Source organism: Pinus tabuliformis, chromosome 9 (genome assembly GCF_031772625.1).
Source record: "Pinus tabuliformis cultivar Carrire ecotype Pingquan chromosome 9, CPIR1, whole genome shotgun sequence".
In the NCBI taxonomy this organism is placed as follows: domain Eukaryota; kingdom Viridiplantae; phylum Streptophyta; class Pinopsida; order Pinales; family Pinaceae; genus Pinus; species Pinus tabuliformis.
The window spans coordinates 1,125,661,243-1,125,805,421 of record NC_142307.1 but is presented as its reverse complement, the minus strand read 5'-3'; the positions used below and the strand labels follow the sequence as shown (position 1 = coordinate 1,125,805,421).

At 37.7% G+C, this 144,179-nt stretch overlaps 1 protein-coding gene, 1 long non-coding RNA gene and 1 pseudogene across 2 annotated transcripts; 2 read left to right on the top strand and 1 right to left on the bottom strand.

Annotated features, from left to right (window-relative positions):
* Nucleotides 1-49,389: 49,389 nt before the first annotated feature.
* LOC149152606 (uncharacterized) lies at nt 49,390-53,330 on the bottom strand. Its single transcript, XM_089443538.1, has 3 exons — nt 53,050-53,330; nt 49,818-50,087; nt 49,390-49,723 (listed from the first exon to the last, which is right to left on the bottom strand). Exons 1-3 carry the CDS (start codon nt 53,328-53,330, stop codon nt 49,390-49,392), a joined length of 885 nt encoding a protein of 294 aa, XP_089299664.1.
* A 9,845-nt stretch (nt 53,331-63,175) lies between these two features.
* LOC149152605 (uncharacterized) lies at nt 63,176-102,767 on the top strand (annotated as a pseudogene).
* A 10,839-nt stretch (nt 102,768-113,606) lies between these two features.
* On the top strand, nt 113,607-115,840 carry LOC149152604 (uncharacterized). Its single transcript, XR_016262610.1, has 2 exons — nt 113,607-114,169; nt 114,258-115,840. It is a non-coding gene; the product is annotated as an uncharacterized LOC149152604 (long non-coding RNA).
* The last annotated feature ends 28,339 nt before the right edge of the window (nt 115,841-144,179 follow it).

Below are 144,179 nucleotides of genomic sequence, written 5' to 3'. Positions count from 1 at the left end.
ATGAAGTTTGTCCCATATATCCTTTGCTGATGAATATTTTCCTATATTTTTCTTTAAAGAATCAGGCAGCCCATCCAAAATTGTCTTTGCTGCTTTTGCATTGCACTCCTTGGATTCTCTATCCATCTTGCTATCATCAATCACTGATTCCCAAATTTCAATCCCTTGAGACTGTAAGACAGTCCTCATTTTTATTTCCCACATATCAAAATTTCCATTAAATCTTGAAGCCTCAAATAGAATGCTTTCAAGTTGATTGTCTTCTATTTTGGGAGTAGAGGGAGACACATTCTTAGCAGGATTGGTGACTTTCTTCTTTGACCTTGCCATTTGACTGAGTATTTTAAAATAACTGATTGTTTCTTCAACAGCAACACAAAAGAAATTCTTGAGAAATACCTTATATTTTTCTTGGCTGAGTCTTCACGCTGCTGGAGAAGTTGCTGCTGTAAGAAATCTTCCTTCAGCTTCTTTGACGCCTTCAAAGAGCCTGGTCAAGCTCTGATACCATGTCGGGAATTTCTGGTTATTCCAAACAGAATACAGTGGAAAAATCCTCCGTTTCCACTGTTCAGAATTTTCTGATAAATTCCGAAACAACAGAAATATGAACAGAGAGCAATACTCTGTTTTCTGATAATTCAAAAACTCAAAACCGAGCATAAAATAACGCTCTACTTTGCCTCAGGATCACAAACTGATCAAAATAACATTCTGGTTTTGACGCAGGAAAATACTCTGTTTTTAACTCAGAAAAACAGAAAAATTCGTTTGCTGGAAACGGTGTTTCAGCAACACAGTTTTTTTTCAGTTGCTGAAACAGGTGTTTCAGCAACGGTGTTTCAGCAACGTAAAAATTTTGGCGTCAAGTATTTTTGAGTTACGAGCTGTTTCAGCAACTAAAAAAAATTTTGACGAAATAACTTTTGGTAAAACAGAAACGCACAGAAAGGAATTTCTATTTATGAAAGTAAACTAACTGATAAAACTAAGTCTTCCTCACATAGAGGGATTTCCACAACTGCTGTTATAAAACATCTTCCTCTTAACAGAGGGATTTACAATCTATGCTAAAGAGCATCTTCCTCTCAACAGAGGGATTCACCAAACTATGCTGAAAAGCATCTTCCTCTTGACAGAGGGATTACATCAGGAACGCTTCAGTTCCACACAACAACTATCTCATAAAATTTCAGCACTGCTGTGCAAAATGGCTTCATTCATGTGAGCTCATGCTGCTGCACATTCTTTCTTAAAAACACAGAAATTACATTCCAGCGCTGCTGCGCTATATTGCTAAACTCTTAACACTGTTGTGTGCTGCGTTTCCATATTCACTAACAGAAAACTATACTCACGCTGCTGCGTGCTCTCCTCTGCTCTCTATCTTTCTCTTTCACACATATATTTTACTTCTGTTTCTGTTTCTATTTATAGTGCAGGAAAGGTTCTTCACCGCCTTAACTTGCTGATGAAATATCTGCTGCTCATAATTAACAGATTTGATTTCTTGCTGTATTTCTTGAGTCGGTTGTGCTGAAACCCAAGACTGATAAGTGTTGCGGCTGGTACTTTCCTTCTCGGCCATGCTTCTTCTTTAATGCTGTTTGGTGAGCTGTTATGGCGCAGAGCCCAGATCTGATCTTCCTCCTCCTTTGGGAACACAAACAAGCAAACGGTGAAAAGATGGTAATAGCGGTGATTTAACAGATCGGGGGAAAAATGTGGGGCGCCGGATAAAGACAAATGAATAAAGTAAAACAGCTGTTGCTGCTGCACAGCAGTTGGAATTAATATTCCAACACTCCCCTTTTAATTTCAACTGCTGGGCGTTCAATCATACCCAGACATTTCATAAAAAAAACTCAAAACTTTTCTGATCCAATGGTTTGGTCAGAATATCAGCAACCTGCTCCTTCTCTGTTGTCATGGGAGATTTAATTCCATATCTCTTCCTTATAAGAAGATCTTCATCAAAGAATGACTGTCAATATAGTTCAGCAATAATGATAAAAAAAAATTACAGGCTCCCCTTTAATGTATGCATTATCTTCTTTCGGCAGAATCTTCTCAAAAGAAACTTAGATCGGCTAGAGAGCTCAAGGGACTTTCGGACTGTGTTTTCTTCCTCCTCCATACTTGTGTAACTTTCTTCTTTTGCATGGGTTTAGCTTGTGTAAAGGCCCATGTCAAGTTACAGTCATGTGCCATATGCCCAATGTTATGACACTTGAAACATTCAACATTGTTCATGAATAAAAATTCATGATTTCTTTTTGCAAAATTGTTTCTTGGAGATTGTCGGAGACTGCAACATCTATCTCTATGAGCTGCTCTGCAGTCTTTTGCCATATGACCAAAGTTTGAACAACAATAACAATAACCAAAAAATGAACTTTGATACCTGGTATATGGAGGTTTCCTTGATGTACTTCCGAAGCCTTTCTGCCTTGAAATTCTTTGCTGATAACCATTGCCTCTCGCATCTTTGTCGTCATCAACATTTCTTCTTGGAGCTAGTTTTCTACTTGGAGTAGAATTTCTTCTATTGCAGCCTTGATTTTGCTCCTTGCCTTTGCTGGAACTAGGGGCATCACAATTTCTTTCTACTTTCTTCACATCTCCTTTGCTTAAAGCATTTTCATACTTGTTTGTGGGTTCACGTACATACCCCAGTCCTGACTTATCATATGGGGATCTGTGATAGCTGAGCATATCATCCAAGGCTTGAGAGCTCTTCATGATTTTGTTCATCCCTTCAACCTTTTTTCTAAGGAGGACAATCTCTTCTTCTAACTTTTCACATTCATCATTCTTCTTTGTAAGTTGTTTCTCAGTTTCTTCCTTGCTACAAGTAGCTTCAGCTGATACTATTTTAAGAGAGATAATATCTGTCTTCATTTTGGAGATTTCTTCATCTTTTGCTTGACTGCTCTCCATTCTCTTCTCAGCTTCTTGTGCCTGCTTCCTGGCTTCTTGTAATTCAGACTTAAGGGAGGAGACCTCTACCTTGTACTGTCCAATCTCTTCTACAAGTTTGTTCACTCTCTTGTGCCTTTGTTCAAGTTGATTTGACAAGATATCTTCCTACTTCCTTGCTTTATTCAACTGATTTGTCATGGATATGACTTCTTCATGATGCTTCCTTTTGCTTTGATCAAGTTCCTTCTTAAGCTTGGCGAGCTCTTCATCTCTTTCTTGTACTTGAAGTTTGATGAGGTCAACCTTCTCATTTTCAGCTTCTATGATGGGTTCAGAATTTCCTTCTTGACTGATTGTCGTGGTCAGTGCTCCCTTTGCATGAAGGTCATGAAGTTTGTCCCATATATCCTTTGCTGATGAATATTTTCCTATATTTTTCTTTAAAGAATCAGGCAGCCCATCCAAAATTGTCTTTGCTGCTTTTGCATTGCACTCCTTGGATTCTCTATCCATCTTGCTATCATCAATCACTGATTCCCAAATTTCAATCCCTTGAGACTGTAAGACAGTCCTCATTTTTATTTCCCACATATCAAAATTTCCATTAAGTCTTGAAGCCTCAAATAGAATGCTTTCAAGTTGATTGTCTTCTATTTTGGGAGTAGAGGGAGACACATTCTTAGCAGGATTGGTGACTTTCTTCTTTGACCTTGCCATTTGACTGAGTATTTTAAAATAACTGATTGTTTCTTCAACAGCAACACAAAAGAAATTCTTGAGAAATACCTTATATTTTTCTTGGCTGAGTCTTCACGCTGTTGGAGAAGTTGCTGCTGCAAGAAATCTTCCTTCAGCTTCTTTGACGCCTTCAAAGAGCCTGGTCAAGCTCTGATACCATGTCGGGAATTTCTGGTTATTCCAAACAGAATACAGTGGAAAAATCCTCTGTTTCCACTGTTCAGAATTTTCTGATAAATTCCGAAACAACAGAAATATGAACAGAGAGCAATACTCTGTTTTCTGATAATTCAAAAACTCAAAACCGAGCATAAAATAATGCTCTACTTTGCCTCAGGATCACAAACTGATCAAAATAACATTCTGGTTTTGACGCAGGAAAATACTCTGTTTTTAACTTAGAAAAACAGAAAAATTCGTTTGCTGGAAACGGTGTTTCAGCAACACAGTTTTTTTTTAGTTGCTGAAACAGGTGTTTCAGCAACGTAAAAATTTTGACGTCAAGTATTTTTGAGTTACGAGCTGTTTCAGCAACTAAAAAAAATTTTGACGAAATAACTTTTGGTAAAACAGAAACGCACAGAAAGGAATTTCTATTTATGAAAGTAAACTAACTGATAAAACTAAGTCTTCCTCACATAGAGGGATTTCCACAACTGCTGTTATAAAACATCTTCCTCTTAACAGAGGGATTTACAATCTATGCTAAAGAGCATCTTCCTCTCAACAGAGGGATTCACCAAACTATGCTGAAAAGCATCTTCCTCTTGACAGAGGGATTACATCAGGAACGCTTCAGTTCCACACAACAACTATCTCATAAAATTTCAGCACTGTTGTGCAAAATGGCTTCATTCATGTGAGCTCATGCTGCTGCACATTCTTTCTTAAAAACACAGAAATTACATTCCAGCGCTGCTGCGCTATATTGCTAAACTCTTAACACTGCTGTGTGCTGCGTTTCCATATTCACTAACAGAAAACTATACTCACGCTGCTGCGTGCTCTCCTCTGCTCTCTATCTTTCTCTTTCACACATATATTTTACTTCTGTTTCTGTTTCTATTTATAGTGCAGGAAAGGTTCTTCACCGCCTTAACTTGCTGATGAAATATCTGCTGCTCATAATTAACAGATTTGATTTCTTGCTGTATTTCTTGAGTCGGTTGTGCTGAAACCCAAGACTGATAAGTGTTGCGGCTGGTACTTTCCTTCTCGGCCATGCTTCTTCTTTAATGCTGTTTGGTGAGCTGTTATGGCGCAGAGCCCAGATCTGATCTTCCTCCTCCTTTGGGAACACAAACAAGCAAACGGTGAAAAGATGGTAATAGCGGTGATTTAACAGATCGGGGGAAAAATGTGGGGCGCCGGATAAAGACAAATGAATAAAGTAAAACAGCTGTTGCTGCTGCACAGCAGTTGGAATTAATATTCCAATACGCCACTCAGCTGGCGGTGCTCGCTCGAGACCGGGGAAGCAACGCGACATCTCGTGCCTCGTCATTGCATTTCGCGAGCTTTGATTCAACACATCCGAATAATATTGTGGATTTGATGTTCAACTGTTATAATGTTTGTTTGATTATTCTGTGTGCTCCTTCGTATTATTAATGTAACTTCTTGTAAACGATTGGCAAATTTTGTGAACATTGTAAATGAAATCTCCCTAGACCATATGTTGCTAGGGAATTTTCAGACTTTATGGGAAAAGGCAGTTAATATACGACCCGGGTAGAGTGTAAAATTTTAAATTTGTGGCAGGCATTAAATTTAGATTTAAGAATATTTAGAAGAAACCATTTTTTAAAATACAACTATGTATGATTTAATATGGAGGAATTAATAGTAATATAGAATTAAGTATTCATTTAAAAGTGAATTAAGTATATTAAGAGAGGATTAATAGTGATAGGGAATTAGGTATTTATTTAAAAGTGAACATCAAAATTCTTAACCTTATAATTACTTAGAAAAAGATTAACGCATATATTAGATAATTAATAAAAAATGTTAAAACATATGTATTGCGTAATTAATAGTTTGTTTAGCAAACTCAAAGTCAAATAATTAATAAAAAAGCCATGGCAGATAATTAAGGTTTTGTTTAACGAAATCAAAAGCCATTTGGAGGATAGATATGTTGGCATTATGGTTCAAGTGTTGTCCTTGATGGCAACTCACTCAGTGGATGGTACAGGTGCTCAAAGGTTAGTACAGGTGATGGCAACTCAATCAGAAGACAGATCTCAGTACAGCATGGCAAGAAAGCTCATACACGCTCTTTCGTTAAGACCAAGTCGCGTGTACACGCAAGTTAGATTCAGAAAAAGCGCGTGTATGTGGAAAGGTTCCTTTGGTTCATGGTGGTTAGACCTTGGAAGTTGTGCCTATGATTTCGGACCATTATGTCTCGACGGGCGTGTCGATCCCTAGTTTTAAAGTTGATGGTATTGTGTTACTATGGTTTTGGCTCTTGGTATTGAGAAAGGCCTAAGGCTATATAAGGAGAAGAAGATCATTAGGCAAAGATCATCTTTCGACAAGGCATGAATATCTAAGAGAGAAAGAGATCTGATATGCAGGTTCTGAGTTGGTTGATCTGAGCTAAGGAGAGATCTCATCGGTTGATGGAGAACTAGATCTAAGGAGAGATCGGGATCAAATGGTTTGAAATGCACTATCATGATATGGTTGATTATGCGTATTTCTAGATCTGCATATTGTCGCAATGTTACGTTCTGAGTCTAACTAATATCTGGTACAGCTGCAAATTGAGAAAGTTTATTTTTAGATCTGTACGCAGGTTGGATTCGGTAAAAGCGCGTGTATACGCGGTTTCTGCTCATTAAAGTAGCGTATATCTTTTGAAGCTTGATTTGAGTTTACAGTGGGGTCTGACTGTTATTACAGAGTTCTGTAGTCTGCTCTGTGTTCTGGTAACTGGTGATTGACAGGGTTCAGTGGTTCAGTGATTCAAAGTTGGGTTGTTTTATGCTTCAATGATCTGTTGTGAAAATTGAATGAATTGTGGTCCTCAGATTGTAATGTTGTGCTTCAGGAATATCCAAGTCTGAAAATGTATGAAAAGTGATACCTGGAAGAAGGAAGATTGTAGGTCAGCACCTACGTACTAGTATCTTGGCTAGTACAAAAGAAAAGGGGGTTGGAGCTCCCTTCCAAGGAAGTTTGGAGAACGAGAGAAGGTTGAAGCCTTCTGCAGGTTGTAGCCTGCGTACTGGTATAAGGCTGCACCAGTACAAAAGATTGTAAACTGAAGTTTCATATTAAGAAAGATAGAGACAACTTGCAGCAGGTGGTTTTCACCCACATTGGGTTTCCACCTTATATCTTGGTGTTCATGTGTGTGGCTTTTTATCTGTTCTGTTATACTGCACATGTTTACTGTTAATATGATGAATAATGTCCTGATGCACTTAATTGAAGAATAAGCCAACTAAATTGTGAGTTTTCTGCTTATACGCTGTTTTACTTCGTCACAGTAGCGTGTACACGCTGGTTCACTTAACTGAAGTAGCGTATATGTTTTTGGGCATTTGAAAAGTTTGATTAATCTGATAATACTGATTCACCCCCCCTCTCAGTATTATTTCCAACAATTGGTATCAGAGCAGGTCCTTCAGAGAAGCTTGATCGCTTGAAGGAAGATCATTCATCATGAGCAACTACGAGAAAGAAGCATCAATCAGGCCACCGGTTTTTGATGGAACAAATTTCAATTATTGGAGGGTAAGAGTTACTGCATATCTTCAATCTCTTGGTACAGAAGTTTGGGACATTGTAGAAACAGGCTATGCTTTTCCTTCAGCTACTCCTACAGATCCAGCTGAGAAAAAGGCATATGAAACAAATGCAAAAGCAGTCAATACTCTATTAGGAAGTATATCTCAAACAGAATTCATGAAGGTCATGCACTTCAAATCAGCAAAAGAAATATGGGACAAAATGATCACTAGCTATGAAGGAGATGAACAGGTAAAGCAAGCTAAACTTCAAACACTCAGGATTCAATATGAGACTCTCAAGATGTATAATGATGAAAGTGTGGCTAATTATTTTCTTCGGGTAGATGAGATTGTTAATTGTATGAAAAATTTGGGTGAAGAAATAAGAGAAACTATAGTAGTTCAAAAGATTCTAAGATCTTTATCTCCCAAGTTTGAATCCAAAGTATCTGCAATAGAAGAAAAAGAAAATCTCCGTGTTCTCACTATGTCTCAGCTACATGGAATTCTAACCGCTTATGAAATGAGAAAGGGAGGTCCATCTGACAGAAGGGAAGCTGCTTTTAAGGCATCAGGAAAAGAAGATTACTATGAAGCAAGCCATGTTCCAGAAGAAGAGGAAGAGGAATCAAATTTTGTCAGAAATCTTCAAAGGGGTTCTGGAAGGTTCAGAGGTAAGCTACCTTTCAAATGCTTTGCTTGTGGGAAAGTAGGTCATTATGCTGCAAAATGTCCTTATAAGGATAAAGGAAAAGAACCTGCTAGATGGAACAAGAAACAAAGTGCAAATAGGAAAAGCTACTACACCCATGAAGATAGTGATGGCTTATCAAACAGTGATGAAGATGAACAAGGTAATAAATATAAGCTGTTAATGGCATTTGAAGATGATGATTATGAGGATGCTATAGATGTGGATAATCTCTATAATGAAATCACTAGACTCAAGAGAGGCATAGAAGAAAAGAATGTGATCATTGATACTTTGCAATTTCAAATTGATGAAAAGGAAAAACATCTTGAAAAACTAGAAGGTGAAATTGTTGGTCTCAGAAAAGAAATTGAGAAAACAAAAGCTATTAATCTTAAATTTGTCAAAGGATCTGAAACTTTGGATGAGATTATCAGTGTGCAGTGGTCTCCTCTAAACAAGACAGGTTTGGGCTATAATGGAGAAACCTCTCAAGCATCCACCTCAAAAAGTTATCTTGATGCAGCAAGAGGAAATGAGCGGAAGAACAATGAAGATAATCAGGTAAAGCAGGGACGAGTTACAAACAGAAACTATCAGGGACAATCCTCCTTAAGGATGAACAAAAGCTACAACCAACCACAGGTAAAATCTTCTCAGTTTGGCTCAAGAATAGATGAAAATAGAAATTACAATCAGTTGGCTGGTAGATTCAATAACCGCAGAAGCTTCTTCAATGGACAATGCTTTTCTTGCCACAACTTTGGTCACAGAGCAGCTCAATGTGTTGCATATAAAACAATCATGACTAGGGAAGCTCAAAAACAAAGAAGTATGACAGGGATTACAAAAAGGACCTATAACATCTTTTCGGTGCTTGAAAATGAAGTTGAATGTTCTATTTGCAATAATTTTGGTCATAAAGACTCTGAATGCAGGAGCAGGTTTCAGGAGAAAAAGGAACAAGCCACAAGCACCAAAACATGGAGAATAAAGGAACCTCAAACAGAAAGATGTGGGATAGCATTTTATGCAGAAGGACAGGAAAATCTATGGTACATTGACAGTGGATGTTCGAAACATATGACAGGTGATAAAGAAAAACTTGAATCTTATTCTACTTTAGAAAAGGGAAAGAAAGTTTCTTTTGGAAATGATACTCCTGCAACTATAAAAGGAAAAGGTATTGCTCCTTTGAAAGAAAAGGTCAAGGCTGGAAATGTTTTGTATGTTGATGGATTGAAGCATAATCTTCTAAGTGTCAGCCAGATGTGTGATCAAAAAACAGAGGTTATTTTCAGATCGAATGGATGTCTTGTTCGTGATCTTGATACAGGTAAAACAGTTCTCAAAGGCAAAAGAACTCCAAATAATCTGTACATATTTGAAGAAGGACAACAACAATGCTATCTTAGCAAGGATGAAGAGCACTGGTTATGGCATCGAAGGTTGGGACATCTAAGCTTCTCACAAATAAGGAAAGCATGCAAATATCAGGCAGTTCGCGATCTTCCAGATATCAAAATTCCAGACAACACCATATGCAAATCTTGTCAGTTTGGAAAGCAGACCAGAACTAACTTTCCAGAGAAGGAAGGATCAGCTAGCTTGCCTCTTGAGCTAGTCCATACAGATGTATGTGGTCCATTTAGGAAAAGGACACCTCGAGGGGAAGAATATCTGATATTATTCATTGATGATTTCTCAAGGTTTGTTTGGTTAGGGCTTATGAAGCACAAAGATGAAGCATTCGAAAAATTCAAATCCTTCAAAGCATTGGCTGAAAATGAATCAGGACACAAAATCAAGTGCCTCAGATCTGACAGAGGTGGGGAGTTCACATCAAATGAATTTTTTGATTTCTGCGATGAACATGGGATAAGAAGAGAATTCTCTACAGCTAGAACTCCTCAGCAAAATGGGGTTGTGGAAAGAATGAACAGAACTATCCAACAAATGGCTCGTGCTATGCTCGATGAATCAGGTACTCCTGCAACCTTCTGGGGAGAAGCCGCACATGCTGCTGTTATCATTCTTAACAAAACAAATGTTCGAGTAAACAGCACTCAAACACCTCATGAGCTTTGGAGTGGTAAAACTCCTTCCGTGAAGCATTTCAAAATCTTTGGGAGCAAATGTTATATTAAGAATACTGATGAGCAACTTGGCAAACTTGAACCTAGAGCAGATGAGGGCATTCTTCTTGGTTATTCTCCACATAGCAAAGCATACAAGTGCTACAATAAAAGACTTGGCAGAATTGTTGACAGTATTGATATAGTGGTTGATGAGAAGGGATATATTCCTAGGCAAGTTCATCATGAAGAAGATGAAGGTTACTCTCAAAGGCGAAATGATGAAGAAGAAGAACCTCAAGAAGAAGAAGAATCTCAAGAAGAACCAGAGGAGCAGACAAGAATAGAAGAGAAGACTCCATCCAGATATGTCCAAAAGAATCATCCAGAAACTCAGATTGTGGGGCAGAAAGAAGCAGGAGTACAAACAAGAAGGACACTTGCAGAAGCTTCAAGCTACTTGGCTCTACTCTCCTCCATTGAACCACAAAATGTGAAAGAAGCATGCAAAGATGAATGTTGGGTCAAAGCAATGGATGAAGAACTTGAGCAAATCGAAAGGAACAACACTTGGGAATTAGTTCCTAGACCAAAAGATAAGAATGTAATAGGAACAAAATGGGTCTTCAAGAATAAGTTAAATGAAAATGGAGAAGTAATTAGAAACAAGGCCAGACTTGTTTGTAAAGGGTATGCACAGCAAGAAGGAATAGACTTTGAAGAGACCTTTGCTCCTGTGGCAAGACTAGAGGCCATCCGAATGTTCCTTGCTCTCTCAAGCTTTCAAAACTTCAAGGTATTTCAAATGGACGTGAAATCAGCCTTCCTGAATGGAGACTTAGAAGAAGAAGTATATATTGAGCAGCCAGATGGGTTCATTCTTGGGAATGATCCAAACCTTGTATGCAGATTGAAAAAGGCTCTCTATGGGCTCAAACAAGCTCCAAGGGCTTGGTACTATCGGTTGGACAAATATCTTCACCAACAAGGCTTTTCAAAAGGATCAGCAGATAGCAATCTCTATATAAAAGTTGAAAATAACAAATTGCTAATTCTTGTTGTTTATGTAGATGATATTATTTTTGGCAGCAATGAAGAAACTATGAGTCAAAACTTTGCCTTGGTTATGCAGAAAGAATTCGAAATGTCACTTCTTGGAGAATTGACATATTTTCTTGGATTGCAAATCCAACAAAATGAAGGAGGTATCTTCTTGTCTCAAACCAAATACCTCAAGCAGATCTTGAAGAAGTATGGCATGGAAGAGTCAAAACCAGTATGTACACCCATGGTTACAGGATGCAGCCTCAGTGCAAATGATGAATCAGCAGCAGTCCACCAACCCACTTATAGATCCATGATTGGGAGTTTGCTTTATTTGACAGGTACTCGACCAGATATTACACATGCAGTAGGAATGGTTGGAAGATTTCAAGCCAACCCAAAGGAAACTCATCTTCAGGCAGTCAAAAGAATCTTCAAATATCTTCAAGGGACCCAAAACTATGGCTTATGGTATCCTAGAAATACTGATCTCACTCTTCATGCTTACACAGATGCAGATTGGGCTGGAAGTGTGGATGATAGGAAAAGCACAAGTGGAGGTGCTTTCTTCATGGGTTCCAGATTAGTATCTTGGTTCAGCAAGAAACAAAGTTCGATTGCCTTATCTACAGCTGAAGCAGAATATGTAGCTGCAGCATCTTGTTGTACACAACTTCTTTGGATGATGCAGACCTTGCAGGACTTTCAAATCACTTGCACTCCACCTGTCTCTATCTTATGTGATAATACAAGTGCAATCAGCATTTCAAAGAATCCAGTCATGCACTCAAAGACCAAGCACATACCAATCAAGTACCATTTTCTTCGGGAACAAGTGCTTGAACAGAAGGTCAAGTTGGAGTATGTTCCTTCTAAGGAGCAAGTTGCTGATATTCTCACAAAACCACTGCCCAGGGAAACTTTTGAATATCTCAGACAAAAGCTGGGAGTAGTTAATGCTTCATCCTGTTGTTGAAATTTGTTTGTTCTACAGAAAAGTTGGTATACGCAGGTTACGGAAGTAATATGAGCGTATACACGCGGATTCATGGTGGGAAAGTCGCGTGTATGATGGACGCTTGTTGCAGAAAGAATATCCGCGTACATACGCTGTTTTATACAGGAGAAAACGCGTATATGAAGTTCTGAACAGCAAGGGAAAACTCTGAAGTTCTGAACAGCAATAGGAATGTCAGAATTATTCAGGCACAGTTTCAGGGAGTGCAACAGGCACAGGTTCAGGGGGAGCAGCTCAAAAGTCTCATAAAGCATTGTTGGCATTCAGATGTTTTTGGTTGTTGGTTTCAGGAGAAGGAGCTCAGAAAGAAATTCTAGTTGCTGATCTAACAAGATGTTTATCAGATGCTGCTGATGTCTTTCCTAAGTCTTGGTCTAGATCTGTTGTCTCTATGTCATGTATCTCTCTTGTCTCTTTTATGGTGTCAAGGTCATGTAACGGCCTTTGTTGGTTTCCCCACTATGCCTGGGATGAATGATGAAATGTTCATGTATTATCATGGTTAGGTGGATGAGTCAATATTGATGTATCCCCACTTGGTTGGGTGGATGAGTCATTTTTTTGTATATCCTCACTTAGTTGAGAAATGGATGTATGTATGAGTCTTTGGTGATAGGAAGGTCTTTTATGATGTATAGAGTCATGTTCTTCTTGAAGAACATCTTTTGCAGATCTTGCCTACAGTCAAGGGGGAGCACACTTGGAGATTTCAGCATGTACTCAGGGGGAGTATGGACAACAGTATGGACAGCAGAAGGATTACCAAGGAAGAGAATATCTTGGTCCTCCCTTTGCCCTTGATGTCAAAGGGGGAGAGTGACTTGGTGTGGTGGTTGCCATCAAGTCCAAAGGGGGAGATTGTTGGCATTATGGTTCAAGTGTTGTCCTTGATGGCAACTCACTCAGTGGATGGTACAGGTGCTCAAAGGTTAGTACAGGTGATGGCAACTCAATCAGAAGACAGATCTCAGTACAGCATGGCAAGAAAGCTCATACACGCTCTTTCGTTAAGACCAAGTCGCGTGTACACGCAAGTTAGATTCAGAAAAAGCGCGTGTATGTGGAAAGGTTCCTTTGGTTCATGGTGGTTAGACCTTGGAAGTTGTGCCTATGATTTCGGACCATTATGTCTCGACGGGCGTGTCGATCCCTAGTTTTAAAGTTGATGGTATTGTGTTACTATGGTTTTGGCTCTTGGTATTGAGAAAGGCCTAAGGCTATATAAGGAGAAGAAGATCATTGGGCAAAGATCATCTTTCGACAAGGCATGAATATCTAAGAGAGAAAGAGATCTGATATGCAGGTTCTGAGTTGGTTGATCTGAGCTAAGGAGAGATCTCATCGGTTGATGGAGAACTAGATCTAAGGAGAGATCGGGATCAAATGGTTTGAAATGCACTATCATGATATGGTTGATTATGCGTATTTCTAGATCTGCATATTGTCGCAATGTTACGTTCTGAGTCTAACTAATATCTGGTACAGCTGCAAATTGAGAAAGTTTATTTTTAGATCTGTACGCAGGTTGGATTCGGTAAAAGCGCGTGTATACGCGGTTTCTGCTCATTAAAGTAGCGTATATCTTTTGAAGCTTGATTTGAGTTTACAGTGGGGTCTGACTGTTATTACAGAGTTCTGTAGTCTGCTCTGTGTTCTGGTAACTGGTGATTGACAGGGTTCAGTGGTTCAGTGATTCAAAGTTGGGTTGTTTTATGCTTCAATGATCTGTTGTGAAAATTGAATGAATTGTGGTCCTCAGATTGTAATGTTGTGCTTCAGGAATATCCAAGTCTGAAAATGTATGAAAAGTGATACCTGGAAGAAGGAAGATTGTAGGTCAGCACCTACGTACTAGTATCTTGGCTAGTACAAAAGAAAAGGGGGTTGGAGCTCCCTTCCAAGGAAGTTTGGAGAACGAGAGAAGGTTGAAGCCTTCTGCAGGTTGTAGCCTGCGTACTGGTATAAGGCTGCACCAGTACAAAAGATTGTAAACTGAAGTTTCATATTAAGAAAGATAGAGACAACTTGCAGCAGGTGGTTTTCACCCACATTGGGTTTCCACCTTATATCTTGGTGTTCATGTGTGTGGCTTTTTATCTGTTCTGTTATACTGCACATGTTTACTGTTAATATGATGAATAATGTCCTGATGCACTTAATTGAAGAATAAGCCAACTAAATTGTGAGTTTTCTGCTTATACGCTGTTTTACTTCGTCACAGTAGCGTGTACACGCTGGTTCACTTAACTGAAGTAGCGTATATGTTTTTGGGCATTTGAAAAGTTTGATTAATCTGATAATACTGATTCACCCCCCCTCTCAGTATTATTTCCAACAAGATAAATTGCGTATAACTTTGAATTTATTATTATTGTTATTATTATTTTTTCATGGTGGGAAAACTTAACAATTTTTATTATCTTTTATTCACAAATGCACATGACCTCATTACTATTATTCAAGGAACTACCCGCTGGTGGTTGAAAAGGGGCAGGCTTGCTTTCACTCCTATCAGATGCCTCGGGGTCTTGCGCTATTAACATGTTTCCTTACATCTAAGCAAAATGACTTATTGTTATTTTAACTAACTTGTGTTTATGTATTTATATATAACTTTTAGTTAAAAAGGAAATTTTCACCCATTCATGATATAGATAAAAGATGGAGAGGTTGGAAGGGAGCTAGGGTTCTGCCGTATGGTAGAGTTGTGAATCACACATTGCAATCTAGCATGCTACTAGGCTGCCATGAGGAGCATCGTGTGAGGGATGCAAACCCCTCCTATAAAAATATTACCTCTAGAGATCATAGTTCAATGATGAAAGTGATTTAGAATGCATGTCATTGATCGACAATGAAAGCAATTTAGAATGTGTTTCATTAATCGACACTAAGGGCTAGCAGATTGTGAGGTAGTGGGGTTGATCAACAAGGTGAAAAGCCCTCTTTGGGAGTGCTTTTGGAAAAACTGCAATGAAGACATAGGTTTATCAAAAGTTTATTTAGGATCCAAAATATGAGTTAAGATACTCTGAGATTGCAAGTTATATATATCATACGACTCGTATCATACTTTGGTTTGCAAGTTTATATATCACATGAAATATCATACCTTGGTCTCCAATTTTATTCGAATTTTGTTGTTAGGAAGGCACTAGCATGTGGATCAAACATAAATGACAATCCAAAAGTCATAAAAATTTGATAGTTGGCACCGAGGGTTTTTTTCATAGTGATATTTGCAAATTTGGAAGACAATTAACAAGTCTTTAAAAATGGCCACAGATTTTCAACAATGCAAGTATGTTTATGAGATTATGGAAGGAGCAATATTGCCTTGAGGAGGAGGAATTCTTAGCAACACCAATTTGGGTACGACTCTTCTCATTACCATAGGAACTTTGGGAAGAAGAGATATTGGAAGACATAGGTAAAGCCATAGGAAGCTTTGTAAAACATCAAAGACCACAAAGTGAGGGAGATACACGTCCTATGCGGTGATCTATGTATATATGAATATATCACAACTATTGTCTACCTCAATAGGAATGTCTTATTAAGATTAGGCCTGGTAACAATTTCTAGACTATGAGCATGTACCTTTTAGATTTCGTCATTATCATGAATACATGCATCTCTTATACGATTTCTCGTGACACAAATGGAGATTTTGAAGGAGCAAGAAACAACAACAGATTTTGAGGGTTTCAGAAAAGTACCCTCAAGAAGAAGGAACAAAAGTGCTCCTTCGGATACACCCTCAGGGGAGCTCCCTCAGTCCAAAAATCAATTTTATGCCTTGGCAAATAACATGGACAGGGAAACCAATTAGAAGAACCCCCATGAAGTAGTGCTAAAAAGTGGGAGGCAAGACACGAAAAGGAAAACCCTTAAAGAAAATCATGAAAAACCTACGTCAAGAGAAGTAGGAATCCTAGATGCAAATGATGTTGTGGAGCAAGGACTAGAAGAAATAGATCTAGAGGAAATAACACTGTCAACTATGATTGAAGATTGGAAAGGAAAAGATCTCTAAACCGCCCCAGCACATCGAGAATCATAAGGGATCAACCTTCATAGTGTCTAGCTCTTCAATTTTGATTTTGGGTGTTTAGACACACACATTTAAGGATCCCCCAAGTAGCAGAAGGAAGGGAAAAAAAGGGCCATAGAAGAAACAAGGATCTAATTCAAGCAACAAGAGAAATGTTAGTCAATTATGGGAAATTGGGACTCTTATTAGAGGAATTTTCCTACAAAATATATCACTCTCAATGAAGATAATCTCATGGAATATTATAGGCCTTAATTTTCAAGGAAAGTACTAGAGGCTTCTAAGAGATCACATACGTGGTAAAATCCCTACAATCATGATGTTGTGGGAGACTAAATGTTCAAGTGAAAGAGTAAGCACCATAGCATCACAATGCTAGAGGGGTTGTGAATCGATTGTGTTAGAAGCCAGCATTCACATAGGAGGGCTAACAATATTGTGGAACCCAAGTGAGATAAACTTTCTGAACTTGATAGTATAATTTCAGGGTGATTCCAATCTGTAAGATCAACAAAAATAGGTTGTATCACGATGGTTTACGACCCTCATATAGCTTTAGAAAAATCCATATTTTTTCAAACTCTAGCCAACGTTAGGGCATTGCATCGAGATGATATATGGATAGTGGGTGGAGTGTAATATATCTCTTGGAGAGATTACCCTTGGGATGCAATTATGGGTTAGGGTTTTCAATAAACACATGAAATAATTGTATTTCATAGCAATGTTGCAGTAATCATCAATCCATAAAATAGTGAAGATATTTGGTGAATACACTAGTATAGTAAGAACCCAAGAAACAATTGATTCCACATGCAATCCACTATAAAGTAGGGTTGATTTAACAACCAAATAACAAACTTACAAAGATAAATAGTATCCCAATAGGGGTATCAACACAAACATAATTTCTAGGCTTACAAATTGTAGTTGTCCTCGTGTTGCCACAAAATCACACCAATAGGCCTCACTGCTACCTTGCACCCTTATTCACCTTTGTTTCCTTAGTCCCTAGTCAACCAACACCCTAAATTTATCCTTAAACCCTCGTTGTCTCCTGATCGTGGCCCTTTAGGCCACTCACTACCTCAGAAGATGACTTCTTGGCATTTTTCTACCCCATAAATTTAGATCTCAACCCTTCGTTTCCTCAGGAAGATATATACCAACCCTTTGTTGCCTCAGAAAGGTAAATTCCAACCCTTCACTACTTCAGGATGAGATACTTCAACCCTTTGCTGCCTCAGAAAGATAGACCCCATACTTTTGTTACCTTAGAAAGGTAGATACCAACTGTTTGTTGCCTCAAAAAGGTAGATTCCAACCTTTCACTATCTCAAAAGGTAGTCACTAACCCTTCGTTGCCTTAGAAGATAAAATCAATCAAAATTCAGTCTTGTAGTAATGAAAAGTGGAGATATTGGCTAGGGTGGAATATTTCACCACCGAAACCAATAAGAGAAAGGGGACTTAAGACCCTCTAAGAGTCTCAACCCAAAATGAAAAAGAATAATAACCCATGATGATCATAATGATTCTCTTCCCTCCTTTACATAGTTTCTCTTTGGGGCTTTTCCATCCTAAATTCAAATTTGAGTGACTTGCAAGTTTCCATCCATTTGATCCAATTTAATTTTTGTTATATAATGTTACCTCAATAAAATTAAATAATAATCCCCATTTTTGACATGACTATAGCCTATAGGGTTAGATAGGCTACTATGCCCTTCCTTGGGCAATTAATTCAAAGAGGACATTATAGTCCCCCCTTCCCGACATTGCTTATAGTCAAGAAACTACAAATTTAAGTGTTAAAACATCTATTCCTCTTCCCACATGGTATCCTCCTTAGGAAAGTGCTTCCACTTCAAAAGTATTCTGAGATCATCTTGCCCTTCAATCTCCTCTCTCGGACAACCATGATAGCTTCCCAAATCAAACTAACTGCCCCTCCTCATCCAAAAGGGGTAGTTCAATTGAACTAATATTTTTTTGACCTACTACCTTCTTGAGGCATGATATATGGAATACATTGTGGATTTTGCTCCCCTCCAGCAACTCCAACTCATAAGCTACTTCACCAATTCATCCAATTATTTTGTAAGGCCCATAAAATCTTGGTTTTGGTTTTTCTCCACCACTTTTCTTGAGTGAAGACTATCTATATGGCTACAATTTTAGGAAAACTAAATCTCCTACATTAAAGTTATGCTATACTCTATTATTGTCTACATACATCTTCTGCTAGTTATAGGTGGCCTGTAGATTCTCCTTAAGGACCTTAAGGAACTCCTATCTTTCTTGTATCCAATCGTTGGATTTTGGAGCCTTGCTATCCCAAAATGCCAAATCGACAAATGAGGAGAATCGTAACCATACAATGCCTTGAATGGGTTCATACCAATGGATATATGGTAACTTAGTGGTGCTGTAGAAATTCTCCTCGAGATGTAGCCATTTCATCCATTCCTTCTACTATCCTAACACATAGTTATGCAAATACTCCTCAATCCATTTATTCACAATCTCTATCTAGCCATTTATTTGAGGATGATAACTAGTACTAGGGGTCAACTTCATGCCCACGAATCTAAACACCTCATGCCAAAATGCACTACTAAACCTACTATCTCGATCACTAACTATATTTTTATGTATCCCAGGGAGTCTAAACACCTTATTGAAGAACAATTCTGCCACTTGTGTTGCCATATAATTTGTTGAGATCACAAGGAAATGTGTGAACTTGCTCAACCTATCAACTATCACGTAGATGAAATCCTTTCCCTCTTTTTGTAGACTTATTATAAAGTCCATTGATATTCTCTCCCACTTCTGCTTTGGAATTGGCAAGGGTTGTAGAAATCCTTAAAGAGTAGTACGCTTAGGTTTGTTCTACTGACAAGTCATGCACTCCTTTACATGCGTTAACACACCATCCTTGAGGCCTTTCCAAGAGAACCTTTCTATGATCTACATGTAAGTTTTGAAGAACCCTTGGTGCCCTGTTAGTGGTGTGTCATGTGTAGTCCTCAATATCTTCTATTTGAGTGTGGATTTAGGGACCAAATATAACATGCCTTTATATAAAATGACCTCATCTGTTACGTTTTACTTGTCATCTTGGATGATACCATCCATTAAATCACAAGAAAGCTTGTTTTTGTAATATTCTACCAAGATGAGGGATTTCCAATCTCTTGTGATCTCCATGAGTGAACACACAATCGGTTTCCTGGATAGTGCATAAACCATTATGTTCTTCTTTCCTTTCATGTACTTAGTATCAAAATCATAGGTCCAAATATTACTTATCCATTTATGTTGTATTTAATTCAAGTCCTTTTGGTCAATGATCCATAAAATGCCTTGGATATTCCATTAGACAGTTCGTCACAATAGATCTGATAATATTATATTCAAAATATGAGATTCTACACTATTACAGTTTTATTTAATTTCTAGATCTGTAGATTTTACTGTAGTTAGTTCATGCATGCAAATGGAAATTATGCAGAAAAGTAGATAATGATAAAATGAGCTCACACACGCATAAGACACAAGATATGCTCTCTGGGAAAACCTTTCAAGAGAAAACCCTATTGGAAGGTGAGGCTGCTTCGCTCTCTTTCTCTATCTAGAAATATCGCTGCAGGTACAAAGAAGTAATGTTTGTGGCCTATGGGCTACTACAATTCAAAAATTATCTCTGTGTGCTCTACCTCCTATCTATCTTGGCTATCTTTTCTCAACTATGGAACAAAATTCTCTCAAAAGAATGGAATGCCTCTTCCTCCTAGTGGTCGTTTATAACACAACCCGATCGCCTACTAGTGGTTAATTTTGACTACATTAACTCTTAACTAGAGTTACAATATAGAATCTTGTAGAGTCTTTTACATCACAAACACGTGGATAACCCCTTTTCCATAAATAATGGGGGCTGACGCGGTATCCTCCCGAACTATAGATGCGAAAATAGGGAGGTCAACTTCTAAGTGACATAACTTTTGCATACAGACTTTGATTGACGCGTTTCTTGCACCGTTGGAAATGTCTCTGTGTGTAGAATAACATGAAAATTTTCTCTTCTATGGAGGCAAATTTTTACCCCCAAAAAACGTCATTTGATGCCTCAAAACTTTCTCGGAAGATTTCAGACCCCATTTCCCAAACTAGATCCCGCTAGTAAAAATGGTCCCGTGAGCTTATTCCTCCACTTTTTCCACTCCAAATGCATCGATATGTATGAAAAACAATAGAATTATCTAATTCAGATCATTCCATGAAGTTTCGTAATTTGTTGTGATCTGCTTTGACCAAAAACTTCCCCCTTACTAACTACTATAGGAACTTCATCAAAGCATGCATGATGGAAATCATCTCTTTTTCATACATGGAATACATATTATTTAGATATCTGAGTTTCTGTCTTTCAAAGGCTATTGGGTGTTTATTCTACATTAGCACAAGTCATATCCTCCTCACCCGAAACATCACATTCCAATACAAAGGCTTGGATGAAGTCAAGAAGTACTAGAATTTGGCATGATCTCAGCACCTCTTTGAGCTTATTAAATTCCTTCTCTGACTCCTCTATCCACTTGAAAGTCCCTTTCTTTTTCAAGTGTATCGATGATGCACCTAACTAAGATAATCCCTTAATAAACCACATGCAATAGTTGCAAATCCCAAAGAATCACTGCAACTCAGTAAGGTTCCTAGGTATAGGTCAATCCATTATGGCTAATATCTTTTCTTGATGTACTTGTACACCCTACGCACTAATCACGTGGACCAAATAAATGATCTTGGTCATCTCAAACTAATACTTTGATTCCTTGGCACAAAGTGGTTGCTCCTTCATAATACCCAAAATCTCATCTAAATGTCCCAAATGCTCCTCCCATGTTTTGTTGTATATGAGGATGTCATCAAAGAATACCAATAAGAACTTCCTCAACTATTTGTTAAAGATGTGATTCATGCATGATTGAAATTTGGCTAATGCATTGGTCAACCCAAATGGCCTGACCAAAATTTCAAAATTCCCATAGTGGCATCTAAGGCTAACATATGAATCTTACTCTCAGACTCATATTTGATGATAACTTGATCAAATATCAATCTTAGAGAAATACATTGCTCCATGCAACTCATCCAGTAGCTCATTAATCCCGGGGATGGGGTACCTATTTTTGATGGTCTTCTTGTTCAAGGCTTGGTAGTGACTGCATATCCTCAATGTACCATCCTTTTTCTTCACCAAAACTATTGATAAGGTAGATGGACTTGAACTAGGTCTGATGAGGCCATGGTTAGCAATTATTTTATGGCCTTTTCTATCTCATCCTTGAATTTTTTTGGATCCCTGTAGGGTGTGGTGATCACTAGTTTGGTCCCCTCCTATAGCTCTATGGGGTGCTCAAAACCCCTATCAAGAAGTCTCCCTGTGGGAATCTCTCCAAAGACCTAGTTATGATGATTTATCAATAACTGAATATCTACATGATATTGTTGGCTACTATTTGATGACTTTTGACTCATAATTAGACATTCTTCTATGCAAGTTATATCCCCATCCACGAATATAGCCTCCATTCTCTTAGTTAATATAGTTCTAAGAGTGCCATTGGACATGCCTCTCAGCACTACCTTATTACCATTTGAGGCTGTTAATCCCAATTCCATTAACTAGTAGTTCATTGAGAACTTCCCCAATGAGTATAACCATTGTATCCCCAATACAACATTAGTATATGGAAGATCCACTACATATAATTAATCAGTAAATGTGTAATTTCCTAGTGTTACATTCAAGTGTGAAATCTTATGTGTGCATGTCATGTTGTATCCATCAACCACGATAACATTAACACCCTCAAAATATTCTATGGAAATAAATCTCTTTTCCACCAAGGTTGCACTAATGAAGTTGTGATTTTCCCTACCATTGACATATTGTCCCTATATGACCCTCCTAATCATGAAGGTGTAGTATCTAGGGACTCCATAAAGAGTGGTGATAGTATCACCATTAATCCCCATACAATGCCTCTCATACCCTTTAGCTTCCTCATGGGACTACTCCCCCTCTAAACAAAATAACTCATTTCTTGGCGCAAGAATTGTATATTCTTCATTATCATTGTCTGAAAACACCTCAATATAGTGGACCTTTCCCTTTCATCCCAAGGTTCCTTGCAACTGAAGCAAAGTTTCTTCCTTCTCAGCTCACTCTAAGTCTCATCATCTAACGTATTTGTCCCAACCCACTCTCCACCCTGAATGAATCTATATAATTGTTGCTATGATTAGTTTTCCTAACTGTAATGTTTACCCTATCCTCTGGGAGCATCCAAAAATCACATACTCACAGGATAACATGATGCACAACTCTAATACCACTGTTATATCCCTCTTGGAGAGATTACCCCTGGGATGCAATTCTGAGTTAGGGTTTTCAATAAACACATGAAAGAATTGTATTTCATAACAATGTTGCAGTACTCATCAATCTATAAAATAATGAGGATCTTTATTGAATACACAAGTAGTATAGTAAGAATCCAAGAAATATTTTATTCCACAAGAAATTCACTATAAATAAGAGCTAGTTCAACAAGTAAATAACTGAATTACAAATATCAACGGTCTCCCAATAAATGTATCAACACAAACATGATTTCTAGGCATACAAATTGTAGTCATCCTCTTGCTACCAAAAAATCACATCAACATGCTTCACTACTATCTTCACCTTTTTTTCTTCAGTCCCTAGTTAGGAAACACGTTGAATTTATCCTTAAACTCTCGTTGTCTCCTGATTGTGGCTCATTAGGCCAATCATTTCCTCAGAAGCTGACTTCTTGGCCTTTCGATGCCCCAAACATTTAGATCTTATCCCTCCACTACTTTATGAAGATATATAACAACCATTTGCTTCCTCTGGAAGGTAAATGCCAACCCTTTGCTTCTTAAGGGAGATAGAATTCAGCCCTTCGTTTCCTTAGAAAGAGAGATCCCAACCTTTGATTGCCTCAAAAAGGTAGATACCAGGCCTTCATTGTCTTAGAAATGTATATTCTAGCCTTTCATTAACTATGAAGGTAGATACTAGCCCTTCACTGCCTTAGAAGATAAATTTGGTCAAAATTCAGTCCTGTAGCAAGTAAAAGTGAATAGATTGTCTAGGGTTGAATCTTTCACCATTGAAACCAATCAAAGAAAGAGGTCTTAAAACCCTCCAAGAGCCTCAACCCAAAATAAAAGATAATAACAAACCATGATGATCATAATGATTCTCCTCCCTTACATAGTTTCTCTTTGGGTAATTTTCCTCATAAATTCAAATTTGAGTAACTTGCAAGTTTCCTTCATTTTTCCCCAATTTATTTTTTATTATCTAATGTTACAAAAGTAACATTAAACAATAATTCCCCATTTTTGAAATGATTATAGGTTATAGGGTTATATAGGCTATTGCGTCCTTCCTTCAGAAATTAATTCAAAGAGGAATACAAAAATGGAGAATCCAAAGGAACAAGCAACACTAATGGATTTTGAGGGTTTTAGAAAGGTACCCTTGAGAAGAAGGAACCAACGTGCTCCTACTTATGCACCTTAAGGGGAACCCCCTCAGTCCAAAAATTGGTTTGATACCTTGGTAAATAAAAAGGGCAAGTAAACCAATTAGAAGAACCCCTTTGAAGAGATGTTAAAAAAGGGGAGGCAATATAAGGAAAGGAAAAACCTATATCAAGAGAAGTATAAATCCTAGACACAAATGAAGATAAGGAGCAAGAAGGACTAGAGGAAATGGATCTAGATGAAATACCACTGTCAACTATGATTAAATATTGGAATGGAAAATATCCCCAAATCATGCCAGAACAATGAATGCAACTCCTTCATTAGATCTATCTGAAAGTGAGGAATCATAAGGGATCAACCATCAGAGGTTCTAGCTCTACAAATTTGATTTTAGGTGTTTAGGCACACAAATTTAAGGATCCTCCCAAGTAGCAAAAGGAAGGGAAAAAGAGGGGCTAGAAAAGAAACAAGGTTCTAATCCAAGAAACATGAGAAATGTTAGTCAACAATGGGAAAGTGGGAATATTATTAGAGGTGTTTGCTTCCATCCAACCTCACTCTTAATGAATATCATCTCATGGAATATTAGAGACCTTAACTGTCGATGAAAGTAGAGGCTTCTACATCTCATACATAGGGAACTCCTTACAATTGTGATGTTGTGGGGGACTAAATGTTCAAGTGAAAGAGTAAGAACCATAGCATCACAATGCTAAAGGGGCTTCGAATTGATTGCGTTAGATGCTACTGATCACAAAGAAGGGCTAACATCTTGTGGAACCCAAATGAGATAAAATTCACAGAATTGATAGTAGATCCATGTATAATTTTAGGGAGATTACAATATGTGGGATCAACAAAAACAAATTCTATCATAATGGTTTATGACACTCATGTAGCTTTAGAAAAATCTACATTTCTTCAAACTCTAGCCAAAGATAGGGCATTGCATTAGGATGATATATGGATAGTGGTTGGAGACTTCAATATCATTATGTTGTTGGATGAGAAAAAAAGTAGGATCTATAGAATGGAAGTATACTCCCACCATCTCAAGGATATAATGTTGTAGCTACAAATTAGAAATGTGGAGATATTAATGGCACCTTCACATGGAACAATAGAAGTGGAGGTAAGCACCAAATTGCTTCATGTTTGGATAGATTTCTTATTTCAAAATCACTTCTAGAAAGGGTTGTCTTTCTAGAAGAATCCATCCTTTTATGTGCAGGCTCACATCACTAGTTGATCTATCATGAAGTTGATATAAAAGTTATCCCTAAGAACACGCACTTTAGATTTGAAAGATTTTGGCTAAGAGACCCATTTTTTTTGGGAAAATACCAATCACGGTGGCAAGAAAAAATGTTCGTAGGAATTTTGCAATGTACAAATTTCAACAAAAAACTAAAATCTTTAAAGCTAATACAAAAAACTAGAACAAAGATGAGTTTGGAAACATTTTTCAAGCTAAGTAGGAGATGGAGGAAAAAACGTAGCAAGTTTACCAATGTATCATTTTAGAGGGGAGAATAGAGGAAATTTCTAAGGAGGAAGGAAAGTTGTTGATGCAACTAGAATATCGAAGAATGCAAGGATAAATTATGTGGAAGAAAAAATTAAGAATTCATTGGTTAAAGGAGGGGGAAAGCCAAATTTATCCACAAATCCTTGATCAAGAACATGCAACACTAGATATTCTCTCTAATTGATCAGGATGGGAGAAAGTTAACATACCCTAAATATATGGAACATGAACTAGTGGGATATTAGAACACTTTATTTGAGGAACCTCAACATAATAGATTGTAGGCCATAAGGAAAATCACAAAAAATATACCCCTAATCAATCAATAAGAACGTAATGAATCATTAATGAGAGAAATATCACTCATGGAAATTGAACAGAAAATCACGCACGTGCCTAAAAATAAATATTTGAGCTCAGAAAATTTTATAAATGATTTCTTTTAATCCCACTATCATTTTTAGGCTGTAAAATTATTGAATTAGTAGAAAAATATAGAGGAACAACCTCAATGCTTCCAACGCTCAATTCAACCTTACTCACTCTTGCACTTGAATTTGAGAGAGCTAATGATCCTAGAAAATTTTGACTGATATCTCTCTACAATGTGGTCTACAAAATCATTACAAAGGTGATAGATAATCGACCAAAACCTCATTATACCTTCTCTTATTTCTAAGGAACAAACCCATTATGTAAAAGGTTTTCATGTTTTAGATGGGATTGTGGTTTCTCATGAAGACATTCACTCTCTCAAGAAATTTAGGAAAGCATGAATGATAATAAAATTGGATATGTCAAAGGTTTTTGACAAGCTAAATTGGTCTTAATTATTCCATGTTCTTAAAGTGTTTGGCTTCTCCAATGCTTGGACAAATCGGGTGGTATCTCTCTCTTCCCCCCCTCCCTCTTCTCAGTTCTCCTTAATGGATCTCCTTCTTTCGCTCTCAAATCCTTTAGGGAATTTGCCAAGGAGACCCCCTCTCACCTTTCATTTTTATTTTAGTTGCAAAGGGCCTGGAACATACCTTGCAGGCTATAACAATTCAAGGTAATATTAAAGGTTTCCTTTTTGGGATGATATACTGGTGGCCCATCAACAATTTATGGATGACACAAAAGTTGATGGGTGTTCCTATGGTCAAGTGAGAAAACATGTTTAAACAAATCCTCAAGGATTTTATGAATGCTTTAGGATGGAAAAAGAAATATAGTCCCAACTCGTCTCTTCAACAACACTTAAGAGAAAACATAATATTCCATGCTCCTAAACTTGGAATATAGCCAACAACAACAAACACATCATTCAACAACATTGTTTATGAGAGATCATGGAAGGAAAATATGCACTCTTCTGGGAGGACTCTTCGTAAAAACACCCCAAACTGAGTGGGAATGTGGATCATATATGAATCGAAAACATCATAAGCTCTTGGGATGCTTCTCAGTAGAAAATGAATGGAAACCTTTGCTGGAGTCTACATGTTAGATAATCTAGAAAAATATTGTGGATTGGCCTCCAATCCTAGTTTGGGAAGGGTGGAAAAGGCTCTAGACAAAATTATAATACAGGAAAATCTTGATCTCAAAAGGATCAAATCAACTCCACTTGGGATATTGACTAAAAGTTTCATTTTCAGTCCAAGAAGCATATGATCTAGTATTAGGGCATGACTAGTTTCCTAAGTAGGCTACTTGGAAGAAAATACGGAGCCAAAAACTCATGCCTAAATTTGCACACTTTTTGTGGATTTTGGTGTGGCGCCAAGCATTAACTTGGGATAAGATGATATGAAAAGGATTTGAAGTTCACTAACTTTATTATCTATGTAGATTGAATCAGGAAAGTGCAGAGCATTTGTTTAACTCTTGCTCCATTTCACAATCCCTATGGACCCAATCCTCATTTATTTTTGGGCCAATCTGATAGAAATTTCTCCAACATCCTGGATACATTGAAAACTAGAGATCCTTAGCCTTTCATAAATTCATAGTTAATCGGCCCTGGGTTCTTCTCCTTGGTTTTTTTGCTATGGTTAACTTTGAAAGAACGTAATAATCATATTGTTATAGACATTTTAGGGCACTGCAACCCCAAGCATAAATGTCCATAAACCAAGGGCTCCTAAGTCCCTAAAGGTGTTGTTCCAACCCCTAGAATAACAAGGTCAACTAATCACAGCATCTACCAGAAGTTCTCCATGAAAAACTACTTAGAACTGGTCAAAACTGGACCATTTCACCTGCTCCATAGGCAAAGTGCATTGCATCCCACCTAAATACACACAATAGGTGTGCTGCATGTCAAAAATCCCTTCTATGGGATGCGATGGGTGAGAAGGGACAAATGGCAGGGTCAATCCGCAAGGTGGAGAAGCATGGAATCTTCCAGAAACTTCTCCTGTGACACTTGCCTCTCTGAATTTGACCAGGGATGAGTAAGAGATCATCAATCTCCAAGTGGAATAAAGAACTATAAGAGGGAAGACACTAATCAAATCTCAAGCTGACTCACCTCCCTTGCAGACATCTGTATATGGATCCCTCATCCTAGAGATCCAGAGGCTGGAATTTTGTATCTTGTAAGGAAGTGCTGTTGGTTTCTTGGTGCAATATCATAGTGTTGGGTGATCTAAGCTTTTCATGAGGTGAAGAAGGGCTTACTTGCTGAGAGGATGATGCTGGGTCAGAACAATTGGTTGTAATTCTCTTTGCTCTTTCTTGATTATCAATAAAGCTATTCAAGTTTTCCTCCATATTCTTGTATGATTGATTATTTATGCATTTGTATGGTCAATGTACATCTGATCCTATATTGTTTATGATAATAGATCTATGTTCTTGGATAGTGTTATGCTACTTTGATTCTACAGGTACTCTGTGAAGCTGGGTACACAAGAAAGCAAGTAGCAAAGGACTATCAGAAGGGAGAGGAATCGAGCAAGGAACCAAGCGCAAGACAGAGGTTGGTCTCCTTTATTCTTCTCTCATCTATCTCTCATAAAGGAAAACGAAAGTAGTTTTAGTTTGTTTGTTTCTAAGGTAGCTACCAGCCTTAGTGGGATTAGCAGCTCTGCATAGACACTATTCCCGGTAACAAAATGGCGACTCCGCTAGGGAGCAAGTAGATTGTTTGTTCATCTACATTTGTTTACTTGATAAACTTACAGACGGAGCCTGAAGTCAAGCCAGCCAGCCTTCGAACTGCATTTGCTATGCAAGTGCAAAGTAGATCAATGATGCTTCAGTCAATCTCGGGTTTTGTTTATGAATTAAACGATTGATTTACAAGCTTTCTAATTACCCTCGTGTTGGCTCTAGTAACCTCCTTAGATCTACCCCTGTGATTGATTTACTGATTACCACTTGCTTGGCCTAAATCCCTGAACTGAATTGCAAACTGTGACCCGGAATCCAATCAAAGTCTCGTCCCTGGTCCAGCGCATTGTCTGTTCTGTGAAATTCAAATGCAGCGCACTTCCCGAGTGTAGCAGGTGCGTTGCATTTCAGTTTCACTGTGTTACAGGTGCGCTGATCAGACAAGGCCTTGTTCCTAAATTTTGGTTTCTGTGTTCACTCTTTTCAGCTCTATTCAGGAGTTTTGCTGCCTGTAGTCAGTACACCTCTATTTGAAACCCCTTTCCTTGCTGTTATTCCGCCTCCATTGTGCAAAGAACTGTAAATGTTTTTATGTATTTTTGAGTCATTTTTAGTTCTCCTTTACAAAGAAGTAGCGTAATTGTACTGTCGTTTCTTGATTTGAAAGTGTCGCAAGTGTCGTTTTCAGTCATAGAAGAGAATCTGATTGTTCTTGATAGTCGATTACACTGTTACTCTTGTATTTGATCTGAATTAGTAGTTTTTCTAGTGTCGAAAGCAAGTTTTCAATTCCAAATCGCAAAGTGTTGTCATTGTCCTCATTTTGTTTTGAAAAGGAACTTGTTAGTAATTGTCGCTTTGGAAAATAATTCAGATTTGCGCTTAGCTTTCTTTTTATCATTCACACATTAAGAAGGCTGAAAACAAATACATGCATGTGCATTTGCATTTAGACTGTTTGTTGGTTTGATTTAGGACAGTGCACATAGTGTGTGCTCTATGCTCTTGTTGAAAGAACGCCATCTCTCTTTCCTTAGTAGCTAGGATTTTCATTGCAGAAAGAAGATTAAACGACTATTTATCATCTTAGATTGAATTTTAGGAATTGTACATCTACATCATGCGGTGAACCTGAAAGGCAAATTTCTTAAGCAAGATCAACTATAAAATAAATTTAATGAATCTAAAAACGCTTTGGAACCTAACGCACAACATCTAGAAGTCTAGACTAGAGACATATTCCGGTGTCGTAAAGCTTGGTAACTGTTGTTTTCACTGTTGGTTGGGTGATTCCTCCACTTTGAGATGATAAGTGCCAGTACGGACTTGTGCTCCCACGTACCGTCGAGCATATTTTGGGAGACCACAATAGGCTTTATCCTTTATCCATAGGAAGCCGTGTCTACCGCCCTATCGATCGCAATGCACTAAACATAGCATTCGGGAAGATTGACTGCCGTACCGTAAAAAGTATTCTACAGTTTTGCGATTGATTTGGTAATCCCTCTATCTAGATTTCCAGATCAGTCCCTTTCGTTCCTTTTCAGAATCCTTAACGGAAAAGGTCCATCTAAGCACTTGTCACTTCAGGCTCATTAAAAATCGAAGGCGACTAGAGTCATCTTTTGTTTTTTCTCGACTCTTAAAAACTGAAAAAACAAGTTGTGTCAAAACGTCTAAAATTTATTTTAAACGGAATAATCATCACCTTTCCTACGTTGATCTTAAGTTGAGAGAAATGGAGTCCACCAACCAAGGAGTTCCCCTTGGAGGAAATCCTAGTCCCTTCTCCTCTTGGGGAGATGTTGGTGCACGCCATATGGTCACATTGTCTCTTCCAGGATTGACGATCAGCTTGCCCATATGGCTCTTCTCAACTTCTGTCGTTCAAAACACCGTAATTCCTGAACAATCAAGTCCGCAACTAAATGATATTAGAGTTACCCCCCAACCCTCTACTTCGTCCAATTCTTCCTCTCCTCCTTCCTCTTCGCTTGATGAAGCTGGTAAAGCCCAAAATCAAGTAACTGAGAAGAAGAAGGAGAAGAGGAAGAAAGAGAAGAAGAAGAAGGAGCCAAAGGCGAAAAGGGGCAACCAAGCATTGTCTAGCGAAAATCCACACACTGCACCAACCAGGCCTAAATCGCCATGTGTCATTTGCAAAGGAGACCACTATCATCGAGATTGTCCTTGCATCCCTCAGATCTTAAGGGACTGGTCTCCTTGTTTGCACAACCCGGTGTTGTCAATCTCTGATGATCATGTTGAAAATACACCGTCAACTAGTGAAAGTGAAGCCCCTGGACAAAAAGGAAAATGTAAATTTCCTTGTAAACTGTGTGAAGGCGATCACGCCGTCCAACAGTGTCCCTTCGTAGACGAAACTAAAAGAGTCTTGGATGATCGTCCGGTTTCACCATTACGCTTCCTCCTGGATACAAGAAACTCTTGCCGAGTCCGTCACTAGTTGAAAATCCAGGTGACATGCCCTTGTGGTTGGCCGAAGCATCTACCATTGAAGATAAACCATCTGAATCCATACCAGATGAAAGTCAAAATGTCGAGGCGGCAATTGACCTGGTTGTGCCTTCAAAGGATCAATCTTCAGATGATACAGTCACCGAAGAGAACAAGAACGACACCGTTCAAATTCTCTTCGTAAACACAGACTCCGATGAACATGGGGGCAGTCTACCCGTTCCTTTACCGCAGGAAGGAAGTTCGTCAAAGTCATATCCGACCGTCTATTCGGTCCCACCTCAAAGCAACCTAGTTGTTTCCTTTGACTGGAATCTACTAGGCAGACCCCGTTTACCGGCTAGTGTACCATTCCGAATCATTGCTCAAGTATATAGAATGGTCATGGCCGGTACCATCATAGATGAAGGGGATTCTGTGAGTATCCTTTCCTCAACTGCTTGGAAAGCGTTTGGTTCGCCATCGCTTTTGCCTGAAATGAGAAATCTAACAGGCTTTGACAAAGGAACCAGTCGACTGTTAGGGATCCTTCCCGATGTGCCCATAACATTGAGAGGGAAAACCGTTCATATGAACGTAATGGTAGTCTAAGGACCCTTGGATTATAATCTACTCCTTGGACGAGACTATATTTATTGCATGGGAGCCATTGTCTCCTCACTCTTTAGAGTAATGTGTTTTCCGCACGAAGGAAGAGTGGTCAAGCTCTTAGACCAACTTTCATTCCCCGGTTCACACATAGCTAATAGTCATATACCAACCCTGAATGGTCTTTTTATGCAAGGAATGTCTCATCAATCCCCAGTCCGTCCACCTGATGAGCGCGAGTGATTCGGGGACATGACTGAAACCCAGGGGGCATGCACCCTGGTCTGCTTCGGCAGGAAAACTTTAGGTATAGGGTAGGTTTCCGCGAGGGATATATGACTAGTTTGACACACCCGTCCGTTTAGGAAAATGGGGATTAGGCTAGAATAAGATTCCCTCGTCAAAGTTATGTGAGTGGAGGCGTCTGTGCCACTCACCTTTGTCTATTTCGGTAGACATCGCTGAAGAAGTGTTTTGTTTGTCGCACAAATAGAACAATCTTTGGTAACCTGAAAAAGGTAAGCCTTTCCCGATAAAACAAATGTTTTGTCTGCAAATTGAGGGGTAACCTGAAAAGGTAGGCCTTTCCCGATAAAACAAATGTTTTGTCTGCAAATTGAGAGGTAACCTTGAAACTCTATTTCACTATACCTGGGGGCATGCAAACCTTTTGGCATGCAAGCGAAGAGAGACCATTTATTTTTTAAATTTGTAGGTCCTCTGACCCTCTAAACTCGTAGGATTGGTCGTTTCCTAACTTTCATAAAGAAAGGATGTGGGGAAAAACTTTGAAATAATGCCGTTTTTATATATGAGACATCCTTATTATGCGATTAGATTAATCGAGCAGTTTTAACGCGGAATTCAAGCTCGTTAAAAAATAAACATAAGCAATGAGCAAGTGTTTCCCCCAACGTTTAAGCTCATTAAAAAATGAACCGATTTCTGGTAAATAACCATCGTGAATGTACTACTTCAGCATTTGAAGCCTTGGTCGTGTTCTCATCATCACCTCCACTTTGTATTGGCCAATCATTCACCTCCACTTGATTGTTCACCCCTTTTGAGGAACAGCTGCAAAGAGTGATCTTGTTAGCCATCCTTGTGACACTTCCGTGATTGGAAAATTCCAAACCTTACCTGGAATCAGCTGCTACCTGAATCTATCACTTGTTCCTCAAAAAACGAGTCTCCTTTAAGCTATTTTCAACTGACTCATAAAAAATGAAAAGATTTTCGAGCCATTGGCCTCTCCAGATTGTTAAAGTGGCCATAAGTGTTATCCCTCCTTTAGATTTTAATCTTTTTGGACCTAAGGGATTATTACACAAAAAGATCGAGTGCTTGTCTTGTTCAGCTCGTTAAAATTACCGAAAATTCATCCCTTTCGTATTATTTTATACTTTTTCGGACTTAAGGGATTAGATGACGAAAAATGATTTTTGGAGTTTCCTTTACGTTCCTTTTCAGACTCTCTAAAATTGAAAAGGACCGAGTTATCTTTGTCGTTAAACTCGTTAAAACCTAATGGCGACAAACTTGTCCATAATAGACAAGAACGAGTTTCACTATCGCTAGGCTCGTTAAAACATAGCGATGGGTTTGCCCGAAGGGAAAATTATAGAACAAGCATATGTTATCCTCCTAAAGCTTGACAAAAATAAAGAGGTACTGGTCAGCAATGACTGGGGAAAAATTGGGAAGAAAACTTGAAGAAACTTTGTTGGTAGCAAGTCGCTCTTGAACATGACACCTTCACTCCACATTCGAGTCGGGTTGGGTTGTTCCATTCACTGGTCACATCACCATGGTTCCATCACACCATCCACATTTGGGGTTAATGCTACCAATCCATCATGTCAGTGTCACCGATATGTTCAAGAGAAGTCGCTCAGAGAATTCACCTGTGTCTCACCCACTATAATACATTTTCGCTCCATTCTTTCATGACCGCCACCCTGAACCGTATATCACCAGATTGTTTTCACCTCCATTAAAATCATTTACTCCGTTCCGTGTCATTGATGTGGGATTCACTAAGGCCCTCCTATGACAGATTGCTTCTTGTCGACATCAGCTCATTATCCAAGAAGTCGATCTAGGAACAACCCTTTCAGTACTTTGAAGCTTGCATGCCTCAATGGCAAGTTTCTCACTTCCGGTGACAGGTTTACATCAATGGCCTTCGACCGAAAGATTTTACGTGGTGTTCGACGCCAAGTCCCTTATTCACACCACGTAAATTGTACTGCAGTACCTTGAGAATCATTATCATTATCGGTGATTCCTCTCGCGCCTGTTAACAACTTACATCATTGGTTGGTAATCAGGCGATGTCTTTCCATGTTCGACTCCAGAACATCTCTCACATGGATCGACTTGTACTTTGAGTGAAGATCGAACGAGATTGAAGACCCCAGATCTAGTTTCATCCATCCGGGATGCGATATATATTCAGGAAAATAAAGACATCAAATGTACGTCATTGCTGCACAGATAATCATCCAATCTAAGGGATGATGGCTCTAACAGAATCATCAGTCTACACTCAGACGATTGTCTGTCCTATGTACATGAAAATGAATTTATAAAGCTGAGCATGGGATTGATCGCCTCAGCTAGATCATGAAAATAAAATGACGATAATGTATTGTATTGTATCTCATTACAGTTCGCCTCCCAGCTTGAAAAAACTTCGGATCCTCATGATAAAGCATTTCACCCGACATCAAAAAGATTAATGACCTCATGCTTTAGGGGGAAATTGTTATAGACATTTTTGGGCACTACAACCCTAAGCATAAATTTCCATAAACTAAGGGCTCCTAAGTCCCTAAAGGTGTTTTTCCAACCCCTAGAAGAACAAGGTCAACTAATCACAGCATCTCCCAGAAGTTCTCCATGAAAAACTACTTAAAACTGGTCAAAACTGGACCATTTCACCTGCTCCATAGGCAAAGTGCGTTGCATCCCACCTAAATACACACAGTAGGTGTGTTGCATGTCAAAAATCCTTCTATGGGGTGCGATGGGCGAGAAGGGACAAATGGCAGGGTCAATCCGCAAGGTGGAGAAGCATGGAATCTTCCAGAAACTTCTCCCGTAACACTTGCCTCTCTGAATTCAACTAGGGATGCGCAAGAGATCATCAATCTCCAAGTGGAATCAAGAACTATCAGAGGGAAGAAACTAATAAAATCTCAAGCTGACTCACCTCCCTTGCAGACATCTATATATGGATCACTCATCCCAGAGATCCAGAGGCTGGAATTTTGTATCTTGTAAGGAAGTGTTGTTGGTTTCTTGGTGCAATATCATAGTGTTGGGTGATCTAAGCTTTTCATGAGGTGAAGAAGGGCTTACTTGCTGAGAGGATGATGCTGGGTCAGAACAATCGGTTGTAATTCTCTTTGCTCTTTCTTGATTATCAATAAAGCTATTCAAGTTTTCCTCCATATTCTTGTATGATTGATTATTTATGCATTTGTATGGTCAATGTACTTCTGATCCTATATTGTTTATGATAATAGATCTATGTTCTTGGATAGTGTTATGCTGCTTTGATTCTATAGGTACTCTGTGAAGCTGGGTACACAAGAAAGCAAGTAGCAATGGAATATCAGAAGGGAGAGGAATCGAGCAAGGAACCAAGCGCAAGACAGAGGTTGGTCTCCTTTATTCTTCTCTCATCTATCTCTCATAAAGGAAAACAAAAGTAGTTTTAGTTTGTTTGTTTCTAAGGTAGCTACCAGCCTTAGTGGGATTAGCAGCTCTGCATAGACACTATTCCTGGTAACACATATATTTCACAACCATGACTCATTTGAGGGGGTTATTTGGTCCAAAATACTTTAGGGCATCGCAAAATAGTTTCGTTGACTCCTTTGTCTTTGTATGACTAGTATTCAACTTCCTTATACTCTCCCATTATTCTTAAACCTAATATTTGACCCCCACCTATTCCATCTCACTTCCCTTATAATCCTTCACTACTTGTCTCCCCTGAATTTTGGACTAGTCCCCATGAAGATTTTATAAGTTAAATTTTGATGGTGCTTCAAAAGGAAATCCTAGTGTACGAGGATATGGTGAATTGTTTCACAACATTTTCGAACAAGCACTCTACCCATTTGAAAGATATATGAGGCACAACAATAACAATGAAATAAATCTATTTTTCTTTATATAAGGCTTTTAAGTAATAAATATCACAAGTATTTTCTAAGTTTATTATAGAAGGAGACCCTAATTGGTCATCTCAATCTTGAAGAAAATAATTAATGGATCAAACTTTGGAAAAGGTCTCTGCCAACTGGATATTAGAGAATTATCTATCTCGCAAAGCCAATCGACTTCCTTAGATCCCAGTATGAGATGTCCCCCTTTTGTGAATTTCAATGGATTTTGGGATATTGTGATGTCCCTTTTAAATTAATTCTTGAATATGCCAATAACACTTAAAAATTTCCTAAGCACATTTCGTCAAACATATTGTGAGCATACATTGTCGCAATCATTTTGTAGTAATGAGAACAAGGGGAGACTTCAAATTTTACACCATAGAACAATTTTGTAAAAAGAGAACACCAATCAAGTATTTATGCAATAGATGGTGGAGTTTATACAATAATGCAATAAATAGAAAACCTGGAAACTTAACATATTTTTGCTGCAAGACAACCTAGTCTCGATCACTATAATGCAGTTTCTACCAAAAACCTAAAATGGATCTTGCACCATCGAAACTACCCTTCAGAATTTGGGTATGCACCAAAACTTCAATCTCCAAGAGCTCTAAGATAAATTATCAAACAATCATCCAATTCAACATATCCAAGAGCGAGCTCTAATCTTCCTTCTAATGTCATGAATAATTAGAATTCCATGGGTAATTACTCAGAGTCATCTAAATACCATGGGTTCCTTTTTCACAATTTTTATTAAATAATTTTTATAAGGTTTTATTCATTAATTAATTAAAGTCACTTTTTAATCTAAACACTTAGTATCACTTTAGAAACGACATCAAATAATTAAATTACTACTCTCTTTTTTTTTTCCCTAAGAAATTTGACACTGTCACCATTCATTGAATTTCCTCCTCAAAAAGGGGCATTACAATACTCAGCTCCTCCTCCTGCATCAATAATATAGATCTTGGTAACTTCTTGATCCGTAAAATTCCATGGATATTCCACTCGATAGTTCATCACAACATATATGATAAAAATATATTTAAAATATGAAATTATACAATATTACAGTTTTATTAGATTTTTGGATTTGTGGATTTACTATTAATAGTGCTTGCATGCAAATTTAAAAATATACAAAAAATAGAGAAAAATGAAATAAAATCTCTCACACATGTTTGACACAAGATATGCTCTAGGAAACCCTTTTAGGAGAAAAACCTAGCTGAATGGTGAGGTCGCTCTTCTCTATTTCTATGAATGGATATATGGCTACGGGTACAAAGAAGTATGGCATGTGGCCTGTGGGCTAATACAATGCACAAATTCTCTCTGTGTGCTCTATATCCTATCCCTTTTTGCTATTTTTTCTCATCTATGGAACAACTATGATCGAAAGAATGGAATCCCTTGTCCTCCTAGTGGCTCGTGTTATAACTCGATAACCTACGAGTTGTTTGGTTTGAATACCTCAAATCTTAACCAAAGCTACAATATAGACTCTTCTAGATTTTTCTACATCATATTCATGTGGCTTTCCCCTTTTTCATTAACAATGGGGGCTGATGTGACATCCTCTTGAATTATGGTGGTGAAAACAGGAAGGTCAACTTTTGAGTGGCATAAATTTCGTATATAGACTCCAATTGATGTGATTCTTGCGTCGTTGGAAAGGTATCTATGGGTAGAATAGGTAAGCAAGGGTGCCACACCAAAAAGGAAAATTTTAACCCCCAAAAAATGTCATTTGATGCCTTAAAACGCTCCCGAAAGTTTTCAGACCCTATTTTGCCAAACTGGGTCCCACTAGTAAAAATGGTCTAGTGGGATGATTCCTCCAATTTTTCCACTCTAAAATAATCGATATGGATGAAAACAAATATAATGATCCAATTTGGATCAGTTCTACCAACTCTAACCCCTGGTGAAGCAATCCATCTAACTTGAAAGTCCGTGGATCCCAAACCCTCCTCATATGTCTTGAAAATGGTAGTAAATTTGAACCAATCAACCAAGGAAGGTATCTTCGGTAGCACATTTTCCAACAATAGATCATCATAATACCATGCCCAAAGTTGTATAATGTCATCTATCCTAAATATATCCTTCCATAGATCACCAAGAGCCTTGTTGTCATGATCCCTGATGATGTACCAAGGAGACTTACGGATTTTGAATTCTTCCCTACCAAACAAGCCTGTCAATCATGCTTCCTTGTATTCTAATGGAACTATAAAGGAATGTGAAAGCTCAAACAACCACTCAAACACTCCATAATTATAGTCACCTCCTTGTATTTTTGGTAGACCTTTCCTTTCGCTACTACATTCGTTAACTACACATAGAAGGTATGACCTTCAATACTCATAAGAAAACCTATTCTTGGAATATTCTACCAATAAGTGAGATAGCCAATCAACAAGAATTACCATAAGAGTGTATGTTGCTAATCCCCCAGAAAGATTCTTGGCTACAATTCCATCTTCTTCCTCCATAAACTCCATGTTGCGCGCGACCACTTTGTCAGGTGCTTCTATATGATGAAATGATTCACTTGGATCCCATTTCCAAATTGGGATCTATCATCCCAACTACCCAAGGTTCCCTACTACACTATACCCCTGGATAGGAGTGTCTTCCTACAAATCACCCACTTAGTAAGATACCAACTCATAATTTCTCTCTAGTCCAACCGAGATGGATTCCTAAAATATGATATGTCAATTGTAACTATAACACCTGTGGAATCCATGACCTCCCTGAGAATTTTTCTCCCATTAATCATCGACATCTCTCCATAATAAATATCTCCACCATGTTGATGTTGTGCTACTCTTATTACAATTAGAATGCTAATGTGCCCAAGATCTATCTCCTGGTCATGTATTCTAATATACTCATCAGCCTGTAGAAGCAACCTACAATATTGGGCTCTTGATTTATCATGCTAGCCATCCATCGTATTCTTATGTGTTATCAAATCATCTATATGTGAGATCAAAAACTACTCATGTGGGATTATTTTGCTACAAGCCTTGTCTTTTTATCTCTGAAGTAGGCTACTTCACAACTTAAGAGTAGGTTCCTATTGCTTCCCCATTAGCAACTCTAATTGTTCTTCAACATTGGAAATAATAGCAGTCATCCTAGCACACCTAACTCCCAAGTATTTAAGCTCATAGTTTTATTGTTATATTTCATCTTTTAGAATCTTGGTTCTCTCCTTCATTTCTAAAGGGCCCTCTATAATATTTTTAATCTTTTTTTCTGAGTACATTCTTGGTGGCTATCATTTGAAAGCCCTATAGCCACAATGGATGTCTACATATATACTTGCACTTCATTTGTGGCTACTCCATAATGTGAATACTCAATCATATCATCTAATATGATTGTTTTAGCCTTTAATGAGTTCTCTAGAAGTGGTGATTCATGATTCTTTTGATGCAGACTATACCTCTGCTCAAGTCCCTAAAAATTCAAAGATTTTCATACATGATAATCATAAGAGAATTACCCATCAAATCTTTAGTATCAATGATATTTTTGTCCTCCTATGTTATGACACCTGTAGATGACAAGGAACATGCTTTACCAACCCTTTATTATTCTACTAGTTCTTCAACATCTATCTTGTTCTCTTCTTGAAGTAAGGCATTGTTTCCCCACTTCAAAGTCACAATTGCTCCTTTTCCCTCAAAACCATTTAGCTAAAATATATCCTTCTTCTCACTAACTCCACCAACTTTCCATGTTTCCTAATAATTTTTCTTCCTTCTTATTTGGTTCTTACCCTTGTTGGAATATCTTGGAACTTGCAACCCCATTGAAATTAGTTCTTTTTCATTTAGTTGCTTTTTGAACCTTGTCATGTTTTTCTCAACCATTCTTTTTGAGAATTCATGAGTAACAAGAGAGACAACCTACTCCTTCCTCCAAATATCCAAAAAATTTGATCACAACCGCTTGCAAATGACATCATCTTCACCTAAAATTAAACACAAAATATTTTTCATGCTAGTTTTAACAATGTTTGAATGGCGCTCTATGATGTTGATGAAGAAGCATTGGAATATTTGAAGAGTTAAGCCATCAAACTCTAGATCAAGTATAATGGAACACAATCTAACACTTGCCATAATTTCTAAGACCTTGAGCCTCTTACCAAAGGTAGGGCCCTCGATATTATGCAATCCATGCAAGCTCTCTACAATAAGCTATAGACCCTTTATTAGAATGTCATCATTGTAGAGGGGTATAGGAGTATTTATCCTTGTGATTTTGCTGAGGCAAGAAGCAATTACAAGTCTTATCTCTTTATAAGGTTATTCCAAAACCTTGAATTGGATCAAGGCAAGCATCGATGGCTTCAAAGGCCAACTCAAAAATTTCCAATCACATTGGTCTACCTTGGACACACATGAGTCAAGCTCCTCCAATTTAGAGAGGATGCAGTAAAAAGAAAAATAATCACAGATAATGCAGACAACTGGTCACCAAAAATTTGGCTAAGGATTCAGTAAAAAGAAATATAATCACAGATAGTAATATGGTGTAATTGGAACCCTCAGATCGATATAAAAATCAATTTAAATGATTCATTGGATTTTATTTTATCAAACGATCCATTTGAAATGTTGTAGCAATATCCTAGCATTCATAGTTGATATAGAGAGATGTAGAAATTCTTGTAACCTTCATGACATTAACAAATGTCTTCCTCACTCAAAATTGTGTAGTCCAACAACTACGGATTATCTTGGTACTCAAAGGAATGAATCAACTTGGGTGAATTTTGCAGTAATGAGAACAAGGGGAGACTTCACACAATACACCATAGAACAATTTTTCAAAAATAGAACACCAACCAAGTATTTATTCAATAGATGGTAGAATTTATACAATAATGCAATAAATAGAAAACCTAGAAACTTAGCATATTTCTAGTGCAAAGGAAATGTAGTCTCAATGACCATAACATAGTTTCTACCAAAACCATAAAATGGATTCAACATCCCACAAATAAATTCAGCCTTCTAAAGCACCAATAAAGTATTTGTATGAGCCCTCGTTCCTCTTTCTCCACCGAAGCACAAATGAGATATCTAATATGATCCCTCTTTATAGGTTAGCTAGGGTGTATAGTTTTAAAACCAAACTACCCTCCTCACTCTCGGTTTTCACCCAACCTTCAAGCTTCGAGATCTATCCGACCAATTATGAAACAATCATCCAATTCAACATATCTAAGAGTGAGCTCCAATTTTCCTTTTAATATCATGAGTAATTGGAATACCATGGGTCGGTCATCTGAATACCATGGGCACCTTTTCCCCCATTTTTTAATAAAGCGAATTTATAAGGTTTTATTCCTTAATTAATTAAATTCACCTTTTAATCTAATTACTTAATATCACTTTAGAAATGACATCAAATAATTAAATTACTAGAGTCTCTTTGCTTGTCCCTAAACAATCCAACCTTGTCACCATTCATTAACTTTCCTCCTCTAAAAGAGACATTACAAAATAATTGTTTCTACCGATGTGTGAAGATATGAGAATAAGGTTGCGAGTTTCTTGGAAATATTCTCAAACACTGGCCAATTCTCTTCTTAATCGGAAGAGATATCTTTGTCTCCCTTGCTTGATAGTTGTAAATACCTACTAGCAAAGAACTTAGAGAGCCTTGGATTGGATGGGTAATTTTGTCAGAGGAGGAGGTGGGAGTGATATCTCTACCATAAACTCATGCAATATAACCTCCCTCAAAATAGTTTACATGGGAATCCCTCATCGTTATTGTACCCTTGATGGCTCAACATGTTGTGGAATTAATGAAGGCAAGATATCCTAGGAGGAAGTTTCTGGTTCCCATTTGTTTATGGCTTATCATGATATCGTATCTTAGCATTGGTATATTTTTTATAATAACTATCATCTTTGGTAGATTTTACTCCTAGCTCTCATGTTATATCAATTCTATTTGGTTCTCCTTACTGATATCTTGGTTTCATCTCGTAGTTGTTTTGAGTCTTCCCCTTTCCTCTTGGGGAAAGGACTAGGTCCTTCTAGGCTGACCTTCCCATTTCTTCCCCCACCCCGATATAAATTCCCCTACATAGTTTTTAACCTTAAATCCTATCAATTTGGGCATACTTCATTTCTCAGAAAGTGGAAAGCTCAGACTCACATGCTTGCAAGCAAAAAAGGAATCAAATCTCTCTACTTCATTTGAGAGGCAAGGTCATGTATTTAAGTGTTTATGTTGGTTGAACATTAAATTTTTTGGTCTTGCATCATATTCTTAATTTTTAATTTCAACTTCAAATTATTATCAATTTCCAAGGTTTCTGAGAGTGTTACTATGAAGAAGGGGGGCTCACATCCATATCCATTAGCCCCAGTCTGGTCTAATTCTCTTCCACATAACCCTCTTTGGGATTGTTGGTGGTTAAATTTTATTTTGGATATAATTAATATAGATCTTAATATCCTCTTTGGTTTTTCTATATTGGTTCCCTCTGACTTCTCTTTCTAATGCAGGAAGCCCCTTAAGAAGTTTTCTTGGCCATGCATTCTTAGACTGCTTTATTATCCCCTCTATTTTTTTCATGCCCCAACTGCTTTTTTTTTAGAGAATGTTCTTCCTTATATTGTCACCCCATATGGTATTAACTTCCTTTCTAATTATCTATAGTATTTCACTTCTCTATTTTGTTACTACTTTTCTTCTTCCCCGATGTCATGAAAAAGAGCTTACTTTAGCTATGGGGAAGGTGTTAAAAGGGATTGTGGGGGATCTAGAGCTTGAGAAAGAGCTCAAAATTTAGCTAGATTGTATTGCATGCAAATTCCTCCATAGGTGTAGGAGGAAATTAGAGTGACATAAGAGGAAATTATAAATGGTAGGGAATTCCACTCTAATTCTGAGATACTTGCTATAGTTTTTGACTAGGTGTCTAATCGTGGGCATACCAGAGGTAATTAAAATCAATATTTTCATTCCATAGACATTTATTATTCGATTAAATTCTTACTGGGAAAATTCCTCCTTGAGAGGAATCAGGCCAAAAACGAAATCCTACTACAACTAGATGAAATTCAAATGGAGCACATGGAGATGGACAACCGTCTCGATTGTATTGAAGCCACTCTCTCATTAGGGAAAGGATGACACCTTCAGACGACGCTACAGATCCTATTCCTATTGAGGTTTCTACCTCATATTGATTATGTACATGATGGTCTCGAATAGTTTTAGGAATCTTAGTAATTTTTAGTTTTTACTACCTTCTATAGATGAAAAGGCTATATCATTTTTATTGGATTTTGAGCAATCTAAGCCACGTCTTAATTATAATTTTTAGACAAGCATGATTAGAACAATTTGTAGCATATTTATTTTATATAAACTTAGTTATTATGGTGTTTTCATTATGCTACCTTAGACAAAAACACTCCTATTCTGACATTGATTTGTTTTCCATTATCATAGACCATGACAATAGGAGGTTAGTCATGATGTAAATATGTTCATAGTTTAATAAAAGAAAATCAACTTTAAAAAAATGATAAAGACATAATGAGAATATTAAATAGGTAATTGAGCTGAGAGGCACTCACCAACCCAGTATGGCAGAGATGTCATATCCTATTAAACATTGTAATTTCTTGTTAAACATTTTGACTCAGTCAAAATAAAACAAAATAAAACTAGCATTTGCAACAAATGTTGCAAAGGAAACACTGTAAGACATAAAGTGTAGAAATCCATTATCCATGTAGTGTGTGCATATTCAAGAAGGTGGATCTCTCTAAATTTTTTGCAAACATTTATGTTGTTGCATTGCTAATTTATTTAGAATCTACTACTACCTCCTCTTCTTGGAATATTAAATTTCTTATCACCCCATGATGACAATCCCTATGATTATTGGCATCACAATTTTTTCCACTTTAGTGTCTTTACCTTCAACCTAAAAAAACATGAATTTGAGTCACTCAATTAAAAAGAAATTTCTAAATTGCTATTTATCAAGTTTTGAGTAAAAACAATTAATAACTCATATTTACAACTTTTTAAGTCTTGTATTTATAACTCTTTAAAATGAAACTAACTATCTATATCTTTATTAATAATAAAAAGAATCTTCTTTATAAAACTGACACTCACATGCTACACTTATATATTTATCTTATATTTAATATTCAGTTTCCATCAATTGAATGACAAGTTGAAAGCTCAACTTAATTGCACCTTTCTGAACTCCTTTGTGGGAATTCATGTCCCATTAATTTAATGGCAAATTGAAATTTCAAATACAGTACACATTTTATACCAGATTCGGAGAGTTCATGAACAAACTTTCAAGGTTTTAATGGATCTGGGTCGTTTGTATTTTCTTTGATGTTGACTATATTACAAAAGCCAAAATCTCTTGGATTGTGGTGAAACCTTGGCTAAACCATAATCCAAGTGGAACCATGAACAATCCAGGATTAGCAAGTATATTACGAAACCCAAAATGGTGTAACCTTGGCTAAACTATAAATCCAATTGGAACCATGAACAGTCGATTATCGTCGCCAAAAACATAAAAAGGTACATTGTTTATATTAGTATATGTCCAATAGAACTTGTTGTACCATATTGTGAATTCTTGTGGCCAACCAATGAGAACCAAATACTATGCTACCTTTGTGGGTGGAATCTAATGCGCTGTATCTAACCCCGACCAACGTGCCGTATACCGCAATGAATATCTAATAAACTATATAATCCAAGAATTCTGTAACACGGAATATACTGATAAGGAGGTCTCCTTCCACAGGCTCTAGCATTTACAACGTGGACTTGCAGCAGTAACTCGCTATTGAAAAATAACTATTTAGCAATGTGTTTATTTTGCAAAGAAACACGCTGGACAGTATTCCATATGGGCACAAACTGGAATTGACTAACAGAGACCAATTAAAATTTCACATTTGTATATTTGCTAACTGTTTATGTTCTATAAATACTGATAAACTGATAACCTTACAGAAAAAGAAGACATCACTTTGTAGGGTGTGTTATTTGTATTTACACAATTGATTTTTTTATTCAATCGGCTATGCTATTCTCTGTGCTTTTGTTGGGTTCCTTCATCACCACCATCATTGGGAAATTCATTTCCCTCTTGAAGTATGAAACGAGTGGCAATTCCCAAATGATCTCACACTACCACCACAAAGAAGCTAGCAATCCTGATATACAAATCGAACCAACCATCCTATCAAGCAATCCATGTAGTTCTCAATCTATAGCTTTGATAACCCAAAACTCAAATCTTTTATATCTAATATGCACAGAAATTTTCACATTAATATGTCGGGATCTCATTCTAAGATCTTTACAGATCTGCTACAGAGGTAAACCAGATTTTTCATACTATGACAAGCAATATTAGCAAGTCTTGGAGTCTTTCTTATGTAATGTCTCCTCCTTATTTGATATTGTTGCTTTAGTATGGTTCGATACAGAAACTTAATTGTAGATATGGGTCTCCTGATCTCTTGCAAACATTCTGATCTGATGATTGTTATAGCTATGCATCCCATGAATACTATGGAGACTTTAACTGCAAACCTTCTGATTGAATATAGGAATATTATCATACAAGCTTCTGCTTTATGCAGAAATTGGAAGTATAAGCCTTCTCATCTTTAGGAAGGCTTTTGTATGAACAACTTGTCTACTCCTCTATAAACAATAATATACCACAGTGAAATGCTACAATGGTCTGATGAATAAAGGCCTGAAGCCATAGATAGTTTCTTTGCACCTGATACACTGATTGTAGATACCTATTGCTATACACAGAATATAGCAAGCTACTACTGTTCGTTCCATGCACAAATTATGACAATTTTCATGTATACCATAGAAACTATTATACAGATCAGTTGTAGAAAGAACAATATATTTTGAGTTAGTATCTAGAAAATTTTGATGTATACCAATCGTAGTCCTGTTGAAAAGAATTCAAAATCTCTGTGATGAGCAGTTGCTTAGGTGGTCCAATGCATGTTCTGAATGTAGGGAAGTCTGAAATTCTGTTGACTGTCATTCAATGCACTTAGGAAGTTTTTCTTTTGGAAAGTTTGACTAGGCTGCATTGAATTAAGCAAGGCTGAAACATTATTGTTGACGTTCTAGCTGTAGTTGTTCTGCATGTTGTTGAATCTCTTTGCAGGGTTGGTTTCATCGTCCCCATATGCTAAGGAGAGGGTCCTCTTGATAGAATTCAATTTGTTGTCATTCTCCACTGCTAATTCTTCTTGTTTTGGGACAACTTCATATCGACAATCGCTATTGTTGTCATTGTTATTTCTGAAATTGTTGTGAGAGAGGTTGGAGGACTAGACTTGAGGTAGCCTGCTGCTGTTTCCATTGCCATCCATGGCTTCATCGTTTAAAAAACCATCTATGAAAGGATCGTCACTCTCCAACAACCCACTGAAAGAGGCAATTTTGGGAAGTTCCAATTTGTTTTGCTGATCAATATCAGGCAAAGAAGCCATCACTTCATTTGCACTTGGTGATTCATCTCGTTCTACCCCTTGTACTCTCTGAGAATGACCATTTCTTTGTAAATTCAACACAGTGCCCAATCATCAAGCTAGAGAACAGAAGTACCATCAAAATCAACAATACCAATTTTAGTTGAATGAATCAATTCCTATTCATAAAGAATCAAAACACAAGAACTGTGAAAGGAAAATCATTCATATTGATCAATATTCAAGAAGACATCACTTTGTAGGGTGTGTTATTTTTATTTACACAATTGATTTTTTTATTCAATCAGCTATGCTATTCTTTGTGCTTTTGTTGGGTTCCTTCATCACCACCATCTTTGGGAAATTCATTTCCCTCTTGAAGTATGAAACGAGTAGCAATTCCCAATTGATCTCACACTACCACCACAAAGAAGCTAGCAATCCTGATATACAAATCGAACCAGCCATCCTATCAAGCAATCCATGTAGTTCATAATATATAGCTTTGATAACCCAAAACTCAAATCTTTTATATCTAATATGCACAGAAATTTTCACAAATATGTCTGGATCTCATTCTAAGATCTTTACAGATCTAATATAGAGGTAAAACAGATATTTCATACTATGACAAGCAATATTAGCAAGTCTTGGAGTCTCTCTTATGTAATGTCTCCTCCTTATTTGATATTTTTGCTTTAGTATGGTTTGATACAGAAACTTAATTGTAGATATGGGTCTCTTGATCTCTTGCAAACATTCTGATCTGGTGATTGTTATAGCTATGCATCCCATGAATACTATGGAGATTTTAACTGCAAACCTTATGATTGAATATAGGAATATTATCATACAATTTTCTGCTCATTCTCTAAGCCACATTTCAAGTTTACCAAAGCAAACCCCAAAGCATAATGAACAAAATTAATGCGGCTATGAATTTTTCCAACCTTGAGTCCTCCTCTGATTGTGAACTCTAAGGCACATTTCAAGTTTACCAAAGCATAATGAACAAAATTGACGCGGCTATGAATTTTTCCAACCTTCAGCCCTCATCTGATTTTGAACTTTGGCAAGAGACCTTTCAATAGTATTCTAAAAGATTATTTTGAATGTCTTACAAGTCACAAGTGGGATAGGGGACTAGTTCATTATGGTATATGGGATCTAGAGAATTATCAAAATGGATTTACAATGCGGAGAAAAGATTTGTAGGAAACTTGAAGATTGAATTCAATGCTGAGGCCACATCATGTAAGAGTACGAAAGATATGTAATTGACAAGGTTAATATAATAGCCGATGAGGGGAGGTTCCCTAGTTAACTTATGACACCAAATCAAGAGGTGAATTTAGACATTGTACTTCTACTTCCTTGAAAAGCTTGTATGGAGATGAGATTGATGCATGATTAGGTTATTTTTCCTTCTCAACTCTGTATGTGGAATTGGGTTTTCTAGCTTTGAATAATGAGGCAAGGGAAGTTTTCATGAATTGTAGATTGTAGGTTATTTTAGGAATAAAGACATTTCTGATTGAGAAATGACTGTGTTATGTTTGATTGAATTACACATCATTGAGACTTTACTAAAACATCCAATAATATTAACATTTATTAGAATTCTGATGATTTGCCTTATTTTGGAGTGACTCCAAAATGCTACACCTGATCATTGTTCACAGTGTATTGGACCATAGTCTTTGATAAAATTGCTTTACAACTCATGCAGCTGCTACTGCCTCTTTAATTCTTTTCATTTGCAAATTGCACCATTTAAGCTCAGCCATATTCTGGTGATGGAACATATAAATTTTACTGTACAATCCTCCCTGCTACCATCTCTGAATCCTACAGGCACTGAGCAAGGCTCCCCACAACCCACCATTTAAGCTCAGCCATATTCTGGTGATGGAACATATAAATTTTCTTGTACAATCCTCCTTGCTACCATCTCTGAATCCTGCAGGCACTGAGCAAGGGTCCCCACACCCCAAAATCAATTTTTAAGGGAATCTTTTTAATAACGGCATGTGCATCATCCAGTTTCCCTACATGGACAAGAAGATCGACCATACAGGCATAATGATATAGCCCAGGTGTGATACAGTAAGAACAAACTGGAAATATCGTTTCAGCTAAATTTGGTGAGCTCAGAGGTGTGTTTGCCTCTCAAGCCCAATTATTCATGCTCTAGAATTTGAATTGGGAAAAATTTATTGATCCGATGTTGTAAAGTTGATGATCGTTGAGAAAAGATCCATGAACATAAGAACAAACTTCATGATTTGATGGGACCAAAATCCACATACTCCAAGTAACCTATCTGTCATTCAAAAAGGATTTTTATTCAGATAACTGAACATTGTCCAAGTAAACGTATCATTATCATTCAACAAGATTTTTTCAGAGAAGGGAAAGCACTGCAAAACAAGTAATTCATTTCCAAGCCATTATAAATATGTCTGTCCAAAACAGTTGGTTAATCATGTTTTTTTTTTTTTTTTTAATTCTGATCACACAAACACAAACAAACCATGTAAGAGCTTCTGTAGTGATATCCAAGATGCAAAAGAAGACTAGACATATTATAAACACTGCACATTTTTTAAATTTTAGCAAACAGGAAGAGTTATGAAGTTTTTCTTCATGACAAGATATATTATTCTATACATAGAAGGTACATCAAAATTTAATTCAGCAGTCAAAGTACAAATTTGACTCTAAGAGTAGTTCTTCAGTCAAGTAGTGGAAATTGGCTAGCTTTGAGGCAAAAACCCTGCAGACAATGTGTGCTAGTCATGCTTTTGAAAGCCAAGTTTTAACACAAAAAGTAGATTTTCTTTCCAATGACAATAATCTGGACCATGCTTCTGCACTACACACCCTTTTTTCCATCAACACCTTCGGCAAGATGAACTACTAAAGCATAGTAATTGCATGCTGCCATGTTTTTAGGTTTGACTCTTTGCATATATGTACAACCAATGCGGAATGGCATAATTTTATAGCACCGGGATTTTTGCTAACTAAACTGCAATAGAAAAACAAGAAAGTGCCTTCTCTCAAGAACACAGTCTCCTATCAAGGGAAGTCACTTGGAAAGGGATCACTCACATTTGCATACATAAGGAAAAGCAATAAAATACAATGTTGTACAACAAATGGCCATAATTGATGGATAAAGTTTGCACAGTGCCTAGGAGGCCATCTCGAGGAGTATCGAGAATCAGATGATCCAATGGCAGGCATGTCATAAACTTGAAAGGGATTTGTTTCAACACCATAGTCCATCAAAGATCTGTCTTCCAGTTGATCATCATGGTCATACACAAAATTAGGAATCTCAATCTGTCCCTTCCTAATGTAATCCCAGATAAATTCTAGACGATTTACATACTTCAGTTTCCAGTATAAACTGGATAACACATCAAAAACTGCATGAGCACATCTGCAACAATTACTTCTAATGAATTATTTGAATCAAAAAGCAAACTCAGCTTAATAATCACCCTGCACTCAAGAAGAAACGGCCAAGGGTTGCAAAAAACAGTCTTGACTGAAGCCCTGGATGTAGGAAATACACCACCTGAAGCCTTTCCTTAAAAGTCGGAGGAAGTTCCTCATAGATCAACCACAAAGTAGACATGCCAGGGCAGTTTTCACTCCTTTGAACAGAGGTATGAATGTAAACAAGACAGTAAGGCCCTTCAGGCATTTCATTTGAGATCTTATCGTAAACATATTTTTGTAGCCTTTGTCCACTGACAAGAGGAGCTGCAGACATAAATATAAACTTCATCTCTTAGTGGAAGGTGTGGATAATCTGAAAAGGGAGATATATGGTAGAGTCCAAATTTTTATTGCTGATTTATTTAACATGCTTCAAAAACAATACATAGTTCATATAAAAGGAAAACATCCCAATCTGAACTGAATTGAAATAGCAAACATGGAATGGCAACAAGTTCAATGGAGCAATCAGTTAACAGACAGAACTCAACCACTAAAAATCCACTTTGGAAACAAACCACCTTAACGCAATAAACTAATTCAACTGAATTTTTAATGTGCCAACCAATTGGTAAAAAACATTGAGCTACAAGAGGTGCCATTACCAGACAGCTTAATAAACTTATCAAACACAATAATCCTTTTGTAGTATCAATTACTAACCATAAAAACTAAAACCTTAAAAGTCTACTTTGGCAATTTCAAGATGGCTGAGGGGTCACTACAATATAGTTGTATCCTCGTGGTAAAATGGAAAATCGAATTGTTCATCGATTTCAAGATGGCTCAAGGGTCACTACAATATAGTTGTATCCTCATGGAAAAATGGAAAATGAAATTGTTCATCGATGGCATGGAATTGAAATAGTGCTGGCCTAGGTTGAAGATATGGCACACTTTTTTCTATGGTTCACAGACCTCAAAGATTGGTGACTACTACGTCCACAGAATATTTGTATCAGTCAGATCCACCCAAAGAGATCACTGCCTGTCAGCTCAATCACAGAGCCCAACTCCAAGAGTGTCGACCCCAAGAGTGTCGAGAAAATTGAACCCATAACCTCTCAATAGCAAAGATGCTTTAATGAGTCACAAAAACTTAAAGATATAGCACACTTGCTTAACAAGACCTAAGACCTTATATTATGGTCTTATATTATGCAACAATTGAGCAAACACAAAAACTGAAAGATATAGCACACTTTCTTAACAAGACCTAAGACCTTATATTATGGTCTTATATTATGCTGGCAGACAAGATAAAACAAGAAACATAGAAACTGTGACGGAATTTATGCAGTGGCCACCACAATAAGTGCTTGGATATAGATACAAAGAAGAAAGAGGAAGAATATATTGCAAAAATGTTAAACAAGACCTTATATTATTATGCATGCAGAAAATAAAACCACAGGCATAACAATTTTGGGAGAATTTATGCAGTGGCCGCTGCAATAGATGTGTATATGAAGATACAAAGGGAGAAAGAGGGGAGGAGGAAAAACCAAATTCTATGTATTAGAGATGGAAGAAAACTCTTAGCCCAACACCAATAATTTCTTCACTCTACAAGCAATACGAACTCTTAAATAGATTCTTCTATCCAATATGATGTTTTAAATATATCCTACTGTCTGAAGCATACTTTTCAAAATATGATCTTACCCTATGCCTTTCATGGCTTTCCTCTAGTTTAGTGTGCATGCTCCTGCAAGATGGACTTGATATAGGCATCATACAAGAATCATGGGAATTATTAATGAACATAACAGATCCCAGGGTATGGGTTTGACCAAATCACTAGGGTAACAATTCAAACTAGGTTGCTTGCCAGTATCATTCAGATAATCAATAGCAAAGCCATTCAGTATGAGAGTAATAGTATATGATTTACAAATGCTATTCACTCATAGCCACCAAAAAATCATAGTATCTACTCTCCAAAATTAGAAACAAAGCCCAGCAGGCAACTTTTTGAACTTCCAGCTTTGAGGGGAGGGTTTCCACTTGTCTATTATGCACCCAGGGCATGGTGGGTGATTTAATCCTATATCAGACCCCTTCGAGGACAGTAGACACAAGGTACAAATGGTAATCATATTTTTTGTTTTTTATTTTGATCACACAAACACAAACAAACCATGTAAGAGATTCTGTAGTGATATCCAAGATGCAGAAGCAAACCAGACAGATTAGAAACACTGCACATTTCTGAAATTTTAGCAAACAAGAAGAGCTATAAAGTTTTTCTTCATGACAGGAGCCAAGGTGCCAACTATTTGAGTTCAGAGGCTTGTAGTTCAAGGCTTGGCGGCTTTAATAAAAGTTTCATTTTCCAAAAGAGTCAAAATGCCAACTCCCTGAGTTCAATGGCCTAACAAGGCTGTAAAACTGGCAATATCGTTTCAACGAAACTTGGTGAGCTCAGAGGTGTGTTTGCCTCTCAAACCCAATTATTCACGCTCTAGAATCTGAATTGGGCAAAATTTACTGATCCAATGTTGTAAAGATGATGATCGTTGAGAAAAGATCCATGAACATAAGACCAGCCTTTGTGATTTGATGGGACCAAAATCCACATAGTCCAAGTAGCCTATCTCTCATTAAAAAAGGATTTTGATTCATATAACTGCACATTGTCCAAGTAAACTTATCATCATCATTCAAGAAGATTTTTCAGACAACGGAAAGCGCTGCAAAACAAGTAATTGGTATTTCAAGCCATTATAGATATGTCTGTCCAGAATAGTTAGTTAATCATGTTTTTTTTTTTGATCACAAAAACACAAACAAATTATGTAAGAGCTTCTGCAGTGATCAAAATACAGAAAGGAATTCAAAATTCTATAGGTGTAAATACCTCAGGAGGGGAGACAGGTCACAAGTTTGTTGTTCATACTTCTTCAAAAAGGGATGCGAAAGCAACCGATGTGCATTATGGCGAAGTAATGCATCCTTTTGAAGCAACATCTGATAAAACTCTGAAACTCTGGTGATACATCAGGTGGCGGCAATGGAGGGTCGCGGAAACAAATGGCCACCACTAAAGTAGGCCAATCAAGCCTCTGCCCTGAAGACAAACAAGGGAACCTTCCAAGCACACATTCCAGCAAATATAAACCCAAACTCCATATATTTGTAGAGCATATGCCATAACACTGCACGATGTGTGGAGAATTCGCCCTTCAGAGAATCTCCATTTCCCTCATTATTTGCTTTCAGAGAGCAAGCTAGTGCTTTCCGTGAATGATTTTGAGGGCATAAATTTTCTCAGTCTTGGCATGCTTAACCTTGTAGAACTTACCACTACTCCCACACCCCAAAGTTGAAATCTTCTGGAGATCTTCCAGTGTAACTTCTTCAAGAGGAACACAGGGCAACTTGTAGGCACGATTCATGTTAGAGGGCTTCGGCAGTGGAAGCGGCAATGGAATTGGCTTAGAAAATGCGTCTTCCTGAGCTGGGATTGGTAGCTTCAAACCCACCCTCGATTTTCTCTCCTTTGAACCCATCTTCCCACTGAAACATAAAGTTTTCCTTTTGCCTCTACATATGCTCTTTCTCTCCACAACACTATTTCACACAAGGAGAACTGTCTACCTTCATTTAGTTAAGCTACCCCGTTACAGGAGCTATACTATGTGCCAAGTAGTTTGTCTGTTCAACCAGTCATCAAATGGGAACTTCTCTTTGTTCTTCCAATTTCAAATCAGATCCCCGATGGCCTGCCTCTGCCTCTCTAACATCCTATCCGGATACAGGTCCCGAGAACAACGAACAAGAGCAGGTGCTCTAGCTGAGAAGAGTAGAAATCCAAGAACATCACCAACCACTAAATAGATATTGTGGGAGAGAGCGAGCAGAATGAGAAGGAATAGAAGTTCTTCATCTCATTCATTTCCGAGGATATGAGCAAGATAAGAGGTGCTTCTTTTGCTCCAGCTTTTCAGCTTCACCTTACTGTAACGAATTCACTATCCTTAAATAAGAAGGCGAAGGGTTTCTATGGAGTTATGTACAGGCTGGCCTACCGTCTACCTTCATTCTGAAAAGCAAGCCTGTTGTAACCATGGTCATCTACCTCCATTCTAAAAAGCAAGCCCGTTGTAACCATGGTCGTCTACCTCCATTCTGCAATGCAATGCAAGCCCGTTGCAACCATGGCCATCTATCTCCATTCTGCAACCCCGTTGCAACCATGGTCGTCTATCTCCATTCTGCAACGCAAGCCTGTTGCAAACCATGGAAGTCTACTTTCACTCTACAACCCAAGCCATGGCCGTCTATCTTCAGGGTTCACTGGTTCTTGAAAAAGATGAAGTCTAGGCTGTTATGGTTTCAGTTATAACTAAATTTTTTATCAACGGCAGCAAACATTTTAATCGTCTAACATTATATCAAATGGATCATATTTTGACATGTAAGGTAAGAGGAAAGTGGATTTAAGAGGGAAACGCCTTACGACGTAAAAATATAAAATGCAATTTAAAAATCTTCAAAAACAAAATAAACAATCACTTTTTCACAATTATATTATCTAATATTTATTATATTTAATATCTTAAATTTATTAATCTAAATAGTTTTTTTTTAAATGAAATTTCAAATTTTAAACACTCAATTTTATTTCAATCACCAGAAAGTACTTGACAGAAGATGCGACCATGCGTACCAATACACACAGACCTATATGAGCACACATTCTAATTAAATTTCAATTTATTGCATGGCTGTACTGAGTATCATGGAGCATCGTGTCAATGACGGAGCAATGGGGATAGTATCTTATAACAAATGGGTAGAGTTTTATCTTCAATGACAGAGCAGTGGGGATAGGATCTTATAACAAATGGGTAGAGTTTTATCTTCCTAGCAAACACAGTAATAAAACAAACATGTCCAATAGAGGCCATCATAATTTCATTTTAAAATATATGGTAAAATTTCAACCAAAATATTTTAAAATATATGGTAAAATTTCAACCAAAATAGAGTACATAGGTCAAGTAATTTGACTTAAAAATTGATTATATATGATGATGCATGAACTCAGATTTCTCGTTGACTAACTTCCTCCTAATCAATTTTGTCATAATTACGTGTAAACTGTGTCATCAATTAAACCTGCAATCTCTCCATTACCAGTTCAAGTTGTGGCAAGCTGTACTTTAAAAAATTGATGGACTATTCTGTATTTTAAATTCCTTTGTTGGTTAAAATTGGCATGAAAAAGTCAAAAGTTAGATAATCATTCTCCCTAATAAGGTTGGCCCTCTCGGTGCAATCATAGGATATTAAAGAATGAGGTTAATTTGTTATATAAAGGATAAGGTTAATTTATAATATTATTGGTAAATAAACTATGTTAAGCCTATGTAAAAGTGGTTTAATAATGCTAGGTCTTGGTTAAACCATTGGTTGAAGGATAAGGTTATTCTACTGTTTTATTGGTCAATAAAAAATAAAGATGGTGTTTATCATCATAATAACAACAATATTAAAATTATATATCTAAGATCTTAGAGAAATTAGAGTGCGATAGAGAATTGGATGATGAAAGAAAATTAAGACACATGGAGACTGCTAACCAAAAAAAGTTAAGATACATGGAGATGGTGAACCAAATGGAGTCTGCCAACCAAAAAGAGTTAAGATACATGGAGATGGTGAACCAAAAGGAGTACCGAGATGAAGAAAATAATCAATATTAATAATATAAGAACAAATCCTCAACATGGAGCATTGTTAAAGAGTCATGGTTTCAAAAAAGTTATTGTGATTATAAATGTTAAGACAGTTAAAATAAAGTTCACTTTTCTTTAAATTAATTGTATATATACATATTAAATCACAATTTCAAAATATTTCTTACAACACTATACTTTCTGATATTTTTACTCATCTAAAATATGGTGATCATAAAATGTTGTTTTTGAAATTTTTAAAATACAAACAAAAAACAAACCAACAATATTTTTTAATATTAAATTAACAAATTTAATTTCAATTAATGTTTTTTTTTTTTACATAAACGGTTATGGGACTTTCATTAACTATCTGGCAAAATACCATGAGTTCGGTTACAAGAGCTGAGACTGGTTTCTTGGGATCTCTCCAACTAGCCGAGCATGCCACAATCACTTTTGAATCGCATTTTTTTACAATTTTTCACGTGACCTTTTTCTGCTGACTTCCCTAGTTTATGGATACAAACAAACTGCTTTAGCAAAAGTCAGAAGAACATAGAGATTTTTTAGGGGATTGGGTCCTAGGAGAGTTCATTATCTCTTAGGATAGATCCAGCATCTAGCTGGGCTGCCTTATTTGCTTCTACATCTGCTTCCTTGTTATTGGTTCTCAGAATATGGAAAAATGTCAGATTCAGGTGTTTGTTCATGCTTTTGATTCTTGTAATTGTCCTTGCCAGTCGCAGATCTGCCAGATTTGCATTGGTCACCATTGCATTGATAATGATTTGGGAATCTCCCAAAACAGTTGCTTCTGTGAGTCCCATATCCCTCAGTGTTTTGATCCCTTGGAACAGTGCCATGACTTCCGCTTGAATGCTTGTGGTGAGGCCTAGACCCCAAGCAAACCTGTGGATGGAAGACTCTTTTGGATTTATAATTATGCCTCCTGCTCTAGCCCTTCCTGGATTTCCCTTGGCTCTCCATCAAAGAACATGGAGGGAAGATTTTGATTGTTCATCCAAGCTTGAAATTCTTCTCCGTTTTTCCTTATTTGCCAGTCTTTAAGGCATATAGGTGATATTATCGACTTCTGGAATTTTAGATTGAGAGCTGCTCCGAACTCCATGTCATGCTGGCTTAGGTTTGAGTCGTCATCTTTATCACTCAGCCACTCATTTAGCTGTCCTTTAATTGTGTGTGCAACTACCTTATAGTTCTGTTCCTTGTCCCTGAAAATCCTTCTATTCCTTTCCAACCAGGTTTGCCAGCTGATAAATTTGGGCAGGGGCAGTTCAAGCAAATTTGAAAATCTTTTTTTTTGGGCCTGGTCCTGGATATCTAGCTAACCACCCAGCAAACAAATCCGGAACTGCGTGGGGGAGGTTGGGCATCAATTTCAGCGTTCCAAGAAGCTCCTGTCAGATTAGGATTGTAAATTTGCATTCCAGAGAAATATGAACAACAAATTCAGAATTTTCTTTACATAGAACGCATCTTGAAGGACCAAGAAATCCCCTTTTTTGCAGCCTATCCTCTGTTAGGATTTTTTGATGGCATAACAACTAGCAGAAAAAATCAATCTTTGGAATAGTGGGAAAATTCAAGATACCTTTCCAAGGCACCGGATTGGGGGGGACGTGGGGTCTCTCCGTGATTTTGGCATAGCCGTGAGCCACTGAATATCCTGTCTGATTCGCTCCCCAACCTCTCGAATCTTTTCTTCTCGCGTGAATAGGGGCAGCTCCATGAAGCATCTGAAGCAGCATGGCATAATCTGGCAACCACGCAGCTGGAACGTTGGGTGTTTTCCAGCCTGCCCAACTATCTCCATGCCAAGACGATATGTCCCATAGCGATTTTAAGTTCGCTTCTTTCTCTCCTTAGACTCGAGTTTGCAATCGGAGGTCTATTCATAATGCTATCCTCCCAAATTCTAATATGTTTGCGATTCCTGGGAATCCAATATGCATTATCTCTTATAAGAGGCCCAACTTTAAAAATTAGATTGCTGAGAGGGGATCTGAGATTGTCGGATCTGAGATTGTCTTTATCGAAGTCGCTGCTTGATCAGTTTAGCTCCCAATGCTAGATTCTGAGTGTTTAGATTTTTTAAAAAATAACTTAAAATACATATATTATATTTTTATTTTTAAAAATTCCATAAACTTAACCTTTTTAAATTATTTCAAAAGCAAAATGAAGGTCAAAAAATCACATATACATCCTCAATGCTCAATGGTAATTGCAGTATGGACAGTATATGGTATATGTCAAGTTGCATCGTAAAGGTGCATACCGTGTTCCCAAAACGGTTTGAGTTCCCTGCAAAACAATTTGGTTTTCGCTCGAATATCATGGAGTTTTCAAGCAACTTTTGGCCTTTTGGAAATGGTCCAATATCATGGGCAATGTCTTCACAATCGTAAATGGAGTTATGGTCAAAATTAATTTGTGAGACATACAGTGATATGGGGTTTAACGGTAAGTTTCGCTGGGTGAAACCCACGAGACGGAGGTTCAAATCTCGTTGAGTATATGGCCTATTGTGTCTTGGCTAGAAGAGTAGGCGACCCCAGAGTGGACGTCTCGGCTCTTGTTGAGGCATAAGTTAATTGCTATTGTGTGCGGCTTGCAGGCTGTTGCACCTAGCCTAGGTTTATAGTGGCAGCCAGTTGGATTTGATCCTGGGCCTGCTTAGGATAACTCTCACCAGTTACCGATTATCCTAGATCTAAAAGAAAAATTAATTTGTGAGACGCAAATCTTTTGGTTTTTTTGCTTTTGGAAGATACAGTTTCAAGTAAATATTGATATGGGTCAAACTTTCTTGGAAAATCTCTGTTATAAGCGTGTTTCAAGAAAAGTTAAATTTAAAAAATCTTCCTTATAAGCGTGTTTCCGAGATGGGCTAAAGGCAGCAGTAAGCCGACTTGTTACGCTGGGCGAGTGGTATTGCCTCCCTCCATAGTCGAATTAGGCACTAATTACGAAGAAACAGATAAGGCAGGTGTGGAATTAGGCGATGCCAACCCTAATCTTATTGGTATAGGTTGGCGGAGTTGTAGTGGTGCTTATTTTGAGAGCATATGCGAGATTTAAACCTTTATATACACCCACTATTTCTTTCTCTACATGTACTTTCTGTCGCCAAAAATAGCGGAGACAACTTTCCGTCCTCCTGTAACATTGACTGCTACAATCAGGATTCGAATTGCCCCTTCTCCTGCGATTTTCCTTCGACGAAAGAATGGTGATCGGTGATACGATTCGGTTGGTCGTTGGAATCATAGGTACGGTTTCGCTCAACAGTAGCAATATGTTATTTTCTTCGTCTGCTTTATGTTATTCTCTGACAAACATTTAATAATTGTTTCTTACAAGAGCTTGGGATTATCAAGATGAAAAACTGAAACAGTAGAGACAGAGAACGGAAGAACATGATGGAAGAGATGTAAGTGTGGAGAGAAGTTGGGGAGGAGAAGGAGAAGGCCGAGTGAAAGAGCAGTAGCTTCGAGAAAGAGAAGCGTTGCCTCCATTACCTCAAGATAGAGGGCCTGTACCAACTCCTCGGAAGACATCTCGGCCAAAGTGGTCTTAACCGCAGCTAAAATTTCATTCGCTTCGATTCACGTGGAGGCCCAGAAGAGCGCCAAGAAGGAGGCTAAAAAGGCCATCCACACAACGCTCAATGTAGCCATGGAGGAAGAGCCTAAAGCGCATGCAACCAATTCTTTATATACATGTATTTTGAGTTGTTGCAAACCGTAGTTACTGTAACGACTCGTAACAAACTTACTATAACGGTTTATAATATCCAAAATTACTATAACCACCTATGATATCCGACATCCAACGGTGAGAATTTGTTTAATCGTCTAACATCTCATCAAACGCTGCAAAACTGTACACCGTGACAGTTTGGTGAGTTCATTTCAAAGGAAACGCCTTACGGTGTATTTTTTTTTTTTTTTTTTTTTTCTAGGTAAAGACTAATTCTATTAAGTAGAAAATATAGTACAATCAGGAGAAGCAAGAGACCGGCAGACCGGAAATGATGTATCCATCAACCTCGGTCCCGGTGAAAAGATTCAAGCTTATGGCAACAGCAGATAACTTGAAATTACAGACATACTAACTGACCTTTACCCCATTGGGGTAGAAGCTACAACACATTGTTTTTTCCCTTTCTTTTTATTGACTTTTGTCCAGCCATCATGGGGAGGATGAGCTAAGACAACTTGAAGACTGGAAATCTCTGTCATCGGGAATTCCTTTTCTGATTCAGAGGAGGTCTCATGGTTGCGTTTCTGGGCGATTGCTATGTCCGGGGCGTGTCCCATAGTATCCATGGGAGGATCCATCGACTGAGGCGCCTGATCTGGTTCTAAGTCGCTTTCCCCATCCTTCGAACCTGGGGAGCTGGGGCTCCCAGTTGGCGGTGGAGGGCAGGGAGCCCAACGCTTGGGTTTGGTTTTTGCAAAGAGTCCCTTTTTCGATCTTGCTGTCAGCGATGGGCAGGAGTTCTGCAGGTGCCCTGTGAGGTGACAATGGCGGCACCGAAAGGCAGTGTTTTCATAGTCTAGAAGCTGAGTCCAAACCGAGTCTTTGATCTTGAGATTGATTTGCTATGGCAATCCCTTGCTTAAATCTAACTCTACACAAATTCTGGCATATGTGTAGAGACCTTGCCGTTCCCTCTCGTAATCCCCCATTAAGAAGCAACCCAAAGTGTTGCCTATTTGCCTGTATACCTCTGTGCACCACAGGTGAATTGGGAGATTTGGAAGTCTGATCCAGACAGGGGCTTTAGTGATAACTGCTGAAGCTGGATCAAAGTCAGGGAACCATGGAGTTAAGAAGAGGCCTGCCGAACCCATGAACCAAGGGCCTTCTTCTAAGGCATCTTGGTAGTTCTCGAGATTGTCGAACAGCACTATAAAATATCCCTTTGCACAGAAGTAAATCTTGCAGCGGTGAGTCCAGTTGTCCTTGATCCAGTCATAAAGATCCTTTGAGCATGGCCAGAGCCCATTGAATTTGCAGATGATGGCCCTTTCAGCGAATTGTTGGGTGTCATCTGCTAGGTCCGGGTAAGAGATCTCAACAGAGGGGTCCTCTTCCGATTTGTCAACCAGAAAAGGCTTGGGTGGAGCCTGAACTAGCGGATCTGTCTTTTCAGGCTTATTAGCATGGACTGCATCTTTATATGAAAATGCCTTAGCTGAAGATGACTCTCCAGCAGCTCCTCCCCTCAAGCGAAGGGTTAAAATAATGGATGCATCTTTCTTAATACCGAAAAAATAAATAGGATAGGGATCCTCAAGTTGTTTACCTTCGTGGAGAAGCCTTTGAGCTGCATGGGGGATTCCCAGTTTGATGCTCAGTGTATGCTTGAGATTCTGCACTAGATCCGTCTGGCTAACCCATTGTAGCATAGTTTTGCCTGAAATGAGCTTGATTTGTATCTGGAATGAGGCAGAAAAGTCCGTATGCCTCTTTCCACTGCAGATCTGTGTAGAGAGGCCACATGCGTGATGATTCGTTTCCTGGATTTGACTCATGAGTGGAAGAGGCTTACTGCCAATCGATGCAGGCCTTTTCTTCCCAATAACCAAGATCAGAGGAGAGGCTGCACGGAGTACTGCTTGAATGCCCTTGGCTGCTACGCCGGCAGTCTGAGGATGGCTCCATAGGCTCGTTGTGAAAGTAGGGAGCTGAGGCCGTGCTACCCCAAAGTTCTCTGCAGAGAGATCCGCGCTAATATTCGTGTTTGCGGCACCGGCTTTCATGATAAGAGCATTTTGCGTGTCCGCAGAGAGGGAAAAATCCCTTGACCTGTGCATGAGTTTCTCGTGCCCATCCGCAGCAGGGGCGATCCAAGAACCGATGGCGACCGAGGGCCTGGCGGCGGCAGAGCTAGGGTTCTTCATTCTCCGATTCTCGATCACAAATTCAAACTTGTAACTCCAAATTCTTAACTAATCAACGCCTTACGGTGTAATTAACAATAAAGTAAAATAAAATAAAATAAAAATCTCCAACCCAGTATGGTAGAGATATTGTATGTCCTATTTAACATTTTCACTTGGTCAGAAATAAAATAAAATTAAAAAAATGAAAAACATATAACTAATAATTATATCTATAAATAATAGTAATTAATAATTAAACCAATTTAGATCCATCTTAACCACAGATCTACCAAGTGCCGAGAGGGATCAAATCTCTTGTGATGCAAACCTCTTTTTAGAGTGAAAAGATATTTGATCTCTCTGACGCTTGGTAGATCTAGAGTTAAGATGGATCTAGGCTAGTCCATAAGCAAAGATAATTATGAAATGGAGAAAAAGGAAGATATTTTAATTATGAGGTAGGGTGTTTATGATAATGAGATAAAGATACAAGGAAAGTATTTTATAAATAAAGATAACTATGACGTAGGGAGTAAGTTTGTTATATTTGGAGATTGTATTTAATTATGAGTTAGTGGGAGTTTTGGATAATAATTAGTTTCTCCAACAAACTTAGAGCAATGGAGTTTTGGGAATTAAGTTACATATATTTAGGTAAATTATTTATTTTATTTTAATGAGTTTTCTATACAATTTTTAATAAAATAAAAAAATAATTGTGGAAATTTATATGTTCACAATAAAGATGAAAAGAAATTATTAAATAAACAATTGAAAAATAAATATAATTACAATATTCGCCAATGGGGGTGTCTATCAATGTTGGATTAAATGTGGACGGAGCCAGATTTTCTACCTCCACTTGGCTTATCAATTGAACTCATGGGTCATACACATGCAACGATCTATCTGTGCATGAAGATGTTTCTAGAGCGGGGGCAAAGGTTATATGTTTTACTCTGACATTACATGAGGTGTTTTCACAGTGGTGGTGTGGGTGTGTGGGTGATGGGAAGTTTTGATGGATGCGCAACACAGGGTGGCCCCTTGCTAGAGCCAAACCCCGCTCCTTAGTTAAGGAAGGTGTTAGAGAGTTTTTCGCTTGATCCTAGTGGCGAAATTCATTTCTCTTCGAGGTTTCCAATGGCACACACTTGGGACCCAGGGGAGAGTTTCCCCCTCCAAGCCACCTTCTACATCTGTGTGTTATGATATGGTAGATGTTGGGGCGGGGGGGTGGGGGTGTTGAAGCACAGGGCTCTGTGGAGGGGTGCCTTCAAATCTTACTATTTGGTATACCTCCTTCGCTTCTCTTCTAGTTTTGTTGCTTCTCTTTTACCTTTTTTTGGGGTTATTTCTTCCATGGGTTGCATTTCGATTCAATTGACATTGGTTCTCATTTGTGGTGCTAGGTATAGGCGGTTCTGGAATTTCAGGAATTTTTTTTTACTTTGTTTGTTGGTGTTTGAGCCAGAGGATTTTATTTCAAGGGAAGATGGTTGATATTTTTTGAACTTGACCATGAAAGTATGACCTATATGGCTTGTTAAGGGTCTCCTAGGCAAGTTCGAGGCCCTGCCAGTTATTGGTATTCCAATTTCCAAATATTCTTTCCTTGGACACAAGGGTGGTGGAGGGTACATAATTCCCAACTCATCTGCAACAATGTGTCTAAGTGTTTAGGTTGCCGGGTGGTGGTTGATTCCTAGGTCCTTGGTCATCGAGGGTGTGTGGTCAAGCTGACCCTGAGAGATCATGTATGTGTCATCATTGGATTGGTGTGGAAAAATTCATTGCTATTTGGTGGTTTTAATAGGTTATGAGCTCTTCATGGGGCAAGGGGTAACTGTGCTTGTTAACGGGCGAGAGTTGGGTGGATGTCGTGGTAGGGCTGACATCTTGGTATTTTGTTGTTGGTTTGTGATTCCCTATCTTGCGCCTATACAATTTCAAAAGGGCAAGGCTCGCCGCAGGGTTGGGCCATGGAGCTAGAGGGAGGAGAATAGGTAGGACAACTAAGACTTAGGGGAGGAGCTAGATCCCAACACTGCCCAATCTCCTGGTAGAATTGAGCTTCAACTCCCCTTCAATACTTTTGACAACTTCCTTCAACATGTAACTATTCTCCTAGAACAACTTGGGAGGGACCACTATGACGATAGAAGAACACTTATTGGCTTCATGAATGACTTGCAACAAAATCAGTGGCACATGTAGGATCGGATGGCCACTTTGGAATGGGGACAATGATGTATATATGTGAAGAATAATCATCTAGAGGGACGATTGGCTCACATGGAGAATCATGTATATTGTGACTTCAACCCCCGTCCATCTCCAAGCAATGGGCTGGAACACTCAGCTCTAATAAACTCGTCTGATCTGTGATGATATTTGGATGTATTCAGATCCTTGGGACCTTCTAGTTTGGTTGGGATATCAATTCATGCTTATCTAGTTTGTCTACTCTTTTAGCGTTTTGGTTATGTTATCTTCTTCTAGCAAGCCAATCCAGTAGGAGTGAGGTCAGAAGATTGCAAAGATTATGCTCATGACGATGTAACTCTATTTTGAATTAATGGAAACTTTTGACTTACAAAAGAAAAGATAATTATGACATAAAGATAAAAGAAAAACATTTTATTAACAAAGATAATTATGAGGGAGGGAGCAATTTTGTTAATATTTGGAGATTATCTTCCAATATGATTTGGTGATAGGTGATAATTATGGTTTTTATTAAGGTTCTATATCTTAAAAATTGTGTTAGTGATTTGGATTAATATTTTAAAATTATGTGTATAATTTGATTTAATATATTAAAATAAGTATTTTATGTAGTGTAGTTTATTTAAATATGTTTGAATATACATATATGTTAATTTTGACAGGGACTAATGCACCCTCAACTAGTGTAACTATATAAATTTAATGGCTGATAAATGTCGATAGGCATCAATCCATGAAAAGAATCAAAACACTTCATGGTATATCTCACATTGCCAAGGATAAAAAATTATAAAAGTTAACTAAATTATCTCTTTATTTTAAATTATTGACATTATTAATTTAAAAAAAATCATATATGAGTTAAACATATATAGATTTAAAAAAACATGTAATAAGATTCTTAACCATGGAAATTCATGCCCATTTAACCATGGAGATTCTTAAGTTGTTATTGATGGTTGAAAGTTGTCCTTGCCAACAATAAGAGAAACCACTAATCAAAGTCCCAAAACAAACTTGTTTTCATTTGGGATTACAATCCTCACCAGTATGCCATTAAAGGTGATTTCTCCTTGATTGGCGACATTGTGAAAATTTTCCTAAATTCTAAAGGTAATCCTATCTAATTACATAAATCAAATTAACTAATATATTCTAATATTATCTTACCCCAGGAGCATAGTTTAAATGAAGTATAAATTCTGGATAGCTACTGTTTTAAAAGAGAAATAATTCATCAAATTTGAACAATTTTTTGAAAGTAATTTCAAAGGGTAAATCATTCACATAAACAACTGAATGACGCACAATTCACTACAACATTCATACAATGTTTTTACTAGATCAACTATAAAAATTGCCCTAAACAAATCTAGTGATTAACAGTAGTGCAAGCAATAGATATACCCATGAAAAATTTAAATAAGCTTAAAATGTAAATAGTTGTGATCTTTTCCCATGAATTCCAAAAATAAATGCATGAATAACAGTTCCACACAAGCTTTGCAACAATAGATGATCCACAATCATTGATGGCTCTTTATTCTTCGAAGATGATGTTTGTACAATAGTGCACAAGGCCTTTTCTCAAAAAATACAAAATTTTTACTCTTGGAAGGGTTTGCTTAAATACACCCCAAAATAACTAAAAACAAAGTTTTGCTGCTACTTTTTCTAATGAAAATAAATTATAAAATAGACACAGTTCTAACAAAAGAAAGGTTGTTAAAGGCCTTGAGATATTTTCTAAAACTCTATTTTTTTGATTTTTTCTAAGCCTTCCACATATTGCGTCCGTTGTGTGTGGGTATGCATAACCTATGCGTTTAATTGTGGAGGTGAAATCTCCATGTTAATATTGCAATCAGAAACTTTGCCTTCTACGTTTACTAATCCACCTCATAGTTTGGAAGGGAATTTTTTATAAGATTTGTGCAACTTTGAGGATGAGCTAATAATTGATTGATAGGTTCTAAGTTAATTTTGTTACCCTCTTTGATTGTGTCTTTTGCATCCTTTCTCTACTTTTGCATGTCAACTATGCAAGAATACCCTATAACCATCCCCCTCATGAACTAAGAACCAATCATATCGAAGTCGATGATTGGATCCATAGTCCCATCAAAAAACACATTACAATCGTTTTGTGCATCAGCCACCCAGTTCTGAGAGCAATTTAGCTTTTTCCCCCAACTGCGCAAGGTAATTCTTGTTATCATCTTCTAGCTTTTTGAAATTTTTAGGAGAAAATCAAGTGCCAACTTAGGCTTGGATTGCAATTATAATAACTTATTAAACTCATTTATTACCTATCTAGGTTCAATCATTTTGTCAGAAATAGAATGATATAAATTATTTAAAATGTGAGAATGATATAAATTATTTAATTTTGTCAGAAATAAGATGATATAAATTATTTAAAATGTGAAAATGATATAAATTATTTAAAATGTTTTGTTGAACTTGAATATAATTCTTATTGAGCTAGCTTTACCTACTCATTAATATCTAAAACTTCCTCTTTGAAAAGGTTGATGTCAAAGCTATTCTCTTGTAGTTGCTTAACCTATAACATTAATTGATTAATGTATACATATTTTTTTGCATCGAAGCAATACAGTTTTGGTGTACTTGATGAATTTCTAGTTTCAACACATTATCGATCTCTTCGAGACGATCATCATCATGGATGAAGCATAGGATCAATATTAGGTTTAATTCCGACATGCACGTTCGATTAATATGATCATCCACATTAATTCAATCAAACAATATCTCATGAGTTGCGTTAATTAGTGATATCCATTACATTTTCATTACGTTCGAAGGTCCCCCCTTCTCTCTTCCATATGAATTTTTTTTTAACCTAAATTGTGGAATGTTAAAATTATGTTGTGCGTTCAGCATCCTTGAATTTATTGTCCTGTAAGTTTTCAGGTCACCCATATGACAGTAACACGTGTAAACAAATAAAATAAACTGAGAACACATATGAGTTATTTTAATTTGAGCATTTCTATATGTTGGTTTCTATTCATTAAAATATTACATAAATGTTGTTTTTTCAAAAGTAGTGTATGAGCGCGTGCAAGAGAGTTTTCTAGCCACTACGAAAGTCATGAAAGATATTTTTGATGTTTTTTTTAATGTTCAGTTTCAATAAGTGTTTAGTTGTTTAGATAACTTGAAAAGAGGAAAAAAGAGTGTTGGAGCATGTAGTAAGCATATATTAGTTTTAGTTATTATTTTGAAGTTCATTTATCATACTGAAATTAAAGGTACTTTACCATTTGAATTTAAATTAATCATATTGAAATTATTCTTTTAACTAGTAAATTTATTTTATAATATATTATAATTTTTATTTAATTGTTTAATATTATATTATTCATTGGACCATAGTTAATCATGGTCCAATATGAAATTCAACTACAGTTAACAATGGTCAATAATGGTGAACCATGATCAATAGCCATGGTCATATTGTACCAAAGATTATTTCATGGTCCAATGTTGCATTGTGATAAAGATTGTCTCAATATGAAAATCAACTATGGTCAATCGTGGTCAACCATAGTTAACCAGGCTCCACCATTGAATTATGACAAAGATTATCTCAATATGGAAATCAATAATGGTCAACCATGGTCCAACATCATGTTCTGATAAAGATTGTCTCAATATAAAACTCGACTATGGTCAACCATGTTTGTTTTAGGGTTCATAATATTTATCTTAGTGTTTATATACCTTAGGTTTACAATGTTATTCTCTCGGGTTTAATAATATTCCCTTGGGTTTTTAGTATTAATCCCTTGGGTTTGTTAGTGCCTTAGGTTTATAATATCATTCCATTGTATTTATTAATCTAAGGGTTCATATTCCTAAGATATAATATTGTTGATAGGGTTTATAATATCATTCCCTTGTATTTATTAATCTAAGGGTTCATATTCCTAGGATATAATATTGTTGATAGGGTTTATAATATTAATCATAGGGATTAATATAAATCCCTTGGGTTTATATTCCATTTGGTTTATAATATTAGTCTATTAGGTTTTCAATATTTATCCCTTGGTTTTTAATATTAATCCCTTGGATTTATTAATCCCTTAGGGTTTAATGTTTATTTTAGGGTTTATAATCTTTATCTTAGGGTTTATATCCCCTTGGTTTATAATCCCTTGGGTTTGTGACGAATATTTTCTCAATATGGAAATCAACCATAGCCAACCATGGTCAGCATTGTTCAAACATGGTCGACCATAGGCAATTATGGTCTACCATGGTCCAACACCACATCGTGACAAAGCTTGTCTCAATATGAATATCAACCATTTTCAATGTTGCATTATGAGAAATATTTTCTCAATATGAAAATGAACTATCATTAATGATGGTTAATCATAGTCAATAACCATGGTCACATAGTGACAAATATTGTCTGATGGTCCAACGTCACATTATGACAACCATGGTCCAACGCCGCATTTTGACAAAGATTGTCTGAATATGAAAATCAACCATGGTCATTTATGGTAAACCATGGTCAACTAGGGTCCAACGTTGCATTGCGACAAAGATTATCTTAATATGGAAATCAATCATGGTCAACCATGGTCCAGCATCGCATTTTGACAAAGATTGTCTCAATATGAAAATCAACCATGGTCAACCATGTTCGTTTTAGGGTTTATAATATTGATCTTAGGGTTAATATATCTTGGGTTTACAATATTAATCGCTTGGGTTTAATATTATTCGCTTGGGTTTTTAATATTAATCACTTGGATTTATTAGTGCCTTGGGTTTATAATATCATTTCCTTCTGTTTATTAATAGGAGGGTTCATATTCCTATGGTATAATAATATTGATAGGTTTTATAATATTAATCATAGGGTTTAATATACATCCGTTGGGTTTATAGTCCATTTGGTTTATAATATAAATTCCTTGGGTTTATTAATCGATTACATTTAAAATATTAATCCCAAGGGTTTATAATATGAATATCTTGGGTTTTCAATGTTAATCCCTTGGTTTTTAATATTAATCCCTTGGTTTTATTAATCTTATGGTTTATATTCCTATGGTTTATTATTAATACTAGGGTTCATTGTGACAAATATTGTCTCAATATGAATATCAACCATTTTCAATGTTGCATTATGACAAAGATTTTTTGAATATGAAAATCAACCATGGTCAACGATGGTCAATCATGATCAACCATGGTCACATTGTGACAACCATGGTCAACCATGGTCCAACGTCGCATTGGGACAAAGAATGTCTCAATATGAAAATCAACCATGGTCAATAATGGTCAGCCATGGTCAACCAGGTTCCAATGTTACATTGTGACAAAGATTATCTCAATATGGAAATCAATCATGGTCAACCATGGTCCAATGCCGCTTTGTGATGAATATTGTCTCAATATGAAATTCAACCATGGTCAACCATGTTTGTATTAGGTTCTATAATATTTATCTTAGGGTTTATATACCCTAGGTTTATAATATTAATCTCCTGGGTTTAATATTATTCCCTTGGGTTTTTAGTATTAATCCCTTGGGTTTTTAGTATTAATCCCTTGGGTTTTTAATATTAATTCCTTGGGTTTATTGTTTCCAAGAAACTAGCCATACTGAGACAAAGATTGTCGTAATACAAAAATCATCCATGGTCCATCATGATCAACCATGGTCAACCGGGGTCGAAAGTTGCATTGTGACAAAGTTTCTCTCAATATGAAAACCAATCATGGTCAACCATAGTCAACCACGATCCAATGTCGTGTTGTGACAAAGATTGTCTCAATATGAATCTCAACTATGGTCAATCACGTTCGTTTCAAGGTTTATAATATTTATCTTAGGGTTTATATACCTTGGGTTTACAATAATAATCCCCTGGGTTTAATATTATTCCCTTGGGTTTTTAGTATTAATCCATTGGGTTTATTAGTGCGTTGGGTTTATAATATCAATCCCTTGGGTTTATTAATCTAAAGGTTTATTCATGGTTGACAATGGTTGACCATGGTCAACCATGGTTAAACATTGCCAACTATGGTCGACCATGGTTGATCATGGTCAACATTGGTCAAACATGGTCAATCATGGTCCAACGTGGTCAACCATGTTTGTTTTAGGGTTTATAATATTTATCATAGGGTTTCTATACATTGGGTTTATTATTCTAAGCGTTTACTCATGGTTGACAATGGTTGACCATGGTCAACCATTCTCAACCATGGTCAATCATGGTTAACATTAGTCAAACATGGTCAATCAAGGTCAACCATGGTCAACCATGTTTATTTTAGGGTTTACAATATTTATCATAGGATTTATATACCTTGGGTTTATAATATTAATATGTAGGTTTAATATTATTCTGTTGGGTTTTTAGTATTAATCCCTTGGGTTTATTAGTGCCTTGGGCTTATAATATCAATCCCTTGGGTTTATTAATCTAAGGGTTCATGGTCATATTGTGACAAAGATTGTCTCATGGTCCAATGTCACATTGTGACAACCATGGTCATCCATGGCAAACAATGGTCAACAATGGTCCAACGTTACATTGTGACAAAGATTATCTCAATATGAAAATCGACCATGGTCAACCATGGTCAACCATGGTCAACCATGATCAACCATGGTCAACCAGGGTCCAACGTCACATTAGAACAAACATTCTCTTAATATGGAAATCAATAATGGTCAACCATGGTCCAACGTCACATTGCGACAAAGATTAACTCAATATGAAACTCAATCATGGTCAACCATGTTCATTTTTGGGTTTATAATATTGATCTTAGGGTTAATATACCTTGGGTTTTAAATATTAATCCCTTGGGTTGAATATTATTCCCTTGTTCTTTTAGTATTAATCCATTGGGTTTATAATTCCTTTGGTTTTTAATATTAATTCCTTGGGTTTATTAATCCCAAGGAATTAGCCATATTGAGACAAAGATTGTCTCAATATGAAAATCAACCATGGTTAATCATTGTCAAACATGGTCAACCAGGGTCCAATGTTGCATTGTGACAAAGATTCTCTTAATATGAAAACAATCATGGTCAACCATAGTCAACCATGATCCAATGTCATGTTGTGACAAAGGTTGTCTCAATATGTATCTCAACTATGGTCAACCATGTTTGTTTTAGGGTTTATAATATTTATCTTACGGTTTATATACCTCGGGTTTAAAATATTAATCCCATGGGTTTAATATTAATCCCTTAGGTTTATTAATGTAACGGTTTATTCATGGTTAACAATGGTTGACCATGGTCAGCCAATGTTAACCATGGTCAACCATGGTTAATCATGGTCAACATTGGGCAAACATGGCCAATCATGGTCAACCATGTTTGTTTTAGGGTTTATAATATTTATCTTCTGGTTTATATATCTTAGGTTTACAATATTAATCCTCTGGCTTTAATATTATTCCCTTGGGTTTTTAATATTAATCCCTTAGGTTTATTAGTGCCTTGGGTTTATAATATCAATCCCTTGGGTTTAATAATCTAAGGGCTCATATTTCTAAGGGTTCATAGTCACATTCTCACAAAGATTGTCTCATGGTCCAACATCACATTCTGACAAAGATTGTCTCGTGGTCCAATGTCATATTTTGAAAAAATTATCTCTATATGAAAATAAACCATGGCTAATCATGGTCAACCAGGGTCCAACTTCGCATTGTGGCAAACATTCTCTCAATATGGAAATCAATCATGGTCAACCATGGTCCAACATTGTGTTGTGACAAAGGTTGTCTCAATATGAAACTTAACCATGGCCAACCATGTTTGTTTTAGGGTTTATAATATTGATCTCAAGGTTAATATACCTTAGGTTTTTAGTATTAATCCCTTGGGTTTATAATTCCTTGGATTTTTAATATTAGTTCCTTGGGTTTATTAATCCCTTTCCCTTATAATATTAATCCTCAGATTTATAATATTAATGTTAGGGTTTAATGCTTATTTTAGGGTTTATGATATTTATCTTAGGGTTTATAATTTTAATCCCTTGGGTTCGTTACAAATATTTTCTTAATATGGAAATCAATCATGGTAAAACTTGGTCAACCATGCTCCAATGCCGCTTTATGAAAAGTATTGTGTCAATATGAAAATCAACCATGTTTATTTTAGGGTTTATAATATTTATCTTAGGGTTTATATACCTTGGGATTATAATATTAATCCCTTGGGTTTAATACTATTCCTTTGGGTTTATAATCCCTTGGGGTTTTAGTATTAAGTCCTTGGGTTTATAATATCAATCCCTTGGGTTTATTAATCTAAGGGTTCATATTCCTAAGGTATAATATTATTCATAGGGTTTATAATATTAGTCCTAGGGTTTAATATAAATCCCTTGAGTTTATAATCACGGTCAACCATTGTCAACAATTTTCAACCATAGTCAATCACAGTCAACTATGGTTCAATGTCACATTGTGACAAATATTGTGTCAATATGAAAATCAAGCATGGTCAACCATGGTCAACCATGGTGCAACACAACATTGTGACAAATATTGTCTCAATATGAAAATCAGTCATGGTAAACCATAGTCAACCATGGTCTAATGTCACATTTCAACAAATATTGTCTCAATATGAAAATCACCCATCGTCAACCATGGTTAACCATGTTTGCTTTACCATTTATAATATTTGTCATAGGGTTTATATACCTTGGTTTATAATATTTATCTTAGGGTTTATTATAGGATTTTCTCAATATGAAAATCAATCATGGTCGTTAATGGTCAATCAAGGTCAATCATGGTCAACCATTGTGTGCCATGGAAAATCATGGTCAACATGGGTCAAACATGGTTGACCATGGTCAATTATGGTCAATCATGGTTAACTTTGGTCAATAATGGTCAAACATCACATTGTGACAAAGATTGTCTCAATATGGTCAACCATGATCCAATGTCGCATTGTGACAAAGATTCTCTAAATATGAAGATTAATCATGGTCAACCATGGTCCAATGTTGCATTTGTAAGAAATATTATATGAATATGAAAATCAACCATGGTCAACCATGTTTATATATGAACACATTGGATTTGAATGCCGATGTTTAAAGAGATTTTTTTTTAACCAGAGAGAAATTTACAATTTGACATCTCGATAGTCACAACAACCATATCTATTGATGACTGCAGAAAAAAATTAACTATTCATTTCACCACAAAATTTATTAAATAATTGTTTTCTAGGAATGCCCATGTATGACACCCAAATATTACAGTTTCCTGACTTATTAACAACTATCCGGTACACGATTATGAAATTTAGAATCATATTGTTTAAAACAATTCAATAATAGAAAAAATAGAAACAAATCTCTAACAACATGAATATTAAAAGGTCCAGGAGAAATTAGAGATCAAAACCATATATAATTTATACAGACTTCTAAAATTACCTCTCAATCCCTAATTCATATAATTACATACATCCTATGTTTACATATGTACATTTAAACTGAAGGAAAGGTATTAAATTCTACCAATTCTACTTCTAATATCCATGCTCTAGTTCATGATCATAATTGATGACTCTGGGGAAGATATGAAAGAACCGATAACCGATATCAGAGAATCTGATTACAGTCAAGAAATTAGACTTGCAATACTTGATATCGAGAGGTGAAAACTCTGTTAAATGCCATAAATATAAACATAAAAGAAATTGTGGTCATTTGACGAAGAATGTAATATTAGAATGTAGAAATTCCTTGTAGATTCAAATTACATATTGTAATATGCTAAAATAATTGACTTCAATCTATTTTACTTATCAGTAGAAACAATAAATGATCGATGAAATCACGAAGCATAAAAGAGAAAGAATTCAATCACACATAACACAATAAGTTTCTGGGGAAAGCCACAACTAAAAACCCCTACTATCTGCATATTGTATTAATCAGAAAATATGAGAAGATTACAAGCTTTTCTCAAGCCTGAGCAACCTTGCACTATCTCAATCTATCTTACTACTTCACAAACAAGCTCCAGCCAATACTTAGCAAAATTTGATGCTTGACAAGCTCTTATTTCCTTATGCAGTTTCCTAGGGAATTAGCCCATATTTAATTGGGAAATTTCTCATCCATCACTGTACAATCAATCATAAGCCTTCCTCTAATATGACACGCATGAGTTAATTAAGAGTGGATCTTCAGTTTATTGGTTGAGCAGTGCTGGTTACACCCCACTATTGGATCTCCCACTAATTCCTCCATTAGTTGGAACTAGTTTAATTGAATTTAACTCAGTTAAACTGAATTAAATAATTACAACTCAAAAGAACTCAACCTAGGCCCCTAAAATTTAGGAACCACTCTACATGACTCTAGATAGATTCCCAACTTGAATTAATTGAGCCAACTAAGTCAAATTAACTTAGTTAACTATTACAAGTTGCTATGAGAATTATAATTATAATTTAATTCCTGATTTAATTCAAGAACAAAATTAAATTAGGATTTTCTTGTTGCATTTTTCAACAAGGAATTGGGCTTGTGATTTATGAGTTGAATGGAAAAACAAAGCCCAATATACAATATGGTAAAAGGGGGGATGTATTTCAATATTATGCAAGTATTTATTTGACAATTTTGATAATTGTGTAGTAAAATTTGGGGTTTTTCCATATAAGTGTTCAAATGAATAAAAAATTTGTTACTCTTGGGGTTTTATTAATAATATTTTAAATTTGAAAGAATTATGTACACATAAGGGAAAACTACATCAAAAGTTTAAAATGAAAGGACCTCATTATTTAATTCGTATTTACAATAATGAGTTGTCATCACACCACAATAAATGTGAATAAGATTTGTCACAATACCATGGGAAAAAACCATGGATTATCAATACTATATGCCCAAAAAACCATAACTCATTTCATATGACACTTGTTCATATGACATAACTAATTTTGAGATAAATTTCAACCCTTTGATTCATGAATACTACTAAGAACATTTTGGAATATTATGTGGAGGTTAAATCCTTACCATCCACCTAATAAATATTGGTAATTACATTAACATTATTTAAGATGTATTCCAAAACATACAAGCCCATCCAAATAAAAATAAAATACCAATTTATAAAAAATAATGATAAGGTATAAAAATAAAATGGAATGAAATTATTTCAAGCAATTATAGTTTTTGAATTCAAATAATTTTTTGATATAACTTTTGACTAATGGTTATTTACATATTTTAATGCAGTTTCATTAAATAATAGTAACGCGTTAGTATACATTAACTAAAATAATAATGAATTATAATAATGAGTTTTTTTGTCAATCAAATTTATTTCATTAGATTATTAGAAAAACAAGGAGTACAAAAGATGTCTCAATGACCCATTTTTCATCATTCCGAATAGACTTATTGGAATTGGGGTTCGAAGAATACCAAAAATAAGCTTGATCATACATTATTTCTACTGGGCTTAGAAGCCATACACTATTGAAGGGAGAAAAAAAGATCAAAAAAATGAGCACCTATACTAGAAACATCATATCATGGAGGGGGATTAGGAGGGATAATAGGAGGGGAAACAAAATAACCAGCATGTTCATGCATATGGAAATCAATATGTTCCACTTAGGCTTCCAGATTGCAAAGGTGGTCATTTTTTATGTGATGGCTCTGTCGAAGGCTATCCAACTATCCCAATATTTCATTCTGATTGAATTGTATATCATTAATATATGCAACCAATTCATTGCAGTCCTCATACCTATGATCATGGAGGATGTCCATATTGACTTGTATATTCCTTAGTTGCTTTGCTATGGACTCCATGGAGGCTAGAGCAACTATCTGGCCTGGAGAGAGGTCGTCAGTGAGAGTCACTTTGACATCTCATTCCAAACTGCCAGAATTTCCTGAAGAGAAGTAATGTCGATGAGATGGAAGACCTGCATCCAATTGATGGCCACCCGTACGACAAGGCCTCCCTCTTTGGTAAGGAATAACATTCAAGGCTAAAGAACTAAGCAACAAGGTCATATATCACCCCTCAAAACTCTTTCCAAGAGATAATTGAAAACAAACAACGAGAAAGAAATAAATTTGTTGGTCTTGAGAATACCAGAAAACACACTGAGGTAGGCTCGCGAATAGTCATAAAAGGATTTCCCCAGAGTCAACCAAATTCCTAGAGATAACTTGTCTTGATAGCCCACAAACCAACAAAGGACAACTCCTTCTGCCCAAGTTTGTTGAGAACAGACCCCCAAAACACTGACCTCAGAACAACAACAGGTCAACCAACTAAAAACACTCAAGGAAAGACCGAAAAACCTCTTAGACGAGATAAAAACATAGGTTTCTGCTAGAGGTGTTCGAAAACAAAGGCACCAACAAGAGCCTGACTTATGAAACTCAGGTCTATAACTGAAAAAAGAGACATAATAGTGGGCATTCCATACTTTCAGACTCAAACTCCAGAATCAAAGAGGGTCCCCTTTACAAGATGTCCAGATATTGTGAGAGGAACAGAAGAAAAAACACTTAGACTAGGGGAAATTGAAAGCCAGATTTACATTTGTGTCGATTGACGAGAATTCCTCCATGGACCCAAAATTATGAATTGGGCAAGGGTGACAAATTTTCCAGAGAGATGTTATGCCAGTAGCCAATTCCCCACTCCAGGACGTTCTAGGGTCCCATGTATTTGTTTATGAACCAGACATATTCCACACTATTGTAAAACAACGCTACACTACACAACACCTACCAATCTAGTTTCCAAGCGAGCACCCAGGATTCCTGGTGCTCTCTTTGCAAAGCGTCCTAATCCCAAAATTCATTGCCCAGAACTACAACCACAGAATGAATTCCACCTCCCCTCTTACCAAAACATAAGTACCTTCTGGATTCTCCTGCAGGTGTAAAGATATAACGATGGATCTACTCATTAAGATGAGCATGTGCACTGCACGGTGGAGGGGGGAAACCCTGAGGACCACATCCCAACATTTGTCCACCCCCATTGGGGGGAGTTATAATAATGAGTTACTAAGAATATTCTAGAATATTACGTGGAGGTTAAATCCCTACCATCCACCTAATGAATTAACAATATTTAAGCTCTATTCCAAAATAGAGAGGTATATCAACATAAAAATAAAATACCAATTTATAGAAGACAAGGATAAGGTGTAAAAAGAAAGTGGAATGAAATAATTTCAAGTAATTATAGTTTTTGAATCCAATTAAATTTTTTATATAACTTTTGACTAATGTTTTTTTACATATTTTAATGTGGTTTCATTAAATATTAGTTATTAGTTAGTATATATTAACTAATAACAGCTAATTATGTTTATTGATAACAACATTGTAATAATCACCACAACTGATAATATTAATTATTAATTAACAACAAAATATCCAAAAATCATTGCATGAATATAAACAATATCTATATATCATGACACAAATATTGAAACTGGAAGGTGGTAAGTATTCTTCAACAAACATGGGGTTATATCTTAACAAGATTGCAATAAGACTTCTAATTTATTCACCAATCAAAATTTGAATATATATATATATATATATATATATATATATATATATATATATATATATCTATAGATATATTGGATAAGTTAACGGGAAACTAATAATAGTCGAAGAAGAAATCAATTAATTACTATAGTCTTGCTTTGGCAGGGACTTATAAGTTTTGTAGAAATTCCTTGTAGATTCAAACTGCTTATGTAATATGCTAAAACAAAAGACTTGAATCTACTCTACTCATCAGCAGAAACAATTAATCGATTGAGAAATTACAACATAAACATGAGACAAGATTCAATCACATATGCTTAGAGATTTATCTAAGGGGAAATATTGCTGGTCAAAACCCCTTCCTATATGTATTCTATTAGATTAGAAAATAAAGAAGAAATACAATACTAGTTCAAGGTTGAACAATCTCTGCACAAGTATAATCTATCTCACTACCTCACAAGCTGAATCTGGCCAATACTTAGATAATTTTGATGCCTACCAAGCTCCTATTTCCTTGCATTGTTTCTCGTGGAATTAGCCCCTATTAATGAGAGAAATTCCCATCCTAATTTGCACAATCCCTATAGGTCCTTCTCTAACTGCATGCACCACCTGTACAACTCAGAAAATTATACAACTGATAGTACACTACCATTGAACTCCAATCTCAACTGGGTAACTTGAATTCCATGCATGCATGAGTTAATGATGCTGATTTATCAGTTAACTCGTTAAACACTGAATCTGCACCCCACTGCTAGACCTCCTACTAGTTCCTCCAACAGTTGGAACTAGTTTAATTGAATTAAATTTTACAACTCAAGTTAAACTCATCCTAGGCTCCTAAAATTTAGGAACCCCTATACATGACTCAAGTTAGGCCATCAACTCAAATTGATTGAGCCAACTAAGTGAAATTAACATAGTTAACTCATTCTTGTTGCCTTGTGATGTGGAATTATAATTTTTTCCTAATTTAATTCAAGGGAAAATTAAATCAGGATTTTCTTGTTGCCATTTTCAACAAGCTTCCCATGATTATTAATAATGTTGTTTTTGATTTTCTTATAGAGTTTCCACCATAAAGAGATGGTACAAATAATTCAAATTTTTGATTTTTCTTGAATGTTTTAAACCAAACTAGATCCATGTTAACCCCATATCTATCAAGCACCAAGAGAATAAAATCTCTCCAGGTGAAAACCTCTTTCTTGAGTGCAAAACTTGAGGAAAGGTTTGCACCTCGAGAGATTTGATCCCTCTTGGTGCTTGATAGATCTAGGGTTAAAATGGATCTATGCTAGTTTTAGTGGTGTGCAACCATGGAAAATTTGTTGAGCATCTAATTATTCTGATCATTTTAAATATGCTAAATATGTTTAAGATTAATTTGGTCATTGTAATTTTGAATTTGATCAGTTACTCATTTTGTGGAGATGGTAAATGTTAGCTTTGCTATGTTCTTTAATACTTGATGGATCAAAATAGGTGTTGAGCAGTGCTAGTTTGGTTATATAAGGGTGGCAACAGTTTTTCATGCTTTCTCCTTCAATTTTCCCTTTTCTCCTTATAACTCCCACACCTCCGTTTCCTCCTTCCTCTTAATCTTCTTCATTCTCCTTTAAACCCCGCTTAAGCCCTTTTTCCGGCTCCTGGGCGTTTTTTTGTTTTAACACTATGAAACCTCGCCTAAACCCTTCTTTTACCGACTCTCGGGCATTTTTTATTATTAAACATTAAAAGCCCTGTTAACCTGTTTAAACCCTGTATATACCATTCTTCGTTTGATCCCATGGCACTAAAGTCTTGATCCTTTTTAACGCCGTGCATACAAAGAAAATCATAACCTGCCACGGCTTTACCTGTCACATCAACCCTGAAACATGTGCGTTAATTCTTGGCCATCCGATCATCCCGCGAAGATCCGACAGTGTACGCTACCCCTGCTCCCATAAACCGCACATCCGTTAACCCGCGGGGAAGCGGTTTCCCGTCGGACCTTACAACCACGTGGCATGATTTAACTGGATCGTGCCCCGTGGTACGAATACTACCCAGTCTTGAAAAGCGGTGCGGGGAAACCACTTACCACCCTTTCGGTACGGTCCCTTGCTCGTTAACTTGTGCGCACCTTCCGCTCCCGTCAGCCGTTGGATCATTACCGCCGTGATCCAATGGCCATCGTTCATCCATTCTTGTTTACGCCCGATAGCCCCCTAGATCCAATCTCCGCCGTCCATTTTGTCATCCAACGGTTAATATTCATGCCCAGTCCATCATCCATTTTCAATGTATTTTTCAGTGTTTTCGGCCTGTTTTGTGCGTGCGAAGAAGGAAGAGATGATCCGACAATCTGCACATGAATTCCTCAGCTACCACATTTAAAGAACAACACGGTCAACGACAAGAAGGACAATTCTCAAGCAGCTCAATGACTGCAGCAGTTATGGAAATTCATTCAAATAATACTTCACCTGTTTAGGAAGGACAACAAAGTACTAGTAAATGTCAAATTGATCCATTAAAACAATCAAATTGTATCAGAAGCCCATATCTGACTGTAAATGTGTTTGGTGGTCAGTTATGACCCCTCCACGCATAGGTTAGTAGATATTTTTTGTGAACAAACTCTATATATTCCAAAAAGCAAGATGTAATCAGGTTGATGAATGTTATTCTGATGTAAAGTTCAACTTCTGGAGACTGCAACTATTGTGACACCTACAGCTTCTGGTCTTCATTTCTAGCTAATACAAGCTTCTTTTGCTGTTGTTTTCTCACTTTCCACTTCTTCTTCTTTGTTCCAGGCTGTGCTTGTATGCATTTTTCATTTGCTTTTGATGCTTAGCAGTAGAGGGGCTGTCATCCCACCTCTCTGCTAGAATCTAGTTAGCATTATCAAATATGTATGCAGGTTTCTGTTGTTTTAATGCTAGAGAGCTATCATCCTGTCTATGCATTAGGAAATAGAATTTACAGACCTTTTAATTGGTTGCAGCTGGCCATCACAGGGTCCTGTGCATCTGCTGCTGTGATAAGTGTTCTCATTCATCACATTTCCCTTAAAACTGTGAGTAATTGGTGGTCTAAAGCCTTGTAGTCTGGGGGTGTTCACCCATGTCTGGGGTTAAGCATAGTAGAAGTGGTTATCTGGCTTGAATATGCAGCATTTCTTTCATTCGTCCACCAATTTTCCAACATTTTTGTTGAGTTTGTAATGTTCCCGAGCATCTCTGATATACAACCTAGGAGAGTTTCTTAGGGTGATAACGTTAATTGGCGCCATTGCTGGGGAGAGGAGAATTGAAGCTCAGCTTCCCTGGGAGAATGACATAGCTTCAAGATTTGATGATAGATAAGGTTTGAACACATATTCTGGTTGTAATCATCTATCTAGCGACTCCACTGGAGGAAGACCAACCTTTGGCAACTCCACATTGAAGTTCTCGCTCAGTTTGTGAGACACACTCGAATAAATCCTCAGAAATCACTAGCTGAACCAGTGCTTGAACCTGAGAGGACTGTCAAATCAAAGAAAGCATCATAGAAAGGGGCATCAGGATCAGGTAAGCCTAAGAAGTCTCATTCATCTCTGAAAGATAAAGTTGTAGCTGAAGACATACAGATTGAAGATTTAGAAATCAACACTGTTAATAAGGAAATTCCTTCAGAGATTAATTCAGCCCCTTGTGCAGTTAGTTCCCCTTTGAATCTCAGTCCAAAGAAAGGTTCCCATTCAGTCCAAAACATCCCTTTGTCTCTACCATCCATCACATTACTCCCTACCATTCAATTTGCTACTATTCTTCCACATATTCCAATCATGGCAGGACAACAAGCACCCACGAAGATAGAAAGAATTGTTGCTGCTAGATATGCACCTTTAGTCTTGCCCGCCCCTTTAAATCCTATGTCTGTGGGGGAATATCAGAAATATATGCCTAAATTCACTGGCACAGAGGGAGTAACAACAAAAGAACACCTTGAAGCTTTTTACAATTATGCTGATAATTTAGATATAAGTGAAAATGATGTGTGAATGAGAGTTTTTGTCCAGAGCCTTGATGGAGAGGCTAGGAAGTGGTTTAGAGAATTACCCAATAGATAAATAACAAATATTGAAGCATTAGATGATGCGTTTTTGAAGAAATGGGGAGATAAAAAGGACTTGCTGTATTATCATACTGAGTTTGGTAATCTAAAGAGGGAAAATGGTGAATCTTTGCTTGATTTTAATAAAAAATTCAATCGAATGTATAGTAAGATACCATCTGAGGTAGAGCTTACTCCTACCTCTGCCAAACTTACTTATGCCAATGCTTTTGACTCTGCTTTCTGCCTGTTATTGAGAGAAAGGAGATGTGCTACTCTAGCTGATATGTAGGATGCAACACTGGAGGTGGAATCCAATATTATCGCTGCAGAAAAGCTTAAAAATCAGGCTTACAGAAGGAGGCAGAGAGGTCAGGCTTCTACTTCTTCTACATCATCTTCAGAGCCTAAATTAGAAAAAATTACTAAGATGATAGAGTCATTGGCTGCTGAAATTTCTAAGCTGAAAGTTGAGCATAATTTAGGGAAAACAAGGCAGCAGAACACATTTGCTCCAAGAAACCCCAATCCATTCAGAAGAGAAAATGAGCAATTACAAATAATGCAGAGGGGCGAAGATTCAAAAGAAGACCAGAAAGTTAAAGCTCCTTTCCAAAATTTAGTCATGGAGGAGGAACAATTTGAAGAAGATGAGGATGAAATTCACTGCATGGAAGATAAAGGCAGCGCTGCCTTCTTGACTTTGGCCGCTTATGAAGAGTCTTTGTTGCAGGAACAAGACAATCAAGAATGGGATAGAGATGCTGTCCTACAAGCTCAACAACAACAGAGATATAACCCGAGGTCGAATGCAAAGAATGTCAAAGAAAATTCTACCCAAAGAGATGCTTTCCAAATAGAGTCACAAAATAGCAGGCAGAGAAGACCAGCAGCTGATCCAGTTATTCTCAAAGCACCAGTTCAAGAGGTAAGAGGTTCTGATAAGCTGCCCTCCTCTTTGAGATTTGAGTCAGAAGTTCAGAAATTGAAGATATCTGTGCCTTTGGTAGAGTTGGTGAAGAGTGAAGTCTTTAGAAATCCAATCCTTGAAGCCCTTGAGCTAGAAATCACAGAAACCTCCACTGACTCTGTCAATTTGCAAGATGACAAGCCTGCCATTGTGCTTAGTACCATGATTGAACCTACTGATAATAATTCTCCATATTTTTATGTCTCATTGACCATTCATGACAAAATCCTCCACAATTTCCTGCTAGACACAGGGGCCAGCCACAATTTAATGCCTAAAGCTGTCATGTAAGAGTTAGACCTTGATATTACTGGACCCTATCATGATTTATTTTCTTTTGATTCAAGGAAGGTGAAATGTCTAGGATTAATTAAGGACCTGGCCATTACCTTAACTCAGCTGCCCATGAAGAGTATGATGATGGATATTGTGGTAGCAGATGTCCCTCCTAAGTTTGGCGTGCTGTTGTCCAGAGGGTGGATTGAGAGACTAGGTGGGACACTATAAAATGATCTATCTTATGCAACTGTCCCAGTTTTTGGAGGGGAAAGCAGGAGATTGTACAGAGAAGCATAGTTGGCATATATCATCAGCGATGAGAAGAATCCTACAAATCATCCTATATATGCAGTGGACACTGATTTTGGAGCATGTATTCTCCAAATAGAAGAATCTCAGAAGGCCTCAATGTAGATCAGGAAACCAACAGTTCAGACTGAAGAGAGCAAGGAAGTCAGGTTTGGGAGATGTTCTTTGATGGAGCATGTTCCAGAGAGACTGTAGGGGCAGGAGTGGTGCTAGTATCTTCTCAACAAGAAAGTATTCAGCTGTCTTTTAAGCTAGTTTTTCAAGTCACAAACATCATAGCAGAATATGAAGCACTACTGTTGGGCTTTAATGCAGCAAAAGACAGAGAAATCAAGAATTTGAAGGTATTTGAAGATGCTGATTTGATTATTCAGCAAGTGAATAAAACATTTCAAGCAAAGCACCCAAGGCTGAAAGCATACAGAGATGAGGTATGGAGAATCAGAGATTTTTTTGATTATTTCTGTATTTCATATATTCCTAGAGCCCAAAATCAGCTTGCTGATGCCCTTTCTGTCTCTGCTAGTCTATTTATACCTCCCATGCCTCCGAGACTAGTGTATGAAGTCCAAATGAAGTATAGACTATCCTTCCCTGATAATGTCTACCATTGGAAAGTTTTTGATGATGATGATGAGTTAAATAGGTTTCTGCAAGTCATTGATGAGTTTTTCGAAATGCCAATTGACCAAGAAAATGAAGCCTTGGAAGAAAGCCACCAGCCCCAGCTTAGAAATAAAATTGGTAAAGATAGCATTGTCCAGCTTCCTAGTAACCATATTCCTAAGGGTTTGATTCCTCTTGAAAGACTGTTTGACCAAAATGATGTGCCTTACAAAGTTGCCCAAAAAGAAGACCAATCTGCAGTCTGTAAGCATGATATAGGAAGTCCAGGTCAGCCTAAATATGTAAATTTGTCCACTCATTTGTCTGCTGATCAAAGTGCTGAATACTGCAATTTAATGAGGCAATTTGCTGATGTGTTTGCCTGGGAGTATAGTGACCTGAAAACATATGATAAGAACATAATTTAGCATAAAATCCCTCTGGAGAAAGACACCATTCCTTTCAAACAGAAGCTGAGACCGATAAATCCTATGCTTCTTCCTTTGATTGAAAAAGAAATTAAAAAATTGCTGGCTGCCAAGATTATAGTTCCTCTTAGATATTCCAAATGGGTAGCCAATTTGGTGGTTGTAAGGAAGAAAAGTGGAGAAATCAGACTGTGTGTTGATTTCAGAAATTTAAACAAATGCTCCAAGAAAGACAACTATCCTCTACCCAAGATGGAGCATTTGCTGCAAAAAGTCTCAGGTGCCAAAGTAATGTCTTTCTTGGATGGTTTTTCAGGCTTTAATCAGATTGCTGTGCACCCAGATGATCAAGAAAAGATTGCATTTACCACTCCTTGGGGCACTTTTATGTATGCCAAAATGCCATTTGGATTGATGAATGCTGGAGCTACCTTTCAGAGAGCTATGGATATAACATTTGTGGGAGCTATGGATATAACAGTTTACTCTAGCAGCCATCAAAATCATTTACAACATTTGAAAAAGGTGTTTCTAAAGTGCAGAAGGTTTGGAATTTCAGTCAATCCCAAAAAATCTCAATTTGCTTTAAATGAAGGCAAGCTATTAGGACATATTGTGTCTGCTGCAGGTGTTTAGATTGACCCAGAAAGAGTCAAAGCAATACAGACTTTGTCTGTCCTTAGATCAAAGAAGGATATTTAGTCTTTTTTGGGCAAAATAAGTTTTGTAAGAAGCTTTATTCCAAATTTTGCTGAATATGTGAAGCATATTACCTCCATGTTGAAAAATGGGCAGAAATCAAATGGACTCGTACAACAAGAAAATCATTTGATTCCATCAAAAAGGCTATTATGGAGGTTCCCAAATTAATAAGTCCAGATTAGAGCAAGGAGTTTCATATATTTTCATTCGCCTTTGAAGACACCATTGCAGCTGTTTTATTGTAGACAGATAAGGAAGGTTTAGAGCATTCAGTGGCATTTTTCAGCAAAAATTTGAGGGATGCTGAACTGAGGTATGATATTATTGAAAAACATGCATATGCTCTTATTAAATCCTTGAAAGCTTTTAGAGTTTATATCTTGCATTCAAAGATAATCGCATATGTGCCCTCTGCTGCAATAAAAGATGTCTTGACACAATTTGATGCTGACGATAGAAGGGAAAAATGGATTGTAAAAATGATAGAATTTAATATAGAGCTAAAGCTCACTAAGCTGATCAGAGGTCAGGGTCTTACCAAGTTGTTGGCTGAAGAAAATTGCAGATCATTAGATATAGATTTCCTGTGCACAATTGCAGAAAATAGTCAGGTAGAAGAGGAAGAAATTGCTGAAACAGAGAGAAAGCAGTTAGTGGCCGAGAATCTAGCTTCTTGTAACTGGTATGCTGAAATAATTAATTTCTTGCTGAAGCTAGAAATCTCTTCAGAATTTACTCAAAGTCAAGCTAGAACTTTGAAACTCAGGGCAACTAAATATTGCATCAATAAAAATCTGCTCTACTGGAGGGATCCATTTGGAATATTTTTGAGGTGTCTGGACAAAGAACAGTCAAAATAAGTTATGTAGCAATTTCATAATAGCATGTGTGGAGGGCACCATTATTGGAAAACTACAGCCCATAAAATTCTCAGAGTTGGGTACTATTGACCCACTTTATTTTCTGATGTGTCTTCTTTTGTTAAATCTTGTGACAGGTGCCAAAGATTTGAAGGAAAACAGCAGTTGAAGTCCCTGCCCCTAAAACCAATTCAGACAAAAAGACCTTTTCAACAGTGGGGCTTGGATTTTATTGGAGAAATCAATCCACATTCCAGTGGCCAGCACAGATGGATATTAGTAGCCACTAATTATTTCACTAAGTGGATTGAAGCAGTCCCTACCAGGAACGCTGATCACAATGTGGTCATGAAGTTTTTGACAGAGAATATCTTCAGCAGATTTGGTTATCCACATAAATTAATAATAGATAATACAACAACCTTCAGGGCAAAAGAGTTGGTGGAAATGTGTGATTCTATGGGTATTAAACTTGTTCATTACACCTCATATTATCCTCAAGGAAATGTTCTGGCAGAATCCTCTAATAAAAGTCTGATTAGGATAATTAAAAAACTGTTAGAGGACAATAAAAAGAATTGGGATTCAAAGCTCAAGTATGCACTGTGGGCTGATAGAGTGACCATTAAGAAATCCACAGGCAATTCTCCTTTCAAGATGGTGTATGGAACTGAAGCTATATTCCCAATTCAGTTAACTCTTCCTGTGGCAAAATTCCTTCAAGAAGAGCAGAGTGAGGAAGAAAAAATGGCAAAGAGGATCACTGATTTAGCAGAGGTACATCAGATTAGAGAACAACTAGTTGAAAAGGCTGCAACACATCAGAAAAAGATCAAGGATGCCTTTGACAAGAAGACAAAAACAAATAGTTTTCAGATTGGTGACTTGGTTTTGAAATGGGATGCACTAAAGGAAAAGAAAGGCAATCATGGGAAGTTTGATGCTTTTTGGACAGGGCCTTTCATTATTTCACAGGTTCAAGGGAACAACACCTTCATACTGAAAAGTATGGGAGGAGAGGCAGTTTTTGATGGCCCAGTTAATGGGTGGTTTTTGAAAGTTTATGTTTTTTAATGTCTTTGACCTTAAGGGTTGTAAATATTGTGTTTTTATCAGTTTTAGTATAGATGCAGTAGAGTCCATGCCCAATGGAACACCAGGAATTTTGGCTAATTTGTTTTCAGCTGGAAGGCATTGATTTGCAGGTTCTTGAGACCTCACAGGGAGGATCTCATCCCTAGAAGGAGCCAGTGTTAGCTCTGCTATGTTCTTTGATACTTGATGGATCAAAATAGGTGTTGAGCAGTGCTGGTTTGGTTATATAAGGGTGGCAACAGTTTTTCATGCTTTCTCCTTCAATTTTCCCTTTTCTCCTTATAACTCCCACATCTCCGTTTTCTCCTTCCTCTTAATCTTCCTCATTCTCCTTTAAACCCCGCTTAAGCCCTTTTTTCCGGCTCCCAGGCATTTTTTGTTTTAACACTATGAAACCCCACCTAAACCCTTATTTTATCGACTCCCAGGCATTTTTTTGATTAAACATTAAAAACCCTGTTAACCCGTTTAAACCCCGTATATACCATTCTTCGTTTGATCCCCTGGCACTTAAGTCTTAATCCTTTTTAACGTTGCGCATACAAAGAAAATCATAACCCGCCGCGGCTTTACCTGTCACATCAACCCCGAAACATGTGTGTTAATTCCTGGCCATTCGATCATCCCGCGAAGATTCGATAGTGTATGCTACCCCCGCTTCCATAAACCGCACGTCCGTTAACCCACGGAGAAGTGGTTTCCCGCCGGACCTTACAACCACGTGGCATGGTTTAGCTAGATCGCACCCCATGGTACGAATACTGCCCACTCCAGAAAGCGGTGTGGGGAAACTGCTTACCGCCCTTCTGGTATAGTCCCCCGCTCGTTAACTTGTGCGCACCTTCCGCTCCCGTCAGCCATTGGATTATTACCACCGCGATCCAACGGCCATCGTTCATCCATTCTTGTTTACACGCGATAGCCCCCTAGATCCAATCTCTTCCTTCCATTTTTTCGTCCAACGGTTAATATTCATGTCCAGTCCATCATCCATTTTCAATGTATTTTTCAGTGTTTTCGGCCTGTTTTGTGCGCGCGAAGAAGGAAGAGATGATCCGGAAATCTGCACATGAATTCCTCAGCTACCACATTTAAAGAACAACATGGTCAAGGATGAGAAGGACGATCCTCGAGCAGCTCAATGACTGCAACAGTTATGGAAATTCATTCAAATAATACTTCACCTGTTTAGGAAGGACAACAAAGTACTAGTAAATGTCAAATTGATCCATTAAAACAATCAAATTGTATCAGAAGCCCATATCTGTCTGTAAATGCGTTTGGTGGTCAGTTATGACCCCTCCATGCATAGGTCAGCAGAGATTTTTTGTGAACAAACTCTATATATTCCAAAAAGCAAGATGTAATCAGGTTGATGAATGTTATTCTGATGTAAAGTTCAACTTCTGGAGACTGCAACTATTGTGACACCTGCAGCTTCTGGTCTTCATTTCTAGCTAATACAAGTTTCTTTTGCTGTTGTTTGCTCACTTTCCACTTCTTCTTCTTTGTTCCAGGCTGTGCTTGTATGCATTTTTCATTTGATTTTGATGCTTAGCAGTAGAGGGGTTGTCATCCCACCTCTCTGCTAGAATCTAGCCAGCATTATCAAATATGTATACAGGTTTCTGTTGTTTTAATGCCAGAGAGATGTCATCCTATCTGTGCATTAGGAAATAGAATTTACAGACCTTTTAACTGGTTTTAGCTGGCCATCACAAGGTCCTGTGCATCTGCTGGTGTGATCAGTGTTCTCCTTCATCACATTTCCCTTAAAACTGTGAGTAATTGGTGGTTTAAAGCCTTGTAGTCTGGGGGTGTTCACCCATGTCTGGGGTTAAGCATAGTAGAAGTGGTTATCTGGCTTGAATATGCAGCATTTCTTTCATTCGTCCACCAATTTTCCAACATTTTTGTTGAGTTTGTAATGTTCCCGAGCATCTCTGATATACAACCTAGGAGAGTTTCTTGGTGTGATAACAGTAAACACTATTAATAACTTGAATGATGAAATAAAAATTTTGAGTGCAAAGTGACAATGTAAAAATGTTCAATGATATAAAATGTGAATAATAATAATGTAGACAACTACAAATAGTCTCCATTATGATCAATCTCAAACTATTTTCTTCTACTGTTCTTATTGTCACACCTATTATTTTTGCTCTCTTTTCATATGGATCATATGAAAAGGGCAGTTGAAATTGTATTCCATTCAAATCTTTAACTCAATCTATCTTAGTAAACTTCATACCTTGTCTCTCTTTTTCTCCAATATTAATGGTAGTTTTCTCCAAAGTCAATCATTGTGACTTACAGAGTGTTAAACCCTAAGTAAGTTTCAATGTTAGTTGTTTTCTATTACCTCATTTGAATAGAAATTGACTAACAATGTTGAATGATGGAAAATTGGAATAATAAGAATGTAGTCAATTACAAATAGTTTGCAGTTTGAAGAAGCAAACATTTCAGGTAAGTGAACATTTGATTTAAGATGAACATTTAGGTATTTTATTTATGGTTGAATTACTATAACATAGAAATCAATTTATATCATCGATAATTTTATTTGTGCTTACACTGAAATCAATGCACAATATTAATTTAATTACTTTGAAATTAATGTAAATCATACATCTAGTTACATCAAATAAAAAATTAGTGCCTTCACTAAAATAAATGCATCTAGTGCAAGCATTCAAATAGTATTAGAAATAAACATCTACACTTAAATCAATGCATCTAGTGTAAACAATCAAATAGGATTAGAAATCAACATCTACAATGAAATCAATGCATATAGTGCAATAAATCAAATAGGATTAGAAATCAACATATACACTAAAATAAATTGTAACACCCTCCCACATCTACCCAAGTAACTGGACAACCGGGGGAAACATGTGACAAAAAGCTACTATGATATGATTCTACTCCCTATGCATTAGTTAAAGAAGTGGAATCGATGGAAACACACCATACCATATCTTTTTCACCTGCTACAAGGTTGCCATAATGCATCCCAGTCACTCTGTAGTATACCTAGGGGGGATAATATGGGGTACAAAGGGAGGTACCCAAGGGAATAATGTAATAATGGGATGGGCCATAGTAATAAATAAGGTGGTTAACCTGTATCATGTAAGGGGCCACAAGTAGTTAGCAATAATGTAATAAGCCCATGGTATTAGATAGATGGTATTGAGGGAACCATGGTAATGACCCATGGTATTGTATGTATGAGGCCTATATAGAGGCTAGAGACTCCCTATTGAGAGATGTCAAGGAATATTGTATGAACAGGCATATGGCTTGTGGAGTGTTCTCCTTCCTTAAGGAGTGAATGTATGCTGTTTCCCTACCTTAAGGGTTTTGATATTAATAAAGTGAAGCATTTCTATCTATATTTCGATCTTGTTATTTCTTGGGCTAATTTCTATTATCATATATTTTCAGGTCAGATCTATAACAAGTGGTATCAGAGCACTTTCTTGGGCAAAGTGGAGAATTTTTATTTTTTATTTAAAATTTTTATTTTTATTTTTTAATTTTTGTAGGAATTTTTTGGGGCGGCGAGTTGCAGATCATATCTATATGTTCTAGTGAAAAATCTGTAGAATCTAATTGCAGATTTGAGTCGTTGGTGAAAAAATATCCAATTTAAAAAAAAAAATCGGCCGAATCAGAGTTCGGATGAGGGAGATATCGCTAATTTAAAGATCGGTTGGGTTGCAGACAGTTTTTAGGGCGGCGAGTTTGCGGAGCAAATCTGTACATTCCGGTGAAAAATCTGCAGATTCTAATTGCAGATTTGAATTGTTTGTGAAAAAATACACAATTTCAAAGAAAAATCAGTCGAATTGGAGTCCAGATGAGAGAGATATTGCTTATTTAAAATCAGTGCTTTTTTTTTTAGAATTTTTTTTGTGACGGCGAGACAGTTGCAGCGTGGATCTGAAATTCCAGTGCCTAGATCAGGATTTATACCACATGGGAAGATGCAGAATGGTTGTTTCATTTCCGAAAACAAGTCATAATAGTGATTTTGAGCAATATTGACGGAATTGTGGCCATTTCAAATTTTCACCAAGTAAGCGATTTGTTTTACAAACCCTCTTCATGGCTTATAATAGTGATTTTTTTAAAGGACAAGATTATTGGACTTCTACTGAAAATTTTATAGCATATCATAAGTTGGACCATCCAGGGTGTTGGAAGGACAAAATAGGGTCTTATTTGAGAAATGACGTTGTTATATGGTGGCAATCACTTGACAACGAGTTTCTGAAGTTATGTAACACTGATGTAATAGAGGAACTATTTTTGGACAAATGGTCTCATACTAGAAAGGAGAAAACCACAAAACCTAACAAATATTTTATTTGTACAGGAAAGAAGGAAACCAAGAAACCTAAAGGGTTATTTTCTGCTAGTATCTCCTCATTGCAGGTTCATGGATTGATTCAGAAGGAGAAGATCGTTGTGTCTATAAATCCTAGTTGCAAGCAAAATCTTATAAGTGTTAATTTGGCAAAAAGATTACAAGTTCCAGCAAAACACATTGAAACCGCATATATTGATAATGAGGATGTGCAAGTTTATAAATATTTGAAGATTTCTATGGACAAGTATGTATTACATTCTAATTTTTATGCTTCAGATATGGATAACATGGATGTTGTTTTGGGATATCCTTGGATGGCATCTGTGGGTAATATCAATATTAATGTGCTAAAGAAATTCCTGAATCCCCGTATAAAAAGAAGAAAATTGCATTTTAGGATATTTCCATTAAGCCACAAACAGAGACTACGGATGCAGTAGCACAAATCTCTAATGACACTTACACTTCATATGATGAGCCTTTGATGGTTGACAATCCAACACAAACAGAGGCTGAAGCAGAAAAGGTTACAGGTACTGATACATCAGATGAGGACTCAATGGTTGAAGTAATATTGGAAGATAAGAAACAACAGCAAGCACCACAACATGTACCAGATACCAATCAGGCTCCATTAGGTGGTGAATTAAAGAAAGGTACACTGTTGGTTAAAACTTTAGCGTATCACCACCCACATCATCCTGTAAGAAAACAACCAACAAGATGGCAACGAATTAGCTACACGGACAACAACCCCTGCATGATAGATAGAGAGGAGCAACGATCCACCTACTACACAGAAGATCCGCAGGGTCAACTTCCATCTCAAGTGAGCGAGGCACCAGCTGGATCGAGGGTTCACCTTTCTCTTGGATGGCTAGATGCACGTGCATGGTACCAATGGACTACTATTTTGAGTAGATCTTATTATTTGATTCCCATGTTTCGGGGACGAAACATGTTAAGCAGGGTGGAATGTAGTATACCTAGGGGGGATAATATGGGGTACAAAGGGAGGTACCCAAGGGAATAATTTAATAATGGGATGGGCCATAGTAATAAATAAGGTGGTTAACCCATATCATGTAAGGGACCACAAGTAGTTAGCAATAATGTAATGAGCCCATGGTATTAGATAGATGGTATTGAGGAAACCATGGTAATGACCCATGGTATTGTAGGTATGAGGCCTATATTGAGGCTAGAGACTCCCCATTGAGATATGTCAAGGAATATTGTATAAACAGGCATATGGCTTGTGGAGTGTTCTCCTTCCTTAAGGAGTGAATGTATGGTGTTGTCCTACCTTAAGTGTTTTGATATTAATAAAGTGAAGCATTTCTATCTATATTTCGATCTTGTTATTTCTTAGGTATATTTGTATTCTCATGTTATTTTCGGGTTAGATCTATAACACATTCCCCTGACCAACCCCTGGGTCCCACTAAGATTTTATACAACTAAACCCCCGGATGCTCCCTTGACATGGACAAGGGTGCATATGAAAAGCTTCAGACGCAAGCACAACATGGGTATGCATGCATCTGGGAACTTTCCTCCTCAGACCTGTGCTTGTGAATTTGGGATTTGTGCCACTTTTCAAGCCCATAATCCAGGTCACTGCCTAGAAACCCCTATAGCTTTCAGAATCCATAAATTATATGCCCACAAGACTTACAAATCAAAAACTGATTCAAGGACTATGTTTGACCATCCCCAACCGGGACTGGCATTCTATCAAACACTTTGCATCAATGCAATCTACAGGAAATGAATATAAGACAAAGCATAAATGAATGATAACTCATATGAGACTTGAAAAGAATGATTGCCGCCCTCTTCCCTTAACTGTTTTGACGTCAATAGGTCTTGCATCCATTATCCTTTCAATTACAAGTAAATACATGAAATAACCATGATTATAACCAGTCACATAACCATGATTATAACCAACATTAAACCATGTAAATAAAAATGAGATAACAATTATTAAGGACACATAATAACAAGTACAAAATCAAGAGAAATCAAATTTTATTAAACATATGCAAGAGCCAACTAGGTTTGGGACTTCCACGTACCACTCGATCGTAGACATGGTTGAACCAAAATTTTCTTTCAACTAGTCATCCCCATGCCATATTCCAAGCGTGAATGTGGGATCTCATGGATAAATCAATCCAAAAAAAACCAAGGGAATCTAGAGGTTAAACCACCTCCATCCTCACCAAACTGTGATCTCACCAAAACTGACACCGAGATCACAAAACCAGACCGAGCTTGGAATGCCTTCGAAATCCATCACTATCCTTGAGGAATTTACCATCTCCTTATCTCTCAGGCTTTACCATAGTCCACACTGGATCACTAGGTCATAAATTGAGACACCAATATCTCAGGCTTTACCACAATCCACACCGGTTCACTAGGTCCTAAACTAAGACTCCACCCTTAGGCTTTACCGTGTATCTTGCCAAAACTGGTCAAGGGATTCCTAGGCCTTTGGGAATTTTCTTGAGACCACCTCTGCCCCATATTCTGAAACCATCTGATAATTCCAAAGTTCAAAACCGAGAAAAAAATCCCATCATACAATGGCTATTCAGAAAAAGGAAAGGCAAGGCTGAAAACCATTGTCATAACCCGACAAAACCATGCCACTGACAACAAGAGAATCATATACCAACATGGAAAGCCTTTCATGTCAAAAACAACTAGGAAATCACATATGTAATATGTTACCTGCAAGTATTTCTGCTGAAGTTGCTTGATCCTTCTCTTTCTTTCTTGATATTTGCATTCCTTTCCTTTCCTTGTCCTTCCTTGTTTTTCCCTTCCTTACTCCAAAGCTAGAGTACTCCAAGAAAAATCTAAGTGTCCAAGAGTGTGAGAGAGAGAAAATAATAAGAGAGGTCCAAAACTGAACTGAACAAAAGCCATGAACTAATCCTTAGAAGCATTTTTATCAATGAGTCTTCTATTTTCTTCATTTTCCATTATTTTCCTTCAATTTCCTCCTCACATGCAACATGTGACCTTTCACCTTCCTTTTCTCCTATTTTCCTTTATTTTCATAAATAAATGTGCCAAAATACCTTTTTGCCTTTTTAATGCCTTAACCATTGCCTTTTCCAATTTCCCTTAGCCATAAACACATCCAGTGATGCCCACTAAGATATCTTTGCCCAACATTCAACTTGGAATAAGTGTCCCTTAATCGTGGTCTTATTTTTCCTTTATTAACTTTTATTACATGAACTTTTAACCAGGGGTTGTTACAGACCCCTACCCCTTGGGGAACAACATCCTTGGTGTTAAACCACACCAAGAACTCATCAAAACCACCAAAAAGAAAGCATACTGCCCATGGAGCTTTATAACTTAGATCGTTGCAGTATTTACAATGAATGACCTGCTCAAAAGAAAAACATCATGACAACATGAAAAGATAACAATCATATCGCTTATTAGAGATTTATAACACAGCTCGTGGCATTTACATCCATATAATATGTACATGTACTAAAACATAAAAAAGACATATGCCAAACACATACCAAACATCACACCAAACTGCTTTTCCTCCACTGACAAACAAAGAATGATACATGGCCTGCATCTGATCTACCATCTCCTATGTAGCTTCTTTGGGCCCAAAGTGCTTCCACTACACTTTGGCTTCTTCTAAGGCTTCGTTCCTGAGCATGAGATGCTTCCGCTACAATATGCATTGAGGTTTCGGCTAGAATTCTCCTTCTTGCTGCACCTGCAATACAAACCTATCAATAACATGATCAACATATTTTATATACCTCTCAAGCAATGATATTGGGTATGGAGCTTTATTATCTTCTGTATTCAAAGGTATCGCTACATTGGACCTCAGTTCGTAATGGGGCGGCAATGCTGCCTGTAAAATATTTGCTGCAGGGGGCGTCTTGGGGGGGCGGCTGCAAACTTTGGGAGCCCCCCCCTGGCGGGGGGATTGGGGGCAGTGCCCCCGAAGCTAATAATAGATGTAAAATTTCTTTGTAAAATGTTGTAATTTCATAGTCAATCTGGACCATTCATTAGGTATAGATCTAACGGTAGAAGTTATGTTTAATTTAGAGTTTTTTGCCCTAGAAGACAACTCCTCGCTATATATGAGAGAATTGTATTGCGTCTATGTATATCTATATTCTAAGTGAGGAAGAGAGAGGAGATTGAGAGCGAAGAGGGAATTACATCGGATCTACTGTAGGTTGTATCTCTTTAGTTTGCTTGATAATATAAAAGAAGGACTGGCTATTTCTCCATGGACGTAGCCCAAACTAGGTGAACCACGTATATCTGTGTCTCTCTTGTTTTATGTGTTTATATTTCTGCAATATTTTATGTGTTCCATTGCTCTATAATATATAATTCTATAACAAATGAAACATGGAAAACATCATGGAATTTCACTGTTGGAGGCGGTGAAATTTGATAGGCCACTATTCCAATCCTCTCAAGGATCTCAAAAGGCCTGTAATATTGTGGTGCCAACTTGGCACATGATCCAATCCTCAAAGAGATCTTCTTTGGCTTAATGTGAAAATACACATGCTCCCCAATCCGAAACTTCTTGAATGCTCTGTGTTGGTCCAAATAAATCTTTTGTGTATCTTGTGCTGCCTTTAGATTCTTCTTTATAACTTGCATTTCCTGTTCTGTGTCTGCCAACATATCCGGTCCAATAAGTACCCTGTTCACTGGATCACTCTAGCTGATGCGAGTATTACAACTCCACCCATACAATGAATCGAAAGGACTCATTCTCAATGAATCCTGATAACCATTGTTGTATGCAAACTCAACCAATGGAAGATATTCATCCCATATTATTTGCTAGTGCATCACGTACATCCTTAGGACATCATGCAAGATCCTATTGACCCTCTCTATTTGTGGATGCTAGGATGTACTGAAGACCAAATCTATACCCAAACCTGCAAATAGATCCTTCCAAAACTTGGAAGTGAAATTCACATCCTTGTCTGACACAATATTCTTTGGAACACCATGTAATCTCACAATCTCCCTGATGAAAACTTGTGCCACCTCACTAGTTGAATATCTAGTGTTCACTGGAATAAAGTGAGCTACCTTGCTCAACCTATCGATCATGACCATAATAGAGTCATGATGTCTCACTATCCTTGGAAGACCTGTAATGAAATCCATGGAAATGACCTCCCATTTCGATTCCAGAACGAGAATAGGTTTTAGTAGACCACCTGGAAGCTTACACTATACTTTTACCTACTGATAATCCAAACATCTAACCATAAAATCTGCTACTTCCTTCTTAATATTCAGCCAATATTAGAACTTCTTCATCGCCGTCAATGTCTTTTGATATCCTGGGTGACCCAAGTATGGCTTAACGTGAAACTCCCTCAAGATAAGCTTCTTGATCTCACTGTAATCCGACACATAGATCCTGTCCTTGAATCTCACCAAACTATCTCCCATGAGATGATAGTATGCATCCTGATCACCTGTACTTGTACCTGTACCTGTACCTATACTTGTACTCTACTATAACCTATGCATAATCTCCATATACCTGTCATCCCGTTGTCATGCCTGCAAGATGCTATCCTATAACTCTGTCCCATAAGAGCCTACAACTACCATATGATTCACCTATACCTTCCTACTAAGAGCATGTAGGGGCCTGATTCCTATTATTAGAGTCTCAATCTATTATACACTAACAGATCTATTTTCCTACTGTTTTAAAAGTAAAAAAAAAGAACTTGCTGACCTTCTTACATAGATTTAAACATTTAACATCTTATCACTTTATCATAAGCAACATAAATTAAGGTGAGCATTCCATTGATATCAACTTAACAAGAGTGGTCCATGGAAAATACCTGTTCCGACGGTTGATGATGATACCTTTGTCTTATAGCTCCTGCTGAATGCTCCTTCTCACCGACCCAACCAGATTTACCTCCCAGCCAACTAGGAAATAAATTCCTAGCCCAGGAAACCTCCACAGGTTCCCTAGCCCTCCGTGCCCAAGTCCAACCAGATATAGTGTGTCCTCAAGAAGAATGTGCAAAACTAGATAATGATACTTTCCTCCTCTCAAACCCAAGAAACCTCCACAGGTTTCCAAGGTCTCCCAAAATCATGACAAGGCCAAACAATCACAACCAACCCCCACAATCCTAAGCAAGACTCCCACCCCCTTTTCTTCCTTCCCCCTTCCCTTTTTATACCCTCCTTCCCTTCTCCATCTCAACCACCTCTCATTAATGTCATTAACTTCTCATCCATCCTTACAATTGACTTCTCTTCTCCCAAGTAAGCTAGGGGTACATTTGGAAATGTGACATGAATATAAAATTGAGAATTTAATGGGAAAGGATCATGTCTTCTCCCAAGTAAATCTGAAAAGTACATTTGGGAATGTGAGGTGAATATATATATATATATATATATATATATTGATAATTAAATGGAGAGGACTATGTCTTCTCCCAAGTAAATGTGAGGGTACATTGGGGAATGTGAGATGTAATTACATGGAGAGGACCATGTCTTCTCCTTAGTAAATGTGAGGGTACATTGGGGAATGTGAAATGAATATATATATTGATAATAATATGGAGAGGACTATGTATTCTCCCAAGTAAATGTGAGGGTACATTGGGGAATGTGAGATGTAATTACATGGAGAGGACCATGTCTTCTCCTTAGTAAACGTGAGGGTACATTGGGGAATGTGAAATGAATATATATATTGATAATAATATGGAGAGGACTATGTCTTCTCCCAAGTAAATGTGAGGGTACATTGGGTAATGTGAAATGAATACATATATTTTGAAATAATGGAAGGAGACCATATCCTACCTAATATTCAATTTGAGAAGGTAAGTGGGGAATTTGAATAATGGAAATCATGAATTTTATATTAGACCAATATTTCTCAATGTTTTTAGATAATGTAAATATTAACAAAATTTGTAGGATAAGATTTAAGTGGGGCATTACATACACCCCTCCTTCAGAGAACTTCGTCCCGAAGTTAGAATGAATGATGCAAGGAGTTTGAAAGCATAGCAACTAGAGAGAGTTATAGCAATAAAATCGGATAGTCCGACAATGGCATTTCTTCCCATCAAGAGTCTCCAACTGGTCTATATCCTCCTATCCACCCTAGCCTACTTCCATTCCCACCCTATCCGTCCTCTGCTACTTTATCAGTGGCAACGGCCATACTAACCACTAATAAAACCGACATGGTGGAAGCGTTGAATACATCGACCTAACTTCCCCAGCAGGCAACTGGCAATCGTCATCACATGTCTAGGGGAGCGTGTCCACCACTGCCCTCCCACAATTCCAGGTTTCGGAGGATACACGGTGGGAAATGCCTCCACCCCTCCTGTAGAACTAGGGTCAATACCCTAATACAGACCACACTACAGAGCTGGTTGGACTTGTCATCGAATAATCCAGTCAGGTCGTCTTGCCACCTGTCATTTGCATTTTACTCGTGTCATAAGAGTGCATATCAAGTAGATACCAAATGTAATAAAACAATGTACATCGTACCTTTCCTCATTGGTCGTCTCGACCTTCCCCAATGGAATAGTAGATCTTGGTTATCATACGGTTCTTTCCAATCTGTAGTTTAGTTCTCATCCATGCATATATATAACCACAAAATAGATATAGATACATGATCTTAAACATCATGTTCATTAAGCCTAGTGTCCACGTGTCAATTTTTTTTGTTCATACTGGAAATAAATCTTACATCAGATAAATCATAATTTCACTAAGTCATTGATTAGATAAATCATACCTATATAAGCCTATACTATGCAATAATAACTCTGACAAGTCATACACTAGATAAATTGTAACCAAGTAAGTCATACATTTGGTCATACATCCAACATTTCCATCATCAATACCAAATCCATCCATTGATTTTCACGTGTCCAACCAAATGTATATAATTTTCATAAATAACAACATGGAACTGCAGAATAGAACCTTAATGTAGGTGGCTATCTATGTTAAAATGAGCATCATAAATGCTTATGCGACATCATTGTGGAACCCCTCAATAAAAATTAGAGTTGAAACAGATTCAACTGTCCGTCATGGAAAATAGCATTTGAACTCGGACATGCTATAAGGTGGTACGAAAACCAAAATAATGGCAAACAATGGATTAGTGCACTATCAATTCCACTAGAAGGTTCTAGTATAAGTTTCATGCATATAATTTCTTTAATACCTTAGTGAATATAAAAGTCCCACTCTTCCAACTTGTTGTTTTTTCATCTTCCAAACCAATTAGTTAATCTTGAAAATAAAAGACTCAAAACTTCAGAAACTGTTTCCAACATGATTTTCATACTTTTTTTTTTTGTGTAAATTGAGAGAAATGTCCTCCAAATGTCAAAGGTTCAAATTTTATTATATTTTTAATCATTCTTTACTAGTACTAAAACAATTTCATGATATATATTGCAACTCACAATATGACCAAACAAATGAGAAATAATTAAACAAACGAAACAATTCCCTTTGCCCTGTTGCTATTAGTATTTCCCTTCTAAATGGCACCACATCTCTAAAGATGCCTACTCCTTTCACAAGTGGCCAGTGACCACAAAAGTTGCGAAGAAAGTTGAGGGTCCTTTTATCCAAAACTAGAGACACATTATTTTTCATGGCATTTTTATTCAACACTAGAATAAGGGTAAAAGTGTATTCTAATATTTTCATTGGTCTTTTATTGACTAAATAAGCTTTCATTCTAAAATCCCAATTTCTCTACAAACTGATCTTCTTATTGAATTTAAGATAATCAAAACAACTATCATAATAAGCATTACACAAGTCCATGGTATTCGATCTATGTTTTCACTAGAAAATTCCACCACCCATAGAATAATCATTAACGTCACATATAGGATATTTTGAACAGGACCTTGAATGATCGAGAACCCTTGATTTATGTTATCCATTCTGATAAGGTACTTTTACACTCTGGGTTGTGCCCTACATTGGCTAGCCCAAGTTAAGGTAGTTTTTCTGGCGCTTGTTAGTAATTGAGCAGCATAAAGAGTCATTTTCCTAAATGATTAATTTGAGACCATTAAGTGTCAATTGCGATGAAGTATAATAGTTAACAGAGCAAACTTTTGATGTCTCGGTCTGTAATTTTTTTTTGAAAATTTCCATGAAATATTCGAATATTACATCTCTTGCCAAATCAATAATATAGATAAACCAATTGGGTTTAGATTTTAGTCTGCTAGTTTATTCTATTGGGAACACCTGCCCTTTATTCTCAAGATTTATTTTCGTGAGAAATTTTCATGCGTACTGCTTATAGAGTGCATATTTAAAAACCTGCGAAGTTCTGTCCACTTTCTTATAGACCGTTGAAGATTCCATCCCGAGATTTCTTGGGTTTGAGTTATTTTTCGTGATTCTCTTTACTGAGCATTTTCTCAATATCCAGGCAGTTAAGTCTACTGTTCATTAATATTTATAAATTTCTTAGATTCTGTTTCTTTTGGCAGTTGCCAGTGACCTGTAGTTGTAGTTTAAAGCATGCTGACCATAGATGCCTTTCGAGTTCTAGAGCAATACATGATTTTTTTTTTTGTATGTTAAATGGTGGACTTTTAGCACGATATTGATTTATTGAATTTGTTATTATTTTCAGGAGGAATTTGACACTTATGATCCCAAGGCACTTTGGTTTTTGAAGTTGCAGTTCTTGAAGAAGAGGTCGAAAATCATAGAAATTGTTGCAGCACGTGATATTGTATTAGCTTTGGCCCAATCTGGTGTTTGTGCAGCATTTAGCAGGGGTGAGAAGATAGACATGTTTAAGAAGACCATTTTCTTTCGAAGTGTTAATTATGTGGCTGATATTCTCTTCGGTTCTGTAAGGTGGTTTCTTGCTACTGTCTGAATTTTTGTTCTGCATTGACAGAGGCCAATAAGAAAATATGCTACCTGAATATAAGCCTAGAAGAAGTGCTACGCAACCTCTTTTATAATAAGAACAATGATTCTCTAATCACAGTGTCAGTATATGCCTCGGGTAATTTCAGTTCACTGAAATGCAGAACAACACCCATTGAGTATGTTTTTCTTTGAATTATTCTGATCCAAGTTTGTGAATCATGAACTTCAAGTTTGGTTTGGAATATATGCAATTGTATTTAAGCTTTGTGCAACTTGAATGATAGATGTTTTGGTAATGACACGAATCATGAAAATTTGCAGGTATATCCGGAGGGGTCAACCAGATGCAGGCTTTGCCTTATTCGAGTCCGAGCCATTGAAATGGCCTGGTTTTGTAGAGTTTGATGATGTGAACGGAAAATTTCTTACCTACTCTGCCCAGGATGGGTAAGCTTGGCATTTATGTGAACAACTTTTTGATGCATAGTGTTTTCGTAAAACTTTACTAGATCTCTTAATTGTGTTGTGGTGTTTCTGATGGTTTTAGCATCTATAAGGTGTTCGGCTTAAAGAACTACACATTATTGTATTCAATATCAGATGAACATGTTCAAGAGATAAAGATCAAGTAGAGATGATATGATCTACTTTATCTAAGAGATTGTAAAACAGAGCTCAAGTTCCTTTGAAATGGATATTTCAACAATTGTCAATCCTAGCAATGATTAGACTTTGTGAATGGACCATTGTTCTTACATTGATTTCCATTAAATCTTCTGATCCATTTTTCTCTTTTCCTTTTTTTTTTTTTTCGTTGCCGACTGGAGGACAACCCAGGGATAATGTTACTAATATTCGACAGGGCCAGTGGGCATGTTCCGTTAAATTTTTTTATCTATAGAGGATGGCACTGTTTTAAAAGCATTTAATCACCTATTGCATCGCAATAAGAAGGTTGACTTTATTGAGCAGTTCAATGAGAAACTTCTAGTAAAACAAGAAAATGAGAACCTACAAATACTGGATGTGAGTTGTGTTTTCTCATTAACCCCATTTTTTTCTTTTAAAATCTTAGTTTAATGATTTCCAATTACTGGTTTTTTTTGAAATGTTGACCTATATTTCTGCATAAAGTTCTATCTGTAAATGCTGCCAATCATTGTGGCAGGTTCGCAATACGCAATTGACTGAAGTAAGCAGGGCAGAGTTCTTGACTCCTTCAACGTTTATTTTTCTTTATGAGAATCAGTTATTCCTGACATTCCGCAATCGTACAGTGGCTGTATGGAATTTCAGAGGGGAGCTGGTTACCTCATTTGAGGACCACTTGCTATGGCATCCTGATTGCAATACAAATAACATTTATATTACTAGTGACCAAGATTTGATTATTTCTTACTGCAAGGAACTTCCTCTTTCTGCTGGAGCAGAAGAAAATGGTAAGATATCCCAGGCCTCAACTTTGTTGTTCAGCTACAAGTTGTAAATTTTCTATTGCTGAAAAGATTTACTTTCTTATAACAGTTCTTATTTTTCTTTATATATAATGACTGAGATGTACCTGGGAGTTTGCAGTTGGTTCTATAAATATAAGCAACATATTAACTGGAAAGTGCTTGGTGAAGATTCGTGCGAATGATCCAAATGTTCAGATTAGTCCTAGAAATCGCCCAAATGCCTCTACAATCAGAAGTACTGTAGAAAAAGCACTTGAAGACATCACTGCCTTATTCTACGATGAAGAGCGGAATGAAATATATACTGGCAATTGGCATGGCTTGGCTCATGTCTGGTCTAACTGATTAATGTCTATATGTTGTGCATATCCAGTCAATCATTCACTGGATTTTATGTCGAAATCTCAAGCACTTGGCCTGAGAGCAATGTTGCTAATTGATCGAGTGTTTGGATTATGCTTCTTGATAGCAAGAAATATGGAAGTTTAAGATGCTTGATACACAGTGATAGAGAAAGGAGCTCGTGGCAACATAATTCAAATTATGAAAGTTTTGATTCTTCACATGTACAACTGACAAGGGTGTTTGATAGGTCACTTGTCTGATAATATGACTCAATGGGCAGGTGCTCAAATTGCAGGAAATTGAGATTGATACAATAGATAGTTTAGTCTCCTGTAAATCTGTATTCTGAATTGTAATTGACCCTTACCATGCAAGGGTCTCTAATTTAATATTTTCTTTATTTTTTTGTAGAAGACTTGTTTTCACATGTGTTTTTAAAGCTCTGCAGAACGTTGGAATCAAGCTCTAAGGATCGTAAATTTTATAAAAGTCAAAGCTAATCTCTGCAATGCTTAAGAGACATGCAATGGAAATACTTCCCTTTATCTTACAAGCGTATAAAATGAATATATTATCACCAAATTTTTAAAGATTTAATTATTTGGGATCACCATATGCTTAACGTTGTAATGATTGGGATGAGTCAGCTACTTTACATATTTTTTTTTGGTCTTGTATTTTGCATATATTGCCTTGAAAAGAAAATACCTTCTGATGAATGTATTAGGCGGCATAGCTTCTACACTTCGCTAGATATGTTGCTAATTTTTTTTATTTGTTTGGATATGTTGCTAATTTGTTATGTGTTTTAGGCCTCATCTACCGAGGCCACAATTTTGCCCGGACGGCGAAATTCTTGCTGGAATCCAGTGAATCTTTTTTGTTCAAGAAATCTAATCCTGGGAATGTTTGAAATGGATTCAGCACCCTCAGGAACCCCTGGGGCACCCAAAATCCTGAAGCTTGACCGCTGTAACCAGGATTTAAAAAAAATTCTGCAGGATTTTGAAAATCCTGCTGGAATTTCCATTGTTTTCCCGAGAAAATTGTGAACTCTTTAGACAACGAATTTTTTTTTGTTTTATTGGCGTTGAACATTGTGATGTTTTCCTAGACCATCAAAAGAAAATGATTTTGGTATGCAATCGTTTGGGCAATTCCCTCGAGTTCAATTCTGTAACAACTTTAATAAAATATCCAATGCACATTCGAGTGGCAAACAAGTTGGGCAAATTGCATTTTTCTGTTTTGGTATTCATAGAGATAGTATTGTTCTGAGTTGTGCCTCCAAATATGGTATTACTTGCACATATTGGATCCTGAGTTTGAACATGTCCCTAGAGGATTTTGTTGTTGCAGGGAAACTTTCAGCGTTGACTATTTCTGCCTCTGTATATGGCTTTATTTTTCAAGAATATATATGTATATATATATATATATATATATATATATATATATATATATATATATATATATATAAAGTTAGCTAGTTATCTATTTTCTATTCATATTCACATAAAACTGTACATACTGTCCAGTACAGAGTCTGACATCCAATTTTTCCAAAAATATAGACATATCTTTTGTTTCTAGTTCAGTGAGCAAACCTATTGCTCAATTTTTACACTCGGTTGTTACTGCATGGATTTCACGCAGGCTTAAAAGTTTCAGACTGCTGCTGCAGAAGTGCCAGAGGACAAAGACCAGGCCAGGGAGGCAAGAAGCAACTCCAATCGATGCGGATTCATATCACAAGGACAGATCCCCAGCTCATTGATTTTTAGGGGCCCTAGTTTTCCTGTTTTTGAAGACTGCTTTGATCATAACATCTATGGGGCCTCTGTCACAGTTTATCTAGAGCTAATAGGATTTTAGATGTAATAAGAAAGGGCTCAGGGAAGCTATTGTGACAAACTGTGATCCTAAATCTGATCAAGGAAACATTGAGGAGACTTGGTTATGGCTTTTTGGTAAGGATTGAGCAGGCATATGGTGAATAGGTTATTAGCAGTACTTCACGCGTTTTCCGAAGGGGAATGGTTATGATACTGTTAATTGAAGCCACAACTCAACGAAAATCGTTATTAAAACTCAGCCTCAAATTGTGTTAATAAATTTTAATAATCGGCATAAGATTTATTTATGAACAAGTCACCCTTACTTGATTAGGGCTACGTTGCATGAAGTGATATTTCAGATGGATCAAGTCAAAAAGCTTTAGCTGAAAAGCTAACATAAAAGATAAAATCAGTTTTAAGTACGTAAGATTTTAGCACTGTCAGGTTTTGTACATCTTCGCACCTATACCAACAGCAAGTCACGTAAAACTGAATGTTACATAATTTCAGTTTCAGGAATGTTTCAGCAATGAAATTCTGTCCAGATAAACTAGATTTTACTAGTTCTGTGTAGCTCATGACCTAGTTGAGAGATACTACAGGTTGTTCAGGCACTAACTAAATTTATCTGGAACATGCTTCGGTTCATTTGGTGCAAATATAAATTAAAAGAAACTTAAAACTGGTCTATTTCATTCTCGAGAGCATGCATTCTACTAAAGGCTAAAGGCAAATAATATTTTTTTATTAAATATTATCGTAGTTCGCAGTATCTTAATGGATGTTTTAGCTTCTTAAAGAAAGTTTTCCTCAAGAGTTTATAAAAGTCATATATCCGGGACAATTTGACGAAGCCATTCATCTCATTGTCTTGGTGATAGAAAAAGGTTGTGCAAAGCAGTATTTAGATATTCCAGGGTTTAATCCTCACTGAATTATCAACAGATTGATGGGGAAATGAAGAGAATTTAACTGATCTTTATTTGTCCACTTGTGCATAGTAACCCTACGCTACCCAATTTACTTGTGTTTCATTCCTCTATTCAAAATCCAGGGCGTAGACATCCCAATTGACAACGACCGATGCCGCTTTAAACTTTCTTTCATCTCACAGAGTTTGCAACTTTTTCCAATGCCACCAAAACAATTGCTATAACTGTATCCACACCGCACCAAAGCGGCAACTGGTAAGGCCGACACCTACAGCTATAGTGGGATGGTTGAGTTGCAGTTTCAATCCCCACACTTTGGAAGGCGCCCAAAAACGAGAGAATAGTATGGACAAGGATTTCCAGGAAGTCCAAAATTTTATGATTAGCGTTCTTCTTTAAGTTATTGTTATCCGAGTGGTTAAAGAGACAGACTTGAAGAAAGTCTATGTTATTCAAATGAAAATCTCAGGCTCCCCTCTTTGAGTTACACTGATAAATATACTTGCATTTCACTTTTCTCTGTATAAGAAGCGAAATACTTTTCTGGAATGAAAAGGAAAATGGCGACAAAGAACATGCGATGGTGTAACAAAGGGGCACACACATACATCTTTATACATGACAGGGGTGTTTCAATGTGGACATCTTACACAATTCCATTATTAATTCTAGTAAGGATGATTGGGCACTTCACGAAATGGAAGCATTGACTTTATCGGTTCCCGGACTGTTCTAATCCCATTTACTTGATATAAATAAGGATCTGGATGATGTTGACCAAGCAGAAACCTTACCTCAATTTTCATAGTGCCTCGATGGTCCCCACGTCATAGGAACGACCATCGACCTAAATTCAAAGGGCGCTAGCTCCTTGCCAACATGGCATGTTAAGTCTACTAACATTCGGATAGGAAACCTGCCAGATGGGAACGCTAAAACAGTTGGCTGGGGAGCCAAAAACTGCCCAGGGGAAACTTTCACTTCCCGTCCTGCTGCAAGAACCGAGCCCGCCCTTGAGGTTTCCACGTGGCAAAGTTTCTGTGGTCATACGGGGAGATGTCCTTGTCTCTGCCCGCTCCAAAATGCCCGACACAACTTCTGGCAGGAGGAGAATTTCGGTTGTTGCAGAAAGAAATACACAGAGATTCCGTGACAGAAATTCAAGATTGTTGTTCATTTCAAAACCCTCTTAGCAGCCATGGCGGAAGAGCGCTTCATATCGACATGTGATTTATCTTCATTTTCAGCATCTTTTTCTTCTATTTCTTCACTCGATTCAAGGGCCTCCTCGGCTTCCTCGGACGACATGACTGACAACGGCAATTCTGCATGGAATTTCTTGCCTCCACAAATAACCCATGTCAATGGCGGCCCTCTTTTCCACATGAATTCTCTCGGAGAAAGCCTCCCTTCTCGAAAGTAGGTCTAATGGCAACCATTTTTTCATTAATAAAACTGTTCTGTCTCAATTTCGAACGGGGCTGCTGTAATATTTTCTTCATTTTGACTGCTTGTTTGCATAATTTGCAGGAGGGGTTTGTCCAATTATTTCTTGGCCGAATCCATGGAAATGCCCCGCAAGGCTTCTTCCTTTGGCCGTAAGATTAACAATAAAAGCATAGGTTTAATCCCCAACAGAAATGATATGAAGCTTACTGGACACTAATCTACAGATCCAGTGCCCAACAACGAGAGCTGAACTTTGTACATAATACTCAAAATGAACCTCTTTTTTTTTTAGTTATTTATTGTGAACTTCTCGAGCCCTGCTATAGCTCTGGGCAGATGCAGACCATTCTGTCATCGATGCTCTTGGGCAAATCCATGGAAATTCCCTGCAAGGCTTCTTCCTTTGGCCGTAAGATTAACAATAAAAGCAGAGGTAAACCTCCCTCGCAGGCTACTTACTGCTAGCTCCGGTCCCCCCTTTTTTTTTCATTCTAAAAACAATTTGTTATATGAATATATTTTAGGATTATAAGTCCTTATGAGGGTTACAAGCTCCTTATATTGGAATTTGGGTTTAGTGGGCTTTGGGTCCAGATTTTGAACCAAAGCTCTGATACCATGTGTAGGGGCCTGATTCCTATTATTAGAGTCTCAATCTATTATACACTAACATATCTATTTTCCTACTATTTTAAAAGTAAAAAAAAATAACTTGCTGACCTTCTTACATAGATTTAAACATTTAATATCTTATCACTTTATCATAAGCAACATAAATTAAGGTGAGCATTCCATTGATATCAACTTAACAAGAGTGGTCCATGGAAAATACCTGTTCCGGCGGTTGATGATGATACCTTTGTCTTATAGCTCCCGCTGAACGCTCCTTCTCACCGACCCAACCGGATTTACCTCCCAGCCAACTAGGAAATAAATTCCTAGCCCAGGAATCCTCCAAAGGTTCCCTAGCCCTTTGTGCCCAAGTCCAACCAGATATAGTGTGTCCTCAAGAAGAATGTGCAAAACTAGATAATGATACTTTCCTCCTCTCAAACCCAAGAAACCTCCACAGGTTTCCAAGGTCTCCCAAAATCATGATAAGGCCAAACAATCACAACCAACCCCCACAATCCTAAGCAAGACTCCCACCCCCTTTTCTTCCTTACCCCTTCCCTTTTTATACCCTCCTTCCCTTCTCCATCTCAACCACCTCTCATTAATGTCATTAACTTCTCATCCATCCTTACAATTGACTTCTCTTCTCCCAAGTAAGCTAGGGGTACATTTGGAAATGTGACATGAATATAAAATTGAGAATTTAATGGGAAAGGATCATGTCTTCTCCCAAGTAAATATGAAAAGTACATTTGGGAATGTGAGGTGAATATATATATATATATATATATATATATATATATATATATTGATAATTAAATGGAGAGGACTATGTCTTCTCCCAAGTAAATGTGAGGGTACATTGGGGAATGTGAGATGTAATTACATGGAGAGGACCATGTCTTCTCCTTAGTAAATGTGAGGGTACATTGGGGAATGTGAAATGAACATATATATTGATAATAAGATGGAGAGGACTATGTCTTCTCCCAAGTAAATGTGAGGGTACATTGGGGAATGTGAGATGTAATTACATGGAGAGGACCATGTCTTATCCTTGGTAAATGTGAGGGTACATTGGGGAATGTGAAATGAATATATATATTGATAATAAGATGGAGAGGACTATGTCTTCTCCCAAGTAAATGTGAGGGTACATTGGGTAATGTGAAATGAATACATATATTTTGAAATAATGGAAGGAGACCATATCCTACCTAATATTCAATTTGAGAAGGTAAGTGGGGAATTTGAATAATGGAAATCATGAATTTTATATTAGACCAATATTTCCCAATATTTTTAGATAATGTAAACATTAACAAAATTTGTAGGATAAGATTTAAGTGGGGCATTACAGAGCATCTGTAACCTAGTTCTCCTTTCCCATAATGTGTCTAATCTCGAAGTCAAAATAACTAAGGGTAGCCAACCATCTAAATTGCCCGGAATTTAGATTTAGCTGGTCGAAAAAGTATCTCAACCCATTGTGATCACTTATAAATACAAATCTCCTGCCAAGAAGATAATACCTCCACATATTCAAGGTGTGAATAATAGCCGCCAACTCAAGATAATGAGTCACGTAGTTCTGCTTGTGCTCATTCAAATTCCTGGATTCATAGCACACCACCTATCCCTCCTACATAAGGAGTCCACAAAGTACTCTTTTGCATGCATCTATACACACTGCAAACTCTTTATATGGATCTGCAATCTTAAGGACTAGAGAATTGGTCAACAACTGCTTCAGCTGCTCAAAACTAGTTACACATTGTTCTGTCCATTCAAACTTCTTACCTTTCCACTGCAAGGATGTCATCGGATATGCAATACATGAGAAGTTCCTGATGAACCTCCTGTAGTAACTTGCCAAACCCATGAATGATCTCACCTAATCCACATTCCTAGGAGCTGCCCACTCCATGATGGCCCTTATCTTTTATGGATCTACTGCTATGCCTTCCTTGGAAACAACATGTCCCAACTAATGCACCTCTCTATGAAAGAAGCTGCACTTGCTAAGATTGGAATACAACTGATGCTCTCTTAGAAATCTCAACACTGCTGCTAAATGCTCGACATTCTCTTCTTCATTCGTGGAGTATATCAAGATGTCATCAATGAATATAATAAAAAAAATTGTACAGATAAGGATGCAACACACTATGCATCAAACACATATATGTAGTTGGGGCATTAGTCAAACTGAATGGAACTATAATGAACTCATAATTCCCATACCTAGTCATGAAGGAAGTCTTGTATATATCCTCTTCATTGATGCGTACCTGATGGTATCCTGATCTTAAGTCAATATTAGAGAACACTAATTCTCCCTTCAATTGATCAAACATGTCAATCCTTAGAAATGGGTACTTGTTCTTGATTGTCACCTTGTTCAACTTCCTGTAATCAATGCACAATATGATAGTACCATCTTTCTTCTTTACGAACGACACTAGCACACCCCATGGTGATACACATGGCGTAATGTATCCCTTGTCAAGTATCTCCTTTAACTACAATTTCAACTCTACTAGCTCTCAGGTACTCATCTTGTAAGGTGCCTTTGATGTTGGTGCTGCCCCTGACACCAACTCAATAGTGAAATATACTTCCCTATGAGGAGGTAACCCTGGAATCTCTACTGGAAACACATCTTGATACTACTACAATATAGGGTACCTCTTGAATATTTATGCATCCTCAACATCCTTATCGTTGTCACTAGATATATGCACTACAAACATCACACAACCTTTTATGCAACTAAGCTTAGCCTGAATAGTGGTAACCATCCTCATTGATGTAGGCTTATTCTTTCCCTGCAAAATTCTCTTTTCCCCATTATCATCCAGGCACTCAATGGCCTTGTCGAAGCAATCCACTTTGGTTTTGTGAAGCTATAACCAATGCATACCCAAAAGCATTCTATACGATCCCAATGGCAATACATTCAAATGTGCTGTTGTAGGCATACCATTTAACTCAAATGCACAAGCTCTTACCCAATGGTGAACTCTCTTCTTTGCAATTGTAGTAAACTGTACCAACCAAGATTATGCAATGCACTTATTTTCTCAAACCACACTTATCCACTATGTCAAGCTTAATACAACTATAATTAGATCCAAGATCAATCAAAATAGAAACAACTTGATCACAAAGCTTACCATCCATCTTAATGATATATGCATGATGATCCACCTGCCTATTGTCCACGACTGCATATATTGGAGGAATCCTATGAAATCAATGCATATAGTGCAAACAATAAAATAAGGTTACAAATCAACAACTACACTATAACCAATACATCTAGTGCAATCAATCAAATAGGATTAGGAATCAAAATCTACATTCAAATAAATGCATCTATTTCAGTGAATAATGTCGTATCTCCCCCTCCCTATGTACCCCATCTCTCTCTCTCTCTCTTCATCTACCTCCCTCTCTCTGTCTCTGTCTCTGTCTCTCTTCCTCTGCCTCCGTCTCTCTGTCTCTCTTCTTCTGCCTCCGTCTCTCTGTCTCTCTCTTCTTCCCTCTCTCTCTCCTTGCCATCTATATCAATATCTCCCACTATCTCTCCTTCTTTGTCTCTCTATGTCACCCCCCAAAACACATACAGTCTCACTCTCCATAACAATCTATCTCTCCCTCCCTCCCTCTCTATGTGTCTCTCTTCTTCCCTCTCTCCCCCTCTACCTATATCTCTATATCCCTATGTCTCTCCTTCTTTGTCTCTCTATATCACCCCCCAAACATACACACTCCCTCTCCATATATATATATATATATATATATATATATCTCTAATCTAGAATTATGAAGAACGAAATGAAATACATATATAAACAGGAACACTAAGATATAGTGGAAACAAATCTTCAATTCATTAATAACAAAGCACTGAAAACCATTTACATGTAGAATGGAAATAAACTAGCTAAGGTGATGGTAGCTTATCTCTAAGAAGAGATGTGGTGGCTACATGACTCCTAAACTATGTTATAATGTGGCTCCAATGCCTATTTATTATTGAGAAACAATGGAAAACCCTAAACATAAAAAAACCTAACCCTAGGAGATGAAGCACCAAACGTCTATGGGCCCTGTTGGGGTAAATTGGTACATCAACTTCCCAAGGTTGTAACTTTGGCATACGATCTTTGTTTGACAAGTATGATACCTTGTTAGAAATATCTATTTGAGGAATACAACTTTGGACAAAAAATGCCTATTATAAATTGCGAGTTTTCCTATTTTCCAAAAAAATGTCATGTAGGGCCTCAAAATGTCTACATAAGTTCAAGAACTAAAAACTACCAAAAATAGTAAATTGTACTACAATTAAGGAAACTGAAAGAAATAAGGGTGGGGGTGCAAGTGGAATAAGTGGGTGGCCACCAATATCCACCTAGACGAGTCATCCCCCCGTAGGAAGCAATGGTGCCCATTGCATTGAGTGCCTCCATGAGATGGGGAAACATCCGTTGAACTTGGTCCTTTGTGAGTCACTTGCCTTGGTGCAAGAGTTGGCCAACTTTGAAAACCTAATACATTTGGATGTTCTAACGGCAGGTGTTCTTGATCTGTGTGTCCATGATTTGATCAGTTGTGGCCTATTCCATGCAGTTTGGATTTAGCTTTGTTCGTGTGAGTTACTATGCAATGTCTGATGTGTCCAGTAATGGTGGGAAGTATGGTTGAAGGTGGTCCACATTGAACACTGGGTGCAAGCCAAGGAATGGGGGAATGCTGATCTCAAAATCATTGTCTCCCACAACCTTGCGATGGTGTAAGACCCATATCAAAGTGGTTTGAGATTTTGATGGGATCCACTAGGGCATTTTTTCTGCAAATGAAACAAAACATTGTCACCCTCTTGAGCCTTATTAGGCACCCGATGTTGATCATGTTGTTTCTTGTACTTGGCATTGGACTTATCCAAGCTGCCATGCACCTGCTGGAAGATGTTTTCAATAAAGCGAGTTTCTTAATAAGCCTTAAACTGCACAAATGTGGATTTTGTTTGTGTAGTCGCATGAGGCATGACAACATCAATCAGACACAATGGTTGAAAACTCATACCCACTTGAAAAGGACAGTGGTAAGTCAAGTTCTTGAGAGATTTTTTATAACTGTGCTGCACATAAGGAATAATCTCATCCCAGGTTCATGGGTGCTTGGAGTTTTACATGCGTAGTATGTACACTATCATCCTGTTGACGACCTATGTCTAGCCATTAGTCTCAAGATAGAAGGTACTTGACTTGGTGAGCTTAATGTCTTATAATTTCCAGAGGCTATACCAAAAAGTGATCAAGAACCTGATATCTTGATCTAATATAATGGTTTGTGGGATTCCAAAATGTACCCATACCTGGTCAAAGAAGAGTTTGGAAGTGTCCTATGCTATTATACTCTTCTTGCAAGCCGCCAATATAGCTATCTTAAAAAATATATCCATGGCCAAAAATACATAGTCATTACCATGCTTGGTAGAAGGGAGGCCTGGAAAATAGTCCATGGAGATGGATTCATAGTAGGTAGAGGAGTGTACAGGCCTTACTTCTTGATGGCTGGCTTGGCGATGGCACATGCAGTGCAAGATCTGATATATTTTCCAACATCCTGTCAAAGTTTTGGCTAACAAAAATATTGTTGTAGTATGACCATAATTTTCTCAACACCAAAGTGTCTTATGGCCCAACTTTAGTGTGCCTTCCAAATCATCTTGGCACGTTCACTTGAAGTTACAAAAAGCTGACCCAGGTAACTTATCATGCGTTATGGAGGTGGAAATCTAGAACTTTCTTGCCATCCACTAGCATCTAGTATGTGGTGGCGAACTCTGGATCATTTTTGTACAATTGCAACCATCTAGAGGTCTCATGGCCACAAGAGTTGAGAACAATAGTCAATAATGAAATTAGGGGCCGACTGAGGAAACCTACAACATGGTTGGTGTTTCCCTTCTTATTACGTCGTAAGGCGTTTCCCTCTGGAATCCATCCCCTTTTTTGCCTACCTATCATCCTTGGACACCGTTCGATTAGATGTTAGAAGATTACAAAAATCTGAACCGTCGATCAAAACAGTTACAAATAGTTTTGTAGGTGAAGCTCTGGTCCTTGTGATGCTCTGTTTCCCTCGCTGCGAAGGAAAGAATCGTTCAGGTAAGGGTGCGTGCGGTGAAGCTCTGGTCCTTATGATGCTCTGTTTCCCTCGCTGCGAAGGAAAGAATCGTTCAGGTAAGGGTGCGTGCGGTGAAGCTCTGGTCCTTGTGATGCTCTGTTTCCCTCGCTGCGAAGGAAAGAATCGTTCAGGTAAGGGTGCGTGCGGGGTTAACACCGTTTCTTGAATTCATGGACGATACTCTACAGTCGAAAATGGTCCATTTCAGGGTTAACGAGCAAGCCATCCATGATACTCTACAGTCGAAAATGGTCCATTTCAGGTTTAACGAGCAAGCCCAGGATGGCTACTCAAGATGTCGAGATGAAGGACTCAACAGTCGCGGTCTCCAATTCTTCTGCGCCATCGCCTCCTCCGGTTCTCACGCGTAAGTTCTATGAGATTTTGCCATTGCAGGTAGTGCCCGTTTTGCCCGTGTTTGTGTTGAAATTGAGGCATATTTGTGGATGTTGCAGATCTGAAGATTACTGGGCTTCTAGTGCCCCCGGCACACGAGAGTTAGCATTGCTAAACTACTCTCGAAAAGTTCCTAAATGTTACTCAAATTAAAGGAAAGGAAATTTCAGGGGAATGCCCTTTTCTCTTAGTTATTTTCTCATCTGTTGTAGGTGAAGTCCCAAGAATCCTCGTTGAATCCTCATGGAGTCTATTTGTCTACCTCGTTGGATGTTACCAGGAAGGTAGGCTTCATATGGGCCATTTTTCCACTGGAGCTCATCATCAGTGGGATTCGAACCCTTACCCATCTGGCCCCTTTTAGTATTTTTGCAGATATCGTTGACATTTCTGCAATGCTAACTGTTGTGGTGCAAGATGTGTTGTCCATATTGAGTACTGTGGGTCCAGATGTTCAGGCTCTCACTGGTTTCTCTGCTATTCCTTATGGAGTGGGTGTAGCAATCTATGCATTTGAAGGGGTAAGCATGATTTTGCCCCTGGAATTAGCTATGGAGAAAAAACATAGATTTGGTGGAGTTTTGGCCGTTGCATTTCTCTTCATTGCTCTCATTTATGGGGGTTTCAGAGCATTCGAGTATATTGCTTTTGGAAGTGCAACCAGAGATATGGTGACTCTGAACTTGGGGAAAAGCTGGATCACAGATTTTGTTCAGATTGCCCTATGTCTGAACCTTTTCTTCACATTTCCACTGATGATGAATCCTGTTTATGAAGTCCTAGAAGGGAGGTTTAGCAGAGGGGAGTTTTCCTTCATGATCAGATCTCTTGCGATTTTCTCGATAACAATAGTGTCAATTCTGGTCCCTTCATTTGCAGATTTTTTATCTCTGATTGGGAGCAGTGTTGGTTGTATTTTGGGTTTCTATTTCCTGCTCTGTTTCATTTGCATGCTTGTTGGCATGAATTATCTCTGATATGGATCCTTGCTGATGCCTTGCTCATCGTATTCGGCATTGTCTTTGGCATTGGTGGGTCAGTTTCGTCTATTACTCAAATCTGTAGCAAATAAACATTCTTGTAAGTGGCCAGGGCAGAGGTTCCAAGCCATGTCAAGAACATGAAAACCCAATAAGCATGGAGTTATATTTGGGCCTTGAGCTTCACAGGTTCCGGCCATTTTCGTAATTGAAAAAATACAGAAATTTTGCTCATATCTTGTAACTCAAAAGGGAGTTATCAAAGACTGTAGCGACATTGGTGGTGGGATATCTTTTCTTTCAAAAGAAGAACCATAAGCAATCTGAGATGGGGAGAGAATCTTGGTGAGAAAAGCTTGGAGGAGGCGCCTTCATGGCATTCTTCTCCCTCAATCATGTAAATATTCCTTCTGCAAGAGAGTTCAGTTCTATCTGTGGCTTAGTGGATTTTGTTTGTTGTTAGGTGCCTTATTGCCTACAACCTCGATTGACATTTTTTGGCAAATTGTCTCAATAATCATTTCCACTTGAGAACTGAACTAGTGACAGAATGCCTATTTTTAATGCTGTTATAGATGCATGATAATAGTTTTTGAGTTTTGATGTTTCTCATGAGCATTTGGATTTTTTAATTTTAAGTCTGGCAGGCATTTTATGGGAGACAATAAATTGAGAACTGTTTCATACCTTTGCTTGTGCATTACAATGCCTTGTGACTAATATTTTTTAAAAGGTTATCATATTTGTCAAACCATGTAATTCTCCATTCTGCACTTATGCTCATTTCTGTTATTGAGTCCTTCCCAAAGGAAATATAAATTTAAGCTGCTTTGTTTGATTTGGTGACTCATATCAGTTTTGTTGTAGATTGATCACCTTCCAATTGCATTTCCCTCTAGTCAACCATGGATAATAGGTATCATTCCCTGTTGCCTTTAGTTCTCGGGTCTGTCTGAGTCCACATGTGTTATATGATCATTACAATGGACAAAACCCCCAGTGGAATGCCAATGTTAGAAGAAATTTACCTTTGCTTCATACTGGAGTTCTGAATATTATGTGGTCCCTGCTTACAGTCGATGCTCTGTGGTGTTCAAACCACTTGACACCAAGAGGATATCCGAACATATTGTGAGCTTCAGCTTCTTCTGGTCTAAGAAAAAGTGAACACCACACATACAGGTGTGATTGGGGTTGCTCATCTTTGTAGGAAGAAGAAAGGAATGTCATTGATACATTTGTGATTATTTCTTTCAACAGGGCTCTCTTGAGTGTTATCGATCCCAGCTTTGGCATTTAAAAATGTGACTCAGCTCTTAAAAATGAGGTAACATTCTCTGCATTTTTAGAAAAGAAAGAAAAATTGAACACTTGCCTCTGCAATGGCAGAATATGGATATGTTGTCTGCATGATATCAAGGGAATAACTTATTCGGCTGATGTATTTCTTACCTGCCTATGCTATCTGTAATCATGCTGTTAAGATACTTAACAGTTTTCTTATGCACAACACTCATGTGTGCAATGTTCTAATAGTGATTTATGGTCAAGTTTCCTAGCAGATCTATTTGTATCCTGAATGGTGGCCACTGTTTTCTCATAGAAATTTATACTTGAAAAGTCTTGATCTTACATTCATAATAAGGCCTCATGCTAATTGGAAATTAGTCTTGAATCTCTACAAATTACACAATTTAATTTATGTCATAATGGAACCATTTTTACACCCAGTTTGATGATTGAATGCGGTTGTGGGAAGTCATGAAGTCGTTGTCGATGATGGTCAGTGTAATAATTATGTTGTATTTGGCAACATTGTTGAAGATCCAGTAGCTGCACTTAATGTACAAGGCTGGAACAACTCTTCATTTCGTTCTTGGGAGGTATCATCTTTTCTTCTTCCCATAAAGATATAAGCTATGGAGGATGAGTGGATGGACTCTAAAAGTTTCTAGGATGAAAAATGCATAACAACTTCTAAAATGAAACATGCATATTTAGAGGGACTAAAGTCTTTATTTATGTTTCATATAAGGTGTAGTTCTTTATGCACTAAAGATAAACTTATGTATAATTTGTTATATCAAACCTAAATCATTTATTTTTCAATACAAACATAAAAGCATAGATTGATGGCACTAAATATCTCTAAAAATTCTATAAAAATAATGCAATTTACTCATTTAAATGATTTCCTAACAGTCATTGATAGCTTAGCTTGCCTATTTTTTCAACTATGAAACTGTCTGACACTACTCAGAAAACGGGCCTCTCTCAGAATACTCATATGGAAGGAAATAACCAAACTTGTCACGCCATCAGGGACTTGATCATAGAAATATTCCTGAAATCCTTTAAAGTAAATATCTCTGCTATTCCAAAGATAGTGAATTGTGGAGTTAAACAAATAACCACAGAGGCGTTCTAACTCTAGAACTATCAAGTAGGCTTTGTGTCTTGCTACATGTATCCCAACCCTTTGGAGAACAGTTGATCCTTTCCTGTTATTCTTTTGGCTAGAGGTACAAGGCAACAATCATATATAATTATGAGAACAAACCCACAAAGCCTGGAAAGGGCCACAAGAAAAGCCTGGGCCTGGAATTGTGATCCGACATTTCTATCCATGGCGCTACCTTGCTTTATCAACAAAGATGTACTCTGTTTTACTGCAACCATTTCACAGATTAAGCAAGAGAACCAGATGGAAACCATTCTTAATATAAGTGTTTATTCTACTTGAGTTTATAAGTGTTTATTCTACTTGAGTTATTGCGTAGACTTTTTATGGATTTGAATTCGTATTTCCCTGTGTATTAGTATACTTTTCTGAGGAGCCTTGCACCATAGCTGCTGCTTTGTCCAAAAAACAACGCATTGCCAACCAAAAGTAGATATCAAGATACAATTGTGTATACACAAATGGGTTTGGGTTGATAGTTATTTAAGACTGAGAATCTATTAATACTGCTTTATCTTTGATATTTTTGGACTAATAGTCCTAACTCATAAAATGATTTAAAAATCTGGAACTTGCTGAAAATTATTTGTGTGATAGCGTAGTTTGGCCTGATTTAATGGATTCTATATAGTGGTTCTTGTAAAGCAACTTCGTATTGGAAGGCATGCTGATATTTCTCTTTCTTGTAATACAGATTACAATGCAAGCAATATGAGTGATGGGGCTGCCTGCAAGAAGCTTGTGCCTGTAAAATGGTATCCCACCGAAAAAGACAACAGTGGCTATACCCACTGCCACGGTGAGAATCCCAACATATTTTAGATTCACATTAATCAGGTGGCTTCAGAATGGCTTCAGAGTTGAGAGATACACCAACAGAGTCAGCAAAGCAAAACTAATCCCTGAAACAATAATTTATACAACATTGGTTGAGAGATACACCAACCGAGTCAGCAAAGCAAAACTAATCCCTAACAATAATTTATACAACATTGTAAATCATCATCATCAAAGAGGTTACATAATGAGGAAAAATAGATATAAGCTCATGTTCAGAAGAATGAGGAAAAATTCACCCACAATTAATAGACAATCGATATCAAAATATTGTATATTCAGTGGCCCTAAACAAAAGGAAACAGACTGCAATTTCGACAACCTTTATAGCTTCCTCTGGCTCTAGCGGAAACCTGGATGGCTTCCTCTATCTCTAGCGGAAACCGGGTGTGAGCTTGGGTATTTTGGTGTGCGAACTGGGCGAGCTATGGGGAACGGGGGTGATTAGGAAGAAAGGCCACAGACACGATTTTCATAATTCAGAATAGCTTCCTCTGGCCCCAGAATAGCTTACTCTGGCTCTCACGGCAACTCTGTTAGAGCTGGGTATTTCTGTGTGCGAAATAGGCGAGCTGTGGGAGAAAGGGGCAATAGGGGAGAAGGGCGAGGAGTGGAAGGACAGGGAGAAGATAATGGGGCAATTGGGGATAAGGGTGAGCTGTAGGAGGGAATTTTAAATTGAGTCTCAAGCCCCTCTCGATACAGGCTGTCGAGAGTACAGTGCAGAGACAGGCCAGGGTTTCTCGAGCACAGATTCCGCGGGAGGTTTTCGACTTGAGCATCACGTCTCTGTCTAATGGAGACGGAGGAGGGCCCCGCTATCCACGTTGACAGGGCCAATGAATATGCAACCGAGTTAAGCTCGGCGGATGTTCAAGTTCTTCCTCTCGCAAGCCGTTGTGTTCGCTTGAATCATGAAAGTTCAGGGCCAGCTTAAGGAGACCCCTCTCACTCTGGATCAATTTGCAGAGTTACTCGGGCTTTTCGTTGGAGTGCTAGTATTCATTAGCCTCCTCGGAGTGGATACATTGAAAGCAAGAAAAAAAAGGGTCCATTGGGTTCCTGGTCATGCGCTTGTCCTCACTGCTCTCACCATCCAGGTTATGAACTTGCTGAACGCAGAGAGCACTTTACTAAAAGAGATCTTGAACAATCCACAGCCATTGAACGGTGAGGTACTTAAAAATAACTTGTATATGATACATAGCAGCAGGGTAATGTTATGTGTGATAGTGGCCTACTTGTTGCCAGGAATGGCCCGTCCCGGCTATGAAGATTCATGGGGCAAATTAACTACTCTAGGTCTCACTATGTTCGTCCACATTTTCTCCGAGTTCTTCGCCGTACATCTTCGTTTGCGTGAATCTGGTTTATCTGTCATCACCTATTACTTCTACTTCTGGCCACACGCCAAGGAGGTTACAGAATATTCGTTTATAGTATCGAGTGTGATAGTATCAATATCCTTAGCATGGCTTCTTCTCCTCCTCAGCTCTGCAACAATAGCCAATAAAAGCATCCGGGATATCATCGCTCAAAAACTTCCCATTATTTTGGCAAATCAAGGTAACGCTACAGAGAACTCCTCGTAGGCAGTAGAAGATCTGGTACTCAAATCTTGGATTGTCTCCCGTGCATGTTATCCTGAAACCATAATTGCAAGATCAGTGTTAGATGCGTCAACCGCAGTAGCAGTCACAATTTGCATTTTAAGTTCAATCGCCGGATGGCTTGTTCAAGGCCCAATTATAGAGGTGTTTCCTGGTGTCAAATCTCGATTAAAATTCATCACAACAAACATGGAAGTCGTATTCATCCTGGTAGGGTGGGAAATCATCAGTTGGAGATGTCTTATCTCTGTAGCGTACTATGGAAGATGGCAAAGCTGGAATCCAAATGAAAGATGGTATACCTATTTCCAGGTAGAGGACTTTTGGACCAGGGACATCGTTGAGTTGCAGGAAGCAGCATCCAAGAAGCAGAAAAGTATTGTTGATGAAAAGGTAAATAAAATGATTGGCTCGGAAGGAATAGAAATACGTTTCTTATGGGCTTTTTTATGGGGTTTGTTGTGATGTGTGTATTGGCTGCAATTTTTTATGGTTTATACTAGTAAACTCTGTTGGTTTATCGCAGAGTTTGTGTTGGATAATAGGTGTATGCAGAAAATATCCTCAAAGTTTTTATCAAAGCCGGGTGAAACAGAGGATAGGGATTTTCAGAATACAGGCCAATTTTGGAGAACGTGGACCTTCTGTGGGGGGCTCCTTGGACCGTGTTTGTAACAAACTGAAATTCCATCAAGAAAGCAAAGGAACTTGTGAAAGACGGCAACATGGGTGGTAGAGAATGCGATACCCTAATCTGGTTTCTGAGAAACTATAGAAAATCGACAGGATGTGTGGGTATATGGAGTTTGGATCCTGCAAAATTACAAAATAAAGTGGGTTTGAAGTTCTTGTGGAAAAGAGATCCTGGCCCTGTATTAGATGTGGAAGAGCATTACATATACGCGAGCAAACTGTCATTGAAGCTAACAATGGTTTCATTGGTCAATATAATCGTTCGGTTGTCACCTGATTGTCGGAGAAATGCTTTAAAAGCATACTCTAAGGCATGTGAACCGATGGATTTGGTGGAGGACTCAGATCTTGCAACTGATAGCTTGCTGAGTAAAGCGGCATATAGTGTATTCAAAACATTACAGGAACAAACTGCAGAGAATGCTCTGGATACTACAAGTGTTGTATACATGGAAGATGCAGCGACTACAATCACATGGAAGATGCAGCTGCTACAATCGATAATCTTGCAGAAGAAAGTAAAAGGAAAGTTACGGTGATTGAACATGGAGGAGACTCTATGGATTGGAAGAAGGCAGGGGCAAGGAACGCCTTATACATATTATGCAAGAACATTGATTGCAGTTCAACAGGGAATTTTATGGAAGTGGTCGATGAATTACAGAGTGCTTTAGCAGACATTGTCGGTGGTTGCATAGAGAGTGTGGGGAACGCGTTAGTGGATAACTGCACTAAATGGGCACAAGATTTCCAGGAAGGTAAGTTGCTAAAAGCAGTTTACATAGCCAGGAAAAATACGACACTGTTGGAACGACTGAGATCGTGTTCGAACCTGCACATTAGCCCAACAACAACACAGTCGTCGATGGTAAGACTTGCAGTAATTGTGCACTGAATGTTTAATCAATACACTGTCCATCTTCCCCACATGCTCTCAAATAGCCTAACTCTACCTATGCGGTTATAGGATCCTAACACCTGCGGGTATTAGTCACGATAGCATCTAATAGCATCCACCCATTGTACTTTAATTCTTTGAATGCATTTTTTGTGGAAACGATTTCAATTATGTTTTAAATCTTTGATAACGTTTTTTGCGGGCAAGATTTCAATTATTGTGGTTATCGGTGGGAGAAACATATCACCAGTGATATTTGATCAAACCAAGAATGAAAATATGGCTAAGTTGTGAGCAGAGGCAGATGCGTGGACAACCAGGGTATAGTAAGACGAAATTAGTGAAGGTTGAAAAAAAATGTAATATGCGAAGTCAGGGAGGTAATATCACAAATTTATAATTGCAGACATGGTTGACAGAGCCAAGAGATTCGTTTTTGCTGGAGTATAAAAAGAATACAAATTCACTAGGATTGGATCCATGATTTCGCTGAGAATTTACCAACCAAGTCGCAACAAAAGGGAGCGCATTTTTAGGTGGTAAGGCACCCATCAAATCGTTTTATTGAAAGGCCACGAAATGCCATTGACAGAGGCACGATTTCGCTGGGGAAGCAGCGACAAAAACATAGTAAATTTTAGCACGAATTAGCCATGGAAATTGGTATGATTTTTCTTGGTAAAAGGTTCATTGAATCTACTGTTTGAGGGGCCATTAAATGGAAATTTTTTGTGCAATGATTTGTAGAGAACATTGGAAGAGACACAAGTAAAAACTAAGTTCGAAAATAGCCAAGAAAATGGCTAATCTAAGAGGATCAGAAATGTGGCAGAAATATGAAATTTTGTTCATGTCAATTTGGCGTATGGTTTATTTGGGTTTCAAGTCTACTAGGTGTATATTGTGCATTGGTGAAGCTCACTGCCAGGGAACCACCCCCAAGCAATTCCACTTTTGGTTTTTGTCATTCCACTTTTCGAATCTTAGCCAGCAGACCGAGAGAGCCAACAAGCAAATATCTAGGTGTTGAAAAATCCAAGCATGTCACCAAGAATCAAACATTAAGTGTGTGCCAAGAAAGAAGAAGTGCGCCCACGAAGAGAACTCATGAATATCAAATGCACAACACATCCAGTAAAGAAATGAACACATTTCCATATATGCATTTTAAGAAACATTTTAGTGTTGGAACTTGGCAGTTTCATGCTTCTTCGTGAGACCAATATAAATGTACTGTTTCAACGTCATTGGTGGCAGATTTATGCAACATATTTGATCATTTAAGTTTAACAGATTTGCCTTTTATTTTCCTACAAAGAATTTTCTTTTTATATGTGCTGGAGTTATTGGGATATTCTTTAGGAACTAGCAGGCATGCAAATTTATATTTTTAAATCCCTAATTCTCCTCATCATTTGCAAATTGTTCATCTGCATCTATGCTCAGAGAAGACAACTTAGCTTCAGAACGTTTGTAAGACAGAAAATGAAAATTTTAGCAAATATGGAGGTAATAATAAACGCCCTATGGTGTCAGAACAATGTTTTCTTGGGTTTCTTTTGAGCCATAGCATTAGAGAGCCGTATATTGGTGAGGGACCTTTAACCCAATGCATCAGTGGCTTCATACAGGTGTGATTGGGGGTGCTCATCTTTGTAGGCAGAAGAAAGGAATGTCATTGATACATTTGTGATTATTGCTTTCAACAGAGCTCTCTAGAGTGTTATCAATCCCAGGTCTGGCATTTACAAAATGTGACTCAGCTCTTAAAAATGAGGTAACATTCTCTGCATTTTTAGAAAAGAAAGAAAAATTGAACACTTGTTTCTGCAATCGTAGAGTATGGATATGTTGTTTGCATGATATCAAGGGAAATATCTTATTCAGCTGATGTATTCCTTACCTTCCCGTGCTATTTGTAATTGTGTTGTTAAGATACTTAATAGTTTTCTTATGCACAACACTCATGTGTGAAATTTTCTAATAGTGATTTCTGGTCAAGTTTCCCAGCAGATCTATTTGTACCCTGAATTGTAGTCACTATTTTATCATAGCAATTTATACTTGAAAAGTGCTAATCTTACATTCATAATAATGCCTCATGCTAATTGGAAATTAGTCTTGAATCCCTACAAATTACACAATTTAATTAATGTCATAATGGAACCATTTTTACAGCCAGTTTGATGATTTAATGCACCTGTTCAAGATATTCAACTTTGTTTCTTCAGATTGAATGTGGTTGTGGGAAGTCATGAAGTCGTTGTTGATGATGGTCAATGTAATAATTCTGTTGTATTTGGCAACAATGTTGAAGATCCAGTAGATGCTCTTAATGTAAAACGTTGGAACAACTCTTGATTTCGTTTTTGGGAGGTATCATCTTTTCTTCTCCCCATAAAGATATAAGCTATGGAGGATGAGTGGATGGCTATAACGACTTTGAATGTGTAGTAATCCTCTGGATGGTATTTATTGTGAGAATGTCATGCGCTTGAAAAGGTTTCCAAATCAAAAGAAAACGCAGCTTGGACGTACACATTCTTAAGGAGAAGGCCATAATGAAGGGTTCGTCTTCCTCATTATCTATACTAAAGATCCTCTGCATACATGCCAATGAAGAATTTGTTGCTATTTTGTTGAACACATATCTAGCCTGTCCTTTGGTAGAAATTCTACATGCACCATTGAAAGAAGCTTCTGGATGTAGGGAATTGGTGATGCAACATATATTCATTATGTGAGTAATAAGGAGCGGAACATAGATTTTCCCAAAGAAATTGAGGAAGATGAAGCCCTAGAAGAAATTCTTATCAAGGCATTCATGGATTGGAGAAGCAGGTCAAAGATGGAAGCTTCTAGCTACTTAGGGTGTTTAAACTCCCATGACTGATTTATTGGATTGGGGATGTTGTAACATTTTCTTGGCAAAATGATACAGTTAAAATTTTTGAGCTTTTCCAGAAATCCACCATCTTTGTAGGAAGAAGAAATGAATGTCATTGATACATTTGTGATTATTTCTTTCAACAGAGCTCTCTTGAGTGTTATCGATCCTAGGTTTGGCATTTAAAAATGTGATTCTGCTCTTAAAAATGAGGTAACATTCTCTGCATTTTTAGAAACGAAAGAAAAATTGAACACTTGCTTTTGCAATGGCAGAATATGGATACGTTGTCTGCATGATATCAAGGGAATAACTTATTCAACTGATGTATTCCTTACCTGCCTATGCTATATGTAATCGTGTTGTTAAGATACTTAACAGTTTTCTTATGCACAACACTCATGTGTGCAATGTTCTAATAGTGATTTATGGTCAAGTTTCCCAGCAGATCTATTTGTATCCTGAATGGTAGCCACTGTTTTCTCATAGAAATTTATACTTGAAAAGTGTTGATCATACATTCATAATAAGGCCTCATGCTAATTGGAAATTAGTCTTGAATCTCTACAAATTACACAATTTAATTTATGTCATAATGGAACCATTTTTACACCCAGTTTGATGATTGAATGCGGTTGTGGGAAGTCATGAAGTTGTTGTCGATGATGGTCAATGTAATAATTATGTTGTATTTGGCAACATTGTTGAAGATCCAGTAGCTGCACTTAATGTACAAGGCTGGAACAACTCTTCATTTCGTTCTTGGGAGGTATCATCTTTTCTTCTTCCCATAAAGATATAAGCTATGGAGGATGAGTGGATGGCTATAACAACTTTGAATGTGTAGTAATCCTCTAGATGGTATTTATTGTGAGAATGTCATGTGCTTGAAAAGGTTTCCAAATCAAAAGACAACACAGCTTGGACGTACACATTCTTAAGAAGAAGGCCATAATGAAGGGTTGGTCTTCCTCATTATCTGTACTAAAGATCCTTTGCATACATGCTAATGAAAAATTTGTTGCTATTTTTTTGAACACATATCTAGCCTGTCCTTTGGCAGCAATTCTACATGCACCATTGAAAGAAGCTTTTGGATGTAGGGAATTGGTGATGTAACATATATTCATTATGTGAGTAATAAGGAGCGGGACATAGAGTTTGCCCAAAGAAGTTGAGGAAGATGAAGCCCTAGAAGAAATGCTTATCAAGGCATTCATGGGTTGGAGAAGTAGGTCAAAGATGGAAGCTTTAGCTACTTAGGGTGTTTAAAGTCCCATGAATGATTTATTGGATTGGGGATGTTGTAACATTTTCTGGGCAAAATAATACAGTTAAACTTTTTGAGCTTTTCCAAAAATCCACCAGCTTTATTGGGTGTTCTTATTCTCATAACAATTGGTATATGACCCAAATATTTTTTCACTGTATTCTTTGCATCATAGTCGAGCTGTAGTCAAGATATTATAGGGTTGCATTACTCAATTATTATCAATGGCATACCTTAGTGTGAGTACTATGACATGGGCATTATCACCTTTTGCTGCATCTATCACACAATGTTTTTAATTGCACCAACAAAAGTCATTGAATTGTAGTCATAACAATGCCAGGGCTTTGTAATGAATGTGAGGCATATATGTTCATAGCAATGAGATGGAATAGTGAATGGATGGGCAAGCAATGTTCTATTTGCACTTCGTTTTATGATTGTGATATTGTCGGTGGCAACTAGATTAAACTTCCTCATTGGTCATATCAAAGATCTCTTAGGAATGGTTTATTTGGGTTTCAAGTCTACTAGGTGTATATTGTGCATTGGTGAAGCTCACTCCCAGGGAACCACCCCCACGCAATTCCACTTTTGGTTTTTGTCATTCCACTTTTCGAATCTCAGCCAGCAAACCGAGAGAGCCAACAAGCAAATATCCAGGTGTTGAAAAATCTGAGCATGTCACCAAGAATCAAACATTAAGTGTGTGCCAAGAAAGAAGAAGTGCGCCCACGAAGAGAAATCATGAATATCAAATGCACAATGCATCCAATAAAGAGATGAACACATTTCCATATATACATTTTAAGAAATATTTTTGCGTTGGAACTTGGCAGGTTCATGCTTCTTCGTGAGACCAATATAAATGTACTGTTTCAACATCATTGGTGGCAGATTTATGCAACATATTTGATCGTTTAAGTTTAACAGATTTGCCTTTTCTTTTCCTACAAAGAAATTGCTCTTTATATGTGCTGTAGTTATTGGGATATTCTTTAGGAACTAGCAGACATGGAAATTTATATTTTTAAATCCCTAATTCTCCTCATCATTTGCAAATTGTTCATCTTCATCTATGCAAGAAGACGACTTAGCTTCAGAATGTTTGTAAGACAGAAAATGCAAATTTTAGCAAATATGGAGCTAATAATAAATGCCCTGTGGTGTCAGAACATTGTTTTCTTGGTTTCCTTTGAGCAATATCATTAGAGAGCCGTATATTCTTCAAATTGGTGAGGGACCTTCAGCCCAATGCATCAGTGGCTTCATGGGATTAGATGTTCCTCTTCCAATAGTGGCAGATTTATTCAACATATTTGATCATTGAAGTTTAACAGATTTGCCTTGCCATCACATTCATCTCCTCCAAATTCAACTGAATTTCTTAATGTTGTCTCATTTTCTTCATGCAATCCTTCGGGAAAGCTTCCTATTTCCACCACAATCTAAGTGAAGATGGAACGGTAGCATTAAGAATTTCTAAAGTGAGTTTGCCCTTATTTTCTTATCGTTTTTGGAAATAAATTGGGGTTTATTAACATATTCCTAATTATTCACTGCATATCTCTGTACACAAAGCAAGTTCGTTTGGAAGGGCATCAGTCTGAATACAAAGAGCAGTTTACCCTTATTTATTAACTGTTCAGTTAGGTTGGATAAAGAACCATCTAGAAGATGGAAGCAGAATATTGAAGAAACTAGTTTTGTTTGTAGATTTTGGGAAATCCTCTAAAGACCCAGGATTTGACATCGACTAGAGAGACAATTTATTTGATATGGTTTACAAACAAATATATGCTTCTGCTAGCATGGGAAGAGCAGGTGGAGGAGCCATGTTTTGGCAGCTGATGGAAAAAGGAATGAGCTCATATAGAGATGGTATGATATTGTCTTGTCTCAGAGTCCTTCCACAACATCTAACACCAATATGATGCATGTTCACTCAGGAGTATGCACAAAGACTTTATTTGTACAAATTAGTCCTCATGAAAATGACTGGGAGAAACTCTGTGCTTACTAAACTTTTCCAATAGAGTTCAAGGATTAGAGCTTGGTCCTACTCGGAGGTAGCAAGATGTAAGTTTTCACTATAGCATGGTCCTTGCCTTTTCTTGATATTTTTCTGACTTTCAAAAATTGTCAAAAAAACATTAATTAATGTTATATGCTATTGCCTTACAGTGTTTCCATTGCAACATCTGGTGCAATTGAATTAATTAAATTGTAAAATGATGTATAATGATGATTGAATAATGTTACAAATTTAAGTTACAACTCAAATTTCCAAGGCCAAAACCCTCAAGAAGTGCCAAGTTGTGTTCATGACTGCACAGGATGAAAGACTCAGAATAACATCTGAAATTCTTAATAGTATGAAAATAATCAAACTACAAGCATGGGAAGAAAAATTTAAAGAGCTGATAGAAAATCTCCGAGCTGTGGAGTTCAAATGGTTGTCTTCAGCACAATTTAATAGAACATATGGTACCATACTCTATTGGATGTCACCCATCATTACTACATCTATAGTTTTTGCCGGGTGTCCTATCATAAGGGATCCACCGTTAACTGCCACAACCATATTTACAGTGCTTGCAACATTCCGTGTGATACAAGATCTAGTGAGAATGCTACCTGAAGTTTTGGCTATATTAATTCAGGTTAAAGTCTCCTTAGATCGTTTTGGACAAGTTCTTACAATATGATGAGCTGAGACCAGATTCTGTTGTGAGGAAAGCACTTGCCGGATCCTAGTATACCATCGAAATTCATCAAGCCATACTCAGCTGGGATCCAGAATCTTCATTGACAAAGCCAACATTTGAAGGGAATAAATCTGCACATTAAAACTGGAGAAAAGGTAGCAATTTGTGGCTCAGTGGGATCAGGGAAATCTGCTCTGCTATATACAATTCTTGGAGAAATCCCAAAAATTTCAGATGTAAGTTGAGCATTAACTACTCTTCTTGAGCAAAAGTAACCATTTCATAGTTCAACAAGATTGTAGATGCAACTTTTTTGCTTTCTATATACATAAATTCTTCCATAAACTTTTTGATTGGACTACGTGCAGGTTGAAGTATATGGCAATGTTGCCTACGTGACACAAACAACTTGGATTCAGAGTGGTACTATCAGAGATAACATACTCTATGGGAAACCAATAAACAAAATTCAATACAAGAAGGAAATAAAAGCTTGTGCATTAGACAAGGATATATAGAGTTTTGCTCATGGAGATATGACTGAGATTGGGGAGAGAGATTGAATATGAGTGGAGGACAAAAATAGAGGATTCAGTTGGCTAGAGTAGTGTATAACGATGTTGACATTTATTTATTGGATGATCCCTTCAGTGCAGTCGATGCTCATACAGCGTCAACTCTATCAAATAAGGAGGAGACATTACATAAGAGAGACTCCAAGACTTGCTAATATTGCTTATCGTAGTATGAAAAATCTGGTTTACCTCTGTATCAGATCTGTAAATATCTTTGAATGAGATCCAGACATATTAATGTGAAAATTTCTGTGCATATTAAATATAAAAGATTTGAGTTTTGGGTTATGAAAGCTATAGATTGAGAACTACATGGATCGCTTGATAGGATGGCTGGTTTGATTTGTATATCAGGATTGCTAGCTTATTTGTGGTGGTAGTGTGAGATCAATTGGGAATTGCTACTCGTTTCATACTTCAAGAGGGAAATGAATTTCCCAATGATGGTGGTGATGAAGGAACCCAGCGAAAGCATAGAGAATAGCATAGTTGATTGGATAAAAAATCAATTGTGTAAATACAAATAACACACCCTACAAAATGATGTCTACTTGAATATTGATCAATATGAATGATTTTCCTTTCACAATTCTTGTGTTTTGATTCTTTATGAATAGGAATTGATTCATTCAACTAAAATTGGTATTGTTGATTTTGATGGTACTTCTGTTCTCCAGCTTGATGATTGGGTGCTGTGCCGAATTTACAAGAAAAATGGTCATTCTTAGAGAGTACAAGGGGTAGAACGAGATGAATCACCAAGTGCAGATGAAGTGATGGCTTCTTTGCTTGATATTTATCAGCAAAACAAACTGCAACTGCCCAACATTGCCTCTTTTAGTGGGTTGTTGGAGAGTGACGATCCTTTCATAGATGGTTTTTTAAATGATGAAGCCATGGATGGCAATGGAAACAGCAGCAGACTACTTCAAGTCCAGTTCTCCAACCTCTCTCACAACAATTTCAGCAATAACAATGACAACAATAGCGATTTCCGTTATGAAGTTGTTCCAAAACAAGAAGAATTAGCAGTGGAGAATGACAACAAATTCAATTCTCTCAAGAGGACCCTCTCCTTAGCATATGGGCACGATGAAACCAAACTTGCAAAGAGATTCAACAACATGCAGAACAACTATAGCTACAACGTCAACATTAATGTTTCAGCCTTGCTTAATTCAATGCAGCCCAATCAAACTTTCCAACAACAAAACTTCCTAAGCGCATTGCGTCATAAGGAATATATCCTGGTAGGGATTTAGTTCATCACAATGTGACATGGTTTAAGGTCTTCATATTTCTAGGCAAATACATTAGGATGTTGTTTGAAAAGATTAACATGCCTCTCCTTAAAATTTTGTATATCGATATGGATACCCAGTTGTTGTTCGCGTGAATTCATTTGTTTAACTTCACCTTCAACTAGGCAATATTTAAGGTATCTAAACAAGTTCAATGGATATGTATGACTACTTTTATTCCATTTCATAGGCACTTTAACCCCCGAATAGGGTTTTTGGCATGACTTCCTCAATTCAAATTCATTATCATCGACCCTTGCTTTCAAAAATCCCATTCACATTTCAATATTCTTCCACACACTATGCCTTACAGAGTTTCCTTTGCAACATTAGGTGCAAATGCTAGTATTTTATGTTCCAGTGGAATTGTTGAAACTATGTAGACCACTTATGATGTCAATTGTTCTACAACTTCCCTTGTCTCAGTAAACTGAAGAGGTTGGTGATCTACGTGGATGACCATCTTCTTCACCAGAATGTAATGTATCCATTGTAGGCACACCTTCAAAATGGAATACATCTCTTTATCGTAGGTGGGGTATTTATGAATTTTATTGAAAAGTGTCTCATTGTGGTAGGCCACTAGATGCCCCTATTGGGAGAGAAATGCACCAATAGCTTATTTAGAGGCATTTATCTCAATTTCAAATGGTTGTTGCATGTCTGGAAATGTGAGTACAGGTGCAAAGTAGAGACGGTGCTTTAGCTCAATGAACACCTTTTATTGGGACTTAGACTAGAAAACTTTGCTTTTGCTCCACCCTTGGTAACCTAACTCAAAGGCCAAGTGATATGATAGAATACCAACATAAACCTTCGATAAAAATTAGCAAGGCCAACTGTCACACGGAATAAGTCGATCTTGTGGACAAGATAGACCTTCCTAGAATCTAAAGAAGACCTAATGACAAGCAAACCAACCAGACACTATCTTTCTCTAAATATGCTTTGATAAACAAATAGCAAACAAGTGTTTTTAGGGCCTACCTTAGGTCCAATGAAAGCTTGTGGATGCCCTCGCTCCTTTGATCCAAGTGAGCTCCTTTTCGCGAATCTGCAAACACAAACAAGGCAAACAAATTAAATAGCACCTGAAAAGCCAATTGCATAAAACATATTTAACATGAAAGTCAAGGAGTCCATGAAACAAATAACATAAGATACTTGTTGAGAAAAATGAGTTTGATTGTATTAATCCAAAAGAAGAAGAACTTTACAACCTTTGCCTTGACACTGTACAAGCTCCTCCCAGGGTCCAGCAAGAAGTCTCCTCTACTTTGACAAGTTTCACTCACTCCCCAATGAAGCCAAAAAGATGTGTGATCTCTCCTCTTAAGCTCAACTAGGAAGTCTTGATTTCACCAGCATTTACCCTAAAAAATGTTCAGCTTCTAACCTCCCTAGCAACTAGCCCAATGCCTGTATTTATAGTGCAATGGAGGGAGGTTACTAGGTCCTCCTTCAAAGGGATAAAGCCCTCCTTCAAAGGGATAGCTCCTCTCATCAAGCGATTAGCTCCTTCTCTTTTGGGATGCATGAACCACCTTAGAGCGAACAATACACGTCAAAATTCCTTCTAGAAACCTTTAGAATTAACCCAAAGTGAGTTTTTTAAGATAAAACTTGCGCCTTTTGACTTTCACAGGGGTACGCACCTACACCGTTAGGGACAGAGCGGGCAGGTCCGCAGTTTTTGTACACAGAAGGTGCGGGACCGCAGGTGACCATGAGAGAAAGTGCGGAACCAAAGTTACATTGATTTTTAATGTCTTTCTCTCATTTCCAAAGCTTGATTTGAAGAGCTGAGGTCTGAGACTTGCTTAGGAGGACAGTACAAGTGATGATAGACCCATACTGACTGCAAATAATCATGGTGACGATATTTTTGTGTAACAGATTGCCCCCTAAAGTGCGAAGTCTGTAGTAGATGAGGATTTCTTATCATTTAGGAAGAGTGAAGTACTTTATCATTTCGAGGATCATCTTGTGGAGAACCCGGTTGGAACCTGTAAAAACATTCAATGCAAAATATATATATGAGATCATATCATCGCTGAGGTAGGCATTCCCATGCTCAGATCAAAACTGACTAGAAAAACTAACTATTGCTCTGATACAGGAATGATCTTGTAAAACATCACAAGTATAGACTCATGTGGACACAGTATGGATGCAACCATCTGTTTATGAATAGTCCATTATATAATGAATACAAAATTCCTCGCAGCCTGGATTGTGGAAACTAGATCCAGGGTCTTCATTTCTACTTTATGAAATAGTACGATTCTATCCATGTCAATGAATGTGTTGATGTCGAACATGGTAGAAACCACTTGATTACCAGTCAATGATGTAAACTGTTAACAAGTGTGAGAGAAACCACGAATGATGTCAATGGCTCTCAAAGTACCCAGTACAATCCATGAGATGCGAATAAATGTGTTGATGTTGAACATGTCACGGAATCCTTTGATCGAAAGTCAATGATGTAAACTGTCGTCAAAGGCGAGAAACCTGCCATTGAGGCATGCAGACTTCAAGGTATTGACGATTCCTAGATTATCTTTCTAGATAATGAGTTGATGTCGATAGAAAGCGATCCATCGTAGGCAAGCCCACAACACGAAATCATAGATCAAGTTGAAGAAATTTAGTTGCAAGGACTGACTCAGGGATGGTCAAGATGGATGACAGATATTTTGCAGATGAATGGCTTATTGGAAGTGACCTCTTGAACACATAATGACATGACAGATGGCTTGGTGATGATTGACCCAAAGTTAATACCCAGAAACCGGCTGAAGACTTTCAATGTGGTTTGATCAACTATTAGGCAAAGGATTTCCCAACCCAGGTGAATGAAAGTGTCGTGTTCAAGAGTGGTTACAAAGTATGACAAACAGGCTCATTTTTCTCTCTTTTCCCCCACCATTTCTGGCAAGTACCTCTTTATTTTTGACAAGCTTGAGGAGGATAACATTTGCTTGATTATAAGCTCATCCTTCGGATGAGTCCAACTTAGTTTAAATTTGAACCCTAAGAAGGAGTGGTTCGTTCCCGTTTGTAATTGAACAGGTCCTTTACTGTGAAATTTTAACGAGTCCAGTATAGGAGAAACTCGGCGTTTTTCAATTTTAGAGAGTCTGAAAAAACTTAAGAAGACTCCAGGGTTGACCTTTTTCGTAAATTTGTGTCTCCCAAGCCTGAAAAAGTATAAAATAATACTTGAGAGAACCGCTTGATCTTTTACGACCAAGGAGTACTTTTCGTCATTAGTGCCTTTGACCCAAAAAAGTAAAAAAGCGATCAATGACACGTCGTTTTATGACCGATATCGAATTTGAAACGACAAAAATCCGGCAATCTTTTCATGTTTTTTACAGTCGGAAAAGAGCTGTAAGTGGACCGTCTTTTAATTCCATTTTAACGAGTTTAAAAGAAACACTCAACAATCTTTTCATGTTTTAGGAGTCAAAAAAGAGCTTAAAGATGACTCTACATGTTTTTTCGTCGAAAATGATAGATTTCGCCTGAATAATCCTTTATTCTGCACAAGAACACGAACATTACTCATACCTGTTTGAAATGGATAAAAATGTCGCAAAATACCTTTTCAAAGTGAAACATAAACAAATTTGCAATTTATTTACTCAAAAAACTTATAAAGAGGGCCTTTGTCAATTCATTTTTACCATTTGAGTTTGGGTGAGAAAATAGTGCTTTTGCTCAGAAAACTTTCCGTGAAGATTGCGGAAAATCCAACCGTTGGAATCGAACGCCGTCTTCTCCAGGTAATCCACATCATCCCACTCTTCATTTTTAACCGTTTAATTTTTTGTTTTAGTCCTTTATTTCATTTTTGGGAGGGTTTTTAGGCGCAAAACCTGCACGCGGGGGCCCGCAGGTTTACCATTGCGGGCCTGCGGACCCCGACTTTTTCTCCATTGGGAAAAAGCTCGGGGTCCGCACCTTCCATGTAGACACAGTGCGGTCCCATGCACTGTGTCTAACCTGGAGGGTGCGGTCCCCGCCGCAAGGGTTTTGAACCCAAAAATTCTAAAAAATGGACCATATAAAATATTTTATAGCATTTTAATTTGTCTTTATGCTTGATGCAAAGAGTACATCATGCTAGATTGGCGTGAACGAGAGCATGAGGACGTGGATGCCGCCGCATGGAATCATCAGCCTTCACTTGATGCTTTGAGGGCGTGCGAATTGTACAAATACTGGGCCATTCCTGGCATGAGGGCTCAGGTGGATTTCTTATAGTGGCTGGTTGACAGATGGAGCATACAGGACCAGTGCTTCTTCATTGGTGGCCACTAGCTTGAAATCGAGCCGGCGGACATATATTTCTTGACTGGTTTGCCTAAGAGAGGTGAAGACTTGACTTTGTTTGGGGCTAGGCCAGGTGGCCAGTCTGTCGATAGCCTCAGGCTAGAGTACTGCAACAGCCAGGCTAGAGACAAAGGGATAGACATAAAGACCATATCCCGTCCTGAGCTCATGGTGATTCCGTTCACTGTCACTAGACTTTGCGGAGCTGCCGCATTACATATTGCCACCGGATCCCAGATGCGTATGGTAGTTGATTGCTTTCGAGGCACCATCTTCAACTGGTGCGATGTCGTGTTGGCCAATCTGAAAGGCCAACTGACCAGGGCCAAAAACAGACAACTAAAGACCTTTGGTTATGGGGCTTTAGTTGTGAGTTTTGGCCTAGAGAGGGTTCCTATGCTGATCCCACAGCACCTTACTGTTGGAGCTGGGCTTCCTCGAGAGCCCAAACTGATGCGATGGGTCGCAGTCATGGCCCATCACTCGGACGAGAGGACAGAGGTTGCTCGATTCAAACCTGAGTATTCCAATGGTTGGAAAACTAGGTCTTTTCCATTCAGGACTTCCCTTACGCTGGGATAGATTTTCGTGGTGACCCAGACATGGTTCTTCCACCAGGAGAGCAGTGGGACGAGTCAGGTAAAATCCTTTTCAACATTTTTCCTATTTTATTTTTTTGTTATTTTTTCATCGTCTCAAAACTGATAGTAAAAATTTCAAATGCAGATGTGGGTCCACAGCGACCAACCGCTCTTCGGCCTTACGAGAGGAGGCAACCAGTTGTACTCGCGCCAGCCCCACAGGACGAATCAACAGAGGTTTTGGCCGAGTTGGAGGGTCATCTCGAGCGCTTGACAGGAGATATTCCTAAGACCACTATAGACGACATTCCTCGTCGACTTCAGGGCTATGTGATTGGAGTCCCGGGACCTTTTAGGAGGTTCCTTTGCAAGGTGGCCCGTGCAGTGGTTTCTTATAGAGATCATCACCAGTGATAGGGTAATCGCCTATTGTGGGCACATGTGACATTTTTGTTTTTTGTACTTATCATTTTTGCCGATCATAAGGTGTTTTTCAACCTATGATCGAGGACGATGTATTTTTTGACACACTCCTATATATATATATCACTATTACCGGCTTATCTTGTAAATCATGTTATGGAATGGTTTTAAATTTACATGTATGATTATTGCAAATGTCTATTTAACATTCGAGAAGCAATTGCATCTGCTAATGTATTTAAAGACCTTGGAATATGTTGATATTCAATATAATCAAATTCACGTTCCAAGAGACACACTCTCAAAAATAATCTTAATAACACTGGATTTCTAATGTAATACACTCTATTAAGCTGTAATACAACGAGTTCAGAATCTAACCTCACTATCAAACTCCGAATCCCAAATGAAATAGATTCAGATAATAACTCAATCACTGCACTATACTCGGCAATGTTGTTCGTTGTTTGACCGAGGCTTACCCCATGCATAGATACTAACTCGTCAGAGGGCGAAGAGATAACCCAAGCTGTGGAAGAGATGTTCCGTGTATTACGACAAGCACCATCAGCGAAACCAATGTATGTTTGGAGAGGCATCGACATCTGCGATATCAAGAGTAAAACCAAGATAAGCAGGAAAAATGACGAAAAAAGACACTCTCTAAGCCAAGCACACTTTTTAAACTAAAACACACCAGCTAAAAAGAGAAAACTATCCTAACTAAATCTCCATACCCATTCTTTTTAAGCATAATACCTCTTCAAGTAAAGGCCATTTCTGGGTTTACCTAAAGAGTCCCCATCAAAGTCTACCAATTCATAAGCCCCTTTGGCTAGCTTTCGCTTTACAACATAGGGACCATGCCACATAGGAACGAATTTTCCAGCGCCTAATTTATCGTTAGCTTGATCATAAACTAAGACTAGATCTCCTTCCGAAAAATTTCGAGGGGTCACATTTCGATCATACTGAGCTTTCATGCGTTTTGCGTGAGTCTCGATTGCCAATGCAGCATCACGTCGATTCTCATCTAATTGAGCCAAGTATAACAAACGCTTTTCCTCTTCGGAAGTGGCTGGAAGTAACTCGATGGCCATTTGCAGTGACGGGATTTCGCATTCAATGGGTAACACGGCTTCCAAACCATAGACTAGTTGGAAAGGAGTGAACCTTGTTGATGTTTTTACTGAAGTTCGGTATGCCCAAAGCGCTGAAAATAGCATGTTGTGCCAATTTGACCGATGAATCCCAATGATTCGTCGGATCATGATAACTAAAACTTTGTTGATGGACTCAACCAGACCATTCGCTTGTGGATAATAAGGGGTTGAACTATCGTGACGCAAACCAAGCTGGCCTGTAAGTTCGGTCATCATAATGTTTCGAAAATGATGTCCGTGGTCAGTGATTATCGCTTGTGGGACACCAAACCTAGCAATTATATGATTGAACACCAAAATTGCAGCTGTCTTGCCGTTTGCCTCGAATGTAGGCATCACCTCGGCCCACTTAGTAAAATAATCTACCGCAAGGATGATATACGCATGCCCCCCGGCCGAGTGAGGGTTAAATGTAATAAAATTGATACCCCATTTGGAAAAAGGACCAACGGAAATTATAGGGTGGAGAGGAGTAGGTGGAGCGCGCATCTTACGATAAAAAATCTGGCAGTTGTGGCATTTTCGGACCGCCATAATACAATCTTTAAATAAAGACAGTCAGAAGTAGCCAGCGCGCAATATCTTTTGGGCTGTGGAAAACCCAAACATATGACCGCCACATGCTCCAGAGTGACAATCATTTAGAACCCTTTCAGCTTCCTCGTGAGTTAAGCAACGTCGAAAAACATAATCTGCCCCACGGCGAAAAGAGTATCTCCAATAATCCTGAATTGTTGGGACTGGAATCGAATTTTTCGACGTTCTGACCTTGAAATATCTGGCCGAAAGGATTGGGTCTGGAGATAAACGATGATATCCCCATACCACAGATCTAAAGTGCTGATTAAAAACAAGGATTTGTCCGCAATGGGCTCCTCCGCCACAGTTTCTGTGTCAGCATGCGGGAAGTCACACATTAACTCCGCAAAAACTAAAGATTTCTTAGACTTGGATTTCTCAAATTCCAAGTCGAACTCTTGCAGGATAATGATCCATTTAGAGTACTTGCCCCCTAGCAATTGCTTGGTCAAAATGTAGATCATAGGGTTGCAATTCGAAATTACTGTAGTTTTACATAGTAGAATGTAGTGACGAAAACGTTGGATAGCTTGAACGGCTGCCAATGCCAATTTCTCCACATGTGAGTATTTTAGCTCAGTTGGATTTAAAGTTCGACTAAGGTAATATATAACATGTTCAGTTCCTGATTCATCTTCCTGAACTAAGATCATTCCAATGGTGGAATGAGAAGCGGCGAGATACAAGAAGTAATCCTGGTTGCAGTTGGGAGGATGCAACAACGGTGCATGGGTCAACGCGTGTTTGAGTGCATCAAAAAATTTCTGAGCTATCTCATCCCAATAGAATGGAGTATTCTGTTTCAACAACCGGGTAAAACCCTTTGTAACCTCAGCGTAGTTAGGAATGAATCATCGTAAAAAGTTTACTTTCCCCTGCAAACTTTGGAGTTGGCAAAGACTCGAAGGAGGAGGCAATTTGATGATAGCTTCGACCTTTGAAGGATCAACGCGAATGCCGGTTTTCGAAACTAGAAACCCCAGCAATCGACCCGTTTCTATACAGAAGACACATTTGTGTGGGTTCAACCGAATACGATAATGCCTACACCTCATAAAGATTGCTCGTAAATGGACGAGGTGATCAGCTCGATGTAATGAATGAGCAGGCAAGTCATCGAGATAGGGTTGCACAATGTGCTTGATGTCATGAAACGTATAAGACATCGCCCTTTCCTTTTCCTCCAAACCGGAAAAGTTCCCAGTAAACCGGCATCTTTAACTAATCCTACTCCAACATCCTTATATGGGATAGTCGTTTTACCAACATGTTGAATACTCTCCGAAGAGACTGGGTTAGATGAAAAGTAAGCCAGCTGGTCTATTGTAATGATCTTTCCATTGTGTGGAAACTTTATTACTCGAAAGACCGATGAAACGACCGCTGTCATAGCGTAAGACCAACTTCGACCCAAGAGAAGGTTGTAATCTAGAGGGGCATCAACCACCTCCACATCTAGACTAACGGTTTTTCCTTCAACCCCTATAGGCAAATCCTGTAGAATGCCAAAAGGATGAAACCCATGGCCATCAAAGGCCTTTAGAATTGTCGGGGATTGATTTAGAGAAGGAGAACCAAGCGATCTCCAACACTGTATCGACATAATAAACGTTGAGGCTCCCTCATCAATTACAGTCCGATGAATAGGTCTGTTTTTGACTATCACTGGAATCTGGAAAGCCATTTGATGAGGCAAACGCGGTGTACTATTTTCTAGATCGAAAATTATTAGGTTCGGGTCCTGAACATCAATAGCTCCTATAGCCGACAAAAGTAATTTATGTTGTGCTGGGCATGATTGCAGCACTTCCAAAGCCGACATTGCTGAGGGTGAAACAGCTAAATCCTCAACAATGTTATAATTCTGAGCCGCTCTCGCATGTGGATTGAAAGCTGACTTTCGAAGTATACCCTTGGCGGGCGGTTTGATTACCAAGTTTGGATTAGGTTTCTCGATCTGTAGTGGATCGGAACCGGGAGCTGAGGTTGATGGATTAGAATGAGAAGATTATGCTTCTTTACCATCAACAGGACTCTTACTACCATAATATTGCGATCGAGTCGCAATCCTAACATGGGACATCATTAGTATGGGTTCTTCATTGGCACTCGAGGATGAACCTATCATCTTACTGTCTTGAGCTGGAAAAGGATCCTTCAAAATATCAGGAGTTTGGGAACCTTTGACAATCTTCGCAACCTCTGCACGATGAGGGCAGTCTCTTGTAAAATGTTCATCGTCACAAATGAGACAAGGATAACGAGGTTTGCGCTTTTCATCATTGGATTCCGCCTTTTCAGGTTCTCCTTTGAACTTTTATCTGTTTTATTCTTCTTCTTTCCTTTCTTCTTCCCACCGGATTTTGATTTGGCTGTAGATGACTCTACAACGTGAATATCAACGGAAATATCTGCAGAATAATCTCCTGTTGGGGAATCAGGCAAGGTTATAGTGGGAGAAGAATTCTTGGAAGACTTCTTCTTACTTTTAGTGTTAACCGTGCCAATCATACCATCAGCGGCATGAGATCCCAAAGGAGCTGCAACGATTTGATTTTGCTTGGGAAGATTGGGGATTTTTTCGTGTAACGTACCTGACTGAGTATAGACAAGTCAAGGTACTGTGCTTGAGCAATGACTTGCTCCTCAGTAACAACTCCGGCTTTAGCAACATCTTTAGTGAACTTTGGCAACAAAGATTTTACAAACCACTCAGCCAAGATTTGATCCGGAATAAATACCTTCACTAAACGACGTCGACGTCTCCACTCATGAATATGATCTTAAATGTAAGTGGATGTCGATTGTTTTAGCGAAGTTAACAATTCTGTGCCATTGTCATATCGGACTGGCAGAGTGCGCTGGAAGAGTCTAAGATGGATTGAATCATCTGTAATGGAGTTAGACGCACACCAGAGGTGGTAAGTCATCACATGGTTTGACGGGTCCTCTCCTGATTTACCTTCGAACTTGGGAATGTCACTGGGCAACTTATTCGACATTGGCGGCCAAAACAGAAGATAATTAATGGGATCGTTCATTAGGCGCGACAAGTCAGGTAAGTCCAAAGTTGTGATAAACGGTAACTGCCGATTAGGGTCCCTAAAACTCTGGGTCATGAGACCAGCCCCAGGAGGAGGAGATCCAGGATAACTAGGAATAGGAATCGCGTTCGAGATATTGTATCCTCCCGGAAAACCAGGATTAACCAGACCGTACTGGGGTTGTTGATGTTGTTGATAAGTGTACCCAGGATACGGTTGACACTGATAGACTGGCTGCTGCACAGCAGGACCAAATTGGTACTGTCCCTGGTACGGTTGATAGGTGAATTGTGGTTGACTTGTGACAACCATACTTAAACCAGGTTGTCCTACAGGCATCTGAACCGAAGTTTGAATCATAGATCCAGACGGTGGTAAAGATGTATGAGGAGTAGATACAGGAACAGTAGAAATCGGAGCTGTCGATACTCTAGAAGTAGGTGGGGTAGATTGAACAGATGTTGCAGCAGTTGTAGCAGTCATTTGAGGCGGAGTACGAGGTGTACTGGGCCCAGGCTGAGAAACTACCGAAGGTACAGAAGTTTGAATGTTAGACTGGACTAGCTGCTGGGGTGAACCAAAAACTAAGGGTTGTCCAGTTTGAGATGACAACTGTACACTTGGCTGCAACACCTATTGGGTTTGCAATGGATCCCACAGTATCTTCATTCCGGGGTACTGACCCATAACTGGTTGAGAATACTGAGGACCATAACCATTTTGAGGGTAGGATTGATAATTGAAAGGTACATTTCCCATTCCTTGAACAAACGTTTAACCTTGGGGTGGTTGGAAACCTTGGTTCGAGTATTGACCTTGGGGTTGATACCCTTGAGGCACATACTGATACTGGCGTTGACCTTGAGGTATAAATTGATACTAGGGTTGACCTTGGGGTACGTATTGAGTCTGTGTTTGACCTTGAGGAACGTACTATCCCATAGGTATGTACTGTCCTTGAGGTTGCCCCCCAGATGCAAATTGTGTACCTTGAGGTTGCCCCCCAGGCGTTAATTGAGGCTGCCCCCCAGGCGGTAACTGGCCACCTTGAGGTTGAGGATTGGGAATAGAACCTGACATCATAAGAATGTCTTCTATGCTCAACGGCTTAGTACCATTGCTTCCAGTTAATAACCCTTGCTCAATGGGTTGAGGAGATGCTCCCGAAAAAGTACCAGAAAGTGACTGATACCCGGAGGGAACAGAAGGACCGCCGTACAAAAAAGATTCGGGTGATTGAGTAAACATGGATGACTGTCCTACCATATTGACGGGAGTATAAAAACCTCTAGGTGTTGGGTGATAAGGAGCACGAGGTGGTGAAAAATTTAACCCTGAGTTTTCTAGAAAATTAGTCAAAGAAAGATACCAAGAATTACTCCTAGGTGGACTGTAAAAAATTGATTCACTCTCCCTTAGTTCAATAACTGGTTGATTTTCAGGGATAGGGATGCCTACTTCTTCTTCTTCTGGAGCAAGTTCTTCAATAGCAATAAGTCCAGAAGGAAGATCTTGGGTGATTACTCTTTCTACCCTAGGTGAACCAGGACCACTAGAAGTTGGAGAAACAAACCCCGATGTCGGAGTAGCAGCAAATTCACTTTCAGGCTCGGATATTTCGGGTTCTTCACCTATATCACTAGTAGATGAAAAGTTACCAGCGATTTCAGAGACAGACACTGACTGTGGATTATATTCTGCTACTTGCGTTTGAAAATCAGGATGTACTATCAAAGAAGATTCTCCTTCTTCAGGTGACCCAACTCTACTGTCTCTAGGAGTTACAAGGACTTTTAAGCCTTCAAGTTGGCTTGGTACTTCCTCAGGAGGTTGGCCTCGAATTCTACGGGACTTCCTCAATAACTCAGCCACGTTTACAAATTCAGGAGACTGGCCCCGAAGTCTACGGGACTGTCTTGGTAATTCAACCACAGTTGAAAACTTTTAACTACTTCACACGCAAACAAAGTAAAATCTCAATGAAAAGCACCTAAAGTCTCTAAAGAACCAAACAAATTTGAATCACACACTTAAAGAATCTAGGAGATCAAACACACACAAATAGTAACTTTTCGGACTGCAAACACTAGTTGGTGATGAAATCCAACGTCGCAGAGTTTAATACAGAAATGGTGGTTGGAACAGTTACCCCAGCAACCTGCTTAATGAATAGACTGGCACAAGTTCCTCCACTTAACCGTCTCGAGTGAAGTGAACGCCCCAGAAAATCCAAGTGAGTCTAGCCGACGTCTGCTCCAGGTACAATGGGATCTTCCCACCACTGTCACCTTAGGAAGAATCCTAAATAATATGGCCAATAAGGTTACCAACTGAGACAAATACACCTGGGGGAACAGTCTACGATCCGATACGCACACAAGGGCAGAGTAGCAAGCTCAATCCCCTTGAAGGCTCCTTGACATAATCCAAGGTTTACCAACAAGTGACCCCAGGCTCCTCGACAATGGTTAATCTGAGGTTTACCGTTTTTAATACGTGAATATCTGGCATCGTTCCCAATGAGGAAGGGTTGATTCCCACACTGGTTCGGACACAATCTCGTGCTTCTCCTTTAAGAGGAGCTTTCCCAGAGCATAAATGCAACAATTGGATTTCTTCCCTACCACAAGATACAGCTACTTGTTTGTTTTTACTGTCTTGGAGAGTTAATTACTCTCCTACTCCAAGACACTAGCCTAAGCTAAGTCGGTGTATCAGAGCCCTAGAAATAAAAATGTTACTAGGTGAATTTTACTTTAAGTGTTAATTTTAGTGGTTTTTATTTAAGTCAAAAGGTGCGGAGATGAAACTCGTGGTATGAAGACTCGACTCAAAATCACTAAAAATGCACCTAAGATGATCTAAACAATCTTTTTCTCTTCGATGAACTTCTAAACTAAGAAAGAGTTTGAGAATGCAAATACTTTGTAAACACAAATATTTCTCAGTTAAACAAATTAAAAAAAGAGCTTTTCCTTTCCAAAGCACTCAAAACGAGACAACTAGTTATTTCACAAAAATTTCCTTTTTTCGTTTCAAAGCACTCAATCACTATGAAAAACAAACTTTTTGTTTTCAAAAGAGATTTTTATATTTAAAAAAAAACACTCAAAACTAATGAAAATGACTAACTTTGAGATCTACAAATTATAAAAACCTATTTGAAGTCAAAGCCTACTAAAAGTCTTTTTTAAGGATGTTTTACTTAGCTAGATGTAAGCTAAGGACCAATTTATGCAGAATCACAAATAAGTCAAGAACAACCAATTTTGTTTTCTTTTTGAAAATGAAAATCCAAACTTTCAAGTACAAGCTTTTCGAAGTTTTGTAAAGAGAAAACTTAAAGCGGATTCCTCAAACAAGGGGAGATTTCATAAATGGTCAGACTCATAAGAACGCTGGTAGACACTAAGGTGATCTGAAGTCCCTACAGCTTCTAAGCTCAGAGCCACTACAAAACCAAAATGAAAACAAACCCAACAAGCAAAACTCCTAGGAATTTCACCTAAAACCCTAACACTAATGAAATCAATCTAAGGAAAGCTTCTGACAAGTTATACGCAGGTCTGGGCAGTGGACAACAATTTCTAAAGACAAACTAAGCTGACTAACATAGGAAATCTCAGGGTT

Bases quoted from the DNA above. Each gene is read 5' to 3' on its own strand.
- LOC149152606 (XM_089443538.1), bottom strand. From the start codon at position 53,330: ATGGGTTCAAAGGAGAGAAAATCGAGGGTGGGTTTGAAGCTACCAATC. The intron at 50,088-53,049 runs GCTTGCTCTCTG...TATATTTATGTC, and splicing joins ATCATTCACGGAAAGCACTA to TGCAGCTCCTCTTGTCAGTG. The intron at 49,724-49,817 runs GTGATTATTAAG...TGTGTTATCCAG, and splicing joins CGTTTCTTCTTGAGTGCAGG to TTTATACTGGAAACTGAAGT.